The 144,179-nt window shown below is 38.3% G+C and overlaps 1 protein-coding gene across 3 annotated transcripts; it reads right to left on the minus strand.

Annotated features, from left to right (window-relative positions):
- Positions 1–38,581: 38,581 nt before the first annotated feature.
- HMGN3 (high mobility group nucleosomal binding domain 3) lies at positions 38,582–105,786 on the minus strand. Of its 3 annotated transcripts, XM_043963539.1 has the most exons (7): positions 105,599–105,786; positions 62,849–62,899; positions 46,632–46,661; positions 41,727–41,774; positions 39,651–39,764; positions 39,431–39,530; positions 38,582–39,083 (listed from the first exon to the last, which is right to left on the minus strand). In XM_043963539.1, exons 1-7 carry the CDS (start codon positions 105,611–105,613, stop codon positions 39,070–39,072), a joined length of 372 nt encoding a protein of 123 aa, XP_043819474.1. In that variant the 5' UTR covers positions 105,614–105,786; the 3' UTR covers positions 38,582–39,069. The 3 variants fall into 3 exon arrangements, with proteins under 3 accessions (XP_043819474.1, XP_043819475.1, XP_043819472.1); XM_043963540.1 differs by lacking the exon at positions 39,431–39,530; XM_043963537.1 differs by lacking the exon at positions 38,582–39,083 and having other exon boundaries at positions 39,090–39,530.
- Positions 105,787–144,179: the final 38,393 nt, after the last annotated feature.

Genomic DNA, 144,179 nt, shown 5'->3' on the forward strand with positions numbered 1-144,179 from the left:
CATGCTAGGTGGAGTGGTGCTGGTGAGCAAAGGGGTTATGATTGCTGAAACTGCTTAATATACTCCAAATCTCCTCCAATAGTCCAAATATTGTCGTAACTCTCTTCATTTGCCAGGTATATAATCTTAGGAAGCCAATCAAAAGAAGGAGAGCAGTGATCGATGCCCCAACCCCACCCCTTATTTCTATTTGATTTTAATTTAAGGTTGTCATTATGCATATATTACATATATGTTCTTGTATGTATGTTTTCTGGACAGGTGGAAGCTTATCCTACTGTTAAAGAAACTCCAGGATAGGTTAATGCTTACCTTTTCTATTGAAGAAGATACTATGTTATGAAAAGACTACTACATTATTTGAAATACCACTGCCTATCAAGAGTGATCAAGGAATAGTTTTTTAAAAATTTTATTTATGGAACACTATTGTACTGTAAGAAATGATGAGCAGGCAGATTTCAGAAAAGCCTAGAAAGACTTAGGTGGACTGATGCTGAGTGAAGTGAGCAGAACTAGGAGAGCATTGTACATAGTAACGGCAACATTGTGGCAACATTGTGTGATGATCAACTGTGATAGACTTGACTCTTCTCAGCAGTGCAATTATCCAAGACAATTCCAAAGAACTCATGATGGAAAATGTTCTCCACATCCATAAAAAAGAATTGTGGATTCTGAATGCAGATTGAACAATACTCTTTCTATTTTTGGTTGTTTTTTTTCTTTTTTTAGTTTTTTTCCTTTTTGTTCTGATCCTTTTTTCACCACATGACTAATACAGAAATGTGATTGTACATATATAACCTATATCAGATTGCTTTCCGTCTTGGGGAGAGGAGAGGGAAGGGAGGGAGGGAGAAAAATTTGGAACTAAAAATCTTATGAAAACAAATGCTGAAAAGTATCTTTACATGTAACTGGAAAATAATAAAATACTTTAATGATTAAAATAAAATAAAATTTAAAAATATTTATTTTATTCTGAAATTAAGTAAAACAAGCATTTCACAAAGAATAGAAAAAAGATGATTGTATGTGAAATTACAAATCTATTCTATACTTGATATTACTTTTAAATATATAATAAAGTTATCATGTAACTTTCCCCCCATTTTTCCCTTCCCCTCACCCCTGCCCTAGAAATGGCTACCATTTGACATAAATATGCACTTTATATGTAAAACCATTCTATACATACTTCTATTTATCCATTCTTTCTCTGGGTTCAGATAGTATCTTCCTTGATATATCCTTTATAGTTAATTGGGGTATTTATAATTGTCAAAATCACTTAATCACTTGTACCCTAGTTGACATAGCACATCATATTCAAGGCAGTGTGCCAACCTACCATGCCACTTGATATACTGCTATAGTTATTGAAATAGTTCTCTTCATCTTACTGTGTTGTTGTATTCTTTGTATTAAAGTGAGACATAGAGAATTCCATTTTTATAGTGAACTAGAATAATTTATTTTAATGCTGAATACATGCATCCGGAAGAGCAAGAGGAGCAGATGGAGAAAGAAATCTTAAAATTAATGAACAAAGATTATACTTGGGACTAGTTTGTGCTTGGTGCAATAATGGGAGGGAAGGTGGAAGCATAGTAAATTTCCTCCTAATCTCTGTACACTAAGCTTTCCCTCATTCTCTTTTTAGGAAAATATTAAGACATGGTATTATTTTAGTCTGACCTCCTTTTGGACTAATCTGAATGAAATAAACTTTTTCAGTACATCATCAAAATTTTCAAGGAGTCTGTGTCCTAGCCTGAAACATTTTGTAATGATTGTATTAAAGGTCTAACCAAATTCCTAAAGGGAAACTAAGTCAAAGTTCAGGGAGGAATTCTTATCTACCTGAAGACAGAAGTAGTGTGGCAAAGGAGCCCCTTTGGTTAATCTAATTATGTGTAGTTCCCTTTTCCCCCACCCTTACCATATTGAATAGATTAGGAAAATGATTCTCTAGGGTTTGCTAAAGTTAAGTCACTATTGTTCTGGTCAGTGAATCAAAAACTCTAACCTAAACTTTGTCACCTTGTTTAATTTTGACTGTGGAATTTTGTCTTTGTCTCTTGAACCCTATAAATTCTAAGTAGAAAGTGATTTTCATTAGAGAGAATTATAACAAGGTGGATAAAATACCACTTTCTGATTTCCTCTTTAAGCAAAGATGTTTGGGTTTTTTTAATTATAAAAATTGTTCTGAAAGACTTGTGCCAAGCAAATAGAGTATTAAGTTTTCTTTCCACGCTGAGTCATAGAAGTCAATGAGAATGAGGGGTTGCCTTGGGAATTATGGAGGGGAACTGAGATAGTCACTGTTTCTGAAATACATGTGTCCTTTGCTTTGTATTTTATTTAAGCCTCTGGGTGAAGAAAGGCCTCAGGCCCTCTCCACACTGGCTAACTCCTGGTTTCTGTTCTTTGCCTCTTTGTTCTTTCCTGCTCTTAGATGAATGAGTACTGCAATAGGCTGCAACTTTTTGACCTTCAAAAGGTCCAGAGAGCTAGTTGCCAGAGGTTAGAAAGTTGTAGTTCCCTGTGAAGAGCCAGCCCAGATGAACAGCAGGGGGACTCATCCATCATACCCAGTGCCATACATTGCAAGAATCCTCTGGAGAAAGAATGCTGCAACCCTGTAGTTCTGGAGCTGTGAGCTGCCTTGGTTATGTGTATTTGCTACCAAAGGGTCTAACCACCAGTGTACTTTAAGTTCATTTCTACTCTTCTCCCTTTCTGTCCTCTAGGTGTATTTGAAAGGAAGTGTACCCCTGGAGTTGGAAGACATTTTTTATTACTGCTGTTCTTACTATGCTGACTAAATAAAATGCCTTTCCTAAAGAACTGAGTCCACTGGCTGATTGTTAATAGAAAACATACTGGTGAGGGCTTTTGCACTAGTGTTTAGGATGATAACCACCTAGAGGGTTAACCCTAGAACCTTAAAAGTAAAAGTAATAGGGGCAGGGGCGGCTAGGTGGCGCAGTGGATAAAGCACTGGCCCTGGATTCAGGAGTTCCTAAATTCAAATCCGGCCTCAGACACTTAACACTCACTAGCTGTGTGACCCTGGGCAAGTCACTTAACCCCCATTGCCCCACAAAAAAAAAAAGTAATAGGGGCAGCTAGGTGACACAGTGGATAAAGCACCAGCCCTGAATTCAGGAGGACCTGAGTTCAAATCTGACCTCAGACACTTGACACTTACTAGCTGTGTGACCCTGGGCAAGTCACTTAACCCTCACTGTCCCACAAAAACAAACAAAAAAGTAAAAGTAATAGTAGCTATCCCTCTGGGAACTCAACTGCCAGTATCTGAGCCCCAAGGTGAGCATTATTTTAATATAATACTATTAAGAATAGAGGCCTATATAGAAACCTCAGCTGAAGGTAAAACTCACTAGAAAGGAGAGAATTTGTTTTGTTTTGATTTTGTTTTATTAGTAGTATTTTCTACCAGGTAAAATGAAGACTGTCCTGTTCCTGACACAAGAGGTAGGGACCTGTTTATCCATACCTATAGAGACTTTACTATATTTTTATATTCCTTAAGAAATCCCTGAGTGTGGAAAAGCTAGCCAAAGGGGCACATTTGAGGTTGTGCCTCCAAGATACCAGCCTGTACAGCTAGAATTATATACCTAGAATGACATGGCCCGATATGTTACTATTGAATGTGTTTGACAATATGCAAATTCATGCAAACATTTTTCTTTGTAAATAGTTTACTTTAGGGCAGGGACATACTTCTTCTCTTCCTCCTCCTCCTTTTCTTCTTCTTCTTCTTCTTCTTCTTCTTCTTCTTCTTCTTCTTCTTCTTCTTCTTCTTCTTCTCCTCCTCCTCCTCCTCCTCCTCCTCCCTCTTCTCTTCCCCTCTTCTTCCCCCTTCTCCTCCCCCTCTTCTTCTCCCTCCTCTTTCCCCTCCTTGTCTCCTTCCTCCCCTCCCCCCTCGTCCCCCTCCTCTTCCTCCTCCCCACCACCTCCTCTTCTTTCTGCTCCTCCTCCTCCTCCTGTTTCTCCTCTTGTTTGAGTGATGATTAATAACATTTGTTCATTTTCCTAAACATTAAAGAAATAATGATGTTTTCTAGAGAAACTAACATAACTGCTAGTGTCTGGAGATGTTTTCATAAAAAGATAGGTTGTCTATTGAATTTCTATTCAATTAATATTTAATGATTAAAGGATTGAACTCAAGGTGTTATTACAGATTTTTTAATCTTTTGATTAAAAAAGAGATAAAAATTCCTTTTAAATCCATGTGGTTTGGCAGTGTATGATTTATGTCCTATATGTATGATGGTTTCATGCCACCCTTGAGTGTAAGGGTTGATATAAGCTGACTAGAGGAACCATATGAATGTGTTCAATTAACATTATAAAATGCTTATGGTCTGCCTTTCCTTTTAAAAATAATTAAGTGATACAATGAGTTATCCTTAGTGTTGCATATAGTTTCAAATTTAAACAGACAACTGATTATGTTATGTGGTTGAACCACATTTACTCCAACAAATTGAGGGGGGACAGCCATTGGCATTAAGGACAATCAAAGCTACACAGAATTTTTAAGGACAGCTTTATTTTTTCAAATACAGTCTTTAGAACTGGTTTAATGAAGTGTTAGTAATTAAGACTCCTCAGAGACTTTAATGGACAGATAAAAATGATTTGTAATTGGTGTCTAAATTATTTGCATGCAAATGGATGCTCCAAAATATTCAAAAGTTTTGCTTTATTTTGTTATTTTTGTATTAGACCTAGGTTTTCATTGGTATAGGGAATTCCCAGTAAGGAAATTCCCTCTACCAATATAGATAGGCAACTACTTTGTAACATATTCTTAGAGAGGGGTCTGAGGGTATTAATAAGAGAAGTGACTTGCCTAGGATTACACAGCAAGCATGTTTTAGGGATTACACCATCCTGCCAGAGTTGTGTGTTTTTTTTTAATTAAACACAATCATTGCAATCTTGTTTATACTATTAATATGTATCATAGATTTAGAACTTGGAGAGAACTTAGGGGATATCTTGTCCACTGGGCAAGTAGATGACACACTGGATAGAGTATTAGAATTGGCCTCAGACACATACTAGCTGTGTGAGCAAATCACAACCTCTATCTGCCTCATCTTCCTCAGCTGTAAAATGGATATAATAGCATTTACCTCACAGGGTTTTTGAGAGGATCAAGTGTGGTAATATTTGTACAGAACCTAGACTAATGCCTGGCACATAGTAGGCACAATAAGAATATTTGATCCCTTCCCTGCTCTACCTCCCCTTATTTTTGTTTTTTGTTTTTTGTTTTTGCAGGGCAATGAGGGTTAAGTGACTTGCCCACGATCACACAGCTAGTTAAGTGTCAAGTGTCTGAGGATGGATTTGAACTCAGGTCCTCCTGAATCCAAGGCCAGTGCTTTATCCACTGTGCCACCTAGCTGCCCCTCCACCTCCTCTTATTATGTTCAAATCCAGGATAGAAGCTAGCCTGAGACCTGTGACTACAGTTTGCCAATGAAGGTGAGACCTAATCTGCTATATAGCCATGAGGTTACTGTGTAATCACCAGTCTTTGGCCTCTCATGGCTCCATGTCATGAAAATTTTCTTCCAATAAAGGTTTACTAGGTGCTAGACATGGTAAGAATCAAATTACATCACAGAGAAAGAAAATAAAGGATATTTTAAGTCAGGGAAAGGTATGGGTTATCTCTACTATTTGTGTATGATCAAGCCATTGATCTGATCAGATTTGGGATCAAAAATAGGAAGAGAAGAGTGGAAGGAAGGAAGGAGAATAATTAATAAGGATGGAGAAAGACAAGAGAAGAAGAATGGAAGAGAGAAAGAGGAGGGAACCAGAAAAGACAGTAGACTAGCAGGATATACATAGGTGGGCTGGGCTTGTGTGCTGCCTATTTGAGCAGAGAGGGCTGGATTCACTGAAGGGCTCCAAGGGCTGCCTGAACCCTGCCCTCTGCTCTTAGGACTCTATGCATCCCTCTGTGGATTCCTGGATTGGGGGGGGTGGGGAAGTCTAGAGGTGATTTTTTTCCTTTTTCTCTTTCTTTCTCTTTCTTTTTCTCTTTCTTCTCTCTCTCTCTCTCTCTCTCTCTCTCTCTCTCTCTCTCTCTCTCAGGGCAATGAGGTTAAGAGACTTGCTCAGGGTCACACAGCTAATAAGTGTCAAGTGTCTGAGGTCAGATTTGAACTCAGGTATTCCTGAATCTAAGGCCGGTGCTCTCTGCACTGCGCCACATAGTGGCCCTGATTTTTTCTTTTTCTTACTAGAATGGTGCATCTCTAAGGCTTAAAGGACTGTGTGAGGGATATAGGATCTTTTGTATCCTAACATCTCACCATCCTCCCACCTATGTTATTTTATCTCAACTGGACCCTCACATCACAACAAGTCAGTCATTCTACTCTATAAACTATTTGCTATTTCACTCTCTATATGGATGTCCTAAACCTTCACTTTTCTCCTTAGGCCTCCCATGACATCCCCTGCTTATTCTCCCTCTGTGGAGGACCTTACCTTACCTTACCAAGGCCAACCCCTCTGTATCTATCTACCCTTGATCCTATTCCTTTCCATCTTATCCAGGAGATTGTCTATTATCCTCACCTTTTTATTTTCAGTCTCTGCCTCTCCACTGGCTCCTTGCCTGCTCCCCATAAACAAGCCCACGTCTCCTCAATCATTTTTTAATTTTGTAGGTGTGGTTTGGAGGAGGAGGGAAGACTGCTTCTTTCTTTCATTCAGCTACAAAAACCTTTGGATTGTCTACTCCATAACCAACTTGGGCCAGTTTGTCCCTCTTTAGGCAGCTTGATGCTCCGCTCCCCTTCCTAGGGGCTCATCATGTTGGTGCCAGATGGTGCAAACACCCAGCGGACTTTAGTTCTACAACAGCTTAAAACTTCTAAACTCAAGGGATCCACCAGCCTCAGTCTCCCCAGCAAGAGGGATTTCAGGCCTGTGCCACCATGCCCGGTTGTCTCCTCCCTGCTTAAGGACTCTTATTTGATTCTACCATCCTTGCTAGTCGCTGTCCTATATGTCTCCTTAGCTAAATTCTTCTCTCACTCTCTCCTGGACCCTCTGCCATCTGACATCCTGATTCATCATTAAACTGAAATTGCTCTCTCTAAAGTTATTCATTTTTTTTACAAATGTAAATGCTTTTTTAATAGATAAATTTAAATGCAAAACATGAACACATTCATTTAAAAAAACAACAGATAGTTTTGTTCTTCAACATATTTCAGAATGGCAAAGTCTTGCTTTTTTTCATTTGCGATATTGTGGTTGCCCCTTTTCCTCTGGCTATGCCATTCTTCATTTTGAATCAATTTTACACTGAGTGTGTGTGTTGCAAAGCCAAGCTTCATTCATCAAGATATTTGCAGTAGTTATAAGATCAAAAATGCCTTATTAATTCATTTCTTTTTGGAGTGTTAGAAAGCCTTTTTTTTTTAACATTTTAAAGTCAATACTTGAAAACAAAACCACCTTTTAAGTAAAACAATCCCTCACATCCCCTTGGGTGACTGAATTTCTTTTATAAATTATCCCCCTCCCTATAAACATAAGGATTTTTATTAGCCTTTTAAAGTGAAGCTAAAGAAATTTAAAAGTATCTATCATTTTACTCTTTTTAATAGATGTGCTCAAAGTTTCAAGTGTTATTGTAGTATATGCTTAATATAGGAAAAGGCAGGCTACAAAGGCAGGCTCAACCATGTCACTCTTCCCCCTCCACCCATTACACACACACACACACACACACACACACACACACACACACACACACACACACACTCATTAAATCCCAGTGGGTCCCTATCACCTTCAGGATCAAATACAAAATGTTCTGTTTGGTGTTCAAAGTCTTTCATAAACTAGCACCCTCCCTCCCCCTAACTTTCCAGTCTCCTCACACCTTATCCTCTGTCACATACTCTTTGATCCAGTGATATTGGCCTCCTTGTTGTTCAATGACCAAGAAGCCCCATCTCTCCACTCCAAGCATTTTCTCTGGCTGTTCCATGCCCCTACAACTCCATGCCTGGAAGGCTCTCCCTCCTTATCTCTGCTACCTGCTTTCCTTCCAACTCAAGTCCCATCTTTTAGAGGAAGGCTTTCCCAACCCCTCTTAATTCTAGTGTCTTTTTTCTTTTAATTATTTCCTATTTATCCTGTATATAGTTTGTACATTTATTTGCTTGTCTCCCCCATTAGAATGTAAGCTCCTTGAGGGCAGGGACTGTCTTCTGCCTTTTTTTGTATTCCTGCATATATTACACTGCCCAGCACATAGTAGGTGCTTAATAAATACTAATTGACTGACTGATTGTAGACATGAAGATATAGAAAGATATCTTTCTAATATATTTTTTTTGTGAGGCAATTGGGGTTAAGTGACTTGCCCAGGGTCACACAGCTAGTAAGTGTCAAGTATTTGCGGTCGGATTTGAGCTCAGGTCTTCCTGAATTCAGGGCCAGTGCTTTATCCACTGTGCCACCTAGCTGCCCCTTTCTAATATCTTTTATCCTCTCTTTGGTAAAGTCTGGACTCTGGCTTCTGCTCCCATGTGTGTCTGTGGGTTTGATTAATGTTATAAATACCAATTTCTCTCAAGATTTCCATCTGGTATGTCACATATTACAGGCTGCTTAGTGATGTCTCTAAAATTCTTAATATTGGTGTTATTCAAAAGATGAATGGTGTTTTAAACTCTTTGTAACCTGACCACTTATTACCTTTTTGGTCTTCTTTACCTATTACTCCAATCCATGCAAACTAAAATTCAGCAACAATGGTCTTTTTTCTGTATGTGCTTTGTTGTTGTTGTTGTTTCTAACCCATCACGTTCTATCTCTGGACTTTGTTTATTTTCACTGGCTATCCTCTAAGCCTGAAATGTGAATCCCTATCCCTATATAATCTTTCTCCTCACCTTGGCCACTTAGAATTCTTGGCTTCCTTCTGGAACTAGATCAAATCTCACCTACTCCATGAGGTCTTTCCTAGTCTTCCCAACTGCTAGGCATCCCCTCTCAAATTACTTCTGTTTGTCTGTTTTTCTGTCTATCTATCCATGTATGCCTATCTGGTATGTATCTAGTTATTTACAAGCTACCTCCTCCATCAGAATATCACCTTGGGGGGGGGGGCGGTGCAGCTAGGTGGTGCTGTGGATAAAGCACCAGCCCTGGATTCAGGAGGACCTGAGTTCAAATCTGGACTCAGACACTTGACACTTATTAGCTGTGTGACTTGGGCAAGTCACTTAACCCTCATCTTGAGGGCAAAGATTATTTTTGCCTTTATATCCCTAGTACTTAGCACCATACCCGACAGATAGTAAATGCTTAATAGATGCTTGTCGATTGGCATTTTAAAAACATGCTTTTCTTTTTAATTAATTTTTATTTTAATTTATGAAAAAAACATAACATAATAGAATAAAAAAGATTGCATATGAAACTGTAAATCTATTATGTATAACTTATTACTTTAAAATATACAATAAAGTTATCATGTAACTTTCTTTTTTTTCTTTTATCTCTCCCTGCCCTAGAGATAACTACCATTAGACACAAATATGTATGTATATGTACATGTATATACATAAAATCATTCTATATATACTTCTATTTGTTAGTTCTTTCTCCAGATGCAGATAGCATCTTTTTTCATATGTCCTTTGTAGTTAATTTGGAATAAAAAGTGCTTTTTTTTGTGAGGCAATTGGGGTTAAGTGACTTGCCCAGGGTCTTACAGCTAGTAAGTGTCAAGTGTCAGAGGCCAAATTTGAACTCAGGTCCTCCTGACTCCAGGGCTGGTGTTCTTTCCACTGTGCCACCTAGCTGCCCCTAAAAGGTGCTTTTCAATGAACTTTTTTGCTCCTGAGTCTATTCCTTGTTTGGAATCCTCTCTTAGAACTCTATCACCTTATGAGTAATTTTTAATTTCTTAATTTCTCTTTCACTTTTCCCTATGTATCTCTTTTCTTACTTCCTTCTACAAAACTGCTGCATGCAAAACAAACCAATGAAGGGGATAATCTCAATACAATTTTAAATGGTAGAAACAGACTTGAAGCACTCCTGCATATGAGTTTGTGTAACCCTGGTCCCAAAGACCATTGGTATGGTCTCTCCTCATTGTTGTAGAACAATGACCAGCACCAGGTTATGTCACTTTGGGTGCTCCTGGCATCCATCTTTAGGACACAAGATGAAAGAAGCCAGCCCCACTTCAGGTTGCTGAAGGAAAAGACTATGGGAAGAAGCTGATATGAAAGGAGCCTCCATAATGCCCCACCTTGCTACATTAGACACTTTGGGGAACTTCCCCTTGGCTAAGATCTAGGACATTCTCTTGGTCGAGCCGAGTCACCTCACTCTCTCCTTCACTCTCTATTGTCTGGTATATACCAGTTCTTTTCTCCAGTGTCTGAGAAAGGTATTATACTAGAATTATATCTATATGTCCCTCAACTATCTCTGGCCTATAGGTATATGATTGTGAGAGGTTATTTTTTTCCTAACTTTTATGTAACTTTTATTTTACTTTTTTTCTCAGTTAACGAGTATTAATTTTCTCTTCCTCCCCACTTCCTTCATCATTGAAAAACAAAACAAAAAATTAACTCTGTAACACATGTGTAATTACGAAAAACAAATTATTGCTCAGGCCATGTCAAGAAATGTATGTCTCATTCTGTACCCTGCATCTATTATCCTATCTGGAGGTGAGTAGAATACTTCATTATCATTGTGCTTGCTCACTGATCAAAGCTTTTAAGCTTTTACTTCAGCTAAAGAATAATAGATTTTGGTATAGGCCTTTATTTTTTAACTATGTGTGAATCTTCATACCATTTGAAAAACACACAGATGATATAAAATACTTGAGAGTCTACTATTATAAACCCAGTCTGCTATTATAAACCAAGGGACTATAATTACAAAGCACTTTTTACACAAACACAAATTTAAACAATTAAAGAAATATTGATTGTTCATGGATAGGCTGAGCTAATATAATTTTTTAAATGACAGTTCTACCTACATTAATTTACTTATTCAGTGCCATACCAATTTAATTATCAAAGAATTATTTTATAGAGCTAGAAAAGAATAATAACAACATATACCTAGAAGAACAAATGGTCAAGAATATTAAAGGAATCAAAGGAAAAAATGTGAAGGTAGCTTAGCAAAACCAAATCTCAAACTATAATACAAAGCAGTAATTATAAAAACAATCTTGTACTGGCTAAGAAATAGAGCTGTGGATCAGTGGATAGATTAGGTACCGATACACAGTAGTAATGGGGCATATATGTGGTACAGTGGATAGAACACTGGTTCTGAAGACAGGAAGATCTGAGTTAAAATCTGTCCTCAAACATTTACTAGGTGGTGAACCCAGGAAAGGTTGCCCAGGGGAGTCATATAGAATCAGACATGACTGAATAACTGAACAATAAAACAGTAGTAAATGACTATAGTAATCTAGTGTTTGGGCAACTAGATGGCATAGTGGATAGAGTGCCAGGTCTGGAGTTAGAAAGACTTCTTCAGTTCAAATCTGGCCTCAGACATTTACTAGCTGTGTGACTCTAGGCAAGTTACTTAACCTATTTGCCTCAGTTTCCTCATCTGTAAAATGAGTTGGAGAAGGAAATGGCAAACTATTCCAGTATCTTTGCCAAGAAAACCACAAATGTCACAAAGAGTCAGATATGACTGAAAAGAACTGAACACTAACAAAATCTAGTGTTTGATAAACCCAAAGACCTTATCTTGGCATAACAATGTCAGATGTTGGTCTATGACTAGTTTCTGCCAAGCTGCTTTCCAGTTTTCCCAGCAAGTTTTGTTAAATGTTGAGGTCTTTCCCCAAAAGCTTGGATCTTTGGGTTTATCAAACACTGGATTTTGTTAGTGTTGTTCAGTGTTTATCTTTTTATGATTCTTTTGACCCCCATGTACATATTTTAAAGTTTTTATATGCTTTGGTCTTTTCATTAGGAATACTTGGAATTTCTCCATTTCTTTAAAGGATACATTTTCCCCCTTTAGGATTATACTTAGTTTTGTTGGTTAAGTCATTCTTGGTTGTAAACCTATATCTTTTGTCTTCTGGATTATTGTATTCCCAGGTCTCTATTACTTTATAATGATGGTTGTTAAATCCTGTGTGGCTCCCTGGTACTTGAATTCTTTCTTTCTAGCTCCTTGCAGTATTTTCATGTGACCTGGAATCACTAAATTTTGGCTAAAATGTTAGTAGGAGTGTTCGTTTTGGTGTTTCTTTCAGGAAGGGACTGGTGGATTTTTTCTTTGTACTCTGTATTTACATTGTACTCTGATTCTAAGAGATATAGGCAGTTTTATTTGATGATTTCTTGCGATATAATGCCTGGGCTCTTTTTTTGGAGGAGGGGGAAGGTGCTACAGCTTTCTGGTAGTTCAGTGATTCTTGTGTGTATGTGTGTGTATATATATACATACATATATACATATGTATATGTGTGTATGTGTGTATATATACATATATACATGTATATATGTATGTGTGTATATATACATATATGTGTGTATGTATATACATATATATGTATAAATGGTGCTATAAACATATGAATGTGAAAGAATCATTGAAGGATCATCTTGTCAATGTCATTCTTTCTTTATTTTTGCAGGGCAATGAGGGTTAAGTGACTTGCCCAAGGTCACACAGTAAGCATCAAGTGTCTGAGGCCAGATTTGAACTCAGGTCCTCTTCAATCCAGGGCTGGTGCTTTATCCACTGTGCCACCTAGTTGCCCCTAGTCTAGTGATTCTTAAATTAACTCTTCTTAATTTGCTTTCCAAGCTTTCTGATTGTTGTTGTTGGTTGGAGTTTTTTTTCTGTTAAGATTTTACAATTTTCTTTTTTTCTTTTTCTTTGCACTGCACCACCTAGCTGCCTCCTACATTTTCTTCTATTGTTTTAGTGTTTTGATTTTTACAAAAATATCCTAAAATATTTCTTATTTGTTCATGCAATCACTAACTTCTCTTGGTCCATAGTAATTTTCAATCGCTTAACTTTGGACTATGTATTAAAAGAATCAAAGGTGTACTTCTGGAGGGAATTCTGGGCTGAACTTTCTTCTTCTTGGGTCCTGCTGCTCTTTCTTGGGATATTGAGTGTTGTCTTATTCCAGGATTGCAGGGATAACTTCAGATGGGATCCTGCAAGCTTTTAGTATTCTCAAAATGGTCTGATACAGGATCACTGCCTTCCTGGCCTGAACTTTGAACATTTCTGACCTGGGTTTGTATCTGAGCAATATACCTGTGAACTTGTCTCTGATTGGAGTTCCAATTTTTTTGTTTTTGTTTTTGTTTTTGTTTTTTGCGGGGCAATGGGGGTTAAGTGACTTGCCCAGGGTCACACAGCTAGTAAGTGTCAAGTGTCTGAGGCCGGATTTGAACTCAGGTACTCCTGACTCCAGGGCTGGTGCTTTATCCACTGTGCCACCTAGCCGCCCCCTGGAGTTCCAATTTTTGTTGTTGTTTGTCCTTCGTTCTTAAAAAGGACCATGACAGATGTCATGACTTGCAATGGGTTGGATTTTTTTTTTTTGTGGGGCAATGGGGGTTAAGTGACTTGCCTAGGGTCACACAGCTAGTAAGTGTCAAGTCTCTGAGGCAGGATTTGAACTCAGGTATTCCTGAATCCAGGCCAGTGCTTAATCCACTGTGCCACCTAGCCGCCCCCTATGGGTTGGATTTTTTAAGTGAGTAAGGGTTATGCAAAGTCACCAGCCTTACTCTCTCCTCCAGAGCTATCTGGGTCCAGTTGCAAGATATATATTAGGACAACTGGAGATGGCACTGGATGTTTGAGGCAACTGACATTAAGTGACTTACCCAGGGTCACACAGCTAGTAAGTGTCAAGTGTTTGAGGCTGTATTGGAACTTACATCCTCCTCACTTCTGGGTTAGTACTTTATCCACTGCACCACCTAGCTGCCTCTGGAGTTCCAATAGAATGCTGCTTGATAACCACTAATTACCCTGTTAGGAAGTTTTTGTTGATTCAGTGTGACAGAACTTTAGGTTCTCCTTTGGTTTGTGTTTTCTGCCCTGGCTATTTCACTGTTGGCTTCATCCTGGGCTGGAAGCTAGAACTAAGACCTGGCTTCACTGCTGGGGTCAGAGCCACACAGCTGCTACTTGCTTCTGAAAATATTTAGTTGTATGAGGGTACAAGTCCCTCCATGGTCTGCCCTTTCTGTGTGGCCTGGAACTAAGTAGTGAGTAACGGAGATGTCAATTGGCACCTGTTCCTGCACTTTACAAAAGTTTAGGCCTCTTTGTGCTGGATTTGCGTTCTTTTCTTGCCTTGGTACACAGCCTCTATCTGTAAGGGAATCCATGTAACTGCTCCTGGCTAGCCCCTATTCCAAATGTCCGAAGATCTCTTTATCATTTCCTAATGCCAACTTGGGGAGGAAAAATGATTGACCTGTAACTTTTCCCTATATTTTCCAGTCAGGACCTAGTCCAAATTTTCTAGAGTTCAGCTGTACGTTTTCCTACTACTCTGTGATCTTGACTCTTCCCATCTTTTTTGGTCACTTTAAAGGAGGTTGGTAACCCTTAGCTTACACTTGCCAGTTTAACTCCTTCCCATCAACTACTGGTTACACAAAAGACTGAAATATATAGATAATAGTGAGTAAACTCATTTATATAATCAAAATAGCAAACAGAAATTAGAGATCCCCCATAGATTAGAATATATAAGAAAGTACATGAGTGAATGCTTTGACTGGGAGGCAGATAAGATCTACCTTAAACCAAGAGAGAGTGAGAGACTCTGATCTCAATCAAGAGGAAATTCTCTCTTCAGATATATAGGGAAGCAAACTAAAATTCAGGAAAATGTTAAAGAGCTGACTTCCCCTACATGTTTACAGCTTCCAAAAAATTTCTCTCTTTTTCCTGGAAGTTCAGGTACCACCACGTGTCTGTCTCCTAAAAAGCTCTAGGGTCCACTCTGCTCCTTATGCAGGTGTACAGCATCACATCAAGATGATTCTCTCCTTCCATGATTTCTTTGGGCAAAAGACCTAAAAGTGGGATTGCTGGGTCAAAGGGTATGCACAGCTTTATCGCCCTTTGGGCATAATTCCAAATTGCTCTCCAGAATGGTTGGATCAGCTCACAGCTCCCACATGTACAAAAATATTTATAGCTGCTCTTTACGTGGTAGCAAGGAATTGGAAGTTGAGGGGGTGCCCATCAATTGGGGAATGGCTGGACAAATTGTGGTATATGAATACAATGGAATACTATTGTGCTGTAAGAAATGATGAGCAGGAAGAGTTCAGAGAAACCTGGAGGGTCTTACGTGAGCTGATGATGAGTGAGATGAGCAGAACCAGAAGAACATTGTACACAGTATCATCAACATTGAGTGTTGACCTACTGTGATGGACTATATTCTTCTCACCAATGCAATGGTACAGAAGAGTTCCAGGGAACTCATGATAGAAGAGGATCTCCAAATCTAAGAAAAAAAAAGAAAGAAAGAACTGTGGAGTATGGATGCTGATTGAACCATATTATTTCTTTTGTTTTGGGTGCTGTTGTTTTTTTTTTCTATTTTGAGGTTTTGCATCACTGCTCTGATTCTTTCTCTTGTAACAGGATTAATGCAGAAATAGGATTAATGTTATTATGTGTATATATATGTGTGTGTATATATATATCTATATGTATAGATATATATAGATATAACCTATATCAGATTACCTGCTGTCTAGGGGAGGGGGGAGGGAGGGGAGGGAGGGAGGGAGAAAAATCTGAAATTGTAAAGCATGTATAAACAAAAGTTGAGAACTATCTTTACATGTAACGGAAAAAATAAAATATCTCAAAAATAAATAAATAAATAAATAAATTAAAAAAAAAAAAAAAAGATGATTCTCTCCTCCAATCAGAAGTCATGTCATAACTGAGCAGAGCCAGAAGATCATTGTACACAGCAACAGCAATATTGTATGATGATCAACTGTGAATGACTTGGCTATTCTCAGCAATACAATGATCCAAGACAATTCCAAAGGACTTACAATGAAAAATGACGTCCACCTCCAGAGAAAGAACTGATGGAGTCAGAATACAGATTGAAGCATAATTTTTAAACTTTATTTGTCATGTTTTGTTTTATTTTTGGTACATGTTCTCTTTTGCAATATGGCTTAAATATGGAAATAGGTTTTGCTTGACTGTACATGTATAATCTATATCAAGGTGCTCTTAAGGAATGGGGAGCAAGGGAGGCAAGGAATTTGGAATGCAAAAATTGTTATAAAATGTCAAAAATTGGCTTTACATGCAATTGAGAAAAAAAGTGTTTTTTTTTAAAGTCATCTCTTAAATGCAGCAGTACACAAAATGCCCCAGGCTTTCTGGGAAACTCAATTACACGCACACAAAATCCAAGTAAATCTCAATAATGCACAGTAGCCTTTCAGAAAAGTGGGCTCCCTTTTTGTTTTATTCTAAATCTCCTTTTCCTATTCCCTTTAACTACACCTGTTAGTATAAAACTCCCTCTTATCTTATCCCTTCTTCCAGTTATTCCCCTCCATTTTTCCTTCCCATTGCTCTGTAGATATCTGGAATGTATAAGTAGCATGATTCCTGCACTGTCATTCATGAAAGAGTTAACGTGCATTCAAAATCATTCCTTGAATTTATCTGAATCCCAAGGCAAAGATCTGGGAAAGTGGAGAGAGGGGGGTGGCCCAGCAAGGGAACAGCCATGGAAAAGACTAATGGCTAAGAGATTTAATCATGTCAACATCTGGACAAATCGGTTTATACAGAACACTCTAAACAATGATGAGATGTACAGCCAGAATACTTTTGGTTACTTTACCAGTAATCCAAAACTAGGGTGTTGTGGCCAGGTACTTGTTTGTTTCAACAGTTACTAGGTCATTCATAAGCAACACTGCACCTGGCTAACCTCAGGGAAGACCTTAAACCAATCTTCCAGATGCAAAAGTAAGGATAAAATAATAATAACAAAAAATACAAATTAGAAATTTAAATCTTTTTTTTTATTTGAAAGGACTCTGCTCTAGCCTAAATTAATTGTAGCACTGAAGCCTGGAAAACAGACACTAATGTCTTTCTACAAGGATGCTTTTTCACCCACAAAAAAATTCCTTTTTGCTAACACATGCATCTCTGCATTGTTTCCTAAGAGATCTGTGTACTCAAAAAAGTATCTCACTGCAGCTAATAATTTACATTTCTTTTTTTTCCTTTTCTGAAAGCTCCTTTGCTTCTGAAGATGACCACAATTTGCTGTCAGGACATAACCTGTCAGGTTTGGATCACCATCTGACTTAGCAAGGAATGTGTCTATACCTGAACTGTATTTAACACAGCCTTGCAATTAGCTATGCCATTACATGCATTTCCTAAGGTTTTGAAGCAGGTGATCAGGCCTCAGGAGGCCATCTACTGAAGCAATTGAACAATTCTTCCATGTATCTTTGTAGATGGCTTCTACTCTTGGGGGTAGCTAGGTGGTGCAGTGGATTGAATGCAGGGCCTGGAGTTAGGAAGACTCATCTTCCTGACTCAAATCTGCCCTCAGACACTTACTAGCTGTGTGATCCTGGGCAATCTCATCCCTGTTTGCCTGTTTCCTCACCTATAAAATGAGCTGGAGAAGGAAATGGCAAATCACTCTAGTTGCTTTGCCAAGAGAGCCCCAAAAGCAGACGTGAAGAGTCAGGCATGACTGAAAAACAACAGAATAACACTCCTACTTTTCTTGCTCATCCCCTGCAGTTCTCCTAATTCTCAAACCACAAGGCCATCCTTTTTCCTATGGTTCATCCCCCATTTCCTATGGGGGATTGAATAAACTAAGCAATCCAGAAGATAATAAAATCATGGATTTAGAACTGGAAGGAACTTTAGAGGTCACCCAGCCCAATCCTCTCTCATTTTACAGATGAAGAAATTAAGGCTCAGAGCTATTAAGCAACTTGCCTCAGGTAGGAAGTAAGAAAGCCAGGATTCAATGTATTTCTTTTACCTAATTATTAGGATGGTATAGCTACTGTTATAGGAACTAAACATTAAAAACAATTATAATAACTTCCCAAACTACCTCCTCAAACTCTGACTGGTCAAAGGGCTACCCTATCCTATTTTGAAAGCTTTTCAAATCTTTATCCTAGTATCTTGAGATTCATTTACACAGCCCATTTCCTTTCTGCCACTGGAAAAAAAAAACATTTTCTCTTGCTCTGTCTGAAATGAAGATGGGGAAAAAAGCTGACCTTGTCCCCTCCTAACATTCTATTCTACTTGAAATTCCAAAGCATAAATGAATATAATACTAAGCCGCTCTTAGACTTGTGTTATTTTTCTCAGTGCAAATAAAAATTTTTATTGTCCAAAGGTTCAAAAATTGACATTGTTATGGGGCTAAGCATATCCTTATACTGCCCAGCAGTTTTTCTGCAATCTTTTAAACTTTCACTTTCAAAATGTCCTTTTGCTGGAGTTTACTGTACCAGCTAAATAAACACTTTCACTTCTTGATCTACGGTGCCACATTGGTCTCCACCTGCAGTGCTCTTTTGCAATGCTGCCCATTTTGGCTTTCATGTTGGGAATCCACAATACTAATTAGGCCAGTTAAGGGTGTACAAAGGCAAAAATCTGTTGAAGTGTAGTCTCATTCATATCTTTCAGAGCAGTATGCAAGGAAGGTCCTGTCAGTTTTTGGACCTCGGACAGACTCTCAAAGGCTTGGCAGGGGAAATAGCCTGAGATGCCAACCTTCCTGGCTAGAGATTTCAGTCACAAAGAGTCCCAATTCAACTTATTCCCTTGCGGCAAACTTCAAAGTAAGAAGGAATCAAGGAATTATATAATGAAAATAAACCAAGGGATAACGTGCTCAGTTTATGAGCTCACCAAACACATTTCTCTTAGTATGTTTTAACCTAGGCTGCTGGGTGGCACAGTGAATAGAACCCTGGGCCTAGAGTCAGAAGGCCTGAGTTCAAATATGACCTCAGATTTACTAGCAGTGTGACTCTAGGCAAATCACGTATCCTCAGACTACCTCAGTTTCCTCAACTGCAAAGTGGGGATAATAGCATCACTTACCTTGCAAGGTTGTTGTAAAAATTAAATATTGTTTGTAAAGGGCTTAGTACATTTCCTGGCACATAGTAAATGTTATCTAAATACGTATTCCCCTCTTCTTTTTCCCTCCTTCCAAAGTTACCTCATGGAAACTACTCATCTACAAGGATAATAAAAGTAGTCTTAATGATGGTCAAGATTAACATTCTTCATAATCTGCTGTACCCCAAATTTATTTTACTCAGAAATATTGTTTTCTATTATCATATGTTGACTTCTACTCCTCACATCATGTTTTGAGGCTTGTTGTTGTTTGTTCTTCATTCTCAAAGAGGACCATGACATCAGGGTGATGTCATGACTTGCAGTGAATTGGATTTAAGTGTGGGAAGGCTGTGCAAAGTCACCAGGCTCACTCTCTCCCCCAGACCCATCTGGGTCCAATGGCAAGATATGCATCAGGAGGATAGGAGATGGCTCTGGATGTTTAAGACAATTGGGATTAAATCACTTGCCCAGGGTCACAGAGCTAGAAAGTGTCTGAGGTGGATTTGAGCTCAGGTCCTCCCGACCTCAGGGTCAGTGTCCACTTCGCCATCTAGCCACCCAACATGTTTTGAGGCATTATGAAATCATATCATATAAGATCAGTTCCTTTCCAGTGATATAGCATAATTAGAAAATGGTTGTAGTCAAGATGGGGATATTACCTAATTATCTCCAAACACAGATTGCATTTTCTTTTTTTTTTTTTTAGTGAGGCAATTGGGGTTAAGTGACTTGCCCAGGGTCACACAGCTAGTAAGTGTTAAGTGTCTGAGGCCGGATTTGAACTCAGGTACTCCTGAATCCAGGGCCGGTGCTCTATCCACTGCGCCACCTAGCTGCCCCTAGATTGCATTTTCTTAAGGATTATAAAGCCATTTAATGGATTCCATATGCCAGGGGGTCAGTGATCTCTTCATTGTTGGTATTTCCACCAAAGACTTAGATGAATACCCTATTCATGCTTGCCCATCCCATAAGTTTATCTCATGGGGTTTACTCAGTATCCTGGAGACCTTCCTTGAAGTCTCCTAACATTGTAATTGCAGGGATACCAATGGAGAATATAGGCTATCCATTAGTTATATATTCCTCATTCTCATAATATGACTAGCACTTTTTTTAATCATACATATTTTTTTTTTTTTTTTAGTGAGGCAATTGGGGTTAAGTGACTTGCCTAGGGTCACACAGCTAGTAAGTGTTAAGTGTCTGAGGCCAGATTTGAACTCAGGTACTCCTGACTCCAGGGCCGGTGCTCTATCCACTGTGCCATCTAGCTGCCCCTTAATCATACATTTTTAAAAATTATTTTTTTTACATTTTAAATTTCAAACTGCCTCCCCGCCTTCCTCCCCACCCTGAAAACCACTGTTCAATACAGATTTGTAAATATATATAAAACCATACTATGTATATTTCTGTTAATGGGTTATTTCTCTGGAGGTGATAACATTTTCCTTCATAGGTCCTTTGTAGTTGATTTGAGCATTTTACTCAGAATATCTTGGTTTTCACAATTATTCTCTGAAAAATATTACTATATATAACATTCTTTTGGTTGTGTTCATTTCATTTTTTATTATCTCACACAAGTCTTTCCAGATTTTTCTAACATCAACCAATTCATTTCTTACAACACAGTAGTATTCCTAATCATACATATTTTTTTTGGGGGGGTCAGTTTTGTACTTTTGTTTTTTGCAGGGAAATGAGGGTTAAGTGACTTGCCCAGGGTCACACAGCTAGTATCAAGTGTCTGAGGCCAGATTTTAACTCAGGTCTTCCTGAATCCAGGGCTGGTGCTTTATCCACTGTGTCACCTAGCTGCCCCTTTCACTTTTTTTTTTTTTTTTGGTGAGGCAATTGGGGTTAAGTGACTTGCCCAAGGTCACAAAGGTCACACAGCTAGTAAGTGTTAAGTGTCTGAGGCTGGCTTTGAACTCAGGTCCTCCTGACTCCAGGACCAGTGCTCTATCCCCCTTTCACTTTTTTAAATAAACTTTTGATTTAAAGTTTTGAGTTCCAAATTCCATCCCTTCCTTCCATCATTTTGCATAAGAAGACTCAAAGGAAAGAAAAAAAATCAGATCATACATTTTTAAAAAAGATATTTATCTACCTCTCTAGAATTTCTTATTTGTAGTGTATTGCAGCCTAGTTATTTCTACCATATGCATCTTCACTGCCCTCTGGGTGATCCTCAGTTTGAATTCTTAGAATACTTTAGTGTTCTACATTTCAAAGCTATATAATAAGGAGAATATTCATAATAGGAGATGGAATTTTATTTCATTAAAAGTTCATTTGGGGCAGCTAGGTGGCGCAGTGGATAAAGCACTGGCCCTGGATTCAGGAGTACCTGAGTTCAAATCTGGCCTCAGACACTTGACACTTACTAGCTGTGTGACCCTGGGCAAGTCACTTAACCCCCATTGCTCCGCCCCCTCCCCGCAAAAAAAGTTCATTTAAATCTTATTTAATTCTTCCTGATACCAGGTTACTTATATTTCTTATTCTGTTCATCTGGGTAATTTATAGTTTTATAACTATTCATCTATTTCATCTAAGTTATCCATTTCATTGGCGCATAAATGCAGTACTTAGCCATTTCAACTGTACACCGTCCTCTGTCTGTGAATTCCTTACCTCCTGTCCTACTGTCATTCATCTCTTACCAAACCTCAGCTTTGAATTATTGTCTGCCTCCTCCACTCCTACTCAGGAGCTGCTGAGAAAGTTACACAACCATAATGGCTGGGTATATTACAATTCATATTATCAGTCTCAACTGGGCCTTCACTGCAGCAAGGCCATCTTTTAAAAAATTGTTTTTCAATAATCAAGCATTCATTTTTCTTTCTCCTATTTCGCCCCTCCCCCCCAAATTGGGAGAAAAAAGGAAGAAGGAAGGAAGAAAGAAAGAAAACAAAACTCCTGTATCATATAAGTGCAATCGAGCTTAATAAATCCCCTCATTGGTCAGGGTCAAACACACATTTCTTATTCTTCAAATTAGTTCATCATCATATCGCCCTGTCATGATGTGGGCAGTGTTCTATTGGTCTTCTGAACTCATGGTTGATTATTTAGTTAATCAGATCTCTTAAGACTTTCAGAATTGTTCATTTTTACAATATTGATGTTTTAGTATAAATTATTCTTTGGGTTCTGCTCATTTCAGTGTGTAATTGGTAATAAAAGTCTTTCCATGTCTCTCTGAAGTCTCCTTTTCCCTCATTTCTTAGAGCACAATATTCCATTGGATTCATATACCGCAATTTGTCCAGCCATTCCCCAATATTGGGCACCCCCTTAGTTTCAGTTTTTGCCACCACAAAAAAGCTGATAAAATATTTTTATTGGACCTTATCCTCTTTCTTTGATCTCTTTAGCTTATAGTTCTAGCAGTGGCATAGCTGGGTCAAAGAACCTTTACCATTTAGTAATTTTTGGTGCATAATTCCAAATTGTTTTCCAGAGTATTCAGACCAATTCATACTCCACCCAGAATACATAAACGTACCTATTTTCATAGCTCCTCCATTATTTGTTTTTTCCTTTCTTGTCAGTTTTGCTAATCTGATAGGGTGTAAGGTAGAACCTGAGAGTTGCCTTAATTTTCAATTCTCTAATTATTAATCATTTGGAACATTTTTTTCCACATGGCTATAGATTGCCTGGTTCCATTTAACACTTACATCAGATAAGCTTTTACAAAAGGTTATTCAATTAAAAATATAGAAAGAACCAACATACAAACATTTTCCCTAACACTTCAAGGGCATAAACACCTCTAAACCACCCTGATCTGGAGGCAGGAAGAGAATTCATTTCACTGATTAGCTCATTCCCTACATAGCGTTAGTCCAACCAAGTTTAAACCCAAAGTCCCTCTGGGCTTTGGATCCCAGGAGCCTTGCTCCTCAGGGCTTTGACGCTGGGCTGGCTACATTTATCTTGGAATCCTGGATTCTTGGATCCCCATAGCTTAAACTGCAAGGTTGGAGACTCCACTCTCTTTCCCTAGAAAAGAAAAGAATGAAAGAAAAACCCCAAACCCAAGGCCTATTTCATGAGGCCACACTGGAATGAGGGATGCGGGTAGTAGGAGGTCATAGGGTTCTCCTCTTTTAGCACATGGTGTAATTGGCTGTGAATGAAAGAATCCTTCATCCCCAGATGCAAGGAAAAAATCCCTGACTGTGCTCAGAGTTTCAAGACAGAGTTGCAGCTCCACAGCCATTTGAAAAAAGGCTACTCCCAAACATGTGGTAGGCCAGTGCAGAAGGCCCAGGCATGCACCAGTCTTCCAGTCTCCCAGAAGTGGATCCACACCATATTCCATTAGGTTATGCCATTTTAGGAGATCTGCATATGTGCAATCCCCATTATACCTCTCTCTTTTGTATTTTCCAGTATACCACACCTTCAGTTATCTTACCCTCTCTCTTTAATTTCTAACCACTCACTAACTGGTTCCTTCTCTCCTGCCTTCATAGTTAAGTCTGTTCCATCCTTAAAAACTTTTACTAGATCATATATAGCCCCTCAAGCTATTATCCTTTACCTTTCCTCCCTTTCTTATCCAAATTCTGTGAAAACATTATCTACACTTGTCTCCATTTCTCCCCTCTGTCACTTCTTAACATTTTGCAGTCTGGCTTTTGACCCAATCATTCAACTTAAACTATTCTCTCTAAGGTTAACAATGATCTCTCAAATACTAAATTTTATGTGTTTTTTTAGTCAGTTTTAATCCATCGTGCCCTATTGGCTGCATTTGACACTTCAGATTACTCTCTTCCTCTCTAGGTTTTCATGACAATAACACCACCACCAACAAGCATTTCTAGAGTACTTTAAAATTTGCATAGCATAGAACCGGTCTTGGATTCAGGAGGACCCAAGTTCAAATCCGGCCTCAGACACTTGACACTTACTAGCTATATGACCCTGGGCAAATCACTTAACCTTCATTGCCCCGGAAAAAAAGTGTTATAACCAAGGGGTAGCTAGGTTGCACAGTGGATAGAGCACCAGCCCTGGAGTCAGGAGGACCTGAGTTCAAATCCGACCTCAGACACTTGACACTTTCTAGCTGTGTGACCCAGGGCAAGTCATTTAACCCCATTTGCCTCACCCCCCCCCAAAAAAAATTGCATAGCACTGTACATATTATCTCATCTGATCTTCACAATAAGCCCTATTCATCTGCTACTCCTCTCTAGTCTTGTCTCACCCCCCCCCCCCACCTGTGGGTATTCCCAAAGGTCATTTTCTAGGCCTTCTTTTCTTCTCTACACTCTCTTGTTAATCTCATCAGCAACCATAGTCTGTCTGTCTGTCTGTCTGTCTGTCTGTCTGTCTGTCTCCACAGTACCAGTTTATCTTCTAAGTTTCACTCCTGCATCATCAATTGCCTAATGGACATTTCAAAGTGGATGTCTGAATGACATCTCAAACTGAACAAACCCCATTGAACTAATTAGATTTCTTTATAGTTTGAGTATATTTCTTGTAGACAACATATTGTTGGATTTTATTTTTAAGTCTGGGCGTTTATAGTCTGAACCTGTATATAATAAAAACACATTTCGTTAAGGAAAAGTGTAAACTCTATCAGAAGAGTACTTAGGAACTCACACTGAGTATAAGAAAGATCTTTTTACCCTATTACTTTTGCAAGTTATTAAATTTATGACTTTGTTCTTTCCTAATGCTTTTCTAGTTAATTGGGGGTTTCAGTTAGCATTTTGCATTTGGGTTTGGATTAGAGAATACTGAATCTGGTATCAGCAGACCTGGGTTTAACATTCTTGTTCTTTCACTTACTACCTATATAAACTTGAGTAAATCACTTCAATTCCTTTGTACTGTATAGTCTTAGAGAGTTGTCTGGGACACTAAGGGATGGTCACTCAGATAGCATATGTCAGAAGGAGCATTTTAACACGGGTCTTTCTGCCTCTGATGCTGTTCCCTACACCACCATACTGCCTCCCTTCCACTGGAAATTATACTAAAATCTCTAGTAGCCAGAATGGTCAGAGAATACATAATTTGTTTAATTTTCTGTTTAACTAAGGGTTAAATAGAAAAATTTCCATATAAACCCTTAGTAAAAATCTTAGTATGGTAATATTAATTCACTTTTTAGTCATAGATAGCCAAGCACTGAGAGTGATCGAATCTTTCTTTGATGATTCAGACTCTGTAAAAGGCTTTGAGTTTATTATTCTTAAATTATTAAAATCAGACAGTACTATAGATGCAGAAATATAGTAGATTGAGCTGAGTCCATCTTCATCTCAAGGTTTTACCACAGAAGTTGTTTCCTATTTAAGCAATGTCACTGATAGGTTGTTTTCTTGAGATTTGATGTTTTGTTTTGTCTTGTTTTCTATTTTCCTTCCAGAAACAACTTTGGAATAAAGTTGGACATATTTGACATTTATATAGTATTTTAAAGTTTGAAAGGAGTGTAGCATGTTTTCTCATTTGAATTTCACTACAAGCCTGAGAAGTAGGTACTAGAAGGATTATCATCCTCATTTTATAGATGATACTGGTTAAGGGACATTAAGAGGCCTGTTCATGTTTACACAACCACCATAAGTAAGGACCATACCAGGTGGTCTCATATGTTCCATCCTTTCCATTTGGATAGATCCTCTAATTGAACCCTTTCATTTTATAGGTGAAGAAGATACAAAGATATTATAGAATTTGTACAAATTCACACAAAAAGTGTTATAAATAACAAAGTCAGGATTTGAACTTGGATCCCTAGACTGCAAATCAGCAGACTTTTCACCATACCGTATATCTTCTCTTTACATTTACATATACATTTATGAAGAGGGAATTTCTGTTTAATATGTGCACATATTTGCTATTTGTGCAATATATTCAGGCCCCTAAATACTTGTAGGGACTAGACACTTAACTATTAACCTAGGTCCTTGTGAGTTTCCATTACCATGCCCCAAAACTACCTCAGACCCTTCAGTGTCCTAGGACACTGAAAGTCAATTCTTTATTATTTATGCTTATGACAACCAATAAAAATGAAAGACAGAGAGAAGGGAATACAGGTAGTTTAAGGTAGTATTTAGTGGAGACTGTAGTTCTGCTACCAATTGAGAGAGAAAGGAGCCAGCTGGAATACAATCCATAGGAGAGAACCAGGCTTTGAATCAGGAAGACCTAAGTTCAAATCTAGCCTCAAACACTTGTTAGCTGTGTGACCCATTCAATCTTTGTCTGTCTCAGTTTCTTCATCTATAAAATAGAAATAATACCTCTTAGGGTTGTTGTGAGGATAAAATGAGATAACATTTGTAAAGTGTTTTACAAACCATATAGTATTATGTATACTTGCTATTATTATGTTTGAGAGCAATTTTTTTTTGTGGGGCAATGAGGGTTAAGTGACTTGCCCAGGGTCACACAGCTAGTAAGTGTCAAGTGTCTGAGGTCAGATCTGAACTCAGATTCTCCTGAATCCAGGGCTGGTACTTTATCCACTGCATCACCTAGCGGCCTCCGAAAAATTTTCTTAAAACATTGACACTGCTATACAAATTTCTCATGCTAAAACCTGTATTAGAATAATGATCTGTCTATTCTTTTCTGTTAATTATGAGTATTAGTATTCTGGTTCATAGATTTTTTTTTTGGTAAGCCATGTATTCAGTTGTATGTGCCAATAATAACAACTGCTGACCTTGGTTCTTGTGCATTAAGGAACACATGTTTTCTAACTATAGTCTGGGGACAACTATACTGTCTATTAGCAGAATCATTGAACTGTTCACAATAAATGCTTGTAACTACACTCAGCACAGTGTCTGTGACATAGTAGGTACTTAATAAATGTTTATTGACTGATTGATTAATCAGGGAGAGGTTACTTCTACTCCTAGAGGATGGTGTTCCCAGGATACAGATATCCCGTTGTGCTCTTTCTGTAAAATGGCAAAATGGTTGGTGAGAAAAATGTATAAACTCAGTGAGAGCTGCCCTCCACAGGTTTATGGGTTCCTGGGAATGGTATCATTATTCAATCATTAAGTCCAGAATGTAAGAAATCACATAGATTACTGGTCCTCACACTCTTCACAGAGGTGGAACTCCTAACAATAAACAAAATATTGATGGAACTCTTTCAGGAAAAGATTTCTTAGATTTTTTGAAAAAGTCTACCACTAATGGTACCAAACAATGAAAAGCTGAATTTTTTTTAAAAAAGCAAAATTTGTATTTTTAAGATCAATTTTACTCCAAATTTAACAACATTACAAATGAGTTGCTTAGGAAGAAGAATGTAATTTTTCCCCCTTACCAGCTGGGTTTTGTAACTGGGAACAACAATATACCTTGCTTTATAATTTCTGTGTTCTCTTTTTCATTATTTGAGGAAACTGCAGTTTCTAACATTTTTTCTTTGAAAATGCAAGTATTCTTTACAAATGTACTATTTTGTTTTAAAGTGCCAACATATTTTTACTGAAATCATGTGTGTGTGTTTTTTTTAAGTTGGTAACTACTCTTGGTTTTTTTGTTTTGTTTTGTTTTTCGTAACTACTCTTAATGACTCTCTATCTTACAGCCCACAGTAAATATCCCAAACTTTCTCTTTCCTCAAACCATCTCCCCACCCAGCACTTACAGCAGATTGCTTAGGCTCCTACTTTACTGAAAAGATCAAGCTGATCAAATGTGAACTCCCTCATGTCCTCTCTTCTCATCCTCAGAATAGTCACTTACTCATCCATCTTTTTGGCCCCTGAGTAGGAAGGAATCCCTGCTCTCACTAAGGTTGATGCCCGTATCTGCATCTTCATTCTATTATCTCCCATTTTCTTTTCTTTCTTTCTTTTTTTTTTTGTGGGCCAGTGGGGGTTAAGTGACTTGCCCAAGGTCACACAGCTAGTAAGTGTCAAGTGTCTGAGGTCAGATTTGAACTCAGGTACTCCTGAATCCAGGGCCAGTGCTTTATCCACTGTGCCACCTAGCTGCCCCCGTCTTGGTTTTTCTTTCTTCCTTTCTTCCTTCCTTTCTTTCTTTCTTTCTTTCTTTCTTTCTTTCTTTCTTTCTTTCTTTCTTTCTTTCTTTCTTTCTTCCTTCCTTCCTTCCTTCCTTCCTTCCTTCCTTCCTTCCTTCCTTCCTTCCTTCCTTCCTTCCTTCCTTCCTTCCTTTCTTTCTTTCTTTCTTTCTTTCTTTCTTTCTTTCTTTCTTTCTTTCTTTTTTAAAATAAATCAGTCTTTTTAAATTTTTTTTTTTAGTGAGGCAATTGGGGTTAAGTGACTTGCCCAGGGTCACACAGCTAGTTAGTATTAAGTGTCTGAGGCTGGATTTTAACTCAGGTACTCCTGACTCCAGGGCTGGTGTTCTATCCACTGTGCCACCTAGCTGCCCCTATTATCTCCCATTTTCAGAAAGGCTCTTGCTCTCATAATCATTTCCTTCTGACCTAGCTTTAAACTTCTCCCTTACATATATGCCTGCATAAACTTGCCTACATATATGCTCAGTTCTGCTCAACTTTGATGAAGCTCCTCTTCCTCCTCCTGGATCTGTCCCACCCAGCAGGAATAGCTGCAGTAGTTGAGGAGAAAGAAGACTGTGGAATGAGCCTCAGAACTGGACTTACTAAGCTCCAGGGCAGAGATAAATGGAAAGAGCCTTGGTAGAGGGAGCTGGAGACGATTTGGGAAAGGAAGGGAGGACCTGGTACAGCATGAACTTTTCAAGAAGAGAGAGAAAGGATACAAAATGATTATTGGCACAGAGGCTGTGAGACTCAGATAGCAAAGCTGTGCCCCAAGGACAGCAGAATTAAAGGCTGATAGCAAAGAGTTTCTAGCAGCAAGAGTTGGGGTGGGGAATGGGTTTGTGTAGAAGTGAAATCAGCAAAAGCCACAGATACACTGGAAGGCTGATGCCCTCCTTAAGGGCACATGAAAGGATGTTTGAATCTGAGTGCCCAAAGAGTATCTCTTTTAATTTCTAGCTTTTTGGCTTGCCTGTGAAGGATTTTGCAGGACTACTTGGGCTTAGAAGGAGCTTTGGGTGAGAAGAAGATGCTTATTATGGTTGTATAATGAATTTGATTTTATTCCCTAATACTTACTATTTGTGTGACCTTGGGCAAGTCCCTAACCTCCCTGGGCCTGAGAAGTAAAATGAGGGGAACAGCCTCTGAGGTCATGTCTGGATCTAAATATGTGATCCAGTGATCCCTCCCTCCCTCCTCCTCCCTCTCTCTTTAAAATTTTTACTCATAAAATAAAAGCACTGCCACTTATAAAAGGCTAGAGTGGGGTGGAGGGAAAAGGGTTATGGATAGCTAGATCTGAAAGCCAGAGAGCTTGATATTACCCTGGAACACCCTTTGTCGGAGGTAGAGTCCATTACCCTCTGTGGGGACTGCACTTGGCCTTTGTCCCAGAAAAGAGTATACATCAGGTCAGCAATGCACCATCCCACAAACTCAAAAACCTTTTCTTGGCCTTCTGCCCATCCAACTACTATCTCACCTGTCTTCTACTTCACTGCTAAACTTACTGAAAAAAACATCTATACTTCTTCAGTTCCTTGCCAGTTAGCAACTTTCCCCATCTCCTAAAACTGCTTTCTTGAAGCTCACCTAATGTCTAAGTCCAATGAATTATTTCCCCATCCTCCTTGATCTCCTTGCAGCATTTCTCAGTGTTGACCAGTCCTCTTCTTTTGAATACCTTCTCCTCTCTTGGCTTCAGAGATATCACAGTCTTACTATTACTACTTCTTGTTTCCTTATACTGTTCCCAAATTCTTAGTAGGTGTTCCCCAAGGGTCGGTCCTTCGCTGCCCTTTCTCCCTATTTTCCTTGGCAATCTCTTCATTCCCATTGGGTACAATCAAATATCTTTGCAGATGGCTCTCATATTTTTATTACTAGCCCTGACCTCTTGCTTGGGCTGCAGAACTACATCTCCCACTGCCTGGAAGACATTTCTACATGGATGTCCCACCAGCTCCTCAAATTTAACATTTGTTAAGCTTATCTTTCTGCCTAAAACTATTCCTCCTATTTCAACCACAAAAACTTCCATTCATCTATGTTTTGGTTTTCAAAAATTTTATGTTATCATTGACTCTTATTTCTCCCTTGGCTCTCATATGTAAGCAGTTATCAGGTCTTGTCAATATCTCCCCCACCCCTTCCCCACCCTATAACATATAATCATAGACTAGGGCTGAATGGGAATTTATCAGCCAATTAATCCAATATTCTCATCTTACATATGGGAAAATTGAAACCCAGAAATGTAAAATAATTCTACCTCTTCAATTTCCACCTGCAACACCACCTAGTTTGCAGTTGGAAATCAGTGCTCAACTTAAGTCTAAGGGTTAGTATGGATTTATTAAGAATCTAATTAGATTCTGGGTTCAGGCCCTAATTACTGGTATACAATTTAAGATTCTAAATGTGGGTTCTAATCTGTTCCCCCAGTTTTGGGGGAAACTGACTAAAATCACTGATAAAAATGAGTTTAGGTTTTTAAGGGTTTATTGAAAGGTAGAAAGAGAAAGATTGAGAACAGAATTCCAACAGCATGGCAATCCTATCTTTCCTCAATTTTCCTGTGACTTCCTCTGCTGCCACCACCACCACCATAAAGTCAGGAACCAAAAAGAGAGAGCCCTCTCCGCGCAGGCCCTCCTTTCTTCTTCCTGTCCCCTCCCAGAAAATGGGAGGCTCCTCAAGTTAATTGGCTGGTAGCCTTGGTGGACAGTACCCATGCACAAACGTTACTTCCTGACGCCAAGGAAAAGCCACATGGCCTTGCCCTCTGAGGCATTCTACTTATGGTGGAGCTTTCCTATAGTAAGTCTCCAGTAGGTGGCATCATTCCAATCATTACACTGGTAAACTCAGATTTTGATCTTTTCAGTAGAGTTTAATCACAAAAATATGGTATAATTATATTCAACTCTATTCATCTTACTATTTCCTCATCCATAGATCTGTATGTCCTGTTATTATTTTTTTCATGGCTATATTTGAAAAAGCTTTGACTCCATTTCCTCTCCTCTCATTCTTTCCTGAACCATCTTCAATTTGGCTTCTAAACTCATTCTACTAAGCTTGCTCTCTCCAGTTACCAGTTGTCTGCTGACCTTCACAGAACCTGACACTATAGATGACCCTCTTCTCTATATGCTTTCCTTTCTTGTTTTTTGAGATACTGCTCTTACCAGTCTGACTATTCCTTAGTATTCTTTTTTTTTTCAGGGCAATGAGGGTTACTTGCTCAGGGTCACACAGCTAGTAATTGTCATGTGTCTGAGGTGGGATTTGAACTCAGGTCCTCCTGAATCCAGGGCTGGGGCTTTATCTACTGTGCCACCAACTGCCCCTCTTCCTCAGTATTCTTTGCTGGATCTTCATCCAGGTTATTCGTACTTCAGCTGTTCCTCAGTGTTCTCTCCTGGGGCGTTATCCTCTTTCCCTTCTTATATTATTAACTCCTAGGGGTTCAATGATCATCTCTATGCAGATAATTCTCAGAATTATTTCTTTAGCCCTAACCTCCAATTTTGCATCACCAGCTACTGGATGTTTCAAATTGGAGGTCCTGTAAACATCCCAAAACCAACATGTCCAAAGCAGAACTCATTATCTTTCCCTTCTCCCTTGATTCCTTATGACGTTTAAGGCACTGTGGCTTATTTACTTATCTTTTATCGATATTGTTTAACTTTATGTGACTAGAGATTGTTTGAACCCAGAATGTCACCCTGATCGCAGCAACTCACCAGAAATGCCAGAGATGGCAAGGAATTTTGGGTCCCCCCATCCTGGGTCCTAGATGCACCCCAAACATTCGTGTTTTGGGTTCTCTTACCCAGTTCTTATTTTGAGTCTGATCAATCTTGTGTCTTGGGTTCTCTTTATGTTTTGCTTTCACCCAAATTTTACTAAATGTTTACATTTACTGATATCCATCTCAACCTACTTTGCTTTCAAGTTCCACTCTAAATAAAATTGCTTAACTATATGTTTGTGTTCAGAGTACTCTTGTCCATATCCTATATAAACTTTCCAGAGCCTGGAGGAGAGGGAGCCATAGCTCCTTCCCAGGATCACTCTCCTCTATCAAGCGGCCTCATAAATTTCTTTCTAAAATTACTTCAGATTTTGGGGTTCGTTCTCATGAACAATAGCACTATCATCTTTTAAGTTACCCAGTCTCATAATTATGGTGTCATCCACGACTACTCACTCTCTCTCATGTACCATATCCAATCTCTTGTTGTCTCTTTTTCCACTTTCACAAATTGTAGTATACACCTGTTCTCTCTACCCACACAGCTGCCACCATAGTATAGGCCCTCATAACCTCATACCTGGCCTACTGAAATACCCTTCTGATTGGTCTCCCCACCTTAAGACTCTAGACTTTTCCCCTCTCAGCTGCTAAATCGATCTTCCTAAAAGTGCAGCTCTGAGCAGGTAGTCACCTTTTACTCAATAAATTCCAATACTTCTCTATTAGATAATAGAGATCCTACAGATGTTGGGGGAGGGGAGCCCCAAATTCCTGCCATCTCTAGCATTTCTGGTGAGTTGCTGAGGTCAGGGTGACATTCTGGGTTCAAACAATCGCTAGTCACATAAAGTTAAACAATATTGATAACAGAGATCCTATAGATGTAGGATCAAATAGAAAACCCTCTTTTATAATTTGGTCCCTTACTCTCTCTTGCTGATCCATGGTCGTCCGTGACTGGTGGAAGCCTACTACTACTCCCTTTCCAGTGTTCTTACACCTTACTCCCCTACACATACATTACTGTCCAGTGGTGCTGGCCTTCTTATTCCTTAAATGCAACTCGCTCCATTGCAAAAATCTCCACTCTCCATTCATTTGAACTGGTTGTCCTTCTCTTCCTGAGATACTCTCCCTCCTCACTTTGGCTTTCTGGCTTCCTTCAAGACAGCTGAAATCCCACCTTTTGTAAGAGACCTTTCCGAGTCCCCTATCCCTGCTCCTCACTCCTCTGCCAGTGCCTTCCTTTTGAGATTCCTCCACATCTACACTTTATGTATATAGCCATTTGCAAGCTGTCTCCCCCACATAGAACAGGACCTCTGAGGACAGTGAGGCTGTTTGGCTGGCACACAGTGCTTAGTAAATGCTTACTGACTGAGTAGATGTCATTCTTTTGTTAAAAAATCTCCTCTGGGGCAGCTAGGTGGTGCAGTGGATAGAGCACTGGCCCTGGATTCAGGAGGACCTGAGTTCAAATCCGACCTCAGACACTTAACACTTACTAGCTGTGTGACCTTGGGCAAGTCACTTAACCCCAATTGCCTCACTAAAAAAAAAAAAAAGAAAGAAAAAAAAAATCTCCTCTGCTCCCTATTGTCAGAGTAACCTTAAATTTCTACTCACCATTCAAGGTCTTTCACAATCTGGCAACAAACTCCACTGCCAGCCTTATCTCCTATTACTTCTTTCATGAATTCTATGCTCTAACAGTGAAGGAGTCCCCATCCCCCAAACAGGCCCTGCATGTCCCTGCCCCCAAGTCTTTGCTTATGCTTTTCTGTGCTTAGAATCTTCCTATCAATCCTTTAAAACCCAACTGATATGCTACCTCCCCCATGGCAGTTTCCCTGTTTATAATGACCTTCCTCCTTACATTGTTCTGGACCTCCCTAATATGCTTAACCTATATTATAGCTATCTTTGTAAGGGGTCTCTGATCATAAAGATCATTATCTACAATTGGTATCATTTACAGCATACTGCTCTACACGCAGCAGGCACTTAATAAATGCTTATGTAACTGAACAGCATACATCAGGGTTCAGGATACTTAGAAATAAACCCAAATTGGAGATAACCAGGGCCATAATTCTATTTCTTCTTTACTAAGGGCTTGACATTCAATTGGTTCATAGATTTATAACAGGGAAGGGCTTTGGAGATCAAATCCAACCCCTCCATTTAAAGGTGAGGAAACTGTCATCCAAAGGTCAAGCAAACAAAGGGGGCATATTGTAGTAGGACCAGAATTCAAACTGAATTCTTCCGCATTCAACTGATAAACATTTATTAGGTGCCTACTGTGTGCCATGCACTGTGATAAGTGCTGGGGAAACAAAGAAAAGTAGAGGGTCCCTGACCTCCAGGAACTCAGCAATCTTTTACTTCTTCACACTAGTGTGCTTCTTGTTTGGACATTAAAATCTTGTTTATTGACACATTTGCTTGAATCTTCAAATTGCTGGGTTTTACCTCACTAGTACAATGGAAGTTACAAGAATGATCTGTGCTTGCATCAGAATGGGGAATTCCTACTATCAATGCAGATATCAATCTTTCTATTATGTAGGACTGAGATCCTAGGAAATAGCCTGGAGCACATGGAAGTTAAGCAACTTTCCCAGGCTGAAGATAGTGTCTGAAGAAATTTCAAGTCAGTCAATAAGCATTTAAATGCCTACTATGTACTAATTATTGTGCTAAGCACAGGTCTTTCCAACTTTTATTCTTTTCATTTAATAGATGAGGAAAGTGAGGCAGCAGTTGATTTTTATGAAACAAATACAAATGACAAAAGAGATACACTCTTCTGATACAAAGCAACAATCCAGAATGCTATATGTGGGAAATATTCAAGGATGAGCCTTTATGAATAGATTCCCCATTTGATTAGATAGAACACCCAGCCTGCTTCAGACCATGGTATAAGGAGGTAGGGGTAAACTAGAACATTTTCTTTTAAAATTGGTTTTGTTTTGTTTTTTACTTTTTCTTTCTTCCTTTCTATTATTTATGTGTTTGTATAATGGGTATTTTACCTCTATCTATATAGGTATGTGTATGTTGACTACTTATTGGTCTAGAATCTATCATTATGGGTAATGCCCGTATAATAATAAATATAAATGTTTATATGTATGAAAACATATATAAAAGCATCGTCTTTAATGATAGATTTTAGATCAACAAAAGTCAACTTCTATCCCATATGACTGATGTTGATGACAATTAGTCTCTATTGATGTTCTTTCTATCCCAGGTGAATGTATATAATTGTCTAATACAAATAAAGTGGATGGGTCTGCTATGTATTCATCATTTTCATACCTGCTTTCTTTGTTGTATCCCTAAGATTTGAGTTCTGTGGGATATAGTCTAAGAAACACTTGTTTAGATCTTAAATGAGAAAAACAACTTCTGTTGTGTCTCTTCAAAATCACAGAATGAACAAGGAAAATGAGAAGAGACCTATGTCTTTTCACTAATAGCCATTTCCTCCTTGATATTCAAAGTTAAGTAGAGAATTACTTATGTTGTTTAAATCCTGCCTCCAATAATTATCTGCTATGTGTTGGAAAAGACTCTTGATCTCTCTTTTCCTCTCTAAATTGGGGACAAAAATATATCTAAATAAACCATAAAGTTGTTGTGAGGATCAAAGGAGACAATGTCTATAAAACTTTTCATAAACCTTTAGGGGCTACAGAGTCAGTTATTATTAGTATTATTATTAAAATAGTAGAAAACATGTCGGATTTCTGAAGGCTTCAGTGACCTTAAGGATAATTCAACATTGTAGCACCCTGGTCTAATTCTGCAGTAATGAGCACTAACACAGCGCCCCACAGTGGTTGGGGAGAAAGGATACATTTTCCCAGCTCTGGGACTTTTTAAGATCGAACTGCAGGACGGTTGTTTGGTTACTAACAAATAAATAGATTGAGACCCAATAAAAAACCTTCCACTTACCTTCTTTCAGTCTTTAGCAGGCTCTCTATAGTGGGAATTCTTTTCCTGTGACTGGGAAGGTCATTCCTAAATGTAGCTTTGTATCTAGTACAAGTATATAGATACTTTGTATATAGTATCCAGCTTCTACAAACCCCACTTGGGGATGAAGGACTATTTTGGGTAGAAAATATTGTGCGGTATCCCTTTCTTAGGCAATCCTCATCTGAATATACTAAAATAGCTAGTATTTATATAGTTTTTAAGTTTTAAGGTTTGCAATGTGCTTTTCAAAAATTATCTCACTGAGCCTCAAAATAAGCTGGGAGGTAAGTGCTATTATTACCTCTATTTTACAGTTGAGGAAACAGAGGCAAATAGAGGTTAAGTGATTTGCCCAGAATGATATACCTAGTCCGAGTCTGAGGCCACATTTGAACTCCGGTCTTCCTGTCTCCAGGTCCAGTACTTTATGCACTATATCACCTCAAAAGAGAAATCTTTGGAGTATTTTAAAGCAAGTTCCTTGTGAGGAATGAGCATGGTAAAAAAGGAAGACCTAGGTTCAAATCCAATCTGAAGCTACACTTACCTCTCTCAATTTTCTCATCTGTAAAATGCAGATGATAGAATCTACTTTATAAAGTTGTGAGGATCAAATTAGATAAAATATTAAGTGTTCTGCCAGCCTTAAAGCTCTCTATTCTTGTGAGCTGTGAGTGTAGATAAAGATATTTGTGATATTACAGACAGCACTTTTGAACACTGGTAAGCTAAGTGAAACAATATTATCAATGATCATAATTAACAATAAGTGATGCTGAGATGAGAAAGCTGCCTTGAATTCTGTGTGGACAAACACAAAAGGTTGTGTACACCATTCATATTAGGAACTTCTCTTTGGGATGAGAGAAATCCTTCATATATATATATATATATATATATATATATATATATATATATATATATATATATATATATATATATATGCTTAATGGGTAGCCCGAGTACTTTATGGGTACACTCATGATGTCAGAAGAAAATAAGGAAGAGCCTTCAGCATGTTGGCTGAACCTCCTATGGAAGGACCTGCATGAGAGTTGCACAGGATGGGCAGGTATGGATAGATTGGAATCTACAATTGTTAAAGGAAATCATTGACTTGATGACATCCATTTAGTATCTGAGATATGGGTGGGGGAAAGGGGAAGGATGTTTGTTTGTGTGTGTGTATGTTAATAGCACTTCAAATTCTCACTGCAGACCTCACTGTGACATAGAAGTGACTCTGAGTTCTTCAAGGCTTTATTGGCAAGGTAGAATGATGTGTCCTGCTATATAACCAAGGTTTTAACTAAGACCCAGTGAGAGACTGTGTGTCATCTATTGTCCAAAGCCCAGCATAGTTAAGTTTGGGATAGTTCATCCTTGTAAGTCCAGACACCAGGTAATGAGTCTTTCCGGCCATAGTAACTTACCAAGAATGTCTACAGTGTCTTGGAGGGGCAATGAACTAACTGTGCTGTGGATGAAACTGAATCCTTTAAATATTTCATTATCTGATAGCTAGAAGCCAATGGTGGGCTTGGGTCAGAGGAAAATGTTTAGATTCTGAGACCCCCCCCAAAAAAAAAAACTTTGGGAGGGACCCTTTATCCTTTGAGATCAATCATCTCTAAGAGACATCATCTCTTCTCATTCAGGGCTTATATGTTAGTTAACCTGGAATTAGGCGATCTGGGTTACTAATTATGTGACCTTGCGCAAATCACCTAACTGCTACTAGGGTCAGCTTCCTCATCTAAAAATAATGATTATAATACATGTAGCATGTATCTCATATTTACTGCTAATGTGAGTTATTATTATAATAACTAGTCACAAAAAGATGTCTGAAAATGAGAATGACTGGGGTTTTTTCTCTTAGCTAGGTTTGATACAATTTGACAAAATAAAATGATTTTGCCTTCTACTATTAATTTATATAGTAAGCTAAAAAGCATGTTTGGCTTAGATCCTTGCTACCTTAAAAACAAAACAAAACAAAACAAAAAAAATCTTTTTTCTTAATTTATACAAACTCCCAGCAATGAAGCTTCATGGTGCTGGTTATACTCACAATCTCCAGATTCTATGGCCATAGTGCTGACTGTGGCAGATTTTCTAGGAGAGTATTCATGGATGTTCCCTTGCCTATCTGGCCTAACAGACCCCTTAGTTTGCTCCAGGTCACAACATAAATAATTTCTTTCAGAGGCGTTTTACTGATTTGTATCCAGGCTGGCCATCACCTTTTCTAGTGCATATGTTTTAATTGTTATTCTTTTGTATTTATACCTGGAAGTGATTTTTAGCACAAAAGATGTAATTTTTAGAAATGGAACAAATTAATAAATAGAACTGTTTTACTTATTAGAGGCAATGTCAGCATAGAGATGCCAGAAATTCCTAGAATATCTAATATCGTTTGCAATAATTAAAATAGAAACAAGACACTCTCTAAATTTAGAGACAGCACACTAAAAAGCTGAAATTTTGCAGGCAAGAAAACCTTTTATTTTAAACCATTAAAAGAACCAAAAATAGTCAGCAGGTGGCCACAAGTATCCATGTTTCATTAAAATCACATAAAACCTAAGTACAAAAGCACCACTGATTATTGCTCTAGAAAAACTGCATGAAAAATTCAAATATGCACAGTAAAAACACCACCGTCTGCACAGGACTAATTTTCAAAGCAAGTGCGTGGAATGCTGATCCAATTTTACACACGGCTTCCAATATTCAACTGATGTTCATATTACTTTGGGGGTAAGGGGAAGTGATGAGGGGCTTCCAAAAAGCATTGTTATGAGAAGGGAAAATATTCATTGATATACATTTTTTAATATGCTGCCTATTGTAGTCCTAGAAAATTAGCATTTACAAAATACTTGATAAAAATATCTTTTAAAAGTTGTCCCGAGAGGTACATAAAATCCACCCCCAATTTTCGTGATAATTCATTCTCCCTTGTCACCTACAGATTCAGTTTTCCGTGCCTGTGGAAAGGAAAGGAAAAAAAAAAACAAAAAGAGAAGAAGGCCGTTACTAACCAGACTCAGACCCGACAGATAGCCACCCCACTGACACAACTTTAGCTTTTTTTTTTTTTTAAAGCATCCCTCCTTAAGCAGCTCCACTGCAAAGCCTATGTCCATTGTAGGTGCTCCACAGACAAGACAGGCATACATACCCGCAAACACACTTCTCTTTGTTTATCAGTCTCTGCTTTTCAGAAAGCCACAGAAGCCTTCCTTACCTGCAAGCTTCCACTGTTCATAATGAAAAGCAGCACACTACTATCTGATTCTAGCCACTGCACACAGGCAGAAATTCTCTACCGTACCCTTAACTTTCACTGTTTCAATCTGCCCCTTTACTGACAGTGTGCTGGGTGGGGCACCTCGGGATGTTGAAACACTAACAGTTGAGCGATAGATGCGAATCTGCAATAACATCATGGGCAATAAAGAGAAACATTATGAACATGCTATCAATGGCTCAGATTCCCGAATCAATTTGAAAATGCACTGAGTCAATCAGCGGGAGGCATTGACAGAAAGTACCTCTTCGGCTTTAGTTTCACCATTTTCAGACGGTGTAGTACCTTCCTTTCCAGATTCCTGCTTCTCATCCTTCTTCCCTTTAGCGCCTTTGTTAGCCTTTGTTCCAGGTTCCTTCTAACAGAGGAGATCAGAACACAGGAAGATATGGAGTAATTAGAAATGGTTGGGTATTAGCGAATACCAATTAGTCTTCTCAAAAACCCTTGAGGAGCCATAGCTGTGAAGGCTTTCATGAGATGGCTATCATGACTGCCGTTATTAATATCCAATGAAAGCCTTTGACTAGATTTTTTAAAAAATGTTTGCCCTGTAACCTTGGGCTCCATAGGTAAAATGCACTAAAAAGAACTGTGATTTTCCCTCCCAGTGTGGGAATTTTCTCCACTGGCACACACATTAATCTATATCTGACTTCGTTTGTTCCTCACATTCCTGGAATGTTCTCACCATGGCTTCATAGGATGCCTGGTTCCTTCCGAAGCTCAGACCCCTTCCAGAAGTCTTTCCTGACTCCCTACTTGTTAGTGCTTCCTCACCTTGAAATTGCTTTGTATTTATTTTTTTCCTACCCTTTTTAACCCATCAGTTAAAAAACATGACTTTATCCCTCTTCCCTTCCCCCCAAGAAAAATGTATATTCTTTGAGGGTAGGAAATGGTTTGTTTTTGCTTTTGTATTCATAGTAACTAGCATAGTGTCCAACACCAGTAGGTGCTAGGAAATTATTGCTAAATATAATTTAGTTGATAATTCCTAGGGAGTTGCCTGAGGCCCAAATGATTTACCCAAGGTCACACAATTAGTGTCAGGAGACAAGACTTGAACATAGGTCTTCCTAACTCTAGGACCAGCATTCTATCCATTGTCCCACAATGCCTCTATCCCAATAAATCACTGTTTAGAAAATCCACTGGAGCTTGGCTTATAAGGAATACTTCTCCTTTTTTTCTGAAAGGACGATAATTTTGGTCATTTACTTACTCTTCTTGGTGGAGAGTGCATCATACTAACACTAGGAGTGAATGCTGCTTAGCAATAAGAACATCGAACGTCTGACAAAGGGGTCAAGGCACAGAACTGTGCCAACTGCCTTGCTGTAGGCTCGGGGATTTGACAGAAAATAAAATTTGGAAAGGTGTCTTGGGGAGCAGTTAGAGAGAAGGGTCACCACAGTTGGTATAGCCATTAATTTCAATTAAACAGTTCACAGGGTGAAATGTGAGGCAGGCAGCAAGGGATTGAATTTAAGAACTCAGGTGAAAAGATGCTATTTTTAAGATCAAGCACCAGGAATGAATTTTTGCTGCTTCAAAAAGTTCGCCTGGAACTCTGGGACAATGACAACTCATAAGATCACAGAATTCAGATCAGGAAGGGACCTGAAAGATCATCTAGTACCAACCCCCTCATTTTTCAGAGAACTCAGGCTCAGGGATTAGTCCAAGGTCATACAGGCAATAAATAGCAGAGCCAAGATTCAGATGGGAGTTGTTTTGACTCTAAACACCAGTGCTTTCCCCGCTATACCATACTTGGGAAAAATCAAACAACCACACAGAAAAATGCCAAACTCTGAGCCAACAACAAAGGTTAGGATTGGCATAGAGCAAAAAGGCCTTTTTGGGGCTCACACACCTGGATAGGCCTATTTCCTATCAGTTACATACAAGGCAATGTGACCCTTGGGTCATCCAGCTTGTTGCCGACAGCATCCTGAGAGACCACTCAGCTCCTCTAGGTTTGAAATGAAGCATATTTAAACTAGGTCCTCTGCCAGAATGGCTCTCAGAGCACCTGCCTTGGCAAAGCTGGATGCCCAAGAGCATAGCGAGCCCTCCTGTTTCCATTTTACTTAAGAGAAAAATGCCCTCTTTGTAGACCACAAACTACACAGTTTAATTTTCCTGAGGACGTCTCTAATCAGCAATGACAGTGCTTTAGCTAGTTCATTTAGCAACTACTCAGCCTGGCCTTTCCCAAGAAATGGAGTTGGAGAGAGGATTAGTATTTATGCATTTATTTAAAAATACCCCACCACCATCACCACCCAAGAGGGAAAAAATAAACAACTCTTACCTTAGTGGTTTTTCTTGGTTTTGGTTCAGGTTTTGGCGGCGCAGGTTTCTGCAAAGACATTTTTAATCATGCAAATACTTAAAAAAATCAAACACCGAATCCCTTTGCCACTAATGCACAAAAGAATGCAGAAAAGTAGATGGCACATTCTTTGACCCGCTAAGGTCTGTAATGTGATAGCTCTTAGTCCTTGTGCTCCAAACACCTGTTTAACATGGAATAGGTCTCCTCTAAACAGAATGGCCCAAACTAGGCTCAGCAGAAATCTGATGCATCTTTAAAGTGTTTTGTCCTACTCCGAGAAGGGAGAGTATTAGACCTTGAAAACCATTGTTATTTTGGACTCTACTGGAAATAGATGCATTTCAAGTGGGATGCAAGAGTGAACTACCTCAACACCATTTAGAACAATTCTTTGCGAACAACTTAATCTTGCCATCTTAGGGTTTCTCTATATTTCTTTTTATCATAGCACATCAATGAGTGTGATGTCGCAGATACTTCAAATGATGTGCAATGCCCAATTAAAAGGCTGTATTTTGACTGAGTGGTCAAGTTAGACTTATCCACAACCCCTAAAATTATAATGAAATCTTAAGCAAAGCCCAACTGGGAAGAAAGAAGGCTGCTTATGAAAAATTTCAAAATTATTTCTAAATAGCGTCATTTATGAAGTGGATCTACACTCATTCCAATCTAGGTCACCTGAACTATCAGTTCAAGTTGGGTGGAAACTGTCACATCTATCCAACCCCTCTCTCTACCTCAGACAGACAGGAAGTCCCACCTGATGATGGTACAGCTCTTAATAGTAAGGATATTACTGTACTAACACGAGGGGCTGCAGGGTATAGCAAAAAGACAGTTGGGTAGCATGATGAAAGAGCACTGGACTTGGAATCAGGAAGACCTGAGTTCAAATCCTGTATCAGACATTTACTGGCTGTGTTGCCCTGGGAAAATCACTTAACCTCTGTCTGCCTCAGTTTCCTCATTTATAAAGTAGGAATAATAATAGGATCTACTTCCTAGGGTTGCTGTGAGAATCAAAAGAAATAGCATGTAAAGCACTCAGCAAACCTTAAAATGTTATATAAATGTTTACTATTATTGTTGTTGTTGTTGTTGTTGTTGTTGTTGTTAATAGCTAGCCTTGGAGTCCAGGACACCTAGTGGTTCAAGTCTTGCTTTTGACACATACTGGTTATGTGACCCTAAACAATTCACTTACCTTCTCAGTGTCCCAGACAACTTAAGGCACAGAAGATATAAGGTACAGAAGAGGAGCCAACCCACATTGTACCACACCAATTACTAACATGATACTATATAAGAACATCATTTGTGGTTAATTAATTTCCTATCCCCAAATTAAGATGGTCAAGAAAAAGCTAGCTGAAAGGAAGAACTCACAAAAGCCTGCTCTCCTTTCCTTTCTCTTCTAGTACTTTAAAGGTCTCCATAAATAAACACCTGCTAGTTCTGCTGCCCCGCCTTCTTTCAAGGAGGCACTGCCATCGGCAGGCAGGGGCCCAGCTTCCCCAGATGCCTTTTTGGCTTAGAGACAAAACAGGCAGACTGAGGTCATTTGGGAAGGATGATGAGATTTTCAACCCCTAATTCTCTACAGTAATGAAAGCACAAAAGGCTGGCTATGAAAGAATATGGTATGAAAATCAATCCTGCCACTATACCCCAGAACTGGCCTCAGGCAGAGGTAGAAAAGGCCAAACCCCATATAGGGATTGGGCAGGGTAGTTGAAAGGGTCCTGGATTCTAGAACTGCTATTCCTAACTTGCTATGTAATCTCAGGCAGTTTATCTATTTCAGAGCCCCTCTGGGTCCATCAGCTTCTTCATCTGTATAATAAAAATATCTAATATATACAAGTATATAATATATTATAATATTGTCATATCATATTACACCATGTTATATATAAAAAGTATTTAAATCCCTTTCCCGGCATTTCCAAGCAACATGGATTTCAGTTACCCACCTGGCTTCATTGTCCAAAGTATGCAGTGAAACTATAGACATTTCAAGTTTAGAAAAAGCTCAGATTTCTAAAGTGTTCTGCTGACAAAAAATGGGCCTTGAAGAGTCAGGAATGTTTTCATCAAAGACCCCAAGCCTCAAGCCTGAGTTGGCAGAACAGGTGTAGCGGAGAGTATGTAACAGGGAGCCAAGAAGATCTGGGCTCAAGGCCTCTAAGGTCCTTTCTCAGTTCTAAATCTGCTATTCCATGTGCCTGTCCCCAAAGGTAAAAAAGTAAGTAAGAATGGGAAGGGGCTCCTAAGTCCAGAAGCTTTGTACTTTAGACTATGGACTCTAGACACAGTCAATTCATCTGTTCTCCTATTATTTTCCACAAATGACATCATGCCTAGACTCAACTTCAATGCACAAGGGTGACTTCTTTCTCCATACGTGATTCCAGTGACCCCAGAGATGAAGTTCTGCCCGAATATGACATTGATTGTTATATCTCAGGGAAAGGAAGGGGCATGTGCCTCTGCATTCATATGTGTGTGAGTGTGTGTGTGTGTGTGTGTGTGTGTATGTGTGTGTGTGTGATGCTGCTTCCTAGTCACCTAAAAGCCACGTTATTTATTTACTTAAAATAATACATAAAAATCCTCAGAGAAAACTAGCTATGGAGTCACTGAACAGAATATCGATTTCACTTTATGAGCCTTTGCTAAAAGTGTGAGAAAAAGGAGGGAAATTATGCATTGGGCCTCCTCTCTCACCCACCAAGAGGTCAGGAATAAGGCAATGCAATGTAACAACTGTTACAGAAAACCTGCCACTCTCCTCCTTAAACCACACTTCGACTCCCTCCCTTTTTCCTATCCTTCATTTTGTCCTTCCTAATGCTTCTGTTGTTGTTGTTTTTTGTTTTTTGTTTTTTAGTGAGGCAATTGGGGTTAAGTGACTTGCCCAGGGTCACACAGCTAGTAAGTGTTAAGTGTCTGAGGCCGGATTTGAACTCAGGACCTCCTGAATCCAGGGCCAGTGCTCTATCCACTGTGCCATCTAACTGCCCCCTAATGCTTCTATTAACACTCCTTTTCTTCCCTCTTTTTTGGGGGGATAGGGTGATCAGGAAAATTTCTGATATGGAAACTGTTTCCTCCACTGCAGCTAAGCAAGGTATAGTCAGCCTTTGTTAAAAAGAGGTTAAGATTATACAACTAGTATATGTTAGAGGCTGTACTCGAACCCAACACTTTCTAACCTCTAAGGCCAGTCCTCTATGCAGTATGCCCTGTTGCATCTCACTCCTTTTCAGAGTACTTGGTTAATCTGAGACTCACAGAGGATTCTCTAACTCACACCCTGACTGCATTTTCAATTTGGCCCTAATACCATTTTCTGATTTGGTGCCCACCTCCAATTGTAGGTCCCGTTGGAGTTAGAACAGAAATAGGGATGTGGCCCTCAGTGTGAAAGCCCTAGAAGGTCCAAATCAGCATAGACCCAGCACTGGGTAGTGTTCCATTTACGCTCTGCTGCTCACAGTCCCTCCTGCCCGTCCCTGTTCTATACTATTTCAAGGGTCCTCCCAGGCTATACTCAGTATAGTATAAAAGAGCTGTAAGGAACCTTAGAAATCACCTGGTCCAGGGGTTCTTAACCTTTTTGTGTTAGAAACCCCTCTACCAGTCTGGTGAAGCATACAGTTCCCTTCTCAGAATGCTGTTAAATGCATAAAATAAAACATTTAAGATTATAAAAGAAACTAATTATATTGAAATACAATTACAAAAAAACAATTTAAGTTACTGACCCCCAGGTCTTTTTTTTCCATAAAAGTATTTTATTATTTTCCAGTTACATGTAGAGATAGTTTTCAACATTTGTTTTTATAAGATTTCTAGTTTGAAATTTTTCAACCCCCAGGTCCTGACCTCCTACCACTCTCACCATACAAATGAAGAAAACTGATGGGCTGCCAAGAGGGGCTCTGAAGTCCACTGAGTTAAAAAGACCTGCTCAAGGTCACACAGATATTCAGGCAGAACAGTACTAAAACCCAGGCCCTTCCACTATTCTATCTACCCTGCCCAATTCCCATTTTAGATTTGACTCCTCCAACCTCTGCCTGAGGTCAATTCTGGGGTCTAGTGGTAAGAACAAGATTGAAACTGCAGGAAGGTAGGAGAGAATGATCTAGCAGGATGAGACTTCTGACTATGGTGAGACCAGCAGCATTCTCCCACCACGGGTTTCCCTCCCCAGTTAAGGCCAACCCTTCTCTCCAATCAGGTACACACTGGGATGTGTATTTACGTGGGGTGGTGGGAGCCCTCCTTATTGCCAAACCCTATGGCCACTGGCCTTTCAAGTTGGGCTAGGCATTCGAGACTCCTCTTAGAATTCATCCCAGCACTGGGGATTACCCATCTTTCTGCGTCTTAATCAGGGAGAGACAGAGAGCCAGACTTCTTGCCAGTGATATCACATCATTAAATAGGATCCAGATGCCAAGAGAGTACCTAATATATTTCTTTTGACTTGGTGATTTAATTATCTTGTATAACTCTATACTGTCACATTTCATTGGTGCCTCTGACACAGTGAAGCTGCTTTAGACTGTTCCATTAAATGGCAAGCTCCTTTAAGACAGGGACTGTCTTTTGCCTCTTTTTGTATCTCCAGCACTTAGCACATGACTGGCACATAGTAGGCGCTTGATAAATGTTTACTGATTGACTGACTGGCGGCACCTGTGAAACATGACTGAATAGTTGTGACATGAGTTGTTTTAAAATAGAGAAAAGGGAGCAAGGGAAACATCACCTTACCATTCCTTTCAACAGCAACGTCACTGACTTGCTCTGGAATGGGGGACCATGTGCCCACAGGGACTACCCCAAGGGGCTTTATAAAATACTTACAGCTGACAATCTTGCAGACCGTCTTGTGGGCTAGAAAGAAAACAGAAATATTTGAGTTGCATTTGATGTGAATTTGACATTAATGACCTTTGACATTATCCTTCATTTCTGCTCTCTCAAATCCTCAATCTCTCCCTATCTACAGATTCCCTCCCCACAGCCTACAAACACACCCATCTCCTCCATTCTCAAATTCTATTATTCTCTCAAGTTTTTGTCCTTTATTTATCATTCCATTCACATACAAACTTCTAGAAAAAATTATCTATGCTGGTAGCCACTTGCTTCTACCTGCTCTCTCTTCATTCACTTCTTGACCTTTTGCAATCTAGCTTTTCATTTTACCATAACAGAAATTACCCCTTCCCAAGTCACCAATGATTTTCAAATTGCTAAATTTGATAGATTTTTTTCAATCCTCATCCTTCCTAATGTCTCTGTAGCACCTGACATTTTTGACCACCTCTCCTCCCAATTATTTTCTCTTCTCAGGGTTTTTGGTACAGTTATCTTGCTTGTTTCTCTAGGTGACCTCACAGGCTCTCTTTATTTCAATTCATTCTAGACACAGCTGCCAGTGTTTCTCCTAAAGCCCACACCTAACCACATCTCTTCTCGACTCAATAAATTCCAATGGCTCCTTATTTACCTCTAAGATAAATTATAGACTCCTGTTTGGCATCTAAATTCCTTCAAGATCTTGACCCAAACTACCTTTCAGGATTTATTACACATCACTGCCCTCAAACACATTCTTCATTCCAGCCAAACTGGTCTTCTCACTGTTCTTTATACTTGAAAAAACTGTTATGCCTCTGCAGCTTTGCACTGTCTGTGTGCCTCAGGCTTGTACCCCTCTTCATCCCTGTCTCTTAGACTCTCTAGTTTACTAAAAGACTCAGCTTAAGCACCACCTTGTACATAAATATGTCTTTCCTGATCCCCCAAAATTGTCAAGCATCTATTTTGTGGTACTGAAGTGTCACTCCTATTTGTATTCCTAGCACCTAGCATGGTCCCTAGCTTCATTAATACCTAATAAAATTGATTCTCCAGACTGTTAGTCCTTTCTCCATTTTGAAATTACTTTATATTGTATGTACTTTCTGTGTATAGATTATGTTCTTGCTAGAAATTATAAGCTTCTTATGACTATTTCATTTTTTGCCTCTATACCGCTAATGACTTATAACATAAGATGCTTAATGCATGTCAATTGGATTGATTTAAAATAGATGTCCTCAGGGCAGCTAGGCAGCACAGTGGATAAAGCACTGGCTCTGGATTCAGGAGGACCTGAGTTCAAATCTGACCTCAGACACTTGACACTTACTATCTGTGTGACCCTGGGCAAGTCACTTAACCCTCATTGCCCCCCCCCAACAACAACAGCAATAACAACAACAAAAAACCAAACCCAAAACCAAAACCACAAATAAAACAGATGTCCTCAACCTCAAAGTTTTAAATATAGTAAAACTACATTAAGTAGTTTCACTTAGTCACATTCTTCTAATAGGGAATTTCTGTTCATTTGGACAGGGAAGTTGGCATGAGAGGCAACACAGCAAAGTAAATAGAAAGTAGGCTTCAGAAAGTAGGCTTCATAGTCAGGAAGATCTGGGTTCAAGTATCTTCCTTGACATTGGCCATATGACTCTGAGCAAAGAACTTAAGGTTTCAATGCCCCAAGCAACCCTCTAAGACTATAAGTTACAGGACAGTGGTTTATCTGCATTGATAGATGGACTGTGCTCACCAGGACCATCCAGTATCCATGAAATCATAAGTTCAGCCTATAATTCACACTCTACTAATTTTGATTTTGTGCTCACTTACATAGGGAGGCTCATCTTTATGTAGCAAGTCTTCTCTTTATGGATAGCACAAATTAATACAATAAACTGGCTAGCAGGTAGAATATTTAAACCACTTAAGAAAACAGTTCTCATATGTCACTAAACATTTTCAAAAACACATGTAAACAACAGACATGCTATTTACAAATCAGTCATGTAATTCTACAAACAATTACAAAACACCCTTTGCAAAATAAAAGGAGATAAATCATTGGAGAGATAGTCATTATTCATGGATAGGACATAAGGATATAATAAAAATGGTGACACTATGTAAATTAACCTACGGATTTACTGCTATATCAATCAAACTGTCAAGAGGGTACTGCATAGAATTAGATAAAATAATGCTAAAATTCATTTGGAGGAACTAAAGGTCAAGAATTCTGAGAAAAATAATGGAAAGGAGGCCTATCCTTAAAAAATTCAAAATACATTATAAACCAACAATTATCAAAATGATTTTATCCTGGTTTGAAACAAAATTAAAAAAAAAAAAGATCAAGACTACATGAAAGAACCAGAAACTATGGAACATAAGTCCAGTATTTGATAAACTGAAGAACAGAAATCACAGGGGGAAAGGAAACAAGTATTTATTAAGGCTTATTTATTTAACAGACTTAATTTATTAAGCCCCTCTTATGTATAGCACTTTACAAATATTATTTCATATCTTCATCACTATCCTGGGAGGGAAAGGGCCACTTTTACTCCCATTTTACACCTGAGGAAAATGACACAGACAGGTGAAGTATCTTGATCAGGGTTACGCAGCTACTATGTATACAGGGACAAAATTGAACTAAGCTTTCCCTAAGAGCTCTACCTACTACACCACATAGCTGCCTACAGAGAGCTCTCTAATAGTCAAAAACTGCTGGGGAAAATGGAAAGCCTATGGGAAAGGTAAAGTTTAGACTTGCACCTTAGATGACAGAGCAGAGACTGTCTTTTACCTTTCTTTATATCCTGAGTGCTTTGCAGATCTTTTTTACTTTTTGTTTGCTTGTTGCTCTCCTTTCTATTTCATAGTTAAATGACCTTGGGATGGCTTTGCTCAGCTGGTCTCCTGCTAAGTAAACTTTCTTTAAATTGATTTTCCCCTCCACAGTTTCTTATTGTTTTAGGAAACAACACTAATCATACTCTTACACCACACTTCCCTGTAAACAAATGAGTTTATATTCCCCATTGGTATTGTCCTTGTTGTGAGGACCAAATGAGATAATATTTGTAAAGCACTTAGCTCAGTGCCTGGAACCTAGTAGGTGCCTAATAAATGCTTGTTTCTTTTCCCCCCTATTTTTCAGCTTGCCAAATTAGTCAAATGTTTGCTGACTAAGGCAGTTTCTAACCTCTTTTGGTCTCCTTGTTATGGCAACTGAATTATGTCAGTTAAACTCGGGAATGAAATTATCATAATTGGTGCTGATGTTCTTTCCTTATGTTCTTTCCCATATTCTAGTATCAATAGCTTATTTAAAACTATTTTAATTACAAACCATATGCTTTTTCTCATGTCCATTCTTCTAGTTTTTTAATTCATTTTTCTCTTTGTTTTAACAAAGTGAGAATCTGACTCTAATCAGAAAGCTGATTCTGGAGTAATGCACACATCTGTAATGGCTCATTTACTGTCTTTTATGATTGAGAAAGAAGCATTGAACATTTCCTGTGTACATGATAGATGCTGGTGATGTAAACTTTTTTTTTTGGGGGGGGGCAGGGCAACGAGGGTTAAGTGACTTGCCCAGGGTCACACAGCTAGTAAGTGTCAAGTGTCTGAGACCAGATTTGAATTCCTGAATCCAGGGCCGGTGCTTTATCCACTGCAATACCTAGCTGCTCCACAAACTTTTTTTTTAAAGATATGTTCTCTATCCCTCAAGGGGATTACAATCTAGTAAGGACAGGGTGGTTGTGACTGAGAAGCTGAAGGTGCTGAATATTTGTGGAATTAGGGCAGCTAGGTGGCACAGTGGATAAAGCACCAGCCCTGGATTCAGGAGGACCTGAGTTCAAATGCGGTATCAGACACTTGACATAGTAAATACTAGCTGTGTGACCCTGGGCAAGTCACTTAACCCTCACTGCCCCAGAAAAAAAAAGAAAGAAAACAGAAATGCTGGAATATTTGTGGAATTGAAATGAATGTTCAAGTTAAACTGAATAACATGAGTTGACTCCATTAGCAAGTAGATAACCAGGAAAGATTATGGATGATGAATTTTTGAAACTTTTTGACAGTCATAATCTAATAAGAATAATAATATAGTAATAATAGTAATGTAATAATAATAATAGTCATGTAACAAAAAGCTGAAATTTTTGTGATTATCAACAGTAGCTTCAACCAGACTATATTGAATGAATTCAATATCTAAGTTATAGAGAGGTATGACTAAGCACTATAGGTCCTTTATGAAATGAAAAATGTCCATATTTATGAAAAATAGAAATGCAATTAAACAATCCTAATAACAGCAAGATTTTATAATTTTAGGTACATATGTGGATTTTGGAGTACCATAAGACCTTGGAGCTAGTAAAAGAGGTCATTTCCACCATCATTCTTAATCCTTTCCTGTCAGCCATCTAGTCCTTTAAAAATAGTTTCATTAATGCTTTTTTATTTTTAAACCACATTCATTTTTACCTAAGAAGCCATTCTCTCTTGCCCCATAATAAACTTTTCCTTGTACCAACAAATCCAGAAAATTTCAACCAAAAACAGGTGAAATTTTATTTATTTTATTTTTAAACTGTCGATGCATCTGATTGTGTATATCACATTCCACATCCATAGTTCCCATATTTCTACTGAGAAGGAAGGTGTGCTTCCTTCTTATTTCTCCATCATATTTCAACTGATTTTATGATATTATCATTTACAATCTTGCAGGCATTGTGCATATTATTCTCTTGTTTCTTCTTTCTTTACTCTGCACCAATTCATACAAGTATTCTCATGTTTCTTTGAATTCCTAATACTCTTAAATGTTAGTACTCCCCCCCCTTTCCCAATTACTTAGTATTTATTAATCTGTACAAGTGTTGTTCCCCTCAGAATTCCAGAAGGGTAAAAGATGGTTTCATTTTTGTGTTCGTAGTACAGTCTCTGACAGAAGGTATTTAATAATAAATATCTATTGAATTTAATTGAATTTGTCATATTCATTGTTTCTTATGTTACCTATCTGGTCTTACCTAGATTGAAGATCCATTAAATAAAAATACATTAACAAATTGTGAGTCCTGCTGCCTTTGTCACCTCTCTAAGTGACACAATGAACAAGCTGTATAGAAAGATAATGTAAGGGAATCCTGCAAGGACTCTAGAGAAATGCTCACACTGAAGCATTTTTCTGTAGAGCCTGATTTCTACTGATCCAATGAGCTTATTAGCTTCTGACAATTCAAGGATATCAGAAGAATTTCAAAATATAAAAAAGGGCAGGAACACGAAAATTGTATCTATGCCAATCTGTTATCTAAAAAGCTAACCTTTTACTACTAAAAAAAAATCTTAATTGCCCTGCTCAAAATTTGTAACCTTTCTGAGCTCTACCTTTCTTCTCAGGGAACTTCCTTTAATATACAAACATTGGAGACTGTGATAAGCAGCAAGTGTATGTGTGTACGGATACATGTGTAGATAGATGGATGGATACCTTCCCCAGAAAAGCTCTAGTCTTTGAAAGTTAAATCAATATTAGGAGGTCGCATGGTTCAATGGAAAGTAATCAGAGGATCTGAATCAAATCTGGACTCTCCACTTCCTGGGAAAGTCATGTTGGGCAAGTCATCTCATTTCTTTGGAACTCAGTTATCTCATCTGTAAAATGAAGGGACTGTAAATTCCCTTTTAGGTTTAAGTCTAGAAATGGCCCCGGGATGTTTGAGGCAATTGGGGTTAAGTGACTTGTCCAGGATCACACAGCTAGTAATGTCAAGTGTCTGAGGCTGGACAAGTCCTCTTGACTCCAGGGTCACAGCTCTATACACTGTGGCACCTAGCTAGGTTTAAGTCTATGACACTAAAAAATAACTGAATTATCAAACAGATATGAAATATAATAACCAGAGATGATTTTCTTTTTCTTAACATTAAATGTTGAAAAATAAATTTATATGCTTAATATTCATTCTAAAAAATTTGGGGTTCAAAATTCTCTTTCCCCTTCTAGTTTCTTCCCCATTTATTGAGAAGGCAATATATCAATTACACATGTGAAATCATGTAAAATGTATTTCCATACTAGCCATGTTGTAAAAAAAAGCAAGAAAAATAAAGTTAAAAATTATACTTCATTCTGTACTCAGTTTATCAGTTATCCCTAGAGGTGGATAGCATTTTTCATAATGAATCTTTCAAGATTGTCTAGGATCACTGAATTGATCAGAGTAGCTAAGCATTTCACAATTGATCATCCTTACAATATTGCTATTACTGTGTAAAATGTTCTCCAGGTTCTTCTCACTTCACTTTGCATCTGTTCATGTAAGTCCAGGTTTTTCTGAGATCATCCTGTTCACCATTTCTTTTGTACAATAGTATTCCAGAAAATCATATACCACAACTTGTTTGGCCACTCCCCAACTGATTGGTGTCCCCTAAATTTCTGATTGCTTACTACCAAAAAAAATCTGCTATTAATATTTTTGTACTGATAGTGGTGTTGCTAGGCCAAAAGGTATGCACAATTTTATAGATCTTTGAGCATAGTTGCAAATTGCTCTCTAGACTAATTCTTTCTATATTCTCTGAACTACTTCACAACTCTACCAACATTGCATATTAATGTCTCAAATTTTACACATCCCCTCCATCATTTCTCATTTTCCCTTTCTGTCATGTTAGCCAATTTGAGGGATGTAAGCTAGTATCGTAGTGATTTAAAGCATTTCTTCATATGCCTATTGCTAGCTTTGATTTCTTCTTCTGAAAACTGCCTGTACATATCATTTGACCATTTATCAAATGGGGAATGGCTCTTATTTGCCTCAGTTCCCTATATATTTGAGAAATGTGAGGCTTTTATCAGAGAAACTTGCTACAAACATTTCCCCCAGTGTCCCATTTTCCTTCTAATTCTGGCTGCATTGTTTTGTTTGCACAAAACCTTTTAAATTTAATGTAATCAAAATAATCTATTTTACTTCCTGTAATCACCACTGTCTCTTGTCTGGTCATAAACTCCTCTCTCATCCATAAATCTGACAGGTACATTTTTCCATGCTCCACTTATTTACTTAATACCCCTTATGTCTAAATCATTTATCCATTCTGACTTTATCTTGGTACATGGTGTTAGATGTTGGTCTATACCTAGTTTTTGCCAATCTGCTTTCCAATATTCCCAGAAAATTCTTGTCAAATGTTGAGTTCTTATCCTCAAAAGCTTGGATCTTTGGGTTTATCAAACACTAAATTACTATGGTCATTTACTACTATATATTGCATACCTAATCTATTTCACTCATCTACTAACCACTCTATTTCTTAGCCAGTACCAGACTATTTATTGGTTACCACTTTATAATATAGTGTGAAATCTGGAACTAGTAGCTACCTTCCTTAACACTGTTTTCACTAATTCCCTTGATATTCTTGACTTTTTGTTCTTCCAGATAAATTTGGTTACTATTTTTCCTAGCTCTATAAATTAATTTCTGGTAATTTGAGTGGTATAGAACTGAATAGGTAAATTGACTTAGGTAAAACTTCTCTCTACTGTTAAGAAAATATTTCTAATAATCTGAAAAGGTGGGATGGGGTGAGGTGCAAAAAAGCTAAGTCATCAATTATGTTTTTGTCTGTCACCAACATTTTCTCAGATTGCGAAAGCCGGAGATAGGTTAAAACACTAGAAAGACCAAGTGCATCAAATGATGCAAAAATTTATTTGAGCCTTTGAGGTATTCTTAAATTTTGTTTTTTCTAGACAGTATGAAGCCACTATTACCTATAACTTGTATAATCACACAGCAAGGTGCTAGACATAGAAACCATTATCAATAACTAGTTGTTGATTACTTTGATTATGTTAGGATGATGTCTATTAGAGGTTACCTTCAAAGCTCCCTCAGATGGTGCTTAATATATGGACTCATATGTGTTATCCACAAAGGGAAGATACAAGTCAAATTTTGTTGTGATAAACATCTGAGGGTGCCCATAGTTTTTCACAGTATTATAATTTGGCATTATAAGGTGTTAGTTAAAATATAACAAATGTTCAGTGGAATATGGACATTTTAAAATTTCATATGTATTTCCATTTTTATAGTATTTGTAGTAACTGGGTTTGATTTATATGGACTATAGGGAATTCATCCATAGGGTTGGGAGGTGAACTAGATTACCTCTAATTTCAAGTTCTGGGTATGGCTTGATTTTCTATTTGCTTCTGTTTGCTTCTATTTGAAATGTATGTTGTTCTTGTCAGAACAGTAGATAAAACATTGCAGCTGAGCTTTTGGAGGTATGGGCTGAGGCCTAAAGAGTAGGGGCACCAATCTCTCTTCCCAAGTTAAAGTTTCTTTTGACTAATTTAAAAATGCAGGAAGAAGAAGCTGGGTTTTCATTGCTACAGTTTCAAAACCAGCCTTCAGCTTGGAAGGACTTTAAGAATTCTGACAAATGTAATGACTAACCACAATTTCAGAGGGCTGCTGATGAAGCACGTTACCCACCTCCTAAAAGAGAGGTAATGAACTTGGTGCAGAACGAGACAGATTTTTTTATCCTATATGGACCATGGGTTCATATAGGAAAAAAATCTATTTTGTCTGACTATACTATTTGTTACAATACTTTAACTTTTTTTCTTTTGAATAGAGTGGGGGAGAGATAGGAAGGAAGGAGAAATAATACATTGTTCACTGGAAAAAAGAAAAATGTGAAAAAAAAACAAAACAAACTAGTTTTTATTATGTAGTGTGTACAGAATGTGATGGTAATTAAAGAAAAGGGAGATGAGGGACCTCATCACAACAGAGTAGTGTAGCTTTGGGATTTGGATTTCCTATGTACCTCTCCTTATATATCTGTGTATTTTCCTTATCCTATGAGTACTCTCCAGAGGGGTCTGTGTGCCAGGCTGCACTGCTTAGGTGCCAGTCATCTTTGGGTACAAAGAACACTACGAAGAACACAAGGTCAGAAGAAATTAGTCTTGACAATATTTTCAGTTTCCACCTTTGGAGCAGGAACTTTGGGTGCAGATTTTGTTTGTTTTTTTGGCCTTTCTTGGTATCCCTAGCAGTTGGCACAGTGCCTGGCATGCAGTAAGCATTTAATGTGTTAGCTAGCTGACTGACTGAGTGTAGTAGACAAAGAGAAGTCATGACAGGTGGAGTCTATGGGACCCTAATAGCTTTTAATTCATGGAGCTGAAGTTGGAGCCAAATCGAGATCATCTCTGTTTATGAATATTTATTATGAAGGTCACTGGGAATGTACTTATCCTAGCAATGCCACTATTCAAATCTCAAGGAATTCATGGTGGAAGATCTCCCCATTTACAGTCAAAGACTCAATGTCCTAACAATTGGCCAATTCAAGGAATTAAAATACACCACACACGAATAGAACAAAAAAAACAGTGAAACCAGTTGTTTGGCATTGTGTAGACGAAAAATGGCTTTCTGAGTGAATTTTCTGCTTTTCAAAACAGTCTTGTTCCTAACAGGCAGACACAGCCTCAGTCTCAGCTGCCCCTTTTGGAATGCTCATGCTGTCATCTTATGTTGCTTTTGGAGATCTGCCTGGTGACTTGATTTTTGGAGCTTTTTTTTTTCAAGGAAATTAAAGCATTAACTATTCTTTTACTAAATTTTGGTCTGTGATTATTTAAAAATCCTTAAAAAAAACTTTGAAGACAATAGCATAGTCCTAATTTTCCCCAAAATGCTTCTTAGGGCCATGATCAGAGACATAATACTGGTGCAGACAGATCACTGGTTTTAACTAGTCTGGAAGTCCTTATATCCTTGTCCCTGAATTTGACCCTTTTTAAACATTGGCAAAAAGGATTTGAAAGGCTGTCATTTAAAAGAAAGATTACTCTTGTTCTGTTTGACTTCATAAGGCATAACTAGGAGAAATGAGGTAAATTTAGGCTTGCTGTCAGGAAAAAAACTTCCTTAACAATGAGTGCTGTCCAGAAGTAGAATGGGCCACTTCTGGAGGAAGTGTGTTCTCCCTAACTTCAGGTCTTCAAGCAAAAATTGGATGACCACTCATAGGGAATGTTACAGAGTTTTGAGCATAATGCTAGGCTTGGAGTCAGAAGAACTGGCTTTGAATCCAGTCTCATTTACTAGTTGTGTGGCCCTTGGGCAAGTCACTTAACCTCTCTGGGCCTCGGTTTCTTTATCTGTAAAATGGGAAAAACAGCACCTACCTCATATGGCTGTTGTGAAGACCAAACAATATCATCCGTGGAAAGTACCTTCCATAGCTTAAAACTGTATACATTTTTGTGATTTTTGTTTCATTTATCTTTTTTCCCTCCCAATGGAATATAGGAAGAAGTTGTCCAGGGACAAGTCACTATACTGCTATTTTTCTTTTATGGTTAATGTTATACAGGCTATTATACAACTGGGAAAATAATTACTTTTTATAATTGAATAAAAGTATTAGAATGCAAACTCCCGGAGCTCACTAAAAGCATCCTTGGCACAACTCTGAAAGAAGATGGAATGGTGAGGTTGTTCTGTATATTACTTCAGCCTGCTCTCATAGCACACTCATTTTTTCCACCAGGCCTCTATATTTTGAAAGGTTTTCTTTCTCATGAGAGGCAGCATGGCACAGTAGACAGAAAACTAGTCTCACACAAAGACCTGGATTCAATTCCCAGGTCTCACATATATTGTCTGTGTACCTCTGTGTGCTTTACACAGTCTTCTTTACATTTAGCAACCTAGTGCTCTTTATCATTCTCTAAGAATATAAGAAGCAGGAGACCTGAGTTGATAGAAGAAATTTCTCTTCAGGGAGTTTTCTATACCCAAGAAATCACAGTCTTAGTCTTTCTACTTTTCTTTTTACATGGTTCAGAGATTATGAGTATTTGGTATGGCAAAATCTATTTAAAGCATTCTTAAGTATTTATGGGTTAATATTTTATCCGGATGATTATGGGCAACAGCTGGGTCTATATGGTAATAATGCTCTAATTTATTCTGGAAAGCAGCTGAGAATTAGAATAAGAAAATGACTTGAAATGCCTATACTCTTTCACTCAAGAGTTCCCACTACAAGGTATGTTCCATCAGGAAGTGAAGGATAAAAAAGAAAGTCACTATATACACTAAAATATTAATAGCAGCCATTTTTTGTAGAAGTAAAGAACAAGACATAAAGTAGATTCCCATTGTCCAGACAATGGCTAAATAAGCTATATAGTTCATGAATTTTGTGAAGTATATTATTATGCTTTAAGAAATGATGAATATGATACATCAAAGAAGCATGTAAAGATTTATGACTGGATGACGCAAAGCGAACAAAATCAGGATAACATACATAAAGATGATGATGTTTCTTTTCCTCACTAGCTGCCTTGCTATCCTAGTAATACCTTTATGTTGAGGCTGTGATCTCCTGACTGATGTCTGCCTGCCCTGACCACTATTTCAGAAAGGTTCCCCTATTTTTCAGCTCCCTTTTATGTGTCATCTTTCCTCAGCTGAATCTAAGTTCCTTCATGGTAGGGGCTATGCTTTCTTGCTTCTATTTATATCACTAGAGTTTAGCACAGTTCTTAATAATGTGTGATCTGTTTATCAACAATGATAACGGGGCAGCTAGTGGCACAGTGGATAAAGCACCGACCCTGGATTCAGGAGGGCCTCATTTCAAATCTGGCCTCAGACACTTGACACCTACTAGCTGTGTGACCCTGGGCAAATCACTTAACCCTCATTGCCCCTCCCCCCAAAAAACCAATGATATCAATGGAAAGAACAATAAAATAATCAAAATTAAATGACAAATGTGAAATAAGTATGACCAATGTTTGTCTCAAAGACACAAGAGAAGGCACCTCCCAGCCTTCTTTGCAGAGTAGGAGGATTATGGATGTGGAACCCATCATATAATGTCAGACTTCTTGCATGTACTGTTTAGTTTTACTGAACTTTGTTATCTTTTAAAAAAATCTTTTATTATAAAGGATATCTCTTTAAGAGGGGAAGGGAAAAGGAATGCACTGAGAAATGAGGGTAGTGTAAAAACAAAATATAGCAATAAAATGTTATTTTAAAATTAAAAAAATAATGTTCTGGCTTCAAGGGACTATTAGTTGAGCTCTCAAGGATATTTTGAAGACTATATTAGAACATAGAATTTACCATCTGTCAGTCCATAAGTGATCCATTTCTTTAGTATTATTCTAGCCATCAGCCTGAAGTGATGTGCTTCATAGTTTCTACTTTTTCCTTGGATAATATACATTGATCAGTTAAGTCTAGGATCCATAGGGATAACAGGATAATACTTCCATAATTTCTCATAGCAATGACCTGATTCCCAAATTGCCATCATAAACCCTTGTGTCTCTATAAAGCAAATCTCCAAGATTCTGCTATTTGTTCAATGCTTCTTTGTCAGTACATTATTGGTAGAGTTCATGTAGATGTCGCCCATGGAAGGTTTTTTGATTCCATTCTTGGATCTTAACAATTTCATGAGCTCCATCTGGAGGCAAATGATTTTGAGTTCAATTTGACAAATCTTTTTTTTTTTTTTCGGTGGGGCAATGAGGGTTAAGTGACTTGCCCAGGGTCACATAGCTAGTAAGTGTCAAGTGTCTGAGGCCGGATTCCAACTCAGGTACTCCTGAATCCAGGGCCGGTGCTCTATATACTGTACCACCTACCTGCCTCCAATTTGACAAATCTAATAAGGTAGTATATACTGTCAGACTTTACTACTACTATTCAGAGAAGTGTTAGCTGCTTGTTCTATATTCCAGTCAATATCTCTAAGTTTCTGACCCTTTTTGTCACATGCTGTTGTTTTTCAGTTGTTTCAATCACATTCAATCCTTCATAACCCCATTTGGGGTTTTCTTGACAGAGATACTGAAATGGTTTGCCATGTCCTTCTCCAGCTCATTTTAAAGATAAAGAACTGAGGCAAATAGGGTTAAGTGACTTGCCCAGGGTCACATAGCTAGTAAGTGTCTGAAGCCAGATTTGAACTCACAAAGATGAGTTTTCCTGACTTCAGGCCTAGCACTCTATCCACTGCACTACCTAGCTGCCTTTTTCATATGGTATAGATATGTATGAATTCTTTTCCTTCTTTTTGATACGGAAGTGTTCCTTTTTTCCATAGTAGCCTTAGATTAATGAGCTTTGTGTTTTGTTAGTTCTATAGCTTATAATTACTATGATTACTATTATTATTACCATGGCTACCTCATTGTTCTTAGAATTTTTGATGGAGCTCATTTAGAAACAACCCAAGGGTGTTATCCTGGTATTTTTTAATATTAAATATTTTGTGAACTACTGAACAAGTAAATAAAATGACTGAACAACTCTATTTATTATTATTACTATTATTATTAGAGATTCATTTGTGGGGTATAGAGTAGGTTAGATGGTCACCAAAGTCCCTTCCAGCAATCAGATGTGATCCAAGTCACTTAGCCTCTCTTTTCTCATTGGAGGTTGGACTAGATGAGTTTTGAATTCCTTTCCTTTTCTGAGTCTCTGATATTCTAATTTCTTTAAAATTTTTTTAAAAAGTTACTTTTCAAACAAGGAAATAACCTTCTCTCCCTCCACACACTGAAAAAGCAAAGCAAAACAAAACACCAACACCCTTGTTACAAAATGTGCAGTCAAGCAAAATCTGCATTGGCTTTATCCAAAAAAAATTGTTTCAACTTACACAGAATCCTATCATCTCTCTATTAGGAGTTTGTAGCATATTTCATCTTGAGTTCTCTGGAATTGTGGTGGTCAGAGTTCCTAAGTCTTTCAAAGCTGATTGTTTTTTTACAATATTGTTGTTATATAGTTCTCCTGGTTCTGGTCATCTAGTCACAGTTTACATGAGTCTTTCCAAGTTTTTCTGAAACCATCCTCTTCATCATTTCTATTTTTAAAATTAAATTTCATTTCCAAACGAAGATCCATGTTCCCTCCATCCTATCTTCCTTACCTTCCTACTGAGAAAGCAAAAACCCAAACAAAACCCCCAAAACTGTTATAAAAAATGTATAATCAAACAAAACAAATTCTTATATTGGCCATATTCAAAAAAATATGTGTAATCTGTACTCTGAGTTCATCTCTCTATCAAGAAGTAGGAAGTACCCTTCATCATTTTTTTTGCAGGGCAATGAGGGTTAAGTGACTTGCCCAAGTGTCAATTGTCTGAGGCCCTTCATCATTTACAATAGCATACTATCACATTCACTTGATTAGCCAGTCACCAATTGATGAGTATCCCTCCCTTACAAGTTTCCAAATTACTGCTATAAATATTTTTTGTACATATGGGTCCTTTTCCTATTTCTTTGATATCTTTGTGGTATAGACCTACTAGTGGTATTGCTGAGTCAACTGCTAAGGCACAGTTTAATAGCTTTTTAGGCATAGTTCCAAATTGCTTTCCAGAATGGCTAGGCCAGTTTACAACTCTACTATATTGTATATTAATGAACCTGTTTCCCCACAGACCTTCCAGCATTTTCCTTTTTGTCATCTTAGCTGATTTGATGGGTAAGAGATGGAACCTTGGAGGTATTTTAATTTTCACTTCTCTAATTATTAGTGATTTAGAGGAACTATGATTTCTTGGAACAACTCATAGGATTTTAACTTGTCAGGCAGTTATCTTTCTATTGGGACTAAACTCATATGCATGTTTTCTCTCATAAAGAGCTAGCCATCATTAACTCCTTTCTTTTTACCTTTAATATGAATAGTAAAAATATGTATTTAAGAGTAAAAGTATTTATGTGAGCTTATTAAATACATGTCTATCTATCTGGTACTGTTTGTCTTGATATTATTTAGGTTCTACATTCAAGGGCAGGAATTTTGTTCTTTCCACATTTTAAAACTCTACAGTACTTAGCAACAGGTGATAATATTTTCCATGATTATAATCTGATTCACTGCTTGTCTTATCTACTGATTTTACAGAAAATTTAAAAATGCCCCTGATGAAGGTCAAGTTTAATCATTATTTTATTCAAAATTGATTTGGATTATTTATGTGTTTTTCTCCCAACCCAGAGACTTTTATCTTGATGGTGAGCTTCCTGGGAATGTTTTTTGTTCATCTGGCCTACACATTGAATCTCTCCTATTTATAAATTGAGTATTTCCATTATTATATGTCTTTATGTGTTTTTCAGTTCAGATGTGCATGCCCTTGGGCAAATAGAAATGGCTTTAAAAAGTAATTTCACATCTTTCCCTCTTCTTTGTAGCAAATAGAGAGACCTTTTTCCCTCCCTGAAGAATTTTCCTATTATTTTTTCTTCTTCTAATACCATCTTTCTCTCAACAGCCATAGGAAGGAAGGGATAGGCAGACATACCAAATAGAAGTAGAAAACTCATCATATATACTGGGGATACAAGCAGCTAGGTGGCACAGTGGATACAGATTGCTGGGCCTGAAATTAGGAAGACCTGAGTTCAAATATAACCTCTGCCTCTTACCAGCTGTGTGACCCGGTGCCACTTAACCTCTATTTGACTCAGTTTCTTCAACTGTAAAATGGATATAATAATATCACCTATCTCCTAGGGATGTTGTGAGGAGCAAATGAGATAATATCTGCAAACAGTTTAGCATAGTTTCTGCTACACTGTGGGTGCTTCATAAATGCTAACAATGATTATTGTTGTTACTGATGTCCCCACTGAACTGTTTGTGTCTAAAGGATTAAGTTACAAAAGGAAAGTAAGTATCCAACATGCTGCCCCTCTTACTCGGAGCATGCTAGAGCCAGCTCATACTGACTCCTAAAAGCTGATTTTTACATTTTCAGTGTGAGCATTTACAACTTGGAAAAAGGCAAACACCACATAAATCAGGGCTTGATTTATTGTTTTACTTATTATCTAGACTTAAGAAAGTGATGGAGAAAATGTTAATAATGCAGATTAAACTTAAAAGTGTGTTATATGTACATTTTGGGGGAAGAGTTGATTGTAAAACATTTACCAACACATCCATGCCTTCTTTTCTCTACTTTGTGTACCATAAACCATAATGTTAATATTAACCTACTTACCCTAATGAGCACCATCTTTGAAGTATTTGGATCCCCAATTCAAATAATTAACCATGGTATATGAAAGATACACTCACCTCTTGTTTAGTTACTTTAGCTGCATCTTTGCCCTCAGCACCCTCTGGAGACTGAAAAGAAAATTATTTAATGTAAGTTAATTTTCTTTAAATAGGGAAACATAAGATTTCAGAAGATACAACAGAGACTATAGAATATTCTAGGTAAGATGAAATCAATAATCATTCTGGAAAAAATTAGTAAGCATATATATATATATATATATATATATATATATATATATATGTTCTCAACTTACTTATATCATCTACATTTCTCACTTTTACTTTTTATATTTTTATCCTGACTCCTAAGAGCAAATGAGGTATGGGGGGGAGTCTCAAAAGTGGAAAGAGCTGTGTTCCAGTCCTGTCTCTGATACATACTGATTACAGAGCTGGCTATATAGAGAGTGGGTCTCAGGGATAGGAAGATCTGTGCTCAAGTCCTACCTTTTACCCATATTGGCTTGAACAAGCTACTTAAGCTCTTGGTGGTTCTCTAAGATTATAAATTAAACAACAGTTGCCAAACCTCATTGGTAGAGGAATTTCCCTCCCCAGGAGTTCCCCATACCAATTAAACCACGGTTCTGGACATGGACACACAGACACACAGACACACACATAACCGAAAAAAGAGAGAAAAAGAATCATGTGAGTAATTGAATTCTAGCCCACATAAAGGGCTAGCTGATGCAGTGGAATGAACCATGGAATTGGAATCAGGAAGACCAAATATCCTGGGTTCAAATCTAGCCTAGAATCTGCGTGATGCGGGGCAAGTCACTTAACCCTGTTTGCCTCAATTCATCTATAAAATAAGCTGGAGAAGGAAATGGTAAATCACTTCAGTATCTTTCCTAAATGGGGTCACAAAGAGTAGGAAATGACTGAAAAATGACTGAACAGAACAGACAACCCCTCTCAAGCCTAAGCAGTTTTGTTTATTTCTAAGATCCTCACACTTCCAATTATACAATAAAGATAATAAAGAATCCAGACATTCCAATATTTCTTCTTTCCTTCATTAATTCATCAGTGTTTCAAGGAAAAAACTGCAAGAGTAACAGAGGGCTACATCTAGCAAGTGACTGAAAGTCCTTACACTTAGGATTGCCCTTTTTTTCAAACCAAAGCATTAAACTTTGGTCCAGTTTAGGCAGTTTTGATGGCCACAGCTTACCAATCTTATCTATCTCTGGAGCCAGAAATCCAATGCCCTACACCCTACCAAAGCATGTGTGTCTACACACACACACAAATATGTATATATATATATATATATATATATATATATATATATATATATATATATATATATATATATATATACGCAAAGATTCAGAGAATGAAAGAAAAGAGGAAAATTGAGAGGAACAGACAAGGGAGTACCCATTATATTCCCCCTTATTCTTACTCCCAAATAATAACAATAATCATTTGTGACTTTAGTGCTCTACCCATGGCAAGGACTAAGTATATTCCACTAAGAAAGACCTCTGCTAGTATAAGTATTTATGGTTTTAAATAAGAAGGAAGGGGAGATGGGAAAGGTTAAAAATAAATGAAGGCTAAACTGCATGAGTGAGGGAGGGGTTTGTGATTTCTCCTATACCCCTTTCATCAATTAATGTAATCGCCTCAATTGAATCAATCAATGGATTGAATCGATCAATTCAATCAAACTATGAAGTTTTAGATTTGCAATCAAAATCATTTATGTCCTGTGATTCCTCTGATTGGGTAAAGAAGGGAATAGCTAATCACTAACCAAACAAGCTAACCATGCCTCTGAGGGCCCTGAAAGCTGGAGGAATTCCAAGAGTTGTTCCTTTTAGCTGGAGAGCTACAAGTTCAAGAGCTAAGTTGAAGCCAAACCCCTGGAGGGAACCACTCTTGAGAAGAGGAGAGATATTCACTCTCCCCACTACCACCATCACTGACCATGGCATTAAGGAGACCATACCATTAACAGAGAGTATGTTCAGCTGGGATCAAAGAGACTGGATCAGTGGGCTACAACATATCCATTTTGGGTCAGAGACACACTGAAGATGGAAGCACCAAGGGAATTATTACCCCTTGCACCAGAAAAGAATGCCAGTTATGGACTCAAAAAAGACTTTCAGTCCATACATCATAGCCAGGATTGTAAGTTACCCCCTTGCCACATTATGTGCATCACTAATATTGCATTTTAAGCTTGTGCCCACTTTTCTCATGAACCTGTATAGAGTGTGTTCAGGCTTTTGGGAGGAGTGTTAATACCAACTGTCTTTACTATACTATCTCAACAAATGTCTCTTAAAAGTTAATTAAGATTACTGCCTGATTTTTTTTTTTTTAGTGAGGCAATTGGGGTTAAGTGACTTGCCCAGGGTCACACAGCTAGTAAGTGTTAAGTGTCTGAGGCTGCATTTGAACTCAGGTACTCCTGACTCCAGGGCCTGTGCTCTATCCACTGCGCCACCTAGCTTCCCCTACTGCCTGATTTTTAATAAAGAAGTTCAATAGTGGGGGTTTCCAAGTGATAGTACTAGAAATAGAGCAGCTAGGTGGCACTGTGGAGAGGGCAGCGGGTAGGACCTGGAGTCAGAAAGGCTCATCTCCATGAGTTTCAATCTGGCCTCAGACACTTGCTGTGTGACCCTAGGCAAGTCACTAAATCTTATTTGCCTCAGTTCCCTCATCTGTAAAATAAGGTGAAGAAGGAAATGGTAAACCACTCCAGTATCTCTGCCAAGAAAACCTTAAATGGAGTCACAAAAAAGTAGGACATGTCTAAAAACAACTAAATGGCAACAATGCTCTAGAATCCTGGTCCTAGGTTTCCCTAGAACTCCGAAATAAATTAGCGCTCTGGGGCTTTAGCCTTTGAGTGTGAATGAGCCCACAGCTACAGAATACAGTACAGAGGTAGAGCTACAGTATCAATGCTTGTCTGGGATTTATATTTCAGCGGGGTTAGCATTCCTTAGAGCTGAACTACAAATTCAAGAATGCCAGTCAATTCTCAAAATCCCTATTCCACAGGAACAAACACAGCACATAGTACAACATAGTGCCAAGTACAACAGCTTGAATGTTACAGATGCTTAATGGAGATGAATTGATGATGACAATGAAGACTTTCTATCTGTCTTTGTATCAGATCCATGATCCTAATCATCTGCTTTAACATAACCATGCCCTAATCTCCCTTTTCCTCTTATCACTCTGATACCCATCCACTCAACCCCTTCAAGCCTGTCCTCAATGTCTGTTGATTTTATTAACAAAACAGAATAATTTCTCACATTCTACTACACTCTAGGCATGCCTTCCCTTTATCCAACTTAACCAGCCTCCTCTTCTTCCTTCAAAAACTTGTTCCATGAAGCCTTTTTCTGGTTGGTAACGGTATCCCATATCCTTCCCCTGCCCAATATTTCCCCAAATCTTTATGAATCTAAAAGTCCAACTTTACTATGTACTTTTGTCAATGCCTGTTTACATTATGAACATGTATTTGTGGTCATTCACTTCCTGTTTATTCAGTTACCCATATGTTTATTTCTTGCTCATAGTTTTATGTATATCTATGCAGCCTCTTCTAATCACGAGTTCCCACAGTACAAGAATTTCTGTTTCAAAGGTCATGTGCTGTAATTGGTTAGCTCAGCTGAATGGGGCACTGTGCATGATGCCCCAGTATACTTTCACAGATCATGGCTCTAAAAGAGCAGGGAGTGAGCTCAGTTAGCAAAGTCAGATATGCAACTCTAAGCTGAATTTGGAGCACAAAGTCATCATCCCTGACTCAGTCAACTCCAACTGCGAGGATGAAATCCAATCAACCAGAATTTGTAAGGGCCTACTATGTGCTAGGTGCTAGGGATAAAAATACAATGAAAAAAACAATCCCCACTCCTCAGAAGCTTGCACTGTCTCAGGGGGAGAATCAAAGAATTGCTAAATGAAAGCAATAAAACAAATGTAAATAAATATAAAATAAATACAAAGTAGTGTGAAAGGAAGGACATTATCGGTTGAAGTGATCAGGGAGGTCTTCATATAGAAGAAGATGAGGAGGGATTGCACTCCAGCCATGTGGGGTAGCCAATGCAAAGGAGATGGACTGTTGGGTGTGAAGAGCAGAGGGAAGGCGACTTTGGCCAGAATGTAGAGTGTGGAGAGAATATCATCCAGTGGAAGGATAGGGTGAAGCTGGTTTGTGAAGGGTTCTAAAAATTTAAACAGGGGAGTTAGTAGTTGATCCTAGAAGCAATTGAGAATTCCAGGAAGCCACTGGAGTCGACCAAGTCATGGAATGACATGGTCAAATCATTTGGGGAGGTATATATATATGAAAAATGGATGGAAGTGGGAGAGACTTGGGGAAAGAAGGCTAGTTAGGAAACTCTTGTAATAAAATAAGTGAGACAACATGACTAATATGGAAATCTGTTTTGTGTGACTGCACACGGATAGACTATATCAAATTTCCTGCTCTTTCAGGGAAGGGAAGGGAGGGAGAGAATTTGAAATTCGAAATAAAAAAGAATGTTAAAATTGTTTTTATATGTAATTAGAAAGAAATAAAATATTATTCACAAAATTAAGTAGGTGAAAAGTGATCAGGACCTGAAGTAAGGTGGTAGCTGTGTGAATAGAGAATGGGGTTGGGTGGAAGAGATTTTATGGAGATAGAATTAACAAGAATTGGGGACTGGTTAAATAAGAGGGGGTGAGGCAGAGTGAGGAGTCAAAGATAATACCAAGGCTATGAACCTGAGAGCCTGGAAGGAGGGCTGTGCCTCTGAGGAATTGTTTTTTTTTCATCCTCCAAGAGAGAGTATACTCTATTGTATCTTTAAAAATAGTATAAATAGGGAGGTGCCAGGGACCCAGAGAAGACGGAGTTGGGAAATAGCCTGGGCCCTAGCTTTTGCTTGGCTCCAGGTGCCTGGGCCATTGTTCCTCAGGAAAGAGGGCTACTGCAAAAGTTAGAGCCCTCTCCTTTTTCTCACCACCCTTACTTCTTTATCCAGTTATTTCTTGCTAATGGTTATAGAAGAAGCTTGCTCCATGTGGCTGCCAGCCAATCCCTGCAGCTAATAGTGGATTAATGTACTTCACCTCCCAGGGTAATTGCAAGTTACCAGGGGATCATCAAGGTCTCACTTAACTCAAATAAGAGACCCCCTCAGTGGTAGAATTTCAGTTAGAACAGGCTGGAGTGGAATGAAAGAGGAATATTTATGTCGGGTGGAAAGGATCTATCTAGGCCAGTTGAGGAAAGGGCTATTTATTGGATCAATAAATCAAAAAACATGTATTGAGGGGCAGCTAGAAGGCGCAGTAGATAGAGCACCGGCCCTGGAGTCAGGAGTACCTGAGTTCAAATCCAGCCTCAGACACTTAACACTTACTAGCTGTGTGACCCTGGGCAAGTCACTTAACCCCAACTGCCTCACTAAAAACAAAACAAAACAAAACAAAACAAAAAAAAACAACCATGTACTGAGCACCTACTATGAGCCAGGCAATTGGGATCCAAATACAATGAATGAATAAATGAAAGAAACATTCCTTTCTTGAAAGGAGTAAGAGGATATTACTTTAAGGGAAGAAGGAAATAACATCTGTCTTCCCTTAGAGCTAAGAATTGGAGGGGAGAGAAGGAAATTTGCTCTGTGTAGAGAGTAGGGGGTTGAAGAAAGTTGGGGTTACTTACGAGTAAGAAGAAAAAAGAAAGGCATCATTTTAGAGCAGGGTCTGTGAAGTCAGCAAATATATAGGTTTGTGGGTTTCTAAGAAGCCAGTCCAGGCTGATGTGGGTCATTTGAGGGGGAGATCAGGAAGCCAGTGTCTTAGGATAGCTAAACGGTTTCAGGCAAGAAGCTGATGCTCAGGGTTCTCAAGGCCTAAAAATGAGCCCTGGGTCATAGCTTTGTGTGAATATTGAGTTTTAGCATGGAAGAAGGCCAGCTTTAGAGCTGCAGAAGCAACAGGAGCATCAACTCTCAAGGAGGAAGAGGGACTAACTGAAGAGCTACTGGGCAGACCCCCGAGCATAGTATTTAGACACAGCTTCAATGGGGTTTTCTTGGCATAGGATCAACCAAATCCTGAGACATCTGTAGGGATCACTTCATAGGAGTGACCCCAAATGTTCTTACACAGAGAGGGTGGCATTGGGAAGAAAAAAAATGACAGGGTGGCAGACTGCTTGTCTTCAGGGTCCTATGTTGGGGAATACCTGTAGAGACAACTGTCCTGGGTGAAGGGGCACTTGCCAGCCAATGCCATTATTCCAAGGTGTTTCCAACTGAAGTTATACAGATAAGAAGTGTCCTCTTGGGCCTCCTGACTGGTATTTATCATGCATTAGGCTTTGTTGTCATTATCTCTATGCCTTTGCATTGGGCATCCTGCATGCCTAGAATGTGTTCTCGCCTCACCTTCACCTCAGAATTCCCCTCTTGCTTCAAAATGCAGCTTCTAGCCCCAGGGGTGCTCACTATCCCTGCAGACGTCGAACAGATCCTCACCCTTTCAGCCCCCACTCACCTGGTGAAGATTTTGATAGAAATCAGTTCAGTTTGGAAAAAGGACAATTTGGGGCAGGGTGGGGAGGAGGGGAGATAATGATTTCAGTTTGAAGCACGTCGAGTTTGAGATGTCACCAGCTTGAAATGTCTAACAGGAAATTGGTAAAGGGGAATAGTATGGAGCTTGATATAGAGAGCTGAGTTATCTACATAAAGATGAAAGCTAAACCCAAGGGAACTGATTAGGTCACCCAGAGAGAAAATAGAGGGGGAAATATAAACTGTTGACTAATTTAATGTTTTACAACCTGGCTCCAACCTACCTTTCCAGCCTTATAATATATTACATCCTTTTGTACACTCGAGAGTCCAGTCAAACTGGCCTTATTAATGTTCCTCACACATGATACTTCATAATTTCTGTGGCTCTGCACAGACTATTCTCCATGCCTGGAACACTCTTCCCACCCCTTTCCCCCCACCCCCTCACCTCTGCTTCACAAATCCCTCATTTCCTTCCCAGTAGAGCTAGAGACACATTCCACATGAGGCCTTCTCTGATTTCCCCATGTGCTGGTGCCTCATCCCTACCCCCAATACAACCTTCTATTTATTGTTGTACATATTTCTGTATGAGAGGTAGCTGTGGCAGGGCAAATAGGTTTAAATCCTGTCTCTGACACACAATGATTATCTGACCCTAGAGAAGTCATCCTCTCATTGCTCTAGCCTGGGGCTTCTTTAACTTTTTCCACTTGTGACCCCTTTTTGCCTGAGAAATTTTTACACAACCTGATGTAAACAGGTATATAAAATAAGTATACATAACCTTTTACCGTTGCCAAATTTTTCCACGATCCCCACATTCAACCCCTTACGGGATCAAGACCCACAGTTGAAGAAGTTTTGCTCTAGCAAACTCTTTAAGACTTTAAACTTAAAAAAAAAAAAAAGTGCTGGCCTGTATTTGTAGGAGTCTCCTCATTCAGAAGTTCCCTTTACTAATGCAATTATAGGCTCAATCCTAGTCCCATAGTTATGTAAATACTGTCTCCACCAATAAAACTTTAAGTTCTTTAAGAACAGGGGCTCTTTCATTTTTGTCTTAGTCTCAGCATCTAGCATAGTTTCTGTCACACAACAAATGCTTAATAAATGTTTGTTGACTGGCTGCCCAGTGGTGAGATCAGTATCCAGATTCTGAAGCAGCATGTTTGCAGATTCCCCTGGACACTCTCAGGCACATGGACATCACTCACGTTCTGGGCCGTTCCTCCCAGAAGACTGGTGCCCAGTTACGCACTTAAAAGACAGAGACAAGAAGAAAAGATTCAGGAGTCCCAGATCATTGTATCCACGTGCATCATTCCCCTAAGTCCTACATGGCTCCCACTTCTCATTCTCCCTCCAAACCTCTCTCCAAACTAGCAATGGAAGATGATCCAATTCATTTCCCCAACGCTAAAAGTCCAGCTTCTTTCACCTATTAGCTTCTGGCTATAGACAACTTCAGTGGGAAAGATAGGCTGATGTAGACCTCAGGGCTGCTGACCCTAGATGATCCCTTTCCATCCCTTGCACTCCCTTCCCTGCTATGGTTTTATGGGTGTGTGTGTGTGTGTAAAGCAATTGGGGTTAAGTGACTTGTCCAGGGTCATACAGCTAGTAAGTGTCAAGTGTCTGAGGCCTGATTTGAACTCAGGTCCTTCTGAATCCAGGGCTGGTGCTCCATCCACTGCGCCACCTAGCTGCCCCCCTTCCCTGCTATGTTAACAAAGGCACTCCTCTGGCCCAGTTCATTGGTTCCATCCTTAGTATGTGCCATTCACCATAGTCTTCTATAAGAAGCCTTTCCTGAAATCTGCTCTCCCCAACTGCTACATGCCCTCCTTCCCTAAACTACCATGTACATATTGAGTATTGTTAAAGGCTAAAATTCTAGCTAGTCTGTCTAAAATATCTAATGAGTGGTCACCAATAAATTATAAGCTTTAGCAAGAGTTAGGCTTTTAAGCATTTATTAAGGAGAATAAGAATTTGGTAAAGAGAGAAGAAAAGGCCTAGATTCCTATCTATTAAAGGGAGAGCGCATTTCTAGCTCCCTTCTCCCCCAGCGTCCTCAGGAAAGAGCCCCAGTCAGAGTGCCAGGCTCCTCCTTCTTCCTCCCACAAGCAACCATCAGAAGCCAAAGACCTTCACCTCATGGGCGGAGTTCTTCTACAGTAAATCTCCAGCAGGTGACATCATTCCAATCATTGCAGTATTTACTCTGAATATATTTCAATGTGTACGTGTTTTTTCATGTACGCTCCTTGAGGGCAGGAACTGTTCATTTTTGTCTATCTCCACTGCCTAGTACAATGCCATCATATATAATAAGTACTTAATAAATATATACTGTGAAAACAAACAAATAAATAAATGTTGGCTGACTGTTGATTGATTTGACAGTTTACAGCCATCACGGTACCACTGTGTTACTCCTGAGTGAGTGAGCATCTATTTCTATCCATCAATCCACCCAGACTTCAAACCATGGGATCCAGTAATTGACATGCATTTGAAGAAGGAGCAGATGACTGTATTTTTTTTTTTAATAAGACTGATGCTAGTGACATTATTCTCAATCTCCTTCTGGATGATGGATTAGTGATAGGGTTAGCATGACAATGTTTACTATGAATTGAACACAAATTACTGGCAGAAAAAAAATGGGTGAGAGCAATACTCCATAAGAAAGAAGCATTTGAAACGAATGTTAATTAGTAAATTCCAAACTTCTGCTACAGAGAGTTGTAACCACAAAATTAAGTAGCCACCAACTACACTTCTGTATTAATGAGGGCTTCTACACATCCAGATTTTCAGAACGATGGCCCTGAGACACAGTATCATCTTTAAGTACCTTAAGAATTATGGTCAGAATAATTTGGGCACTGAATATATTTTATTGTACTCTAACCCAGGATGGTGCAGTACAATGACCTTAGAGTCAGAGGACCTGGGTTTAAATCTCTGTTCTACCAAAGGTCATGCTCACTTGTGACCTGGCACAAGGCACTTAACCTAGTGGGGTCTTAGTTTCCTCATCCATAAAATGATGGGGTTAGACTAGATGGGCCTTAAGAAAGACTCTAATTCTATGATCATATTTTTTGCAAAAATAATTAAATTTTATTTATTCAATTACCAAGCACTTAATTTTTCTCAAATCATCACCCACAATGAAAAAAAAGAAAAATTAAATCCTCGTAACAAATATGCATAGTCAAGCAAAACAGATCCCTACATTATTCATGCTGCAAAAAATAAATAACAGATTTACAGCCATTTAAGGATTTATGAAATACTTTCCTCACAATAACCTTATAAAATAGGCATTATAAATATCTCAGTTTTACAGATGAGGAATTGAGACTTAGAGAAGTTCAGTGAACTGCAAATCACCACTGTCAAAATTATGGAATGAAGTCAGGTTTCTCTAGCCTCCAAGTTCACTGTTCTTTCCACTAAACTATGCTGCCTCTTCTATCCCTTTCCACAATGAACAGCGTAAGAGATAACAATTTAATGTATTTCTTTTATGATGTCTAAAACCAAAGTTAAGAGAAGTAGCTACCTCAGTTACAACATGTTAACCTATCATCAAACAGGCATCCAATGCAACATCTCTAGAAAGCCCTTGGCTATGGTGAGGACTTCAGTTTAACATCAGTCCCTGTGGGACCTAACATTTCATATACTTTTCAAAGAAGAGTCTGATCCTTTGCAGGTAGAAAAACACATTGTGCTTTGAAAAGTAAAACAAAGTAAAATATAATAAAACAACCTCCCTCTAACGTAAGGGGTACAAAATAACCCAGTTGATGTCTTGAATCCCTGGGTTTTCTGGAACAATTCATGATTAGCATTACTATCCCTTCAAGTAACAAGTCTTGACCCATCTCATACCAAATAATGTCCTCAGACCTTTCCCTATGCCAATTTGTCAAAGTCCTACCAAGTTGGAAAGGCTCAAAATGTATAGGTCCGAACTAGAGGTCAGAAAAGGCTCATCACTAGGTCGGCCTAAATAGCTAAGACCTGGAGGGGCCAACACTGGGTTATGAATTTCTTAATCACAGCAACTCATGAAGTAGTCCACTAAATTGCGGAGAGGCACAAAATGCATGAGATAACAAATATAAAGTGCTTTGTAACCTTAAAGCACTGTGCTTATTGTTAAAATTTATAGTGGGAAAAGAAAGCCAGACACAATCATCATGATTCATTAGCTTTCTGGAGAGCAAATTTCAAAGAGCTGGGATAATGGGATAGGTAACATCCCATGGGCTAATATACTACATAGTTATCCCAAGGAAAACGGGAAGCCTTCAAGAATGTTTCTTTGCGTGTCTTCAGAATCTCAACTTGCATGAGGCAGAAGAAGAGTTCTCTGAAGAGACTCTTGTATAAACACACTTAATTGAGTGACTGATGTTCCACTGTTAAAAGTCATGCATGGAAGATGGAAACAAGGATAGGTAACATGAATAGAAAAGAGCAGCATGGTCCTGTAAGAAAAGTATCAGGAGATGAAGCTTTTGAGGAAATCTAAGAATAACAAAAAGGATTTTTCAAAAGGTTAAACAGGGGGAAAGAAAAGGAACAAATATGGAATAGAACATTCATTTGGAATGGATGGGATGATGGTGATAAAGAAGAGAAGAAAAAGAAAAGCTGGTTAACTCTTCTTTTAGTTCAATATTCGGGGAGCTAGGTGAAGTATGGGTAAAGTCCTTCTTAAAATAGTGGACCTGGGGCAAGAGGTTTCCCAGAATTGCAATATGACAGGTGAGGAGAAAGATGTGGGGTCTAGAGAAAATTGAAGCCAGAGTGAAATGAAGCACGACTGGGGTCATTAATAAAATGCTAAGAGCCCGTGTGATACAGTTTATGAAGTACTGGGTTTAGAGTCAGGGAAACCTGGGTACAATGATCAAGAATCTACTATATGCAAGGCATTAGGGTTACAAAGACTACATGAAAAACAGTATCTGGACTCAAGGACAGCAGTCTTCTGGGAGGCTGGGGACATGCATAGCATATCAGCAACTACACACAAACTTTACAATTTTAAGAAAAGGGAGCCAGCACTAACAACGAAGGAAAGCTTTCTATACAAAATGGTACACGAGCTAAGTATCGAAGGGAGCTAGAGATTCTAAAAGGCAACCATTAAGAGGTAGTGAACTCCAGGTATGAAAGACAGACTGCAAAAGGAAAGAAAAGACGGATGGAGTGCCAAGTTCGGGAACAGCAAGCGACCAGTTTGCCTAGAGTGTAGAGTGCATGAACTGGAGTAATATATAATAAGTCTGGAGCCCTAGGCTGGAGTCAGATGCAAAAGAGCTTTAAATGCCAAACAGAAGAGGCTGATTTTATCTTCAGGCAATAGAAAAGTTCAAGTTCTAATTCTAATATTTGTCAGGTAACTCGAGCTGGTCATTTAACTTTTCTAAGCCTTAGCAAACTCAGGGGTAAAATAGGATATTAAGTCATAGGATTAGAGATTTATAGCTGGAAGGAATCTTAAAATTCACCTAGTTCTGCCATCTTAAATACATGTATTCTACATGATTTTTGTGGGGGCAGGGAGGGGGGCCTTTCTTTGTATCCCCAGAATTTAGCACAGTGCCCGGCATATAGTAAGTGCATAATAAATGTTCCTTGACTTGTCTATACCTTACAGGATTGTTATGAGAAAAGTGATTTGTAAACTATTTAAAGGAAGCTGTCCCACATGGCAATTTATCTCCCCTTTTAGGGGGTAGGAAGATGGGACAGATTGGATACCTTGATTAACTGATTAAATGTTGGTATATCCTTATTTTAAACAAAACAAAAAATTTCTTTCCCTAGAGTTTTAATATTCACGGGTAGACCTAGAGAAAGTTAAGGAATGGCAATGGGATGACCCCAATGTCCTGCAAACATTGCCATGGCAATCTCCTCTTTTTCCTTGGAGTAGGAGAAACAATTCTAAGCAGAACCACAAGACAGAAAATCGAAATTTTCTTATTCTTCTGGTTTTCAGTATATGGCTGTCTGGGGAAAAAATAACCACACAACAGTAGTTTTTCTCCCTTCTTGTACTTTCTTAAAGCAGTTAGTGGTCCAGTGGATAGAGGACTAGGCCTAGAGTCAGGAAGACCGAAGTACAAATCCAACCTCAGACAACTTACTGGCTATGTGACCTTGTGTGAGTCACTTAACTTCTTTACCTCTGTTTCCTCAACTCTAAAATGAGGAAAATAATAGCATCTCCCTCCTGAGGTTACTGTGAGAATCAAATAAAATATTTGTAAAGAAATGTTGAGCACAGTGTCTGTTACATAGAAGGTGCTATATAAATACTTATTCTCTTGTTCTTCCCTTCTTTCTTTTCTCTTCAACCCTAGGGACTTGCAACTAACATATAAAGATGGATCTTATGTCCAGCTGTTCCTACAGAATTGCTTGGGTGATGCTATAGTCATAATCTGGCCTGAAAGACAGTCTGATTTCTAGGGCAAGGAAATTCAGGATTCCAGGGAACAACTGGGGGAATGAGAAATGAATGAGAAATATTAAAAATCATCCTTTAAACTGTACACTCCTCAGAAGTGGGCTCAGTGTTTTAAAAATCCAACAGCTCTTGTCATTTTGAATTCAGAACAGTAGAAGGATTCACAGGACATGGGCCTGCCAGTTAAGAAAGTTGTTGGTAACTTTCTGTTTCAACAACAACTCAGCACTCAGAATGTTTCGGATTCTTAAAACACTGAACCCACTTCTCCCTCCTGCAAAGATACTTAGAGGAGAGAGCCTTGAGGAACCCCCACTCTTAGTAAGCAAGATGAAGAAGGAAGACCAACAAAGGAGACTAAGAAGGAGGTGTCATCACACCAGGAGGAAAACCATTAGTTACTTAAATGGTTATTGGTTGAACAAACCAGGAAGGCAAGAGGAAGGAGGTGGTCAGCAGTTAATGCAGTAAAAACATCAAGTCTGGCAGAAAAAAAAGCCTTTGGATTTGGCAATTAGGAAGCTCACTTGTTACCTTAGAAAGTAGCTATTTCATTTTCTTAAAATGTTAAGTAGAATCTTTATAAAGTCAAGAGCAAGCATTATCTGTAATGGGTATAAACTAAAAGTCTTTCCAATAAGATCGGGGTGAAGGAAGAATGTCCATTATCACCATTATTATTCAATAATTATACTAGCTAAAGCAATAATACAAGAAAAAGAAATGGAAGGAATAAACATAGATAACAAGGAAACAAAACTATCATTCTTTTAAGATATATGATAGTATGCATAAATTTGTTTTGCATGAATTCATAACTGTAAGGGGTCTTGCATTTCTTGCTTTCTCAATGAGTTGGGGAGAGAGACAATTTGGAAGTGAAAATAAAATAAAACTGAATGGAAAAAAGTAGCTGTTTCAATCAAAATGACCTACTTGTTGCTTCCCTTACGTTATATTCCTCTCTATGCCTTTGTGTAACAATAATAAATATTTATATAGCACTTACTATGTGGAAGGCACTATGCTAAGTGAGTTACAATTATTATGTCATCTGATCCTAACAACCCTGGGAGGCAGGTGCTATTATTACCCCCATTTTACAGTAAGAAAACTGAGGCAAATTGACCAAGGTCACACAGCTGGCCAGTGCCAGAGGTAGGATTTTTTTTTTGTGAGGCAATTGGGGTTAAGTGACTTGCCCAGGGTCACACAGCTAGTAGGTGTCAAGTGTCTGAGGCCCGATTTGAACTCAGGTCCTTCTGAATTCAGGGCCAGTGCTTTATCCAATGCACCACCTAGCTGCCCCCAGAGGTAGGATTTTAACTCAGGTCTTCTTGACTCCATGCCCAGTACTCTCTCTACTTGCTTACCTATATGTATATACTGTCCTGCATTCTTAGAATGATCTCCCCTCCTTTCTACCTATTGGAATGCCCAGGTCTTGAGAGGTTTCAGCTTAAGTATCACTGTCTACAAGAAGTAGATGTTAGTTACCTCCAAATCTACCCCTCCATGATTTTGTATTTATTGTACATAAATTTTATCTGGGAACAGGTTGTATCCCACAAATAGAATATAAGCTCCTTGAGGACAGGGACTATTTTGTATTTGTATCTATGGTATCAGGCAGCTATGTGGTGGAGTGGATAGAGCGCCAGCCCTGGATTCAGGAGGACCTGAGTTCAAATTTGACCTCAGACGCTTGACACTTACTAGCTGTATGACCCTGGGCAAGTCACTTAACCTTCATTGCCCCACAAAAATATATGTGTGTGCATATGTGTGTGTATCTGTGGTGTCTAAGAAAGTACCTAGTACAGGGCAGACACTTTTAGCTAATAAATAATTGATTGTAGTGGCTACAGTATTAGAGTTGTTGTCAGAAAGACCTGGATTCAAATTCTGCCTCAGGCATACATGTCCTAGTGTGTGATCTTGAACCAGTACCTAAACCAATCCAAACTTCAGTTTTCTCATTTGTAAAATGAAGATCGTAACAGCAAGGAGGAAGCGGCTATGTAGCTAAGTGAATAGCGTTCTGGGCCTGGAGTTGGAAAGACCTGAGTTCAATATGGCCTCAGACACACTTACTAGCTTGTGTCACCATGGGGGGAAGTCACTTCAACTTAAATTTGCCTTAATACACTGGAGAAAGAAATGGCAAACCATTCTAATATTTTTGCCAAGAAAGTCCCATGGACAATATGGTCCACAGGATCACAAAGAGTCAGACCTGACTGAATGACTCAACAATGGCATGGAGTGCCCAGGATTATTGTGAGGATCCAATGAGATGGTTTGTAAATCTTAAAGCCTGTATCAATATGAGCTATTGCCATTACCTGTATTTTCTCCAGCACCTAAATCACAGCACTAGCCATTTTAGGTGCCTGATAAATGTTCATTCAGTGAATGGCTCAATTAAATGCTATTCATTCACAGCTGCAATAAGAGGATGCAAGCCAAAAGATTTTTTAAAAAAAATAAAAATGAAGGAGCAAAAAGATGACCAGAATTGAGACCAGGAATTTGTATACTTTAGATGGGCTCTGAAAATTGGGCCAACAATGTGCCTTATAAGCACAGTGAGATTTTCTGACATGAAAAATACATGCAAATATAAAATAATATTTTTTAAAGTGTCTTCCTTGTCTACCCTGGGCCCTGATTCTAGGTGAAGTAGTAGAGAAGGAGATAAGGGGTTGATGCAGGAGAAAATTTTAGAAAGAAGATTTGCATTTTAATAATGGACTAAAAAGAAAAGTCTGACTCCTTCCCCAACTCTCTCTCTCTCTAACCATGCAGTGAATAAATGAAGATTTGGCAGGTAGGTTCCAGGAATCAACTCAAAGTACTGAGACCCCTAAATTAGCAATCATTCCAAAGAACTTTAACGGGCACCTGGAATGCCCAAGGCACAACTTAATCTCCTCTTTGGAAAGATTGCCAAACCTGGATCTAGCTCATACTTGCCATTGATGCTAAATACCTATTGTTAGTTGAAGGAAACTGGTCTTCGGGCTTTCTTTCATAGGGTTTTAGAGCTAAAGCAGAACATCAGAGGCCATTTAGTATAACTCTCCCATTTTACAGATAAGAAAACTGAGGCCAGGTGGTGAACCGTGATTTGCCCAAAGCTACACAAGTTGTAAGTGGCAGAAGCAGGATCTGACTACCATGCCTCATCGATCTGAGTATAAATGGGACAAGGGGCGATTAGGGGACTACCCAGAGCAATTTCATGAGTCACCCAATCAACCTGATGTCAAGAATCATCTTAAAGGTACTCCTCATGGATGTAGAAATTTTCACTGGCTTGCTCAGGATCTTCAGGATTCCCTTTTTTTCTTTATGCCTTCAATCAATCAATCAATCAATCAATCACTGAGAATGTATTAAGCACCTACTATGTGCCAGGCACTATGTTAGGCACTGGAGATACAAAGACAGAATGAAATAAATCCTTACCTGCAGTTGTAAGAAGCTTTCAATATAATGGGGGAGACAACAAGTATATATATATTTTTTTTGGCGGGGCAATGGGAGTTAAGTGACTTGCCCAGGGTCACACAGCTAGTAAGTGTCAAATGTCTGAGGCCGGATTTGAACTCAGGTACTCCTGAATCCAGGGCCGGTGCTTAATCCACTGCGCCACCTAGCCACCCAACAAGTATATTTTTATATTATTTTTATATTATATTTTGTATTTACAGAATAAGTATAAAGAGAATAAACAGAAATAAATAGAAAATAGTTAAATACAAAGTAGCTTGGGAAGAAAGGCATTAGCAGTGGGGCGAGAGGCTGGCCAGGAAAGACTTTGTGCAGAAGGTGGTCCTGCGGCTGCATCTAGAAAGAGGAGAGAGATTTTACAAGGTGATAAATGAGGGAGGGCATTCCAGGCATGAAATAAACCAGTACAAAAGCAGAGATGGGAGATGACTGAGTGTCTGTGTGTAAGGAACAGAGAGAAAAGTCCAGTTTGGCCAGATCACAGGCTACAGGAGGGCAAATAACATCTGATGAGGCTGGAAAGATAGGCTGGGGCCAGGATATGAAGGATTTAAAAACCTAAACAGAGATTGTTAATATTTGATCCTCGAGGCAATAAGGAGCCACTGAGATTGACTGATTAGCGGAGTGACATGATGAGATTTGTGCTTAAAGAAAATTACTTTGGCAGCTGGGTGGAGGATGGTGGGAAGTGGGGAAAAATCTCAGTCAGCAGGTTGTGGCAATAATCTAGGTGAGAGGTAAGGAGAGACTGAACTAAAATGTAGCTATATGAGTAAAGGGAAAAGACTGGATATGAGAGAAGTTAGGAGGGAGAAATAGTAAGATTTGGCAACAGATTGTACACAGAGGTTGATGAGTGTGGAGAAAAGCATAATGCCAAGGTTACAAATAGAAGTAAGGAAGTTTGGAAAAGAAAAGGGAGAACTGAAGAGGGGGGAATGCAGTTTTGGACATGTTGACTTCGAGATATCTCCCCAACATCCAGTTAGAGATGTTCAATAGGAAACTGGTGATGTAGGCCTGGAGCTCAGAAGAGAGACTGGAGATAGATATGTAGATCTGTGAGTCATCTACAGAGATGATGAGGTTCACTTGGGTTCTAATAAGATTACCAAGAGAGAATGTGGAAAGAGAGAAGAGAACCTAAGGACAGAACCTTGGGAAATACTCATCTGGGGATGTTATATGGATGATAATCCAGCAAAGAACACTAAGAAGGAAAGACCTGAGGGGATAGAGGAGAACCAGGACGGGAGAAGTGTCAGCAAAACCTAGAGAAAAGTAAGCATCCAAAAGGAGAGGGTGGTCAACAGTGTCAAATGGTGCAGAGAGGTGGAGAAGAATCAAGTCTTATAAAAGAAAAGACCATTAGATTGGGCAATTAAAAGATTATTGTTTGGGGGCAGCTAGATGGCGTAGTGGATAGAGCACAGGCCCTGGAGTCAGGAGTACCTGAGTTCAAATCTGGCCTCAGACACTTAACACTTACTAGCTGTGTGACCCTGGGCAAGTCACTTAACCCCAAATGCCTCACTAAAAAAAAAAAAGATTATTGTTTTAAGAACTTTGAGTGACTATGCCATTCTGACTATTCTAAATACCCAAATTAACTACAGAAGACATATGAAGGAAGATGCTATCTGCATCCAGAGAAAGAACTAATAAATATAAGTATCTGTGTATACATATACATGTATATATAATATATATTCATGTGTACATATATATGTATATGCACATACATATGTATATGTACATACACACAAATTTGTGTCTAATAGTAGCCATCTCTAGAGCAGGGGTGAGAAAAGAGGAAAAAAAAAGACCTTTACATAATAAATTTATTATATATTTTAAAAGAATAGCCAGTTGTACATAGCAGATTTGCAGTTTTATGTGTAATTATCTTTTTATTATTCTACTGTGTTAAGGAAATGATTGTTTTATTTCATAAATTAAAAATAAAATTTTTAAAAGATTATTGGTACATTAGGAGAGAATAATTTTAGTCAAGTTATAAGGTCAGAGAATTTGGTTGAGAAAGGCAAAGAGAATATAGGATGATGCCATGAGGGGATTGTAGGGTCTGGTCCAAGGAGTTTGGGGTTTTTTTTTTAAGAGTGGAGAATTGGGCATGTTTGAAAGAAGCAGAAAAGACAACCAGTAGACAGGAGGATGTTGAGAGAGAAAGAGAGAAAGAGAGAGAGAGACAGAGAGACAGAAACAGAAACAGAGACAGAGAGAGACAGAGAGAGGGAGACAGAGACAGCCAGAGACTGAGGTTGCAACCTGCTTAAAAAGACAGGAAGGGGTGAGATTAAGTATACAAGTAGGGAGATGGAAAGGAGGAGAAAGGCCACCTTAATGTCAGAGACTAGGGGAAAGGAGGGAAGAATGAGGGATGATATCAAGGGGTTTTAAAAGTAGAGAATGGGAAAAGAGGGAACTCATGATGCATAGTCTCAATTTTTCAATGAAGTAAAAGGTTAGGTCCTCAGATAAGAAAAAGGAAAGTAAGAATTCTGGGAGGCTTAAGGAAGGGGAAGAGAAGATTTGAAATAGTTTCAGCAAGGAGAATGACAAGAAATCAATTAGGAAGCAGAAAAAAAGGATTGGTCTAATACTCATACTATACATTAAGTGTTAGAGTAGGGAATCCCATTATCCCCAATTTGAAGATATAGACACAAACTATTCCTAAGCTTTATTTAGGAGATTTCTTTGGAGTAAAACTACTAGGCAGTAGCAAAGAGCCCATAAGAGAGAAACTCACCAATTCTCTGTGGTTAACCACTGGGACTGAATCTGGTCTATGTAAACTCAGAAGCTCGGTGAGGTGCCCTTTGAGCCAAGAGGTATATAAAAAATACAACTGAGTATTTCATGAATGGTGTCCATATCTTCAAACAAATATTCTAGTAAAAAAAAAAAAGAATCTGGCCAGCCACATGGCCATTGGTTTCCTTGAGGTCAATCAAATAAACATTTATTAAGTGCTTATTAGACATCAGGCACTATATTAAGAACTGGAGATATAAATAAGATCTGGAGAACTACAGAAAGCACCTAGAACACTGGAGGGGACTCTAAGTGTCATTATGGTAGTATATGGACATGCATCACATAAAATGGGCAGGTATGGATACTCTAAAAGCTGGGGACTTGGAAGGGGTATCTAAATCTGGGAGAGCACAAATCTATTTGAGTTTTGAGCCTCTTGGCATCCCAAACTGCCCTTGTCACCAAAGTATCTGAAAAGCATAAATTCCAAGAAAGTGACATGCACTCATCCCTTCTAGTCCCACCTCCCATTAACTCTATGAAGACAGGGAGACCAAGCCTACCTTAGAATTTCCATAAGGAGGAGTGTTTTGTAGTCATTAAAAGATAAACATCAGCTACATGAAATTCTAAACACAACTAACAATAAACATGGCTTATATTTACCTAACTCTCAGCAGTTCCAAAGTACTTTCACAGACTTTATCTCACTATATTTTCATAATCACCTTGTGTGGTAGGCAGGGTCTTACTGTCCCCATTGACAGATGGGAAAACTGAGGCCCCCAGAGATAAAGGAATTGTCAATATGTATGGTAAGCGGTAGAGTTATGTACAGAATACAGGTCTTTCTCACTTCCACTCCAGTGTTCTTCCCCAGAACATATTGTTTCATAATAATTTTAAATTATTTAAATTATAATTAATTATCAACAAGTCTTAGCTAACATATTAAGAATAGTTGTTTTAAGTTGCTATAGTAATCATTAATACTTCTGAATAAATAATCTTAATATATAAACTTGTAAATACTGCTTATCCTTTTCTTCAGCAGAATGATGCAGGGAAAGTCACTTAACTCCTCTAGCTCTCAGATTTTTTTAATCTACAAAATGAGGGGGTTAGACCTCTAAGATTCATGTCAGCTTTAACATTTTATAATTGTAAACATATTTTATGTCTGACACTGGGAAATGATTCCTGGAGAAGGGTCTTCAACACTGCACTGTAATCCTCTTCAGTAATCTGATTAACTCTTACTCACATGTTCCTGCTGAGGCAGGCAGGTGGTACAGAGCACGAGGCCTGGAGTCAGGAGGACCTGAGTCAAATCCAGCCTTTGACACTTGGTAGATGTGTGACCCTGGGTGGGTCACTTAACCTCTGCCTCAATTTCTTCATCTATAAAATGGGGGTCAATAGCACCTACTTCCAGGATCGCTGCAGGACTGAACGAGATAATATATGTAAAATGCTTAGCACAATGCCTGGCACATAATAAATGATTGTTTCCTTCCTTCCCACAGAAACTGTTCCAAACCTCCTCTCTCCTGAAGTCTCCAATTTCATTTCAATCCCACCTCCTTCTCAGCAAAGGATCATAAATAATCAAACCTTCAGTCAACTATAAAGTGGTAGAGTGGTGGTCCACTCTTAACTACTGCTTGAGGATAGCTAGTATTTAAACAGTGCTAGGTTTGCAAAGTGCTTTACAATATCTCCTTTTATCCTGAGAAACCTTCCTTGTTTCTTACTGATACCATCATCAAGTATGTCCTTGATTCATACAGAGAAAATTCAAATAAAGATTTTGTACCAGTGAGAGAACAGGTAGTAGTTTTTGTTTTCTAGGCTGCCTTTTTGGAGGGGTATAAAGAAGGATCCAAATGTTCCCCATGCTTTGTATCTTAACTTCAGATAAGGGGCAACTAGGTGTTGCAGTGGATAGAGCATTGGCCCTGGAGTCAGGAGGAGCTGAGTTCAAATCTGAGATCAAACACTTGATACTTACTAGTTATGTGCCCCTGGGCAAGTCACTTAACCCCAACTGCCTTAACCATCCAGGGCCATCTCCAGTTGTCCTGATATTGCCACTGGGCCTGGATGGTTCTGGAGGAGAGAGTCAGGCTGGTGACTTTGTACAGCCCTTCCTCACTTAAATCCAATTCACTACAAGTCATGACATCACCTTGATGTCATGGTCCTCTTAGAATGAAGGACAAACAACAACAATAATTTCAGATAACTTGAATGGTAATCCTTTAGCACTCTCACAATTGTGTCTCCTCTAGCACAAATCTTCTCTCTATACACATACGCACACATTCCAACATGCCTATAATTCCTGCCTTCTTTTTTGTCCCATTTTTACACCTCCCTTATAAGCACAGCTTTGACTGTTATACTGAGTTTAAGTGTGGTGATTCCACTGTCCTTGATGATAAAGCAAAACAAAACAACCCCAACTTCTCTATTTTTATTCTTTCTTGTCCTTCCATTTTTACCTTTCACTGCCCTTGAGGTGATTACTTAGTTGCAGGTCTTGACAAACTTATCTTCCACTGCTTCTCTGCTTTGTGATAAAGTACAGTTCATAATTGTCTATCATTGTTCGTAAGATTTTTTACCAATACTTTTACATTCTAACCTAGAGTTCCCTTCGGCAACCATCTTTCTTTATTTGGCAAATAAGTAAAATGTTTGTTGACTAGGGTCCTTTTGGGATAATTTTGGTCTCTGTATTATAGAGATAGATTTAGTCCAGTTAAGCTTTTGTGTAAAGTTATCATGATTCAGTCAATATCATTTCTGATGTATGTTTCCCATCTTTGATTACTTATTTAAATAGTTTAGGACTGAGTTGTTTCAACTGTACACCATTTCTTTTTCTTATTATTCTTTCTTCTTGCTGTTTACTAATTCTGATCTTTGCTATGATGAGTTGGAGGTCTGATTATGCACAGACAACTGATTCAGAGGTGACTCGATTATCAGTAACAAATGTTTTCCTGTCAAAATATAAGCTTTTTTTTGCAATGTTATTTGGTGTTAACCACATCCAAAACCTAATGATTCTTTTCTCCAAGAACATGTTTGTGATATAAAGCCATGAAGTTTCTTTGCAGTCTACACATCTTTGGCCTCTCATTTCTTTTTCCTTTCCTACTACACCTTTTGCCAATTTTACATTGCTCCCATAGAGTAGCAGAATGTGTTGATTCAAGTTGGAACATCTTATGAAGTTTTCCATTGAGTTTCTCTATCTCTTCATCTTCAGCAACGGATGTTGCTATATAAGTTGCAATGATTTACCATATTTATGGATAAGTACTATAATATGAAATAATCTGTTTTCTATGAAATAATGTTTCTTGTTGCCTTCGGATATACAAAAAAGCCAACTACATTCTTTGCTTCTCCAATGGGGAACCATAACTCATCCCATTAAGCTGCAACTCACATTTTTCTTCTGATTTTTTTTCATAGCAAGATAGATTGGTATCATTCAATTCCTCCAAAAGTAATCAACTAGATACCTGGACAAAGATCTTGCATTTAGTATCAACAATAAAATTAAAGAGATTCTTAGGATACTTTGCCCCCTTTTGTTCTGTCAATTTGCCAACACCATTATAGAAGCTATAGGGGTCAACACAAGGGAGAGGACCATTTAAACATTTTCTTTTTCACACAAGTTGCCATGGCCAAAAATGTTTTATAAAGAATATCAAGGTTTGCAAAGTCCTTCACAAATATATAATTTAATTGTAACAATAAGCCTAGGAGGTAGGTGCTATTATCCCCCATTTAATAAATGAAAAATGTCAAGTGACTTGCCCAGGGTTACACAGCTAACAAGTGTCAGAGGCCAAATTTGAACTCAAGTTCCCCTGACTCCAGGTACAGCATTCTATCCCCTGCAACATCTATTTGAATAATTATATCCAAGAACAAGAAATAAATACTATTACCATTCCCATCACTACCACCCACCCATTCTCCTATTAATCTGGTAAGCTTTGAAAGCTTTTACGTCAGCTTTTGATCTCTTATAACCAACTAACCAACCAACCAACCAACCGAATCAATGAATGAATGAGTGAATAAATAAATAAATGAATAAATGAATGGATGAACAAACAAATAAATAAGTGAATAAATAAACAAACAAATAAATGTTTCCCCAGCTATTATGTTCACTCTTTAAGGTGAACACCTTAAAAACAAGGGCTAATTGGCTTACAATATCCCTGGATACTGTATATTTGTAGGAAAAGCCAGAAATTAGAACATATCTAGATACTCATGCTGAATTGAGCACAGATACAAATATTATCCTAGACAAACCACATTGAAGTTGATTATATGGGTTTGGCTTGACAAATTCAGAAGAAGCTCTTAATCTGAAGAGTACTATTTTTTAAAATCTTAATTTAAATGCACTGGAATCTCACTAAACAACAAAATCAATATTAAAAATGTTTGTCTTAGCTCCTCTCCAATTCTGTGTAGTTACTAAGGCACCCAAAGGACTTGACCATGCAGTGGCCTCACCTATAAAGCATAGCATAGACCTGGAATTAGAATTAAAGCATGACTTCAGTGAACAGATGTGTGTTCAGATATCTTGCTTATTTTAAATAACTGAAGTCAGTATCAAATACCTGTCTTTTCATAAAGGCAAAATTTTAGGCAAATGAACTAAATTATTTTCACTGTCAATTCTTACTAAAGTTGCCAAAACAGCTAATGTTTGACTAGCCTGACTCCTGTTCACCTTATAGAAGCTGAGGATGTGTTCTTATTTGTGTTATCTCATGATCAGTGGGAATTTTTTCCCCTTTTAAAAAATGTAAATTCTTGTTTCTTATTCTTTTCATTCATTGAATACAAGTTGGTATAAATATCCATATCTCTTTCCTTATTACAACCTGCTCATGCCATTCTTTCCCCTTTCCTTCTTTTTGTCTCCCATATTCCCCTCTCTGCCCCCTTCTCCAATATCTCCCCCCCACCCACCACCCCTTTACTTTGCACTTCACCAACCCTTGTACCACCCTGACTCTATTAGGACTGCCAGTCAGAAAGACCAACATGAATGTTTACACCACTTGGATGAGATGGGACTAAACAACTCTAATCAGACATACTATTGGTCAGAACATGAGCAAGTTACTTAGTATCCTATAAGAATATAGTTTACAGATGAATGGTGATCTGCATCAGTGAAGAGAATGTCCACACTGGAAATTCCCTACACTGATAAAACCATGGGCAGGACAAAAGTATAAACATATTTTATATTGTTAGGTGAGAGATACAACAACAGAGAAGTAATAAACAACTGCTAATAAAGAGGTACTCCCAAAAGTCTTAGTGCAGTTTTAATAGCCTAATACTGTGCTAAGATTCTTAGGTCATCCTATTTATAACATGAAATTATTTTTGGATCCCTTTGGTTTTCTCCTCTCCACTTAAAAATAATGTATTAGAGAGTTCAATTTTATACTGTGTTAAGTGCTGTATGGGACACAAAGTCATGGTTCCTCCTCTTCAGGAGTTAAAACCTTCTTAGGGAGACAAGATATCTAAAAACAAACATCTTAACAACACAAAGCAGCATATGCTAGAAGCTACAGGTGAAAGGTAGATGGTCTCCCTCACACAGTAGGGAGAAGCTGGGTTTCTAAAGGAAAGCATCATCGAAACAGTAAAACTTGGGATGAGTCTTGATATATTGGTAGGATTCAGAAATTACAGGGAAGGAAAAGCCCAACAATGAAACAGGGAACAGTGTGATAAAAGGGGCAATGATGAGAAGCAATATGGTGTACTGGATAGGGCACTGGAAGACCTGAATTCAAATCCCACTATAGATACTATGTGACCATAGGCGAAACATTTAACTACTATGCTGCATAGTGATTAGAGTACAGGGCATGGAGTCCCTAAGACCTGAATTCAAATTTGACCCCAGATACTTAATAGCTCACTTATCTGCAAATCACTTAACTGTTGCCTGCTTCAGTTTTCTTAACTGCAAAATGGGATCATAATAGCACCTATCTCTCAGGATTGTTGTGGGGATCAGATGAGATTATATCTGTAAAGCACTTAGCAGAGTGACTGGAACACAGCAGGTACTTAAGTGTTTGTTCTCTTCCCCTCTCCTACCCCCACCCAATCCTTTAAACAATAAAGTTGGACTCAAGGGCCTTTGAGGCCCCTTCTGGCTTTCTATCAACAATCTTGTGAACATGTAATGTCATATTCAAAGTAAAAATGAATTGCCTGACAGGAGCAGATAAAGTATGTATGGTCAAAGAGTGATGAGGCCAGACAAATAGGTTAGGAAAGGCTTTTAGAGGACCTGAAATCCAGACAAAAAAGTATGAGATATTATCCAGCAGGCAATGGACAGTTTACTGACACAATCTGTCTTGTATCGTATCTGTCTACCTGTCTCCTTCCCTCCCTCTCCCTCTCTGTCTCTCCCTCTGTGTCTCTCTGTCTCTCTGTCTCTCTCTCTCTCTCTCTCACACACACACACACACACACACACACACACACACACACACACGGCATTGTGGACACATTTGGGTCCTCCCATTATGCTATAAGTACATGTCAGGAAGAACTAGTGTCATTTTTTTTTCATTTATTATACATATTCCCAGTGCTTTAAGTTGATTTTTTGCATTTTTTTGATTCCCAGTGCTTTAAACAGTGCAGGGCACCTTATAGGTACTTCATAAATGACGATGGCTTAATAATTAAATATGGGCAATATCATTTCAAAGACTCCAAGGGTCCAAATTATTTTAGTTCAAGCATGTAGGCTAAATTCCAATTTCAAGATTTATGCATTATAGACTTTTGCTTCTCCTTGCAGGCAGGGGCTAGTCTTTTTATTTCCAGAACTTAGCATAAGATCTTGTATGTAGTATGTGCTTAATAGATGTTTGTTGAATTGATTTAAAATAATTTGTCGCTTTAGGTTTAAAGTTACTAGTGTTTCCTCATTTTCTAAAATTCAAACTATTCTTTCTGATTGTGAGTTACATATCAACAAACAAACACTTCACTGCTAGTATTTTTAATTCACTATTAAAAGGAATGTGACTTCATCCAAACACTGCTGATCTGCTACATTAGAAAAGTATGATTGTTCTATAAATGAAGGGGGTGGGGCTGGGCTGGGGAGCAAGAAACACAAGAGAGCTTTCTGTTGCTCACCCTACCGGCCCTGTGGTCCCTAGACCATGCTAGCAGTTGCGTTTTTGTACATGCTCCCATGACTACACAATGAAGGAACTACAACAGGCATTCACAAATGTCTGCCTAGAAGAGTCTAGAACGCAACACCTCATTATTCAGCTGTTGCTATCTGAACACACATGTTTCCCCAGACCCTTTCTAGTTTAATCACCACCAGAGAACAGGACTATATGCACATTCTCTTAACACCCCTATCTGTATTAGAAAATAAATACTGGGGCTGATCTTCACTTAAACCTCACACACGCAGCATAAAAGGTATGCAGAAAGAATGAAAAGCTAGTCACCACTCGCTGTCTACTCAGTTGCAGGTTTTGTAAATGTTCCATCAAGAACAATAATCCTGGGGCAGCTAGGTGGCGCAGTGGATAGAGCACCGGCCCTGGAGTCAGGAGGACCTGAATTCAAATCCAGCCTCAGACACTTAACATTTAACTAGCTGTGTGACCCTAGGCAAGTCACTTAACCCCAATTGCCTCACCCAAAAAAAAAAAAAAGAATGTAAAAAAAAATAACAATAATCCTTTGGATTAATATGACTAAGAAGAGCATATTCATGGGGGGAGAGACACAAATTCACATGAGAGCTTAAACTATAAAATATTAGATCGTCACAAGGTACAAGGTGATAGACAAAACAATGATACAGCCTCATCTTTGCTGACTTTCGGTTAATGGAAAAATAACAATAAACTGAAACATTTCCCAGGATTCTGATTTATAGGAACATAAATCGCTGTGTCATGACATGGGAAATTTTCCAGCATTTATGGCAGGATCATAACAATTCCTATAGGTCTCAGCAAAGTCTTGAGGGGCTTATTAAATGATTCAAGATTAAGATGACATAGGATAGAAGCTGGAGCTGTAATTTCATCTGTTTAGGGAATCCTACCTACTGTGGCAGGTTGGTGACTTTTCTGCAACTCAGTTGCAGTATTTCTTACAGCACACATAACTTTCCTGAAGTCAGGAAGACCTGGGTTCAAATGCTGCTATCTTAGACACTACCTGTGTAGCCTTGCTTGGAATTAAGTTGGAGGGGTTGAGGGGTTCAACCTCCAAATACCCTTCTAAATGTATAATCCTATGATTCTACAATTGCCTAGAGTACTGAGCGATTAAGATTGGCACAGGGTCATAGAGCCTATATGTGTCAAAGTACAATGGGGAAAAATTCTTCAAAGAACATATTAAAGAAAATAAAATAACAAGGTAAGGTTGTTCTGTCCTAATTGGGTAGAATGAGGACCTCTAGCTTGGATAATGGCAGCTGGCCTGGAGCCAGAAAGACTCCTTGAGTTCAAATCTGGCCTCAAAGATTTAATAGCTATGTGACCTCTGAAAAGTATGCCTCAGTTCCTCATCTGTAAAATGAGCTGGAGAAGAAAATGTCAAAGCACTCTAGTATCTTTGCCAACGAAGCCCCAAATGAGGTCATGAAGAGTCAGACACAACTGAAAAATAACTCAACAACAACAGCTTGAATAATGGAGGGCCAGGCATGGTGAGAACATAGGATTTAGATCTGGAAGTGACCTCAAAGATGATCTAATCAAAGATCTTAAAAGAGCATCAGATAAAATAAAAAGAAACCTGCCAGGAAGGTCCAGGGATGCATAAGTTCCAGAGGCACCCAAAAGAACTCTGGAGGGGGACAGGAAGACCAGAGTGTTCCAGTGAAGAAGCTCCAAGGACCAGGCCATGGGCTGGGAGCCTTCAGACCAAAATGCACCAAAGGTGATTGACATTTATAAGAATCTGACCTGATAGGCTTCAAAGGTCCTTTTGCAGACTGCAGTGCTCTGAACCTAGACAGGACTTCCTGGAAGGAAGTGAGCAAGAAGGGGTAGCAATACCTGGAGAAGTAGAAATCCGGATGTCAAGGTTGGGACCCGTGGGTCCTTACTACCCTATCCAGGAGTCCAGAATGGGGCAAAGTCCCAAAGCAAGAACTGAGACTAGAGATATGAGTAAACAGAAGAAACTGAAAACTATTAAGAAGTAGTATGGACCCAGAGACAACCAAGAAACAAACCCAGAACAGAAGAGAGTCACTTTACAAGTATTACAAGTAGAGCTTGAAAGAAAAAAAATGCTTCTCCACAGGGACTACAGAAATTTATAAAAGAAATTAAACATGGGATAAATCATAAAAATGTAAGTAAAATAAAGACTCTGCAAGTGATTGGAAAAATAAGTAGTTTAGAACAGAAGATTCTACCCAAGTTTACAGACTTTCTGAAAATCACAGTGGATCACAAAGAAATCAATGACTTCATGACACAAAAAATATTAACAAAATCAAAAGCCTGAAAAAATTCCTGAAAATCATTACCAAAACCCTTACTAAACCTGGATACCATTTTTGTGGAATCACAAATGAAAACTGCACAGATCTATTTTTAAACCAGAAGGAAAAGTAAAAATCCACTAAATTTCTCCTGGAAGAAGCCCTAGAATGAATATTTCCAAGGAATCAAATTCAGGGTTACAGAAGACTTGGCAGGTCCCATAAAAGAGAGGAAATCTTGGAATATAACATTCCAAAAGGCAAAGCTAATAGTATACAACAAAGAATAACTCACCCTACAAGGCTGAGCATAATCCAATAAGGGGAAAATTCATTTTTATTGGAATAGTAGTCTTTTTATAATTGGATCTTAGTAGAAACTCTGAAATAAAAACACTAGAATCAAGGAGCCTAGAAAGGTAAATAAAAATTAATAATTGGGTGATTAAGTGCTTCTACAGAGGGCATTAGGGCTGGTTTGTTTTATTTAGATGTTCTTAAGAAAGGTTTAAAGAGAGGGGGAGGGGCATGAACTACACTGGAGAAGAAAGGAAGACTAAAAGGAACACAATTAACAGACTTTACATGAACTTCACTCTTAACTGAATCAACTCTTATCACAGACAAAGAAAGGTTGAATAAACACACACACACACACACACACACACGTGTAGAAATATATTGAATTCAACAGGAAAACTAGTATGGACAGGGATCCTGAAAGAGGGATTTAAGAGGCAAAATAGTATTGGGCAAGGAATAGTCACAAGGAAAACAGATTAGAAAAGGAAAATGATGAGGAGCTGTGGAGTGGAAGCACATCACTTATTACAGATAATTACAAACCACTAGCACTTGGCAAACTCCTTTATCACCACTTCTTTGTAAAGAGGAGGGAGGAAGAGAACAAAGAAAGGGACAATTATAAAATGATATAATGGAGGGAATGCTAACTGTAACAAAAAACATGAATGGGATGAACTCACTCATAAAATGGAAAAGGAGAGCAGAACAAGTTGGAAAGGAGAATGCAACAATAGGCTTTTGCAAGAAACCCACTTGAAAATAAATATACACATAATTAAAATAATGGCCTAGAGCAGAATTTGTTCTTCAGATGAACTAAAATACTCAAATATAGCAACCATGATTTCAGACCTCCCAAAAAGTTTTAAAAAGACATGGTTAAAAGAGATAAACATGAAAATTATATTATGTTTAAAGGTACTATAGACAATAAAATAATATACTTTTATATAAATGTACCACATGCACATGTACATAAAGGAAAATAAATTTAATAATTTAATCAGTTTCAATTTTATTAATTTAATTATTCAGTTTTATTACATTAAAACTATAATAGTTGGAGAATTCAATGTACCTCTTTTCAATTTATCTAAATCTAACTAAAAATAAATAATAAAGAAGTTTAGGACCTGAGTAAAATTTTAGAAAAAGTAGATATATCTCTGGCAATTAATGAATGGAAATAGAAAGGAATATTTACATGTATACAGATATGTCTATACACACATATGTGTGAATATATATGGATATGCATACACACAGGTGTGTATTATATATATTGTACATACTGATGTCCATATCTATTAGTGCCCCCCCTCTCTCTCTATATATATATAGTGGGTGATACTTTTACAAAAATTGACTGTGTTTGAACATAAAACTTCATAAATTAATACAGAAAAGAACTATTAAATATATTGCTGGCCACAATGTTATAAAGGTGATCATTAATAAAAGATCTTTGGAAAAAAACGATTAAAACTTAAATGAAAACTAGGGGCAGCTAGATGGCGCAGTGGATAGAGCACTGGCCCTGGATTCAGGAGTACCTGAGTCCAAATCCGGCCTCAGACACTTAACATCTACTAGCTGTGTGACCCTAGGCAAGTCACTTAACCCCAATTGCCTCACTAAAAAAAAGAAAAAACAAAAAAAACAAAAAAAACTTAAATGAAAACTAAATAATTTATTCCAAAAGAATTAATCAAAAGAATAAATCATTGAAACAATAGATAATTGCATCAAAGAAAATGACAAAATAATGTGACAACATATAAAAACTTTTGGGATGCATCCAAAAAAGTTCTAAGAACAAAATTCGTATCTCTAAAACCTTTCATCAACAAAAGAAAGAACAAGTCAATGAATCTGGCATGCAACTACACAAACAAACAAACAAAAAACAGAAAAGCAACAAATCAAGAAACTTCTACTACACACCAAAATGACATTCTGAAAATCAAAGAAGAGATTAATGAAATTGAAAGCAAAAGCAAAACAAAACCAAAAAAAGGATGAATAAAACTAGGAGCTATTTTTTTAAAACAGAAAAACTATGAGCTAGCCTGGTTAAAAAGATAGAAGAAAATCAAACTGCCATATTAAAAAAAAATAGAAAGAATTCATAACAAATGTAAAGGCAATAGAGGAAATTATTAGAAAATACTTTGTCCAATTATAAACAAACAACTCATAATGTAAATAAAGTGAATGAATGTTTATAAAAATATAAAATACTCAAATTAACAAAAGAAATAGAAAATTTAGAGAGCTCTTTCTCAGAAAAGGAAAATGAACAACCAATAAATAAACTCCCAAAGGGGAAAAAAAAGATATGGACTGATGAATTCTATCAAACATTCAAAGAACAATTAATTCAATATTCCTTAAATTGTCTGCAAAAATAGGAAAATTAGGGAATGATCTTACCAAAATACTTCCATGACAAAAATATAGTTTTAATTACTAAACAGGGGCTGAGATAAAGCAGAGGAAGAACATTAAAAACCAATATTTCTAATGGATATTGATGCAAAAGTCAATAAAATATTAGCAAAGAGACTATAGTAACATATTAAAAAGATTATATACTATGATGAAATTGGATCTATACCAGGAATACAGGGCTGGTTAAATATTAAGACAACTATAATATTCATATTAATAAAAATCAATAAAAATTACACAATCATATCAATAGATACAGAGAAAACTGTTTTAAAAATGCAACCACCATTTCTATTAAAAATAGAAAGCACAGAAATAAATGGGCTTTCCCTAAATATAGTAAATAATATTTATCTATGACCAAGAGTCATTGTTATATGCTATGGAAAAACATCACGGGGCATTTCAGTAAGAACAGGGGTAAAATAATAATGTCCATTATTACCACCATTATTTGATGCAGTGCCAGAAATACGAGCTACAGCAATATGACAATAATAAAGAAATTAAAAGAATAATCACATAAAAAATAGAATTAAAATCATCTCTTTTTGAAGATGATATGATAAGCTACTTAGCAAACCATGGAAATTTAGCTAAAATTAATTAAAATAAAAAACAACTTCAACAAAATATTGGAATAGAAAGCAAAACTATGTAAATCATTGGCTTTTCCATATATTACCAATAACACCCAACAGGAAGTGACAGGAAAAAGGAGTTCCATTCAAAATAACCAGAGAACATTTCAAATTCTTAAGTCTACTTAAGAAGAAGCAAACAGAAACTCTCTGAATATACAACACTCTTTACAGAAATAAATGCAGATGTGAATAATCAGAGAGATATTAATCACACATAGTTGTGCCATGCCAATATAATAAAAATGTTAATAATTACCTAAGTTAATTCATTTATTCAGTGCTGTGCCAATCAAACTGTCAAAGGATTATTTTAGAGAGCTTAAAAAAAACAACAAAATTCACCTGGAGGCACAGAAGGTCAAAAATCTTAAAGGAAATAATGAAAAAATATGGAAAGGAAGGGGGCTATGTAGCACCAGAAATCAAACTATGCAATAAAGCAGTAATCAACAAAATGATCTGATACTGATTAAAAATAGGGAGGTTTTGTCAATGGAACATACCAGTTATACAAATTGCAGAAATTAACCAACATAATAGCATAGCATTCAACAAATCCAAAGAACACAGATCATGGGATAAGGACTCAGTATTTGACAAAAACTTCTGAGAAAACAGGGCAGCTAGGTGGCACAGTGGATAGACGGCTACACCTGGAGTCAAGAAGACTTACGTTATCATGAGTTCAAGTGTCTCAGACACTTACTAGCTGTGTGATACTGGACAAGTCACAACCCTATTTGCCTCAGTTTTTCTTATCTGTAAAGTGAACTAGAGAAGGAAATGCCAAACTACTTCACTATCTTTGCCAAGAAAACCCTAAATGGGGTCACAAAGTGTTGGACACAACTAAAATGACTGAACGACAACAACTGGGAAAACAGGAAAGCAGACTGGTAGAAATTAGGATTAGGCCAAAATTTCATACCAAACACCACAATATGCTACAAATGGATATGACCTAGATAGGAGTAGGGAAGGAGATCTCTTTTGTAACTATGGATCAGGGAAAAGTTCTTGAGCAAACAAGGCATAGAGATGATCACAGGAAATAAACTGGACAATTTTGGTTACATAAAATGGAAAAGTTTCTGCACGATCAAAATCAATGCAGTTTAAATTGGAAGGGAAAGAGTTAAATGGGGGAAAACCAGCTTTGAAGCAAGTTTCTCTTATAAAGGTCTGATGTTAAGAAGTATAGGGGAGGGGCAGCTAGATGGCACAGTGGATAGAGCACCCGCCCTGGAGTCAGGAGTACCTGAGTTCAAATCCAGCCTCAGACACTTAACACTTAACTAGCTGTGTGACCCTGGGCAAGTCACTTAACCCCAATTGCCTCACTAAAAAAAAAAAAAAAAAAAAGAAGAAGTATAGGGGAGGAATAATTCAAATATATAAGAATAAGGCCATTACCCAGTAGATAAATGGTTTTAAATGTTTCAAGCAATTCTCAAGGGAAGAAATGTAAGCTATTAACAACCATTGGAACAAATGTTCCAAATCACAAATAATGAGAGAAATGCAAATTAAGAAAACTGATTCCACCTTATACTCATCAGATTGGCAAAGATGACAGGAAAGGGAAATGACATTTGCTGGGGAGGAGGAGAGGAGCAGGTCAGGAACACAAGTACACTAATGAACTATTACTGGATCTGTGAATAGTTACAATCATTCTAAAAAGTAATTCGGAATTATACCCTGCAAAATCACTAAACTATGCCTAGAGGTCCTTTGACCTAGCAATACCAATACTAGCCATATATCCCAAAGAGATCAAACCAAAAACAAATCCATACATGCAAGAATATTTATAGCAGTTCTTGTAGCAAACCACTGGAAATTAAGGAGGTATTCATCAACAGAAAATGGCTGAACAAATTGTAGCATATGAATATAATGAAATTATTTTACTACAAGAAATGATGAAAGGGACAAATTCAATTATTGTGCTATAAGAAATGACAAGCAGGATGATTTCAAAAAGGCCTGGAAGACCTATACGAACTGATGTTTAGTGAAGTGAGCAGAACCAAGAGAATGTTGTGCACAGTGACAGAAATATTGTTTGATGAAGAACTGTGACTGACTTAACTACTCTCAGCAATACAATGATCCAAGACAATTCCAAAGGACTAATGATGAAGCACACTATCCACCTCCAAAGAAATTGACTAAATACAGACTGAAGTACGCTGTTTTCACTTTCTTTCATTTTTCTTTTATTCAGTGTTTCTTTTGGTAATGTTTTACATACTTGCACACGTATAATCTATATCTGATTGCTTACCTCCTCAGGGAGGGGAGAGTGGAGGGAGGGAACGAAGGATAGAATTTGGAACTTAAAACTTTAAATAAAAATGTTTATTTTTTTTTAAGTCAGGGACAAATTCAGAGAAAACTGGAATGACTTATACGAATTAATGAAAAGTAAAGTGAATAGAACCAGGAGAATAATTTATGCAATGATTGTAAAAATTTTAAAGGAAAGTAACTTTGAAAGAGAGGCACACTAAGCAACTCTGGCTCATTATCATTAGAGAAGACCAGTGGAAATGGATTGAAAATGTAATGTGAGACATATATGTTTGGGCATGGTTGATGTGTGTGGATAGATTTCATTTTATTTTTTGCTTGACTATGCTCATTTGTTACAAGGGAAGATTTTTTTTAAGACTGAGGGATGGGGGCAGTGGATAGAGCACCGGCCCTGGAGTCAGGAGGACCTGAGTTCAAATCTGGCCTCAGACACTTGAAACTTACTAGCTGTGTGACCCTGGGCAAGTCAGTTAGCCCCCATTGCCCTGCCAAAAAAAAGAAAAAAAAAGAAATATTTTTAAAATGCACATAAAATAACAGAAGGAAATCCAGAGAGAGTCACAGACCAGCAGGACAGCTTTTAAACTAACATGCTGAACTAACTAATACTCTTTTTAAAAACAAGATATACATAATAGAGATCCATGGTTTCACAAACAGTACTCTCTGTTCTTTGCATACAGAAATATTCATGTTGGTAGCTATCTGTCAGGTTCAAGATCTCAAAAAAAAATCAAAATGATATTCTTTGTTGTCAGAGATGGTTCTCTAGGAGGGGAGTAAGAAAGAATACAGGGAAAAATCTAGTAGTGTAAAAACAAACGCTATCAATAAAAAGCTATAAAAAATAAATAAAAGTAATTTTTAAAAGATCATCTAGTCTAGGGGCAGCTAGGTGGCACAGTGGATAAAGCACTGGCCTTGGATTCAGGAGTACCCGAGTTCAAATCCAGCCTCAGACACTTGACACTTAACTAGCTGTGTGACCCTGGGCAAGTCACTTAACCCTCATTGCCCTGCAAAAATTAAAAAAAACAAAAACAAAATTGATGAGTGAGATGAGCAGAACCAGAAGAACATTGTACACAGTATCATCAACATTGAGTGTTGATCTACTGTGATGGATTCTATTCTTCTCACCAATGCAATGGTACAGAAGAGTTCCAGGGAACTCATGATAGAAGAGGATCTTCAAATCTAGGAAAAAAAAAAAGAACTGTGGAATATAGATGATGAATGAACCATACTATTTCTTTTGTTTTTGGTGCTGATGATTTTCTACTTTGAGGTTTTTCATCATTGCTCTGATTTTTCTCTTATGACATGACTAGTGCAGAAATATGTTTAATGTTATTATGTATATATATGTATATATTTATATATATGTGTACATATATATGTGTGGGTATATATATGTGTGTATGTGTATATATATATATATATATATAAAAACCTATATCAGATTACCTGCTGTCTAGGGGGGGAGGGGAGGGAGGGAGAAAAATCTGAAATTGGAAAGCTTGTATAAACAAAAGTTGAGAACTATCTTTACATGTAACGGGAAAAAAATAAAATACTTTATTAATTAAAAAAAAAGATCATTTAGTCTAGTCCTTTTATTTAAGTGTGTAAAGCAACTGAGGCATAGGGAGGTTTACTGATTTTCCCCATAATCTCATCAGTAGTGGAGAGCAGAGACAAGATTCAAAGCCAAGTGCACCACTGTCTACAATCCATCACTTTTTCCAACAAGAAATGTTTTTAAGTGCCACGCCAAATAAAGTGACCTTGCTTCTCTTGGTTTACCCAGATCTTACCCAATCTCCATGACCCGGCTTAAGTTGCACCTCCTTTTCCTATTCTATTCTTAAGTATTTAAAATATGACACATGTTTGAACACACACATGCACTGTCCCATACTGTTAGCTATTAGCTTTAAATCGCAAATGAGACTATAAGCAATTTGACAAGAAGGACCTCTCTATTTCTTTTCTCTCCATGATATCCTGTACTAGGGATGGGCATATGAGCCACATTTGATAAGTTCTTATAGAATTCAGTTTCCCTGTATTTGCTTTTCTGAAAGATTATGGGGGGGAAATCTTAAATTGTATTGTCAAGAGCCCTAGAATCAGAGAATCCTGGTTTAGCTACTTACTAACTTACTACCTGTGTGAACCTGGTTAAGTCACTCACTCTGGAGCTCAGTTTCATTATTTATAAAATAAAACTGAATATGGAGTCAGAAAGCCTGAGTTCAAATGTGAGGTTTGTCATGTATTACCTTGGACAAGTCACTTAGTTTAGGGCCTTGTTTCCTCATCTATAAAATAACAGAGCTGGAGACTGGGTGTTTAATGCATTTAAGTTGGCTTCACACCTACAACAAATACCTACCACAAGCTTAATAAAAGTTAATTGATTTAAAAATAAAAGGGGGGCTTGGATCAGACAACCCCTCTATGATCTTATAACAAGATTATCTTGATGGTGTCTTGTTTCCCTAAATCTTAAGAACCTACAACCCAATCTACTATAAAAAATTGCTCTCAGTATCTATTATCATGTTAATTAGGTCCACCACAAAGAGTAAATCTAAGAACCTGGGTTCAGATCCCACCTTTGACACTTTTACCTGTGTGACTTTGGGCAAGTCACTTTAAACTCCCTGGGCCTCATTTTCATCATCTGGAAGAAATGAGATAGTTGGACTATAGGTATGACTTCTGAGGTCCCTTCCAGCTCTTTATGATCCTATGATCTAATTGCAAATGGTGACTAGCTGATTTGTGGCAAAACTTACTCTTCCTAGATTCTATTCCTCCCAGTCAAACTTGCCCTTATCTCTTCAAACCCCTAATGCTTCCTCTACTCCCTCCCAGTAGCTGTTCTTGCATCCTATTTTACTGAGAAAATGGAGCTTGTTTTCCATGAGCTCCCTGTTCTTTTCCTCACTCCATATATCACAATTCCTCTACCTTACCCCCACCCATCCACTCCTCCTTTACTTCCTGAAAGGAAAAGAAGCTCCTCCTCCTTGTCACTGCCAACCTTTCTACCTTGATCCTATCTCCTCAAGGAGCTTGCTTTCTCATCTTTGAACACTTCCCCCATCAAATGAATGGCTTTTGTCTACAAACATGCTCAGATCTATCCCATCTTCCCATCTGTAAAAACAAAACATGCAGAAAACCCCTTTATTTGGCTCCACTATCCCCTCAAACTACATGGTATATCCCTCTTCTCTTTTATGGCCAAACTCTTAGAAAACACCACTTGCACTTGATGTCTCTTCTTCATCACCCATACTTCTCAATCCCTTGCAATCTCCCTTAAAGTTCCCAAATTCAACTGAAAATGTTCACTCTGAAGCTACCTACAATCTCTTAACTGCTAAACCGGACATTCCTTCTCAGTTTTCATCTTCCCTGACCTCTCTTGGCAATTTTTGAAACTCCTAATCATCCCTACCCCCTTCTTCTGAATGCTTTTTTATATTAGTTTTTTTTTTTTTCCTGTGACGCCACTCTATTCCTGCTTCTCTTCTTACCCATCTGCCTTCTTCTGTAAATCATCATGGATCTTAATACAGATCTCCCCTTGAGCTCTGTCCTGAGTCCTCTTCTCTCTTATTTCTAAACAAACTCTTTTAGAAACATCTTTAGCTCCCACGGATTCAAGTCACATCTAAATAAATGAACTTACACATCTAAGTAACCAAACCTAATCTTGCTCCTAAACTCTAGCTATGTATTATCACTGCTGCTGGACATCTCCTCCTGAATTTGTTGTAGCGAACTCAGACTTAATATAATCAAACTAAAACTCATAATTTATACTCCTTAAATCTGTGCTCTTTGGTTGAGGGTATCATGTCCCTCTCATCCTCCAGGTTGGTAACCTTAAAATCATCCTCCCTCTCTCTCTCTCTCTCTCTCTCTCTCTCCTCTCTTCCTCCACATCCTACTAATTGCAAAGTTTCGTTGATTCTACCAACAACACATTTATCTCACTTTCTTCACTCATACAGCAACACTCTATTTCAAGCCCTCATCACTTAGGAGCATAGATTTAAAACTGAAAGGGACTTTAGCAGCCCATCCAATCCACATCCCCCACATACCTTTCTTCAGTTGAGAGAAGAAAAGAGAGGCCAAGTGATTTTCCCAGGGTCTAGATGACTAGTAAGTATTAATATTAAAAAGGATTAATAGTAAGTATTAATATTAATATTGACCAAATCCCTATCCTTTATGCTATGCCTATCTCACCTAGTCTCCCTGTTTATGATCTCTTTTAATCTATCTTCCAAATAGATGCCAAAATAAATACTCCTAAATTAGCATATAACCCACTCACTCAGAAGTTGGTTTACCAGTGGCTATAGGATAGAAAACAAACTCCATAACTTGGTATTTTAGGCCTTCCACAATCTGGTTCCCACCTACCTTTCTAGACTTATTTCATACTATTCCCTCATTAGAAATGCTATGTCCCACTCAATCTTTTCTACTTCCATTCCATTCCACCTCCTTCATCTGTCCATTCAAAGAAACCATTCTTTATGCTTAGAAAACATTACCCTTTACCTCTGCTTCTCAGTATTCCTTTTCTTCCTTTAAGACTCTCAGGTACCAACTCTTCTGTGAAGATTGCCCAGATGGACTAATTAGTTATTACTTTTGCTCTCTTCAATTTTCCTTGTTATTCTTACATACATGTTGTATTCTCTATATACATACACCTCCATTAGAATCTAAGTTCCTTGAGTGTAGGGGCGATGTTCATTTTTGTCTATACTGCCTCATTATTTAGCAAACCTCTCGGAATACAGTGGACACAATCGATATTTGTTGGATTGAAGAAGCCCAAGGCAATGAAAAGCAATAAGGGAGATTTTCTAAGTCTTAAGGCAAACACCTCAGCAGTGTGTGAGGCTGAAAGTTCTTGCTCCACTAGCAAGCTAGTGATTCTAGGTGGTGAAGGAGAAGAGGGAGTACATGCCAGATTTGGGGGCAAAGTCATGGAAACATGAACTGCTTAATGAGTTCCAGTGACTCTAGGAACAAATACAGAATCTCATGCCTGACATTTAAAGCTCCTTCCTACCTTTCCAGTCACTTTACTCCCTTACACACATTCTGCAAACCAGCAAAGTTCCTCCCATGCAAAACTTATCTCAGATCCCCATGCCTTTGTCCTTTAGATCTGGAATGCTGTGACCTCTCAATTCTACCATTTTAGGTTCCCTGGATGAATTCCTTCAAGACTCACCTGAAATCCCACCTTGAGAAGGAAGCCTTCACCAACCCCCCTGGATTACTTGTGCCTTCCCCTCTGAAATTTACAACAGCATGTATCTACTCTCTATCTTTTATCTCTATGTTAACAAGCTGTTTCCCACATTACAAAGTACACTTCTTACACAGTACAGTGTCTGGAACATAGTAAACCCTCAATATGCCCTTGTTGGCCAGGTGGCTTGACTGAGATGGAATGTCATGGTTGAAAAATAGGCCATTTGGTTGGAGCAGTGAAGACCTTAGAGGTTCTAACTGTGTGATAGGCCTGGAAAGGAAGCCTGCAGCAAAATTGTCAAGAACTCTAAATGTAAAACAAAAGAGTCTGTCTTTTATCCCAGAGGCAGTAGAGAGCCACTGGAACTTTTTGACTAAGAGCAAATTTTTTGTATTATTTTAAAATTATATTATGTATCTGGGAGGACTCTGGTGAAATAGAATAAACACTGGCTTTGTAATCAGAAGACCTGGGTTCATATTTCTGCTTTGCTACTCACTGACTGTGTAACCTTGGACAGACAAATTGTTTAATCTCTCTGGGCCTCAGTTTCCTCATCTACTAAAGGAAGGGGTTGATCCAGATCAGTGTTGTCAAATCCAAATAGAAACTGATCCACTAAACTGTACAGAAGGATTCTTGCAAGGGGCATACTTATTTAGAAAACCACATGTTAATATTATCTGTTTTATTGTTTATTTTGTTAAATATTTCCCAATTACATTTTTTTTTAGTGAGGCAATTGAGGTTAAGTGACTTGCCCAGGGTCACACAGCTAGTAAGTGTTAAGTGTCTGAGGCTGGATTTGAACTCAGGTACTCCTGAATCCAGGGCCAGTGCTCTATCCACTGCACCACCTAGCTGCCCCCCAATTACATTTTAATCTGGCATCGGCCAAACTTGGGAGCCCAATTGTGGGCTACAAGGGCTAGTTTGATATTTCTAGTCAAAAGGTCCCTTCCTGCTCAAAATTTGACCCTAATTTGATAATGAATGGCAACGTGTCTCAGCTCATAGACCTAAAAATTATAAACACATTAGATTAGATAGATGATTGGTATATAGATATATAGATATAGAATCAATAGATGATAGATTAGATAGATAGATAGATAGATAGATGGATAGATGATGGATTAGACAGATAGATAGATGTATGTAGATAGATAGATGATAGATAGATATTGAATTTGTGATTTCATTCCATTTGGAAACTACCGGATGAGGAAACTCCCTCTACCACTTTAAATCAATACCTTCCCCACAACTTATATTCTTAAGAGAGCTGCCTAGAACAAGAAGAGGTTAAGTGACTTGTCCAGTCACACACAAAAAATATATATCAGGGATGAGACTTGAAATTTCAGTGTATTTACACATAATATGTGTACATATATACACACATGTATATACAAAGAAAGTGTACAAATAATTTTGTGTGTATAAATAATACAGATGCACATATATGCACACACAAAAAATTATTCAATTCAAAATAAGCAGGCTCTGATTTTTAACTTTCTTTCCCGTTTTATATTCAGATTGATCCACGGTGTGACAAGTAGAGCGGCACCTAGGCTGTTCCTGATCCAGCTGTCTCTCACACTCGCACACACGTTTTCCAAGGCAGCATCCCTGCCCTCACATGGGACTGCAGCAGCAGCCTGGGCCCCACAGGGGGAAAAGCTTAACAGAGAAAAAGTAAAGTATGGTGGTGCTTGGAAGAGAGAGAGGGAGGGAGCAAGGGAGGACGCAAAGGGAACCAGACAGTAAAGTATCTCCGCAGGGGAGGGAAGAAAGAACTGATGAACCAAGGGGGATTGGGGGAGGGAAGAAAAAAAAAAAGCCTCAGTTTCTACTAGAGAGGGAGAGCGCGAAATTGAGGGCGGGAAAGAGAGCTTGCAGGCACTGTCCCTTCCCTACTCCAAGTCTCGAGCTCCAACCCCTGATGCTGGGCTGCAGAAACGGCACCGTTCAGCCTTCCATGTTAACTCTGCGGCTTCTGCAGCGAGCCCTAGGGGAGCGTCTCCTTCTCCCTGAGGGCTCAGGCCCAGACTGACACGCACCAGAGTGGGTACATACGGGTCTGTCACACAAGAGGCGAAGAGGAGGAGGAGGAGGAGGAGAAGAAGGAGGAGGAGGAGGAAGAGGAGGAGGAGGAAGAGGAGGAGGAGGAGGAGGAGGAGGAGGAGGAGGGCGCAGCTGATTTTTAAATATGGCTTTCCCCTGCTCGAACCTGGGAGCCAACCCCGCGCCCAGAGCGGGCGGCTGGGGGCGCAGGGCGGCCAGCAAGAGACCGCACATCTGGAGGGACTTAATCCTCCCCTCCCTCCCGCCCCCCACATCTGGGTCTCGCTTTTTTTGTTTGCATTTGTTTTCCCCCTCCCTTTCTCCCCTCCACCCCATACCAACCACAAGCTGGTAGTTTGCAAAGGAGGGGAGTTAGGGAGGGGGAAGAAGATGGTAAGAGATCTCCCCAAAGATTTAGGGTTGTCGGTGTGGGGAAAGAACCCAGGAGCCCTCCTCCCCCATGGTGCAGAGAAAGTGTCGAGCCCTCGGAGAAGAATCTGGGAGTGGAAGAGGCAGCAGGGAAAGAAGGAGGGAGGAGAAGGATGGAGATCTGCAACAGGCAGAGACACAAATGTGGACCCCACAATCCCGGGCTCTTGTAGTCACGCGTGTTGGCGACAGTGCAATGTTTAACCACAGAACCATTTATTTCAGCACCGGGATTCGGGAGCCCATCGCCAAGCTCTAAAAAGAGCCTATGGAAACCATCCCGGGGCTGCAAGGCTTACCTTTCTCTTCGGCATAATGTCCCCTGTTTGGGCTGCAAAAAAGTAATGCAATGGAGCTGGAGGTGCTGCTGCTGCGGCGGCGGCGGCGGCTGGTGCTGCTGCGGCTACACAAGCGCAGGGCACTCACAGGCGGCGGCAACCAGCAACGGGGACTCTCGGGTGACCCACACCGACCGACCGCAGCTCTCCCCCCCCCCCCCCGCCCCAGTCACTAGCACACCCTCACACTCACAACACCTCCAATAACGCTACAAGCTAGCCAGCCACTCGCTCCCATTGGCTACCGCCGCGTTCTAAATTCCAGGACGGGGAACGCCCACCTCCACAGAGAGCTCGGAGCTGTTGTACTCTCTGGGCAAAGGCTGGGGCAGTCTACTTGCTACCCAACGCCTGCCCTGGCTACAGAGCATGCCCGGTTCAACTTGTAGCCCGGTACGGAGCGAGGAGTTTCACTATGCGGATGCCAGCTTCCCTGGGTTTCAACGGCCTGGAGAGACTGTGGCCATGATGGGGAGGAGTAGAGAGCAAGTATGGAGACGGAGATTATAGAATGTAAACATCTATGGGGCAGGCAACAAGTCTCTACAGCCCCCATCCCCTGCAGGAAATAAGGCAACAATTATTAAGATCTTGCTACTTGCAAGATTTTCGATAGATCTATGATGGAATCCTCGGTTCTACTCTTCACTCTGCTATTGACTAGGTCTGTGACCTTGAAAAAGTCTCCTAGAATCACGACCTGGAAGGGGGCCTGAGAAATCATTTAGAAACCAATCTCCTCAATTTATAAATAAACGAAACAAACAAGAAGCCTGTATTAAGAGCCTATTATATGCCAAGCACCATGCTAAACTCTGGGAATAAAAATATAAGCAAAGTCTTAAACTTTACATTCTAACTGGTGAAGACTACACATAAAGGACAGTGGTGGCCAAGGGAGGAGTGTCCTGGGTAGTGTTAATTTGATTACCGTTTTAGGAGCCAGTTAAGAGGGGATGGGAGTTGGGGGTGGGAGGAGGGCAGAAAGACACAACCACATTGTCATGGGATGGCAATGCATGAAGATGGCAGGGCCCTAAAGTGGGAGTTTGGAGTGGTTTTAAAAAGTGGTTAAGTGACTTATCTAAGTGTAAAGAGAACTGAGATTTGTTCACAGGTCTTCTGACTCCAAATACAGGTCTCTCCATTGCACCATAGGGTCATGCTGTACTTTATGCTTCTTGGAGATATATGTCTATCCCCTGAAGGGAATGACCAGATAATCTTTTTGCTCCCTTCCAGCTTTAAGATCCTATGTGAGACTAAAAGGGATCCATACTACAGTTAGAGGCTAGAATAAGGAAGAACAGGTTGGAGGGGGTTGGGGCGTATGAGTGTTAAGGACCCTGACACAATATTAACTTTTTGAAAAGGTGGGAAATTCCTCAATGTCTCTAAATCTCTATCAAACTCAGGTATATGAACTCTTAGTGAATTATCAATCAATGAATGTGGTGTTACCAAATGTGTGTTGAAAAGGACAACAAGGACTAATAATCCAAGACATACTTAAACAGAGATGCCTCCTTCAATAGAATAAGTTGTCCAACTTTTGCTTGAAGAATTGAAGTGAAGGAGGAATCCACTACTTCCTAAGCCAGCCCACTCCCCTTTGAGATAGTTTTAATTGTTAAGATTTTCTTTATGTCAAACCTAGATTCACATTATTGCCACCTCTAACTAGTGTTTTTAATTCTACCCCCTGGAGCCTAGCAGAACAGGCTTACTTTCCACATCACAACCTTTCAAATACTTGAAGGTGGCTCTGATACCCTTCTCACTTCCATGACATGAACCCAAGGCCCTTCACCATTCTAGTTGCCTTCCTTTCCACATTCTCTGGCTGATCAATGTCCTTCCTAAAATGTAGTACATCATGACTGGCATATAAATGCTTGTTAACTGATTTATTACTGGCTGGTACCCATAACTAAACACAATACTCCAGATGTCATCTAACCAGAGGGAGTAATATTCACTAAGGCTAAGTCAAATGTAAACTTTATCAAGGGGACATTATCAATGTTAGCACAAAATTTTAAGTGGGGCAACAAAGGCTTATAACAATGATAATTTCAAGTCATAAAGTCAGCAAACTGACTTGTGCTAGGCATTATACTAAGTGATAGAAATGCAAAGGAAAGCAAAAAGCAGTCCCTGCTCTTTAGGGACTTACAGTCTAATGGAGGCAACAAAAAAAGATGTATGTGAGATTATAGCAGAGAGAAGATACTAAGATTTAGGAGGACTGGGAAAGACTTCTTTTCAGAAGGTGGAATTTTAATTTCTTTCCTTGTCAAAAAGTTAAATTTACAATGGGAGTTTTTACAATTTAAGGGCATGGTAGAAAGAGGATGAACTCCTGTTAGGATATACCTGCGCACAAATACTAAACTCATGTATGTAACAAAGCACATTGGCTCAGAGATAGTTCAGAGCTCCCTCTTCCACTAAGGGGTTCTAGCTCTAGATTCATTCTTGAGGGAGTCTGACCTCTTTTACTCATTGTATTTGGCTCTTTATAGCACCTGTTTCCCCCACCCTCACCCGAATCCCCAGTTCTAGGGAAAGTCACTTAAAGATCAGGTATGGCCCTGTCTAAAGTTTTTCCAAAAGGTTTTAACAGGGCATCTTTTCAACAGGTATAGACGGTTGTTTATTGCAACCATACAAAAGAAACGTTTAAAGTGTTGTATTGACAAAAGATGACATAGGTATGTCATAATCCTTGGAAAGTGAAAAGGCTTGGTTTCCTGAAAATATGTATTTTTATATTAGTTATGTTCATGTTGTCTTACCCACTAGAATGTGAGCACCTTGAGGGTAGGGACCATGATTTTTGTCATTCTTTGTATTCTCAATCTTTAGCATAGTCCCTGTCACATTTTGTTTATCAACTGTTTCCAACTTTCCATGACCCATTTAGAGTTTTCATGGCAAACTGGAGTTATTTGCCATTTCCTTCTCCAGCTCATTTTCCAGAAGAGGAAACTGAGGCAGAAAGGGTTAGGTGACTTGTCCAGGGTCACATGGCTAGTGTATGAGAACAGATTTGAACTCAAGAAGATGAGTCTTCCTGACTTCAGGCCTGGCATTCCATCTATTAAGCCACCTAGCTGCCCTGTCACATGGTAAGAGTTTAATAAATGCTAGTTGACTAACTGACCCTAACCCCAAACTCCTATACTTTCCCTAAGAAGTTGATACTTAAAAACAACAAAAAAATATGAAATATTTTCTGGGATTGCTGAAAACCATTTTACCTTCCTTCACTTTAGCTTTGTACCATGTGAACAACTCCCTCAAGGTCCATATAGTACATAGCTTGTACTCATTGCCCTGGTGGTGGTCATCTTCTTCTCTGAGAAGCATTTTTGTAGTCACAGGAAGCACCTCATCCTTCCGGCCATAGAAAGTTTTCAGTGACTCCAGACTTCTCAAATTTGTGAGCAAGCTGCCAAAGCTAGAACCACACATTTCAGAATTTCTGTTTAGTCATCTGTGCTCCAGAAAAGAAACACAAAGCAGGAGAGGCAGCTAGGGCTCACCTAGCCAACAGAAGGGCTCAATGCCATATGTAAGCAGCCAACATGTTTGCGGGAAGGGGGATTGGTGAGAAGGGGAAGAAGAAAACCCCCATCTACTCTCTCCCACATGAAATCTAAGGGTAGAAGCTCAGAGTCCCCATACAACTTGCAGATGGGGAGAGAAAAATTTAAAGAGAGCTGAATCACCTTTTCTTTCTTTCTTTCTTTTTTTTGGTGGGGCAATGGGGGTTAAGTGACTTGCCCAGGGTCACACAGCTAGTAAGTGTCAAGTGTCTGAGGCTGGATTTGAACTCAGGTACTCCTGACTCCAGGGCCAGTGTTTTATCCACTGCACCACCTAGCCGCCCCCAATCACTTTTTTAAAAGTCTCCTGATTGGGCTGTTCTTCCTAGCTCAGCAATTTTCATCTATTTTCTTTGATGTGGTACTCCTCCCACCGTGTGGAAGAGGGGAGGAGATACATAAAGACCATCTGAAAGCTTCTGATTGTGCACATCCTTTCCATCAGGGTGGATAGAAAGTTGAACTTGAACCAGTAGGACCTGAGTTCAGATGTGACCTCAGATATTTGCCAGCTGTGTGACCCTGAGCCTCAATTTCCTCAAATGTGAAATGGGAATAATAATAACAGCTTTGAAGTTAAGACAAAATGAGATATTATTTGTAAAGCACTTTGCAAACCTCACAGGATTATATAAATGCCACCTATTATTGTGATCAGGGGGCCCACTGGAAAGGGCCAATCACCAGAAATGCTCCATGGGGAGTTCTGTAGGCAGAGCAGATGGGAGGGAAGTGGGGGGGTTCCTCTGATTACCCCAATTATATATAATTATTTCCAGTACTTAAACTTGGGTAGAGCTGATCTTATTTATTCATTTGTTTATTCATCTTGAAAGAGCTCTATGAATGCAGTGCAGATGGGTTCTACTGAGATGGAAAGACTGAAAGTATGAATCCCTTTAGAAATGGCACTGTGGGGGCGGCTAGGTGGAACAGTGGATAAAGCACCAGCCCTGGAGTCAGGAGTACCTGAGTTCAAATCCGGTCTCAGACACTTAACACTTACTAGCTGTGTGACCCTGGGCAAGTCACTTAACCCCAATTGCCTCACTAAAAAAAAAAAAAAGAAAAAAAAAAGAAATGGCACTGTGTACTTTCCAAGGACTAGCCTAGCTAAGCTCAGGGAGGCTTAAGAGGGGGCTAAATTATTTTTAGCTAGAGAAATGATCAAAGACCATCTACTAAATTATACGGGGTGGAGGAAGTGTGAGGTTGTAATGTGTGTTAATGGAGAGAAGTATTGCATCAACAAAATTACAGAACCTTGAATTATGGAAGTATATAATTATTTGTAATTATATAATTAATAATGACATGTCATTATTTCATACCATATTATATTATTAACAATATAATACTACTTCATGTTTATATAGTGCTTTAAGGTTAAACAAAGTACCTTGTTCCCAACAATTCTCTTACATAGGTAATAGGAAATATTATGAGATAGATTAGTTTTTGTACCACACACACACAGTCAATCATCAAGACCCAAACTAGAAACTTTTCTCAGTTGTTAGGATGTGCCAGAACTTGTAGTCCACTTGGACAGCTTTAGAGAACAGAGGGTTACTTCCACACCATTATAATAAAAGAGAATGGGACTTTTATGTAGGGCTATGTCTTATGCCTAGTTTGAAATAGAAAGATTGTCATCTAATACAAGGAGCTTCCATTATGCATAAAAAATAGATACATAAATAAGCATGAAAAGGTTTTTCACACTATCAAAAGCAGGGTCAAGGGAGAGATTTCCACTGCAGGGTCATATCTTATCCCTAAACACATAATGGTTAACTTTTACATTTAGTTGTATATTTTAAAATTTATTCTTTCATTCATTTATTTTCTAATTTATTCATCCATCAATTTACTTAGCTATTTATCTATTCATTCATCCATTTGTTTGTTTATTTACTTATCTATTGGTATGAGAAACCACAAATCTCTATTATGTATAATTTGTTTTATTTTGTTTTTTTAAGTATAGTAGAGGAATGGCCAAAGAGCCCAGTCCTTTTGAGCATGTTCACTGAGGGCAGACTGATGCATTTCCCTCTTCCCTCCCCCTAGCCCTCATAGATTTCAAAGAATATGGAGACATTTAGTAGCTCTTTCCTGAAGGCAGGAAAAAATGCATAGAGTTTACTTTGATGGGTTAGTGTTTTTTGAATGTACAGCCAATTCCAACTCAGTAGCCAATCAACAATCCTTTTCTTCACCACACAGAAAGGAGAGAGGAAATTATTATTGAATACTTGCACATATTCCAAAGTTCATATGGTGGACTGTATAAGACAGCCCCACTGTGCATGCTTATAAGGACTCATTGTCCAGTCCCTCAGTAATAGAGAATAATAATAGTAATAACTAGTATTTTATAACACTTTATGGTTTGCAAAGCATTTAACAGATATTATCTCACTGTGTTCTTACAAGATCCCTGGGAGATGCTATTACTATCTCTATTTTGCACATGGGGAAACTGAGGCAGGAAGTAGTTAAATGACTTACCCAGAATCACAGGGCTGATAAATGTCTGAGCACAAATTTGAATGCTGATCTTCTTGACTCCAGGCCCATCACTCAAACCATATGACTGCCAGTTCATTAGTACATATTAAATTTAATACAATAGTACCCACATTGGGGCAGCTAGGTGGCATAGTGGATAGAGTCCCAGGAGTCAGACTCTTTTTCCTGAATTCGAATCTGGCCTCAACACAGACACTTTTCAAGCCTAATAGTTTTACAAACAAATATTCACTTTGCCTTACATCAGGGCTATTATTGTGCCCATTTTGCAGATGGAGAAAACTGAAATGTATTATGTTGCTCATTTTATAGTTATAGAAGACCCAAAGTAGACAAGTGATTTGCTCAATGTTACACCATAAATCAGCAGGAGAATTGGAAATAGAAGAATTCAGGTTGATCTTTACCCTCTTCTCACTCTAGCAAGTCATCCTTCTCCTGAGGAGAGCCCCAAGATCTTTTGCTTTTTTAAATGCTGGTATTGGAAAGAGAGAAGAATCCTGTTCCATGAAAGCAACTATAAAGAGTACTTGCTAGATGATTGGAAACCTTTACATTTCCATTTCCAAAGGACCTCAAATCCAAGGGAATCTGCACAGTATGCAAAAACCCATTTCACTTTGCCTGATCAAGGTGGGGTTAGAATGGGAAGGATTGTTTGCAGATCAGTGAGGGGGAATTGATAAATCCAAGAGAGGTGCCCAGTATCAGGGTGGGTCAGAGAACATTGTTAACATATCCCACAGTGTCCCCAGAGCAGGTTTTTCTAAATGCAAAACATAGTCACTGTGTATTCAAGTATGTTTGCATCTGTTTGTAGGTAAATGTTTCCTGCAGATTCTCAGGATTATAAGCAGCCTTAAACAGAGGCCTACCTCCTCTAGGATACTTTGATTAGCAGTAACTATTCTCTAATTTGTCAGCTTAATCCCTGCCCTATGCCTTCTCTTCATTCTACTAATTATTATGTGGAGTTTTGTTTGGTTCACATATGCCCAGATCACCTAACATGGAGGTTACTGCCATCCACATGGTATTGTCATCTTCTAGAAACAGATCCCTAGTATCTCCAATGTGGGTGTGCCATTTTAGGTGATCTGGGCATGTACCAAATAAAGCCCTGTACACACACACACACACACACACACACACACACACACAGAGCTTTAACATCTAACAAATGTTTATTGAAACATACATACATACGAATATACATATGCATGTATATGTACATATATATCTCATATATGTGTGTCTCAATAAACATTTGTTAAACAACTTCCATGTTCTATTCTAGAAAATTACATAGAAAAAAGTGAAACTGTCCCTATCCTGAAAAAGCTTATATTCTAACAGAGGAGACAGAATGAACATATGTAGATATATGCAAAATACAAACAGAACAGATATGTATTTGATCATGCAACCAAGAAGTCTTTGGTGAGCATGCACACTATACCAAAGGCTCCTGGAAGTAGAAAAGAAATATAAGACACCATTGTTTCCTTCAAGGAACATACAATCAAGTTGGGAAGAAAAGATAATCACGAAACAACTGGTTGACAATACTAAAGGATATGTATTTAAATGTTTATGGTGTCAAGAGAAGAGGGAGACCATTGAGTTCATGGAGAAGATAGGCTTTGAGCTGGGCCTTGAAGAATAGAAAAGTTTTGGAGAGGTAGAAAGGAGGTAACTTTGCAGGCAAAGGGATAACCAGCAATGATATTGAGGTAATTATGAATAAGATATAACCTTAGTAAGGAACCTGGCTTGACTGACAGAAAAGCCATATTATGTTTATCTTTGCTGACCTCTGATGCATCACCAATTCTGTACAAAGATGTGAGATATGAGCTAGGGCTATAGCAACTGCCTGATCCTTCTTCCTCTGAGTTAAATATCCTTGTCTTAAACCTGAAAGAACAAAAAATTCTAGGTGTGAACCTTTTCAATGCTAGCAAGTCATCTTTCTCTTAAACATATATGAAGTTAAAAGGAATCTTTTGGCCCAAATAATGATAAATTGCTGATGAGAGGGAGAAAAGGGACACTGATTGCTAGGTAATTTGGGGTGCATCATTGTTCTTTAGTAAATAGGCTACCAATATTAATCAATATTTTGAGGTTGGTAGCAGACCAGAGTACAGACATTTTCTCCTTTTGCCCTCTTTGGAATAAAATCTTTGACCAAAAAAGAGGGAATGTATTTAGAGGTATGGGAGTCCTCACCTCTCATCCATTTAGGGTACTACCACCGTGTAAAGTACTTCCACCATTGCTGATCATTTACTTGTTTGTAACTTTTATTTTAGGGATTTTTTCTGAGGTCATTGAAAGGTTATTAGGTTGTCTTTTGGTTGGTCTTGCCCCTAACTATGTTATAAAGACCTTTGAAAGGAAGGAGCTATGTTTAATTTTTGCTATGTGCAGAACCACAGTTTTAGAATTGTAAGGGACCTCAGTAGCAGCCTAGTTGAGTCCAAACACAAAAGGAATCCCATGAAAGGATAATCTCCATGACATTGATGAACACCTTCAGGAGACATATATTTCTAGCTTGATAGTGGCAGTCAGCTGATTGAAGATAGCTCCATGGTTATATCTTTTATAGCATGTTCTATTGATTTTAGGAAAACGGGAGTCAGCTTAAGGAGGTCTTTTAAGGTTGAATTTTGCTCAACTGAGTCAAATGAGTTTTTTGAAATTAAAACACACAGCAATGTTCTCTATGCCTCTCAATCAACTGTGACTGTGAAAATATGACCTGGTATAGTAGTTTGTAAGAGCTTCTGTGTTCTCTTCTCATAAAGAATACTCTTAATATGTTTATAGGTTATTCTCTTAAAGGTCTTACAGACATTTAAAAATAAGCATGTGGGTCATTGGTGACAGTCTTCTTTGTCATCTAATTTTGGTAATATTAACTAGACTCCTTTACATTCTTTTGAATCTTCCCCCTCAAGATCAATCCATGTAATTTAAAAAGATGTGACCCACATTACAGATTCCTATATTTATTTGGTTAGGTCCAGGCACTCTTTCCAAATCCATCTTCTCAAGTGTCATTTATGCTTCTCACTCAGTTCAATAGATACTGTGGTGGCAGTCAATCACAGTGAACTGGTTGATGATGAAGACAGATCACCAAAGAGCAATTATTGAAAAGTTATTTTACTTTATGCTTTTGAAATTAATTAAAATGTAAATTGTTACTACCTTGAATCATAGATTTAGAACCCAGAGGGACCTTAGAGATTACCTAGAGTCCAATCCCTTCATTTTATAGATGAAGAAATATGCCCAGAAAGCTCACATGTTTTTCCCCAAGGTTCTCTGACTCCAAAATTATGCGATCTTTCCACTGTGCTACATTGATGCTCAATGTGAAAGTTTTAATAAAAACATTGAATTTTTAAAAAGATGACCATAGAAACACCAACACATCTGTTCCATTTCAGGTCTATTTGTTCCCTTTCCACAGTTTCATCAACTAATATTCTTGGGATAATCTGAATTAACTAGTCTTGAGATAAGCTCTTTTTAAACTCAATTACCCTTCAAGGTCATGTTTGTCCATGGTCCAATGTGTAGGCCTTATGAAGGTTCGTTTTGCACAGGGCAGGTATTCAATAGAAGGAAGGGAGAAAGGGAGGAAGGAAGGAAGAAAAGGGGGAAAGAAGGAAGGAAAGAAAGAAAGGAAAGAAAGGAAAGAAGGAAGGAAGAAAGGAAAGAAAAGAAGAAAGGTAGGAGAAGAAAGAAGAAAGTAGCATGTCAAATTTTGTACTGAAGCTTATATATATATACTGCAGTCTCTAGGACTTTTTAAAAAGCTATTCTAGGGGCAGCTAGGTGACGCAGTGGATTAAGCACTGGCCTTGGATTCAGGAGGACCTGAGTTCAAATCCAGCCTCAGACACTTGACACTTAACTAGCTGTGTGACCCTGGGCAAGTCACTTAACCCTCATTGCCCTGCAAAACCAAAACAAAACAAAACAAAAAAAGCTATTCTATAAATGGGTCCTTGTTACTGCATTACTATCTAGGGGCACAGGAAACCATCTGAAATCTCGGCCAGGAATATTGCCCTTGTCTCACTTTGTTCCCTGTTTCCTTCTCATACTTGCATTATGCAAGGGCCTTTAATCAGACCTAAATTCTCTTGCAGATATTCCTTCCAACCTCTTTCTCCCCACTTCTCACACCCCACTTCTTCCTCTTGCTTTTTCAGTCTCAACTCTTGTGCTGTGCAACAGTTGCCCCTGCTACTGCCTCTGTCTAAGCTCCCAGGATGTGATTAATCTGCTGTTTGAAACTCTCCGTTGGCCATTTGCAGATGAATTAGTCCTTCCAGATAAGCCAGCACCAGACTTTGCACAACCCTGGCCCAGCCAGCCATGGCTGCCAGGTCACTGGCTCCCTAATGCCTGGTTTGGATAAGGAGAAACTAAGGGAGGGGGAAATCCTCAGAGTTCGCTGAGAGGGCACCCAGGGTGGGTGAAGTGCTTGAGGGACACAGCAACCTGCTCCAAGGTGCTAGAAGCCAACCTCAGAGGGAGTTTCAGAGCCCCAGAGCTCTGTCATTTCTAGCCCCATTTCTAGCACACTCTCAAACAGGACTGCACTAGAGTTTGGCAGCCCTGGGTACTCAGGTCTCCTTTCTGCCACTCCCTAACCCAGCTCCCTTCTTCACACCTCCTCTGCTTTAACAGCAGGCTCTCCAAGAAGGCAAGCGAGCAAAACTCCACCCATTCGATGAAAGCCAGCCCAATCTCCTTCTCTTCCTCTCGCCGCCTGTTGGAGCTTACACAGCTGGCCTGGGCAGAAGACTCCATTTTCCTTTTCTTTGTGGAGGCACTCAAATCTAAATTTGGGGGAGAGGGAATATGAGTCATACAGGAAAGCCTCATTCTGCTTTTGTGGGTTATTAAAAATTTAGCTCTGTTAATAGCAGTCTTAGTTCTCCAGAAGGCAGGTGAGAGGTAATAGAGGCAATAAAAATAAGTTTCCCTGGGTCAGGCTTGAGTTTTAGCCTAAGGCTCGAACTCTTTATTCTGCAATGGAAAACTCTCAGTCAACTGGCTGTGATCCTAAAAGCCACATGTAATTTATATACACATCCATCATCCATCATGGGCTTGTGACATCCTTGCAAGTTATAAATCATAGCTGCCAAAAGTCCAAATGACACAAGAAAGAGGATGCTTGCCAAAAATATACATATGTTTGCACAAGTGTATATATGAACATATGTATAAACACATAGACATATGTAAACATGTGTATATGTATATATACACACATATAATTTTTATTGTTCTTTGTTGTTCAGTCATGTCTGATTCTTTGTAACTCCATTTGAGGTTTTCTTGGCAGAGATGCTGCAGTTGTTTGCTATTTCCTTCTCCAGCTCCTTATATAGATGAGGAAACTGAGACAAACAGGTAAGTGACTTGCCCAGGGTCACAAAGCTAATAAGTTCCAGAGGCCGGATTTGAACTCAGGTTTTCCTGACTGTAGGCCTGATGCTATATCCACTGTGACACCTAGCCATGACCAAATCTTTTTACCTCTCTGAGCCTCAGTTTCTTTTTTTGAAAAGGGATGTAATAAGACCTGTTATACTGACTTACAGGATTGTTGTGAGAATCAAATGAAATAGCACAGATGCAAAGTGTTTTGCCAAACAAAATGCAGTATAAATGTGAGCTATTATTATTTTCTCAAAGGTATTCCCATGCCTTTTTACAGCATCTAGAACATAATTTAACCTTTTCTTGGTGGCTCAGGATCATCATTATGAATATGAAATGTTTTTGGGGGAATACAGCAATGCCTTCAGGAGTTCTGAAGTCTGTGGGACTCTTTTCCCCTGTATTAAGGGTCCCAAATGGCTGTGCTTTTTAAATTCCTACAGCTTTTTTAAAAAACAGGTTTTCTTCCTCCTCCTTTCTTTCTGCAAGGTCTGTTGTAGCAGCCTTTCTGGCCTTCCAATCTGCTGCTTCTAGTCTGGTGTGGTCTTAGAGACAGCTTAGTAGCTCAGTGGCTAGAGCAATGGTCCTGGAATCAGCAAGACCTGAGTTAAAATAGAACCTCAGATACAATCTGTGTGACCTTGGGCAAATCACTTAACTGCTGGTTGCCTCCATTTCCTCACCAGTAAAATAAGGGGCATAGCATTAACCTCCAGGGTTGTTGTGAGATAAAGAGATAGTATTTGTAAAGTGCTTAACAGAGTACCTAGCATATAGTAATAAATAATAATAAATTATTTGTTCCCTTTCCTTCCTTCCCTTAAAAAAAAAAGACAACTTGGATATAGTGAAAAGAACACTGGCTTGCGAGTCTGAGAATAGGGGTGCAAACCATTAGGCAAATCATTATAACCTTCTTGGGAAGCCCTCCAGAGCCTCAGTCTCATGTATGAAATGAACGGGTAGGACTTGATGCCCTATGAAATCCTATAACACTAGCTCTATTATTTATTAATCTTAATTTGTATGAAACAAAAGTAAATAGATTTTCAGTGAAAGTCTAAAGGGTTCTGCTAAAAGTGCATGGACTTTGTGATAACTATTTTGGCTATTCTGACAGGTCCTACTAAATTGAAAAGTCTTCAAATATGCTATAAGTCTTTTGTTTGAAGATCGACCTCCCTGCTATAGTTGTTAAAAAGGATCAAATGAGATAACATTTGTGAAGGGTTTTGTAAATTAAAGTGCTATGTAAATTATTACTATTGTTATTATTATTATTAAATTTCCTAAATTTAGAGAGAATCATCACCAGAAGGTTGACCAACAGATCTTTTATTTTTCCCCATCACACCTTCAGAAAGCAATCTACTAAGGTGCTAGAAGAATCGTGATCTCACCTATCTGTCAGTTATCCTGTGCCATTATATACTCAAGCTTACTCCCTTTCTTCCATTCCACACCAGCAAGTCAACAAATATTTATTAAGCACTCACTATGTGCCAGGCATTGTGCTCAGCCCTGGAGATACATTGAAAGATTAAAAAAAAACACAACCTAGTCTCTTCCCTCAAGGAACTCACAGTCTAATGGGAAAGACAACATGCAAACAGCTGTGTACAAACAAGATATAAACAGAACGAATTGAAGATAATCTTAGAAAGTAGTGAGACACCACTATTAAGGAGGATTAAGAGAGGCTTCTGATAGTTTCAGTTAGTTAAGTTCTGTTAATTCTACCTATTTTCTACCCCCATTGATACCACCCTAAATCAGATCCTTATTATCCTTCCCTTGGAAAACCATCTTCTTCCTCTCAACTGGTTTTCCTGACTCATTTATCTTCTCATAGACCCTTATGTTCCATCCAACTAAACCACTTGCTATCATTTCTTGATCTTATTCTGCCCTCATCCAGCTCCATGCATTTGCACATGTCTTTACTAATGCCTAGAACAGACTTCCCCGCCATCTGTCATTCTTTTTCTTTTGAGATCAAGCTCAAGTAAGATTTCATTCATGAAGCCTTTCCTATTCCACCTAGCTATACATGATCCCTCACATGTGGGATTAGAAAGAGCACTGTATTTAGAGTCAGGAGGAATCTGGGCTCATCTTTAGACTGATGCAATCTGGATACATGAACACTGGGAGAGAAAACCTATTTAGCTTGATTAACTTACTTTCTTAATTTTTTTCAATTATTAGGCATTTATTTTCTCTCCCTCCTACTAACATCACTGAAGGTAAGGGATGGGGCAGGATAGACAGAGTGGGGAAAGAAAAAGAAAACCTTCATAACAAATATGCATAATTTTAAAAAGCAAATGCCTCCATTGGTCATCTCCTAAAATGTCTGTCTCCTTCTGCATCTTGTATCCATCACCAATCCATCAGAAGGTGAGTAGCATGCTTCATTGTTGGTCTTTTGGAATCATGATTGGTTATTGCACTGATCGGAGTTACAACTCACTGCCCTGGGATTGCATCCCAGTTAGAACACTTTCCTTATTTCTCCCTTGGTAAGGGGGGGACTTTAGACTAAAGATAACGGTGTGTTTTTTCTTTGGGAATCTGAGGTGAGTTAGGAATGAAGCACTAGGGAGCTTAACAAATTAGGCAACCCTACAGCAACCTCTCTCTCTTTTTTTTTTTTTAGTGAGGCAATTGGGGTTAAGTGACTTGCCCAGGGTCACACAGCTAGTAAGTGTTAAGTGTCTGAGGCTGGATTTGAACCCAGGTACTCCTGACTCCAGGGCCGGTGCTCTATCCACTGCGCCACCTAGCTGCCCCAACCTCTCTTTTAATAGAAGCTTATAGGCTCATCCAATCCAGAAATATTTCTCTGATGAACACCAACTATTCTCTAATTCTCCAGCTCAATTCCTGGTAAATGTTTCTTTCCCAATTATTTTGTCATTATTGGAAAAGTCATTTCACTTCCCTGGGCTTCAGTTTCCTCATTCTTAAAATGATTAAGTTAGACTAGATGAATCTATTCAAACTCTAAAATGTCACTGTAACCCTATTGTACTTATTTATGTAACTGATATTGAATGTACATTTGCATGTCTTGTTCCTCTCTATATTTTAAAGTTCTTGAGGGGGGAACCCGTGTTTTGTTTTTACTATATGTTATAAATCTTTATATGTTTTTAAGTTTTGTAGTATTTAAATTATTGGGGTGCTAACTGTTTTAAGCTAAATTATTGGAGTCCAGACTGGGTTTTTCTAAAATATTGCTACTTATAAATTAATTTAGGCAGTACGTATTTATTATTAAAGTAAATCAAATATCAGTAAAGAATATGGACCACAGTTAACACAAGCTGAAAACCCCACCCCAGCACCATATTGTCTCTAAGAGAGCACATGACCCCAAGCAGAGTTCAGAAGCCCTACAATACCTACTCTGGTCTAAGAGGAGAGTGCTTACCAACCAGACAGCCTTCAGAGCTTAGGGTATGAGCCAAGATTGGCATTCGCCTCATGGTCTGAGTCTTTTTTCCTCTTCTGATAGAGATGGCTCTTACACACTGATCAAATATAATTGGCCATCTGATTTGGGGATTTGTGTCTACAAGTTTTAGAGAAATTAGAGAGTTACTAAGGGAGAGAAAAAGAATGATTAATGGACTGGAAAATGACCTTTTAAGGAAATGCTAAGGGAGTAGGAATTGTTCGATTTTATAAAGAGAAGTTAAGGCAATAAGAATTTATTAAACCCCAATGGCAGAAGTGTCTTAATGTAGTTTAAATGAGGTTGGAGATCAAAAGGTGTAGTACAAGGAAGAGCAGAGAACCATAAGACAGAACACAGTACAAGGTGGAAGCCAACATAGAGAAAGTAAAGCAAACTAGTTGTTTTTTTTTTTGTTTGTTTTTGTTTTTTGAGGGGAAATATTCACAATAAGGAGAAGTCAGGGATGTTGGAAACAAGTCAGATCTGCTGGGATCCCAGGTGAAATAGGATAACCCAAACAGGTAAAGCCTGGTTGGTGGTTTTTGTTATTGTTTTTTAAGTGTGGTTCTTATCTAGTTCAAGTAGGACCAGCATTGGTGGGAAGAGAGCAAGAACCTGAACCTGGTGTTCACTTCAAGATTTGGGGACTGGCTCTGGTTCACTATTGGGGGAGCCCCTGAGGAACCGTAGGATAGTTGATGTTTTAACTCTGCCTCAGTGGGAAAGAATGACTTTCAACTGTTATTGTAAACCTTACTTCAGAGGATTTTGGACCTTCTTCATTTAGCAGAGTAGCAAGGCTATGGAAGTTCTTATAAGAGATTCTTAGCCTTTTTTGTGTCATTGTCTCAATTGGAGGTCTGGTGAAAACAAAGGAAACAATTATATTGAAATAAGGATGTATTTTTTCCATCCAAGTTCATAGACTTCCTGAAATAGATCCACGAATTATTAAGGGTCCTATAGTGGGCTCCATGATAGAGACAGAAGTCCAACAAGTGACTTAAGTAAGCTTTCTGAGACTTTCTTCTGATATTACTACTGGTAATCACTATCTATGAGTAAAGGTGTACAAAAATCCTTTGTACTATTGTAGACTTGTAACTATGAATAAACATAACCCTGACAACTCATAGGTCTTACTACCAAATCCAGCAAACTTTGGTCATATTGTTTCATAAACCCTAGTTAAAAAACAAACAATCAAAACAAACCATTTCTATAGCACTTTAAATTTAAGCAACATTTTGTTCACAGTAGCTCTATGAGGTAATATGCAAATGAGAAAAATGAGGCTGGGAAGAGTTCACGGATTTACCCAAAGTCACATGGCCAGTAAATGATATGGACAGGATTCAAATTAAGTCTAAGTTCAATGATCTTTCTATTATATGAGGCTGTCTGTTATTCTCCTGATCTGGTTGCCTCATGCCAATGCTCCTCTCTCCTCCTATGGGGGAGTTGGACCTTCTGAGACTCTGCCTTCTCTTGAATAAATGGGAGCCATCCAGAGGTTATTTAGTAGCAGTATTTTTTTTTACAGGAAAATAAAGTAAATCCACAAATTATTCAGGGAGTATGAGAACCATTGTGCTATCTGTCCAGTAATTAATTGAAGGACTCTCAAGAATTTTAAATCTACCCAATTTCCCTGAGCTCTTACATGGCCTCATCATTATTATCAACATCTTTATCAACAAGCATTTACTATATGCCAAGCACTATGCTTAGGGTTGGGGATACAGAGAAAGGCACAAACAGGATCCTTACATTGTAATAGTGTGAAACTATATGCAAATAACTATTTACATACAAAATATCTACAGCATAAACCAGAGGTGATATCAGAGGAAAGGTGCTGGTAATATGTGCGGGGGGCAAGGAGGGGAATGAGAAGAGGAAGCAAGAAAATCTTCCTGAAGAAAGTAGGATTTGACTTTAATCTTAAAAAAAGTCAGGAAAACCAGAAGGCAAAGATAAGAAGGAAGAGTATTTCAGGCATGGAGGTCAACCGGTAAAAAGAAAAGGAGTTGGGAGATGGAGTGTTATATGTGAAGAATAGCAAGAATGGCCTGTATGGGTACCTGATGGACATTGGCTACGTTCTAACCAGGCTATCCAAGAGGTTATTAGTTTAGGGCTGCTTCCTTCTGGGTCCCTCATTCTGGATCTGTGTTCTAGGATGTTGTGAGTAGCGTTGGCTCTACTCGGACTTTGGCTCCCCAGATTGAGTCTATTGGTAGGTTTGTAATAAAAACCTTACCCCCAACCAACTGAAAAGACAACTCAATAGCTTTCTGCCCTTGGCATTCCTCTCACACACCTTTACGATTTCTTAATAATTACACTATCAGTCTCTCCGTCACTGACAGAGCCTCAAGAAGACATGTACCTGTCATACCATTTTTGTACAAAATAACCCACTCTAATGGCACAATAAAGTCTACAAAGATATAGCATTTCTTCACAAGAATTACTAGAGGAAATCAATTTGCTTCAGCCAACCATAGATGAATGGACAATATCTTCTATTTCTTTTATGATGGCTGACTTTTCAGTAGTATTATATAGCACATTTTTTCAATACACCTCACAACACTACATATTACCCCCATCACTGTAAATTCTAGCCAAATTAGCCTATTTGCTGTTCCTCTTGTATGACACTCTTTTGCAAATCTCCATGTCTTTGTACAGGCTATTCACCATTCCTGGAATGTTCTCCCTCCTTACCTCTACTTTCTGGAAATACAGATCCCCTCAAATCCTAGCTGATATGCCAGTTCCTACAAGAAGCCTTTCCTGATTCCCCTAGTTGTAAGTGTTTCCTCTAAAATTATTGTGTATTAATTTTGTTGTATTTACTTATCTGTATACATGTTTCCCTCTAGAAGAATGTAAGCTTTTTGAGGGCAGGGATCATTTAATTTTTGCCTTTGTATTCCTAGCACCTAGTACAAGTATGTGGCACATAGGAAATGCCTAAATAAATGCTTGTTGAAATGAATTGAATTGAACAGCTATGTGAAGGAGGTACTGAAGGTATTATTAACTCCTTTTTATTAATGGGGAAATGGAGTTTTAGAGAGGTAAATTGGCCTACAGCTATTAAAGGGCCAGGGACAGGATTTGAACTCAGGCCTTACCTTATCTCAGTTCTAATGCCCTTTCTCTTATCCCATGTTACCTCTTCTTCTGGTGCAGAAACCCCATAAATAAATATTTGTTTACTGATTGATGAGAACAAGATATTTTACTTCCTGGGCTTGCCTTAGTTAATAGGCTAACCTATTGCTCATCTGTCCCTGCAAAGTGTTGGAAGATCCTTTTGTTCTTCTTTATTACTTTTCTCTATTAACTCAGGCTTAACATTTGCTTTTTAACTCTAGATTGGCTAACCTTAATTACAGGATTTGAGCCTTCCTAGAGCCTAGATTTGGTTTCAATGAATGATTCTCCTCAGCCTAAAATGCAGACATCAATTCTTGACCTTGACATTCTAGTCAGAGACAGTTTCCTGACTTCTGATACAGATTCTTGACTTCTGATACAGGTTGCTGATTTCTGAACCCTAAGTCTCCATTCTAGATTCCATTTCCTGCTCCTGATTTTCAGCTCTTATTACAGGCAACCATTGCTTTTTGGTGTGAAGAAATAATTATTAATAATGGATTTCTAAGAGAAACCCAGACATTAGTTTAGTTGCTCTCTGCCCCTCACCCCAGAAAGTTGAGTTCTTAGGAGGAAGTTTTAAGCCCTGCATGAGATGAGTTCAGGTGAACAAAAGGACTATAGATTGATTCTTGTGTTTAGCTAGGGGAAGAAGCACCTGAATGTTGGAATTTACCCTCTCTGGACCACCCCCCAAGTCATGTCAATCAATGGAACCGAACGAGGCTATAACGAATTAGCTTAGATCAATGTATGGGGATCCCCCTCTATCTAAGGGGGATAAAACCCTGGACACACCAGGATCAGACTCTCCTTTACTCTCCAACACTCTCTCTTCTCTCTCTCTTGCTGCTCATCCTTTTGGCTCAGAAGGCTGTTTCTTAGGGGTATGTAATTGTTTAGGCATGTAAGCCTGTGGCTAGTGGAGAAGTCAGGGAGACACAGGGTCAATACTTTAATAATATATAATATTAATTAATGATAAATACTGCCAAAATGGGTGTAATAGCCATTAATTTATAAGTAGCAATAATTTTATAAAGTACAGCCTAACCACAAATTATTTAGCTGACACATTGGCTTGTGGCTGTAGTCACTATTTTGGAATCATGTTTTTGTTGACATTAGTGTTCAATCAACAAATAAATCAAAGAACATTTATTAAGCACCTACTATGTTCCAGGCACTATGCTAGTTGTTGTGGATAAAAATATAAAGAATTAGATAATCTCTTTTCTCAAGGGGTGTATTTTCTAACTGGGAAGTGTATATAAAAGAAATATGAGGTTATTTGGAGAGCTGGTGCCCTGTAATCTAGTGGGGATCAAGAGAAGTTTCATGAAGAAAGTGTCACTTCCACTGAGTCTGGAAGAAAATTATGGATTCTGTAACGATTGGAATAACGCCACCTGCTGGATACTTACTGTAGAAGAGTTCTGCCCATGAAAGGAAGGTCTTTGAGGGCAAGACCAGGAGTCAAGAAGTGACGCGAGCGAGTGGGAGGAGGAAGGAAGAGACTGGCGCGGACTCTGGGGCTCTTTCCTGAGGACGCTGGCGGAGAAGGGAGCTAGAAATGTGCTCTCCCTTTAATAGATAGGAATCTAGGCCTTTTTCTCTCTCTTTACCAAATTCTTATTATCCTTAATAAATGCTTAAAAGTCTAACTCTTGCTAAAGCTTGTAATTGATTGGCGACTACTCATTAGATATTTTAGACAGTTTAGCTAGAATTTTAGCCCTTAACAATTCCAAGAAGCAAACATGAAAGGGGAGTACATTCTAAGAATGGGGGACAGCCATATAAAGGCATGGAGATGGAAAATGGAGCTTCAAATAGATTAATATGTTTTGGTCACAGAGCAAAAGGAAGGGAATTAAGAGTAAGAAAGCTAGAACGGTAGGAAGGGGCCAGGTTGTGAAGAATTAAATGTCAAACAGGAATTTATATTTGATCCTCTAGAAAAATGGATGCCACTGGAGTTTGTTGAGTACTGGGGTTATATCATGAGACTTTCATGTTAGAAAAAAAAATCACTATGGCAACTTGGTGAAGCTGGATTGTCAAAAGGATAGACTTGAGGCAGGGAGACCAAATAGGAGGGTATTGCAGTAGCCCAGGTAAGAAGTGACAAGGGCCTGAACCAGGATAGTGGCTGTGAGTGAAGATGAGTAGTACTGAGATGTTGTGTAGATAGAATGGACAAAGTTTAGCTACTGATTGGATATGTAGAATGAGTGAAAGTGAGGAATTGAACATAAGGATGTGACTTTGGGTGATTGGTAGTGCTTTAACAACAACAGGAAAATTTGGAAGAGGTCATTCAGTAGTTAATAGTTAGGAAATATTTATTATGCTTTGATTATCTATAGGCACAATGCAAAATTCTAAGGCTACAAAGAAAGGCAAAAACAGAGGGTGGTTTGGGGATGGGAAAGATAATGAGTTCTGTTTGGGGAGTGTTACATTTGAAGTGCCTATGGGACATACAGTTCAAATGACTAAAAATCAGTAAGTTACTTGGAACTAGAACTCGGAAGAGAAGCAAGGACTGGACATGCAGATCTGAGAGTCAACTTCATAGAGATGATAACTGAACCTAAGGGAGCAGATGAGGTTACCAAAAGAGAGCATGCTAAGAAAAAAAAAGAAAGAAAATGGCTCAGGAAAAAGCCTAGGGATATGCCTGAAATTGATTATGAAATGGCAAAGGAGACAGAGAAGGAGTGGTTGGACAGGTAGGAGGAAAATAGAGAGGGCAGTGCCCTGAAAACCCAGGAGGGGAAAGACTATCCAGAAGATGGTGGTTAATGGGGTCAAATGCTGCAGAAAGGTCAAGAAGGATAAGGACTGATGAAAAATCATTAAATTTGGCAATTAAAAGATCCTTGGTAACTTTGGAGAAAGCAATTTCAGTTGACTGATAAATTTGAAAGCCATATTGCATGGGGTTAAGAAAAGAGGGAGAGGAGAGGATATAGGAAGCTCTGAGGTAGAGAACTTTTTCAAGGAGTTTTGTTGAGAAAGAGGAAAGAAAGAGGATGATAGCTGGGATATTGGGTTCTATTGAGGGTATGTTGAAGATGGGGAGGAACACTTTTACTTCTTGTTACCACCATGGAAGGAACCAGTAGATAGAAAGGTACTTAATAATCAAAAAAGATGAAAGGTGATGGTAGGAGCAAACTGGAAAAGATGAGGGGAGGGGAATGAGATCGGTGGTTTATGTATATTATTTGACTCGGTGAACAGAAGACCCATCTCTTCATCAGAGACTATAGTAAAGACTGGAATACTGGACAATTTCTGCCCTGCTTCATCTGGTTCTACAGATTGGTATTGCATCATTTGGGAGTGGGGATCAGTGTGCACCTACAGGGTTTATTCTATTCACTCTGTGGCTTCTCCATCTTCAACAGTAAATAGGGGCACTGCAGATTCCCTTGTGCCACAAGAAGCTGAAATTACATTGAACAAACATTTAAGAGCTTATTATATGCTGGTAATTATTCCAGGCCTTGGCTATAGATACAAAGACAAACTTGCCCATCCCTTCCCTCAAGAAACTTAGGTCCCACTGGGCTTGCCATAACAAGTATTGTTTCAATGCTGGGCAAGTGGATAGCTTTGGGAGGTGGGTCTTGAATTCTAGCACTTAGCTATATAACCTGGCCCCTTCTCACCTTTGCAGTCTTCTTGTACCTTGCACCAACGTCATATTCTTCAATTCAGTGACACTGGCTTCCTTTCTGTTCCAGGAACTATATCTCCTGATGGTACATTTTCACTGCTTGTCCATCATGCTTGGAATGCTATTCCTCTTCCTCTCTGACTCCTGATTTCCCTGACTCCCTTCAGGGCTCACTAAAAACAAGCTGCTAAAAGAAACCTTTTCCAATTCCTCTTAATTTTAGTGCCTTCCCCTCGTTGATTATTTCCAATTTATCCTGCATATAGATTACTTTGTACTGATTTGTTTGCATATGAACTCTTTGAAAGCAGGGACTATCTTTTGCCTCTCTTTGTATCCTTAGTACTTTGCACAATACCTGGAACATGGTGTTTGAGAAGTGCTTATTGACTGACAGACTGACTTGGCATCAGAAAGACCTATGTTTAAATCTTGCCTCAGATATTTACCAGTTGTTTGATCCTGGACAAATCACTTAACTTCTCTCATTTCCTCTTTAAATTTAACTTCTCTTAATTTCCTCATCTAAAAATAATAGAACCTACATATTTTTATAATCAGTATTAGTATAATTATGTGCTAATTACTATAATTATAATTAGTACCTATTAGGTGATGATAATAGTACCTAAACTAGTAGGGCTGTAAGGGGCAGTGGTGCAGTGGCTAGAGTGCTAGACCTAAGGTTAGGAATACTCATCTTCATGAGTTCAAATCTGGCCTCAGATGCTAATTAGCTGTGTGAACCTGAGCAAATGATTTAACCCTGTGTGCCTCCATTTCCTCATCTTTAAAATAAGCTGGAGAAGAAAATGGCAAACCACTCTTGTATCTTTGCCAAGAAAACCCCAAATGGGGTTATGAAGAGTAGAACACGACTAAAAAATGAACAATAAAGCAAGAATAAAGATCAAAGGAGATAACAAAGGTAAAACACTTTACAAACCTTAAAGTGCTATATAAATGTTAGCTACTATTATCATTATTGTATCTAGCACTTATATAGCTTTAAGTTTTACAAAACACTTTACCTGTGTTCTATCATTGTAATTCTCATAACAGTCTGTTAAACTAGATCTTATTATTATTTCCTTTTTATAGATGAAACCAAGGCAGAGATAAGTTAAGTGACTTGTCCAGGGTCACATAGCCAGTAATAGATGAGGCAGGATTAGAACCTCAGGTTTACCTCACTGTTAAGTCCAGTAGCTCTATCCACTGAGTTACCTAGTTTCCTTTAATGGAAACAGAAAAGTATAGCAAGAGCTACAAAGATTCATCCAAGCACCAGAGACAGTATTAAAAGACTTTAGAATCAAAAATGACTTTAGAGATTATCTAGTCAAAGTTCCTCATTTTACATATTGGGAGACTTAGGCCAAGAACATTAAGTAAGTACTCAAGGTCACACAAGGAAGTGACAAAACCAGGGGTTGAATGAAAGCTATCTGATTCTAGACCCAGTCTTCCTTCTATGACTTCACATTGCTTCCCAGTTCTGCATTAGCAACATTTCTATTTTTCTTCCTTCCTATCTTTTCTTCTGACTCCACTCTTTCAAACAATGGCTCTACACGACCCTGCTCAAACCTTTGATATTATTTCTGACTCTTTTTTCTCCTTCTTTTTTCTCATGTAATTAGTTATCAAGTCCTATTGATTCTATCTCAATAGTATTTCTGGCACCAATACACACTTGCCCATTTTTATAGCTAGGCTGTTGTGGAATCCTCCAAATAAGGCTTAATGCCTCCACTCTTCTTCCTACTCTAATTCATCCTTAATTCCATTGTTAGATTAATCTTTCCCATTCCTGGTCATCTCTTTCCTCTATAACCTTTTAGTGAATCCCTATTCACCAAGTAAAACTTAAATGTTGGGGGCAGCTAGGTGGAGCAGTGGATAAAGCGCCGGCCCTGGATTCAGGAGTACCTGAGTTCAAATGCGGCCTCAGACACTTGACACTTACTAGCTGTGTGACCCTGGGCAAGTCACTTAACCCCCATTGCCCAGCAAAAAATAAAAATAAAAAACAAAAAAACAAAAACCAAAAAAACCCCAAACTGAAATATTTATGCTTGGCATTCAAGGATCTCTAAAATCTTGGACCACTGGTTTTTCAGGCTTTTAAAATACCATTTCTATTAACATAGTATGTATCTCATTCAACTGGACTAATCATCAATTTCTTTATGAGCTGGGAAAGGGGTGTAAGAGAATCTTCAATTCTAATGAGATCAGCCTACAGAGGTAAGTGTGATACAGTGCAAAGGATGCTGGATTTGGAGTTTGAGGATGTGTGCTCAAATCTCCAGGCTGGGACTTTAGGCCTTAACATCTCTGGGCCTCATTTTCCAAATTGATAAAATGGAGAAAGGGGTGGGGATTAGATGACTCTGCAGGTTCCTTTCAGCCCTAAATCTTATGAACTTGATTCTGTGACGTTGGCCTTTCAGGACCTAGTTCAAACTGGGTGATTCACTGTCTTCTTGCCTTCCAGATGACAAAGAAACTAGAGAAGATCTACTTTTACAATGCCTCTTTATTTTTTAAACATTTTTTAAATTAAATTTTATTCTATTTTCACAGTGGTCTTCCTCCTCTCGCTCCCATCTCCCCTCTATGTCCCTATTGAAAAAGCAAGAAAAACAAAATCTCTGGTACAAATATGTATTGTCAAGCAAAATAAATTCTCACATTGGCCATGTCAAAAACAAACAAGCAAACTATGTCACACTCAGAATATTGAGTCCATCACCTCTATATCAGGAGGTAGGTAGTGTGTTTCATTACAACTCCTCCAGAATTATAGCTGGCCACTATGCTGATCCAAGTTCCCAAGTCTTTCAGTCATTTTACAATCTTGTTATTGTATAAATTGTTCTCCTGATTTGGATCACTCTACTCTGTATCAGTTCATACAAGTTTTCCCAGGGTTCTCTGAAGTCATTTCTTTCATTTCTTATAGCACAATAGTATTATATCATATTAATATACTATAACTTATAAGCTATTCCTCAACTGATGGTCACCCTCTCAGTTTCTAAATCTTTGTTAAAATAATCAGAGCTCCTGAGTTCAAATCTGGCCTCAGACACTTGCCACTTACTAGCTGTGTGCCCCGGGCAAGTCACTTAACCCTCATTGCCCTGCCCCCCCCCCAAAAAAAAAGAAAAGAAAAAGATAAAAGAAAAGAAAGAATTGGCTCTCTTTCTGGATTCTCTCCCCAATGTGGTAGCTAGGTAGCACAGTGGATAAAGCACTTGCCCTGGATTCAGGAGGACCTAAGTTCAAATCTGGCTTCAAACACTTGATGCATTGTGACCATGTGGCCGTGATTTTACCCTCAGTGCCCCACCCCACAAAAGAACCAAAGAATTAGAGCTGATATAGTTATTTTTGTACATATAGGTGCTTTGCTTCTTTCTTTGATCTCTTTTGCATATAGGTAGACCTTGTCATATTTGCTGGGTCAAAAGATATACAAAGTTTAATGGTATTTTTGGACACAGTTCCAACTTATTTTCCAAAATGACTTGACCAGTTCACAATTCCACTAACAGTACATTTATGCACCTATCTGATTGGTGTGAGGTGGAACTTTGGAGTTATTGTAATTTGCATTTCTCTAATTATTAGTGAATTTAGCATTTTTTCAAATGGCTATTAACAGCTTGGATCTCTTTCTCTAAAAACTGCTTATTTATATTCTTTGACCATTTATCAATTGGGAAATGAATGCCTCAATTTAAAAGGAAGCTAAGAGAAATAGTTGATGGATGCCTATTAAAATATGACAAGACATTGGTATTAACAAGGTCATAAATTCACCAAGTTTTATCTTCTGACACTATAATGATATACATACACACATATATTTATATATGTGATCTATATATCTATATAAACTATAATGATAGTTTCTCTTGAGTATAATCCAGTTTCCAGATAATTTTTCTCTTGCTTTCCTCAGTTTGCATATACATATTAACAGCTAATTAGCAAAATTTTGGACCTAAGTAATTCATATATGTCAAAAATTCAGAATTCTGACTCCTGGGGGACCCCTTTATCTCACCCTCAGCACTTTGGTCAACTGGGCTTCATGGTTTCGCCAGACTTTATATGTTGACATATGAATGTCTAACAACAACCACCCTTAACCTAGTTCACATACAGAAGTATAGTTGAACCTTCCATGGCTAAACAATTCGATTTTGGTGCAAAATATTAATGTGCCACTCTCTTCTCCTGCCTAAATGTATGTAATAGGGGTGAGGGAGTTGGTTTTTTTATTAGTGCATTTTATGTAGACACTGATGGGAATGGATGGATCACAGAAATAAGGAGGTGTTAATGTGTTAGAAATGTGAAGATTCCCCCCCCCCAAACCCTAGTACTCCTTTATGAAGTGTGAATTTCTGTTTGATGGAATTAAAGAACAGATGGCTATTGGCTAGTCAAGGATAGGCCATGTACCTGACAGTCTTTACAAAAATAAGATACATTCTCTAAGGAGACCCAGGTATAAGAAGTTATAGGAAGCAGTTTCAAGGAACATTACCTCAGGTACTACAGAAATCAGCCAATTATGGATTCAGGAGAAAACAAGTCTTTTCCGTCTAGAGCTAAGCTAAGGGGAGCAGGAACCCTAGGGAAAGCATCTGAGTAATCCACAGAGACGAGAAGCACTGTGCCCAGGATGAGGCACAATGAAGATCACATAGGAAGAAAAAGAACATTAGGGCCCTGCAGTATGGGAGACAGGAATTCCCTTGGGCATATATTCCCTGAATGTGTGTTTCACTTAACAGTGTAGTCTAAACCCACTTTCCCACTAACACTATATATATTTGTGGGAGATTGTACCCCAGGTTTGGTTTGGAGGTATTTTACAATTACTGTTCTTACTATGCCATCTTGGTAGAAAACCTTTGCCTACTAGCTGACTATTAAAGGTAAATTCACTGCTGGGAACCCATAAGTTATAGGTAAGTATTAAGACTGTAGACCTATGGCTTACCCTTAAACCTTTGAAAGGAGTTTCTTACTTGAGCCCAACCTTTAACCTGCAAGTGTTAAGTTGATAGAAGTAATTCTGGAAGGGTCCTCCATTTCAGGGCTCATCCAGTATATATTTGGGCATTTCAGGGACTTATTGTAGAGTTTTAATATTTGAGACTTTCCTTCTTATATACTCAAATATTGCAGGGATCCACTGGAGAAAAATTAGCATTTCTTTCTTCTTTTGTTTTAGACCATAATTAGGCAGTTTCTGGTGGTATGTTTGCTTTACAAGTCTGACTTTCACAAGTCAGACTGGTTTCTTTGAGATAACTTTTCTTTGAGATAATTTGTATGGCTGAAAGCTTATGTACTTATGTATATTGTATTACTATGTCCATTATGAGTATAGAAGATGATATAAGCTTGGATGATATATCCTTAGAATAGTGTTGCCTAGCAATTCTCCTAGAGCACACTGTGAGAGCTCATCCATGTTAATTATTTTTAATTTTGCTTTTTAGCATATCTAGACTCCTTGCCTTATCATGATATGAGCCCAGGCACCTTGTATAAAATCTTAATGGACTGCAGGTCTATAGGATCAAGTTTTCCTGATGGTTTAGAAGTCTGGAATAATCAAATCTAAATATAAAGTCCCTTTTGGAAAACCCTATACATTTTTTGGATCTTTTCTGAGTTTATTTGATTTATTTTTTAAGTTAGGGCAGAGGTTCTTAATATTTTTTGCCTGTCATAAATCCTTTTTGCAATCTGAGGAGAAGGATTAGTCTACTTTTCTCAATCTTTAGCTCATTAAATCCTCACTCTGGTATCCTAGAAAAAAGTACCTAAAGCTTAAGTTTGGCTCATTTCTTTCTTTCTTTCTTTTTTTTGGTAAGGCAATCGGGCTTAAGTGACTTGCTCAGGGTCACACAGCTAATAAGTGTCAAGTGTCCGAGGCTGAATTTGAATTCAGGTCCTCTTGAATCCAGAGCCAGTGCTTTATTCACTGCGCCACCTAGTTGCCCCGTTTGGCTCATTTCTTAGGTATTGCCAAAGGAAGTAGTAGAAAAATCCTCAATGTATTATATGGATCAGATATGGGACAGCTGTTTGTTTCCTAAAGACAAAAGGAATTTTTAACATACTTGATTTACAAGCTCTTATTGACAGGAAACCCACAAATATAATTAATGTTACCCTCTCTCAGGAGGTTGATATTTAAAACATCAGGATATTGGGGCAGCTAGATGGCGCAGTGGTTAAAGCACCGGCCCTGGATTCAGGAGTACCTGAGTTCAAATCCGGCCTCAGACACTTGACACTTACTAGCTGTGTGACCGTGGGCAAGTCACTTAACCCCAATTGCCTCACTAAAAAAAAACAAAAAACAAAAAACAAAAAAAAAAACATCAGGATATGATCCTATTTGTGATTATGCATTTTTACATTTCACTTCAACTCACTGTTGTCCTCCCTATGGTGGATGTCTTCTGGCATATTGGGATTATCATCTGGAGAATGGTCTGAGTACCATAGTAGTTGCTGTAAACACTGACTGAGGACCCATATCTCTAAACCACTCACAAGGCTAGAATTGTCCATCTTATCTTCTGTTTAGGGGTGAATTTGGGTTCAATTATAAAAACTCTCCTTGGCTTTGAGGTATCTTTTTCTCCTGTTTCTCATTTTGGCTGACTCAGAACATAGTGGATGCTGACTTTTTACCCTAGACTAATACCCTGGGTCTGCTCATTTTTCTCCAAGGTGATTTAGTCTCAGAAGCTATTTCTGGAACTGAGCACTGGGTGAGTCTTGTTGCATTTATTTACAACCAGCTCTACCTTCCCATCCCACAGCAGCATTACCCAAATGATCACAAGACCACACTAATATGCTGAATAGTTTTATAAAGGGAAACAAATTAAAATACAAAAGAGAGGTGGGAAATGAACGGTGCACTCAATGGGGAAGGTGGTCAATCATCCTAGGGTTACCATCCTAGCCAGTAATTTTCTGATTGAAGGAGCAAGAAGCGACTCTGCTTAACTATCATCAGTGCCTTCTGCTCTATTCTGAGCCACAGAGAAGGGAAGCATATTTGAGGGGTGGGCTATCTTGCCCAAACTGGATTCAATATACACCATTGGAGATTAACTCCAAGAGCTGGGTTTTCATAATCAGTGGTTCTAATAGTGTTTCTGCATGCAAATACTGGGGAGGAAAAATTTGCCCCACATATTTCTCAAAATAGAGAATGTATCTGCTGCTTTTGAAGTAAGCATTTCTTCTCCTGCTGTCTTTTTATTTCCCAAATATCTTCGTGAACAGCCTCCGCAGTTTTTCCTAAAACATTTGTGCATTCTAGGAATCTAATCTCCCAAAGTTGTATGTATACACACACAACTACCATATTAAAAATATATACATTTTGTTGTAAATTTCTCATATTTCTTTAAAGCTAAATAAAGTTTTTTTGAAGAGAATAGAAAAAAACAAGAAGATATCACAGACAAGCAGGGCAACTTTGAAAGTTATCTATTGAATTTATTATATATTTAGAAGAAAAGTGAATTATGCATTACATTTATATATAATTATTATTTATAGTTTTATGTACAAACCATTTTTTTCTGTTGTATTATGTGTATGGAAGTATTTATTTCAGTTGGTGTTTGTTAAGTTCAGGAAAAATAAGGCTGTTTTATTCATAGTTGGCACCACTCTTCTCTTACTCATTAATTCTGTTATCCTTTCCTTCTTAATCTTCTGATGATATGCATGAATATCTGTAGTAGCTATAATTCAGATTATCTCCAAGTCAAACCTGAGAGAAAAAAGTGTGACCTATATAAACTGATGGATTCCATTATAAGCTCTTTGAGATGAAGAATTGTGTTTCATGGTTCTGTATCTTTCATAGGGCCCAATACACAGCAGGTATGCTTATTGATTGACTAACCAAAAATCCAAATAATAGAATACCCTAGATCCCAACAACTTTGGCTAAATGGTTATTTTCTGTGTTACAGTGAAAAGCAAAGAAAAGACATATGTCCTTAATAAAACAAGTCCTATGACTGAACCAAAAATGAAAGAGAAGAGATTCACATTTTCTGGAAAAAGCAACAATAGAAAAAAAGACACAGAAATTTATGCATATCAATGCATTTCTTTGTTGTTGTTCAGTCTTGTAAGACTCTTTGTGATCCCTTTTGGGGTATTCTTGGCAAAGATACTGTAGTGGTTTGCCATTTCTTCTCCACAGATGAGGAAACAGAGGCAAATAGGTTTAAGTGATTTACTTGTCTATGGTCACACAGCCAGTAAATGTCTGAGGTAGAATTCGAACTCAGGTCTTCCTGACTCCAAGCCCAGCACTCTATCCACTGCACCATGTAGCTTCCCTAATATATTTCCTACCAAAGGTTTAAAAAACAAAATTATTGATTCTTATTTCACATCTGATGGACTTGCTCATTCTGGAGTTTAAAGAAATAATACCCAAAGAGGTAAAAATTGTATTTGACATTATACATTGAAAAATCAGCTTCTGTTTTCCAGGGAGCAGACTAGGAGGAAAGGTATAAGGGACCACTCTGGGCAGAGTGAAAGCAAATCCCACTAAGCCCTTTGCCTTGCTGGCTCTAGACCACATCTATGTTTTTGTTGTTGTTGTTGTTGAACGCTGGTCTTTTCTGGGCTTCTGTTTCATTCCAGGGACCCATCAGAAAATGTATTTCTTCAGCTGTAAACACAGCAAGGAAATGAAAAGTCCATGGGTGCATAGCAACCAGGGGCAGGTTCGAAGGAACTGGTGCAACCCAGCAGCAATCAATATTTCAAAACAAAGCAACTCTGTAACTAAAACAGAATCCAGAAATGCTCCTGAGCCAAAGAAAAGAAGACAAATCTCAGCGCCAAATAGAGAACCTCACCAGGACAGCTCTCCCTCGTCCAAATCCCACAGCCACTCACGTTGCTCAGTTGATGTGAAAAGAGCTGAAGCAGAATCTAGCAATAATGTATGGCAACTTAACAAATGGCAAGGTCTTTGGAAAAAAAAACAGTGACGACCTTTTGAATATCTTTTTTGCCACACAGCCTATTCTAGTAAATCACACTGTAAATGTCTGTGATGTTTGTTGTCCCTTAATACATTTAGAAAGGGAGAATAACCTCCTAGCAGTTTCTTATTTTCATTTTCACCCATATACTGTGTCTAGCCCTACAAATGTTACATATAAGGCAGATAGGCCCTCCTCAGCCTTGGTTAATGGAGAGGAAGCATATTATTTATCTATAACAGGGAGTGGAATAATTTTAGCCCCTTTACCTGTATACTGATGTTCTAACTGCCTTATTGGGCACCCTTTCCATATGAGGTGGTGGTGCGGAAGCTGTATGCCCAATGGGTGATGACAGTAGCATGAACTTTAGAAGGTAAAAATATGGTGAAAAAACAAAGTAAGCATATTCTGCTACTGGACTCTGAGATTCTGCTGGTCTTAGGAACCTTTAAACATAGACCCTCCCTAAAGAAGATAAGACTTCAAGGACAGATAACTACCCAAAAAGCAAGACCCTCCCTAAAGAAGATAAGGCTTCAAGGACAGATAACTACCCAAGAAGCAAAACCAACTGTCTTGAATAGGCCATAGTGAGAATGAAGAGATTTCAAATTGTTGGCATGGGAGAAAACAGTAGGAGGATCCCAGTAAAAGTGAAAGGGACCTTTTGGAGATGGACATAGCACAAATATTTTGAGTTAGGCTGTCCCATACTATGTTCAGAAACTGGGAACTTTATAAGCGGATTTAAATTCCTAAGTTCCATGACCCAGATATTGAATAGCAAGGTTGTGATTGGGGAAAATGAACTCCAGCTCAAATGGGGCTTTTCCTGCTCTGGGGAGGAGGGGTTAAATCTAGGATTGAAAGGAGTGCACAGACTATTTCCTCTAAGGCATGTTTCTGTTTTTTACTTTTAATTTAATTAAACTGGGTGCATTAAATTATGACAAGTGCAGGCAGATTATTGATCAACATGGGGAAAGACAAAGGAAGGGCCATGTCAAACAGGTTGGAAGTATAAAAGAAACTGAATAAATAACACTCCTGTATAGATAGTGTAATGTGTGTATGCCCATGTTGTCTAGGTGTGTTTGTCTAGATGTGACTTACAGAAAGGCAGAAACAGCTTGCTCTAGTCTCTTCTTCCCACCTTTCTCCAAGAGAGACTTTGAATTTTTCCTGGAGGGGAGTAGGATACTGGGGTCATGAGGCTGGCTGGTCTGCTCTCCTTGGAGGGTACCAGGGGTACCAGGCTAGAATAATATCTATATATCCCCATAAATGTTATTCTAGAGCAAATAATTTTTAGGTTCAAATAGGATAAGAATTCAAGTTGAAGAACAATGTGGGATGGAGTGCTTGAGTGATAGTCGCATGCCCAAGATTTTGATTGCCTTTCTTTTTATTATCAGTGATTATCATGATTCTGGAACATAGAACGGGCTTAATAAATGCCTGTTGACTGATGGAATTAAACTAGGTACTGGTTAGAATTCCTCCGACCTGTTTCATATCCCAATATGATTATCTATAATGATATGATTCTTTACTAATTAATTAAAATATCAATAGGTTTTTAAATTTAGGTTATATATGTATAATCACATTAAACATACTTCTGCATTAGTCATGTTGTAAAAGAAGAACCAGAACAAAAGGGAAAAACCTCAAAAAAGAAAAAACAAAAACAAAAAAAGTAGAAAGAGTATGGTTCGATCTGCTTTCAGATTCCACAGTTCTTTTTTCTGGATGTGGAGAGCATTTTCCATCATGAGTCCTTTGGAATTATCTTGGATCATTGTATTTCTGAGACTAGTTAAATCTATCACAGTTGATCATCACACAATGTTGTTGATACTGTGTACAATGTTTTCCTGTTTCTGCTCATTTCACTCAGCATCAGTTCATCTAAGTGCTTCTAGGTTTTTCTAAAATCCATTTGCTCATCATTTCTTACAACACAATAGTATTCTATTACATTCATATATTACAACTTGTTTAGGCATCCCTTCAATTTCTAATTCTTTGCCACCACAAAAAGAGGAACTATATCTATTTTTGTACACGTGGGTCCTTTTCCCCTTTTTATGATCTTTTTTGGAATAAGACCTAATAGTGGTATTGCTGGGTCAAAGGGTATGCACAGTTTTATAGGCCTTAATATAAACATGTTATTTCTAATTATTTTTGCCTTACAAATTTGTCAAGATACAATATATGTTATATGAACTATATTAATTGGTCAGTTGTTAACCAGCCCCAGAACAACAGACTAGGAATGCTTTATTATATCTCATCCTACCATCCACACCGGCTACTACCTTGCCATCTACCCTGCTGCCACTCGTGTGCCATCCTTTTTTTTCCCTCTGTTGTGCTGGGCTCAGTAATAAGATCAATAATACCATTGTTCTTGGAGAACCATGTATTAGTTAACTATCTTGTGGCCCAATTCACTCTCCCTGTGACTGCCTAGATGATAATTTCCATGGAGACCACTGTCATATATGTGTTGTCTGTCTCTATTAGAATATAAGGTCCTTGAGGACAAGGACTGCTGTGTGTGTGTGTGTGTGTGTGTGTGTGTGTGTGTGTGTCCCTAGTGCTTAGCACTTAGCAAGCACCTATTGCTTTTTCATTCATTCATTCACTCATTCAAAAGAGATCAAGATTAAAAGCAATAAACTGCTAATTATAAGTTAAAAACTTTTGCTTACTTTATTCAACTATTGGCAGAAACTAATTTTTGCTTTCCTTTGTACCTATAGAAAAAAATTTTACTTTCACTTAACAACACTTGTAGGTTTTGAAAATCAATAGGCTTTTCATCTGTCCATGTTCTTTTGACAAATCATTTATGAGTTGACCATTAAAAAACATGGTGTTTTTTTCTTTTACCTTCTTAGAGACCAATATCTTGATGGGTTGGCTTCTTTCTACCAGTGTTCATCTCTCATTAATAAATAGACCATGTCTTAGAACTGAGTTGGCTTGTTAATCATAAGGAACACCTCAGACTGTTTCTTTTCCCCCTATATTCTTTAGTTTGAGTATTTTTTTCTCCCAGATCAGAAACAGAAAGGCAAAAGAAACATTCATTCTGCATCTTTTCTTCCTTGGTTTTTGTGAAATCTGCGTCCAAGTCTGTGATGTTTTCCTTCCAATAAGGAAAATGTTACCCTAGCAACCAAGTTACTAAATCATCCAGTTAACACTCCTGCAGCACAGTAAGTTCAGAGAAGGGAGAGATCACTGGGGACTAGAAATTGGTAGTGTGTGTGTGTGTGTGTGTGTGTTTAAGGGCGGTGGGTGGGGAGGGCTTTGTGAAAGAGGTGAAACAAATCTCTACTTTTTATGCTTGTGACTGATCTTATTTTTAAAATGTTCCTGTATGATTTATAATCATCTTTTGAAATTTATATCATTTCTTTATTAACAAGGTTAGCATAGAATTTTAATTTATCAGAGACATGATAAGTTGTATAAAATAGGATATAAGTTGCACTTGGACCTACTTTTGAGGTCATACCTATTGAGGGGTGCAAACCTGAAAGACAGAATTTTTAAGTCCACCTCTTGAGCCAGTAAACTGCAAAGAAATAAATGTTTTCCATCCACTTGCAAAACAACCTCTTTCCTGCTTGTGAATGGTGGGCAGTTCTTTTAGGCAGTCATTCTCAGTCTTTTAAAGTATTAGGACGTCCTTTAATTGAAAAAAAAAAGTATTGTATGCCCTCATGTGATAAGAATTGGCTTTTGGTTGAGAAAACACACAATGACAGAAGAACTATGTTTGATGTACATAGGGATTTGTGGGACCTGTTTCTATGATGCCATTGCCCCACCAAATATCTGTGGTCTGCAAGTCAGGGACCTCCCTTTTAGGCATTGCTCTGTGCTATAGAATAAAGCATATGATTCTCAATCAAATCTGTGGCTAAATTTCAACCCAGATTTCAATTTCAAGTACTATGTGAACTAAAATGATATTTTAATCTCACTAGTTGAACAATATGCACAGTGATAAAATTGAAAGTAATACCAAAGGTCAGTTGAACTCAAATAAATTGCAATGAACAGTCTTCATTCAGGGACAATAGAGGATGAAACAAACATCTCTCCTCTTGGAAGACAGGTGAGGAACTATGGGTGAGTAATGTACTAGATGTTTTCAGAGGTGATTGCTTAGTTTTTAGTTTTGGTTAAGAATTTTTAGTTTTATGTGTGTGTTTTGGGGGAGGAGAATATATTGCTAAAGGACTGTAATCTTAAAAAGGCATCAATATGTAGAATGGAAAAATAAAAATAAATAAAGATAATAAATCTCACAAGTTGCATGCTCACTTGGGCAAAAATATCATTAAGATTAATCTCATAGGCTGAATGCTGGCCATTTTATTTGAGTTGAGTTTATTGAAATTGTATTACTTCCTAAAGAATGAACTTTTCATTTCAATCTTATACTCCAATAACAAGATTACTCCATTTTCAGATCCAATATAAGCTAAGGGGCCACTAACACCTTCTTCATATAACTCTGGCCTAATAATGCCATAAAATAAACACTAATACTTTATAAAATATGATTTGCAGCTTCCTATTATTTCCAAATTACTTACCCATTTTTTGAGATGGAGTAGTACAAGATGTGGAAGAGCAGCAAGGGGCAACAAGTACAGACAGGTAGAGAAATGTTTCTCATCCAGGGAAAAAGAGAATGACTGACAGGTTATCAGTATAGTTGTCGATAGAACATGGAAGGTGTCCATTTGGCAAAAATTCAGCAAACCCTAAATTTCAAGAGTTGGAAACAATTGAATAAGGGGTATTAGTTTCTCACATGAATTTGTAAGAACTACAAAATGGATGTGTGCGTATATGTACGTGCATGTTCCCACCTATTTGGGGCAGTTGAAAACCATTAGACTAAGGGAAGGGTGAGTTATAGGGTTAAAGTGAATATGTCCAAAGAATACCCAAAGAGTTATTAAACTGCCTATACCCTTTGATGCAGTAATACCATCATGAGGTCTAAAGATGATTAGGGAAAAAGGAAAAGAACCCATATGTTCTAAAATGTTGATAGCAGCTCTCTTTGTGATAGTAAAGAACTGTAAATTTTAGAGATGCTTATCAATTGGGGGATGACTGAACAAGTTGTGACTCATGATTGTGATGGAATACTACTGTGCTATAAGAAATGATGAGCTCGATGATATTAGAAAAAATGAAAACACTTGCATGAAATATTGAAAAGTGAAATGATCAGAACCAAGAGAACACTGTATACAGTAAACAGCCATATTGCTTTAAGAATGACATTGAGGGTCAGCTAGGTGGCACAGTGGATAAAGCACTAGCCCAGGATTCAGGAGGACCTGAGTTCAATTCCGGCCTCAGACATTTGACACTTACTAGCTGTGTGACCCTGGACAAGTCAATTAACCCTCATTGCCCAGCCAAAAAGAAAGAATGACATTGAGTGAATAAGTCATTTTGACTATTGTAAACATCCAAATTAACTATAAAGGACATATGAAGAAAGAGGGTACTTTCATCCAGAGAAAGTACTGATAAGTAGATGTTTATATAGAATAATTTTACATATATGTGTTTCTCTTTGTGTGTGTGGATGTGAATAATGGTTGCCATCTCTAAGGCAGGGAGGAGGAAAGAAAAAAAAAGAGAATTTTACATGATAACTTTATTATAGATTTAAAAGGAATACCAAATTGTACATAATAAATTTGCTGTTTTATGTGTGATCATATTTTTAATTATACTTTGTTATAGAAATGCTTGTTTTTTCCATAAATTAAAAATAAAATAAATAAATGTGAAAAAATCATAAGAATTATACTTCTAACCATATGAAAGGAGAGGGGAGAAGGAGTAGTGAAGGAAATAGGAGGGGATAGTTTGAATTTTAGCATTCAGGTTTTGAGTCCCTAGCTATTATACAAAAATGAGAAATAGGATCTTGGTATTAAAAAATATCTTACATTTATATGGCATGTTGTAGAATTCAATGCATTTTCACATTTGATTCACAGAAGCCCTGTGGGGCAAACAGGGCAGGCTTTATTCTTCCCATTTTACCAATGAAGAAAATGGTATTCAGAGAAGTGAAGTAATTTGGCCAACGCAATATCATTAGTAGGAACTCAGAACTAGAATCCAGGTGTTTTGTTCAGTTGGTAATGGCCCTTGATTGTTATGACAGTCAAAGGACCTGATGGAATAGAAGAAGGAGAGTTGAGAAACATGCCAAATTCAGAAGAACACAGAGGATTAATCTTACATTTCTTATCTGTTCATATATTTTACTTATTACTTTCCTGGGAAGAAAGGTTATGACAGATAATCTCATTTAATCTGTAGTCATGGCATTTCCAAAGGATTATTATCAGAAAAATGATTATTTAAATCTGCCAAACTTTAAAAAGAAAATCATAATAATACCCTTTGGGCATTTTATTCTTTCAAAAGTATTTTATTTTCAATTAAGAAGCATTTATTTTCTGTCTCCCACTCCCACCAACAATGAAACTCTTTTTAAAAATGTAATAACCATTTTTATTTATAGTTTTGGGTTCCAATTTTTTATCCCTCCTTTCTTCCCCCTCGTCCCCCCTTCCCTGAGGCTATAAGCAATCAGATATGGGTTCTACATGTATGATTATGTAAAACATTACTGTATTTGTCATTTTGTACAAGAAAACTTGATTAAAAGAAAAAATGAAAGAAAGTGAAAAATAACATTCTTCAATCTGTTCCATCAATATCAGTTCTTTCTTTGGAGGTGTATAGTATGTTTCATCAATAGTCCTTTGGGATTGTCTTGGATCAAACAATGAAACTCTTAAAGAAATATGGATATTCAATCAATCAATAAGCATTTATTAAACACCTATCATGTGCTAGGCACTGTGCTAAGTACTGGGGATAAAAAAAGAGGCAAAAGATAGATCCTGCCCTCTAGAGTCTTGCAATCTAATGGGGGAGAAGCAAAACAAATTTTCACATTGGGCATGTACAGAAATGTATGTCTCATTCTGCACTTTAGGTCTATAATGTTTCTGTCAGTAGGTGGGCAACATGGTTCATCATTTGGCTTTTAGAATTATTATTGGTCATTGCTTTGAATAAAGTTATTTTCTTTTTCAAAGCTGTTTTTCTTTACACTGTTATTTTTATGCGTACATTGCTCTACTAGACCTGCCCACATAACTCTTCATCAGTTCATAAAAGTCTTTCCAGGCCTCTCTGAAACAGTTCCTTTCATGAAAGACCCACAGTGTCTACTCTTCCTCCTTGAGCAGTCTAGATTGACTTTCTTTTTTCACGTTGAGATGACAGAAAGGGTCAGAAACCTCTGGGCCTGGCCTTCTATTTACTTCCCCATCAGATACTTCTCTTGTTTAAGGTTCTACTACTGACATATACGCACATGTATATATTCATGTATACATCTATGTATATACATGTGTGTGAGCACATATCTATGTATACACATATA

Source organism: Dromiciops gliroides, chromosome 4 (genome assembly GCF_019393635.1).
Source record: "Dromiciops gliroides isolate mDroGli1 chromosome 4, mDroGli1.pri, whole genome shotgun sequence".
NCBI classification, from domain to species: Eukaryota; Metazoa; Chordata; class Mammalia; order Microbiotheria; family Microbiotheriidae; genus Dromiciops; species Dromiciops gliroides.

Bases quoted from the DNA above. Each gene is read 5' to 3' on its own strand.
- HMGN3 (XM_043963537.1), bottom strand. The intron at 46,662-62,848 runs GTGAGTGTATCT...TTTTCTTTCTAG, and splicing joins CTAAAGTAACTAAACAAGAG to CCCACAAGACGGTCTGCAAG. The intron at 39,531-39,650 runs GTACTTTCTGTC...ATGTTATTGCAG, and splicing joins GTGAAACTAAAGCCGAAGAG to ATTCGCATCTATCGCTCAAC.